Here is a 144,179-nt window from a genome sequence, read left to right on the forward strand (position 1 = left end):
ACCTGCAACTCATGGGTGTGAATAAATTATGTGCCGATTGTATGTCTAATCCGAACTCTCTAGCTCTTTTAGTTACCGAGATTTTAGCATTTTTGGTTTTTCGTATTTTATGGACGTAAGAGTGAAAGTGTCCATTAGAAGGGCCTGTGCCCTAGATCTCAGCGTTTCTACAAAAAGCGAAAACCTTTTTCGAGATTTGTAGGCGTATTAGTGGGCGTGGCAGGATGCTGTAAAAACTAAACTAGCGCTTCGTAACAATCTCAAGAATCTACCGGCTTAATCTCAACTCTTTATCTCTTATAGTTTCGGAGATCTTAGCTTTCATACGGACAGACGGACGTGACATAATCGATTTCGCTATTGATACTGATCAAGAATATACATATACTTCATAGGGTTGGAAACGTTTCCTTCTACCTGTTACATAATTTTCAACGAATATAGTATACCCTTATACTCTACGATTAACGGGTATAACAAGATGAAACTAATATCCAATTTTAAAGTAATCATTTCGCTAGCAGAAATAGAAGCAGCGTCTTGATAGCGCCCTATAGTTGCAAAATAAGATGAATAATAGATGTCGATGCGCTGCGTAGGGTTACTTTACAAGTAAAACTCAGTTTTTACTATTCAGAAAAACGCCTCTAGCACTCCCAAGAATATATATCATCCTATTCCATATGCACAAATCTATATTAAAAATATAATAATGTTACTCCCACCTAAGCTTTATATATTGTTTTTATAGAGTAGAAGGTGACAGAAGCCAGTGCTCTGTAATCAACTATTAGGTTTAACATTGTATGCTAATCTTTATTTGTTAAATAAATACTTTTTAAAGCAAATAAATAAAAATCGACCCCGAATCATTACCATTGTTATAAAAATGAATAACTTGTTAGTTCCATAATTAAAACACTTTTTTAGTGTTGACTCATTTATTAAAGGTAATAAGTTTTTATAATATTTAATGGCTTTCTTGTGTCATAGGGTCTGTTTTTAACATTTTAGTTAATAATAGGAAAAACTGTACGATGTTGTATAATATTAATGTTTAATTGAAGTACCCTTTATTTCGCAATAACACACATATTAACAGAAATATTTACCTGGACTGCAATTTGCTTTTTTTAATGTCAATAAGTTTTTTCGGATTTTTCATATAGATAGAGTTTGGATTGATTGTTATATTTAACAAATTACTATTGCAATCAAAGCATTTACAATTCTTTACTGTTTTCTGCACTTAAATTGTGGATGTACTTCATTTTTTCTAAATTTTTTTTTTCAATAATGAGTGTTTGTACGTTTATATGGATATGGATACTAATAAAATTCAAACTGCGGTTTCAGTGTGACTGTGGGATGATAAACGTTCGACATCTATTTCGGGTATGGTCAGCTCATCAGGTATATTGTCGGCGTACTCAATTGAAGATGTTTCCGAAAGGCGTTTGCTCAACGAAGTCTGCTTACGCAGTACCTCTGCCAGGGACGTATTGGTGTGATCACCATATCGAGCGTCGAGACCTTGCCGGAAAGCGTTCACCACACGAATCTTAGCGCACATAGGAAAAAAAGAAAAGAACAACACCAAGAACAGTGACAAAAGAGTCAGAAACAACAGTATAACAATTTTCTATATCAGCCAGTTAGGTACACACATATTAAATAACATTCTTATTTTGTACATGTAAACCAAATAAAATACAAAATAAGAGAAAAAATTTATATTTTACTACGAGCAATTAATAATAAAGCTGATCTTAAGCGAATAGTAAATAAGTCAAATACCACTGAAATCGGATGAACAAACAAAAAGCAATAGCATTTCTTACAACCCTTGTGAGCTGCTTAATCTTTTTAGAGTGTGAATTATTTATCAATCTGACGACAAAAGCTCATTCATTGAACAATTGACCCACAAACTAAAAATGTTAAGTTTTTTCATGCTTAACACGCCAAGCAAATTTGTAAATATTCTTAATAGCTACGATAATGCTATAATCGTGTTCTGAAGGAAAGCAGTTTAAAAAACAAACATTTGTGCCAAAGAAACATAAAGAAATATAATTAAGCAAGAAGCTAAATATAATTTTAGATCTAATTGAGCTTCGGGGTTCCGAGCTGAATATTTTATATTTGCTATGGTAAAACGGAGTATGATTCTTTAAGTAAATTAAAGCCACAGAGTTTATGACACTGCCTATCACGTCGGTATGTATTTAGTACTCATCATCTGCAGACAAACAGCCGTTTAATCAAGTAAAATTACTTTTTACGTATTCAAATGCAATTACGTTATACCATTTAAGCCATTTTTTTGTTGTTATATTTTGGCCAAGATAAAACTTAGTATTTAAATTAAAACTTTTTTTTTGTGTTTTTTAAACATTAAATAGAATACAATTGTGAAGGCTTACAGCTTGATCAGTGTTGCTCTTGCTATATGGGACCGGAATCAAGCGTTCTTGCAATTCGCCGCCTATTACCTTTAAGATTGAAGAGAAAGAGAGGAAGAGAGATAGAAGGTAAAATGGAAAAAAAATAATTGGGAAAGAGAAAAATAGATATAAGAACGCTGAAATTTAGATTAATCTTGCTGCTATATAAATAGTTCACTACCTACATTTAAACGTTTCATTTAATATACATGTATAATGTTAAATTTTAAAAGCAAATAAATTTAATTTAAAATTATTAGAAAAGTACTTAGGTGGGTTTAAAAATATACCAAAATATGTATGCATATAAGTATCGAACAAAAGTATACGAATACATACATATGTCTGCATATTTAAGTGAAAGGAGAAGGAAGCTTATGGTAATCATCTCATATTTATTATAATTCTGGAAAGGACACAATGATTTTTTTTAAATGTGAGCCGTAATTTCTTTATTTAACATAAATGATGACCAGGTAAAATACTTTTTCAACTGCGTTACATACAAAATCGACAGCCCATCTTTGATGTATATATAATTATCAGTTGAACTACCTAGTTTGATCTTTTATATGTAACGAATAGACAATTATGCTTTTACTGTCTGATTAATATCAACATATTTGGTACAATAAATCCTACATTTGCACTATATTTGCCGTTTCAAAGTGTGCTAAGTGTTGATAATAATTTGGTATAGTATAACGGGTATTAAAGGCCATGGGAAAATACTGGAATACAAAATAAAGGTATTGATAAAGCACTTGAAATTTCAGAAATTTACGTTATCATTAACATACCACACTGATTAAATATATAATGGATTCCATCATTTGTTAGTAATACAGATATAAATTTTTATCACTAATACGAAATTAATTTTTTAAAAACGCATGCTTACATATTCTAATTTTATAAGTAGATTTTATAAATACAAAACATACTTTTCAAACATTTTTGGATAGTGATTGAGAGTAAATGTTAAATAGCTAACAAAACATTTACATGCATTTATGAATATTTATGTTTGGTAAATTCACTTTTGTATGATTTCGGTCTCTTTTAAAGTTTACGGCTTAATTGGAAATTTATCGAGGCATCATTGCTTTATTACAAAAATCTTATTGGGTAAGGGCTCAAATTTGTGCTTATTATTAAAAATAATCATCATGATTTGATTTGCATGACCATTATTTTCTGTTTTAAACTTCAAAATAAAATTGGGTCTCTTAATGTGTTAAAATACAACAACTGAAACAATTTAAATTCGAGTCTCATTCTGTCCATTGGAATGTTTACTTTCAATGTTATTATACCGAATTTGTTGAGGCAGGGAATGCGCAATTTCTGAAAAGCGTTGACTTAAGGCAGGGGCAGATATGTTTGTGGATATAGATGGGTTAGGTTGGGTTAGTCCGTTGTTCAAACTGCGCTGATGCTGTAGCGGGTCTTCGTCAATGTAAGATATGTCCGGCGGAAGCATGGCGGGTGATACATTCTGCTGAGCTGGCAGTGACGGCTTTGGTTGCTGTTGTTGTTGGTGCTTGCTCAGCAGATTAAAATTGTATAACGGGTATCCACCGCCCACTGGAATTTGCATAGCCGTCCGAGGACTGCGTAAGCTATGTAAGCTGTGCATCGATCGGCGTTCATTTAGGTCTTCCAATGTCGAGCGGAAAGCACGAATCACACGCAACTGAAACAAACAAAATTAGACAAAAAACGAACAGAAACAGAAACGTAAAGATAAAGAAACAACAAAACAAAATAGCATTTCCGTTAAAACATACATGTGTATACACGAATATAAATATACTTTTTTTTATATATTTTTATAAGTAGTCAAATATTAATACGAAAGTTGCGCACAAATAGATTTTATTGATGGCACTAAAGCGCTTTCAAGTCTTGATCATCATGCGTGCAGACTATTTTATATTTACTAATCGGACTCGGGTTAAGAAAGTGACACTACAATACGGACGAACAAGGCTTTAAAATTCTAGCGACTGATACATTTATATATATATTTATATATATATATATATGCACCAATAATTTAATCAAAAATTAAATAAATCCTAAATAAAAAAAATTTTTAAATATATACATTAGCAATATACTGTTGTAATTGTAATAACTAAATAAGTTTAATTATTTTTTAATAATAATTAATTATTTACATTATTATTATTACAGATGAGTTAAATTATTGTTCAGTGGTAAGGTACAAAATAATTTTTTCCTGTGGAAAGGACCATCAACAGTTTAGTCGATCAAGCTCATGTGTCTTCTACAAAGGCTACACTCTTAGTCAATAGCTATCCAGAAGTCAAAGTAGGTGCAAGCTATCTTCTTTGATTAATGATATATTGTAGGTATCTTTTATAGGTATTGAAAGCCGAAGTACTCTTTCATTTCTTTTAATGTATCTAAACCAAAAATGATGTACGATTGGTTGGTTTGGGATGTAAATAATTAACTCTAATGGTAATAATTAGCTCATAACAATTTTATAATTTGATCCATATTTATTCATTTTCTAATACCGGGCGAAACGTGTTTACCTTCAACATTGTCTTGTATTTAAGTGTATTTCATCGGGAGGGGATAAACAGGATAAACTTGATTTAGAATTCTTAATTTTATAAACCTTTTCCTTACTTTTTGCTTACTGTAGTATGTAATAGCATCTGTTTTGATTAAAGTTGCACTAGTCTTTTCCAAAATTTAACAAAAATTAAAAGGAAGTGCAAGGCTAAGTAAAAAAAATAATTTTAGTATGCGTATACAATAAATGATCAAAAAATAATTTTAAAACTGATTTAGCATACGCATATAAAACGCACTCGGTTAACATCTTGCGGATTAAGCTTCCTTTTTCTTGAAAATTAAGGCAATCACTATATTATCTTAAAAAAATTAATAACATAATATATAATAGTCATCATCATCATATTCATAACTATATGATATTTAATTTAATATGATATTTAATATAAAAATATTAAAAATAATTAAAACGTTTTAAAAATTTCGGTAAGTCCTCATTTTTATTACCGTTAACTGGAATATTTTTATGTTAAGGGTTATTTGTTTTTTTTATAATATTCCCCTTTCTTATGACGGTTACACATTAATAATATATTAATACTAACAACTTTTTCTCATAACGGATTTAAGAAAAATGTCGTGTGTGATTGTATTGTAAAAAATATATTTAAAATAGTTAACATCTTTAAAACACACCAATATTTCGAGGGTTTAACTTCATTAAACTTAATTCTATTACAAAAGTGTTGTTTTAATTTTCTACAATAATTTACGTCTTAATAATTTCAAAAACAGAATAAAGTGCAAAATGTAAACTAAGTCTTCGAAATCACTATGCGAATTAAAAAACTATCGACGAGTGTAACCAGCAAATTGTTCTCCTTTTTGTGGAGTACTCATTAAACTTAGTCCAAAAAATAAATTAAAATATAGTACACATAGTACCAAAAAACTATCCTTAAAGAAGAGTTTAAAAATATTTGTTAAGCTATTTAGCTAATTATAAATTATAAAAAAAGTAGATAAATATTTTTCCAATTGGCCAAAGACAACCACATTAATATATTACATAAAATAACAAAATTAAGCACAGGCACTCAAAACTATGAATAGCTGTTAATTGCGAAACGTAACTGCCAAGTTTCTAAGGGTACTATAATCAGACAAAATGACTTTGGGGTAAAAATACCTTCAAAATTGAAGGAAAGTGCCGCAGAAAGAAAATGAAAATGCAGGATTATGCTGGAAAGATTTACTTATATTACTTGACTTGAACGTCAATTTTTTTAATCGACGTGCATGATGCTTCGTTAATACTTTAAAATGTAAAAATATTTTATTTACGTACGTTTAAATGCCCTTTAGAAGTATTGAGTTGGATTAGCGTTTGTATTGAAGATGTTTGTAGAAGATAATTCAGTTGATATAAGAGAAAAAGTACAAAGCGTTCAAAATTTGAAGCGAAGCAGAAGACACTAATGATGACGTTGTTGTTGTACATTGTAGTTTAAAGAAGTAATCGTAGCAAATCTTAATAGTGAACTATTTCGGTTGTTGTTTTTGTCGTATTATTTTTTTTAACTAACAGTACTAGCTGAAATCCGATGTATTCGTTTTCGCAGTAGTAGCATGGACTATTTTTTACGTTAACCTTCTTATTTTTTTGTATTCAATGAAAAAACTTTGTTACAACCAGAGAGACCTATTTAGTTATACTTACTCACGTCTCACGACCCATATTTAAAGACAGTAACTCTATATAGAAGTTTATATGCATGTATGCGACTCCATTTAATCAGTTTACGTTGAGTTCGATCCTACACAAGTCTTACAGTGTCTTTTCCCTTTACATCATCTTATTTGTGTTGCTATATTTAATTTTCAATGTACATCTAAAAAGTTTGATCATTATACACTATAAAATGTAATGATGCAAACATTATATCAATTACTTTAGTTTTCGAATTTGCGAGGACAACTGCAGATTAGTTTCAAAATTCATACATATATGTTGAACTTGGTGATCATTTTATTGAAATTGTCAATTACACCTCAGTCTCTCGTATTGGTTCCGCCGGCTTTAAAATTTTAAAAATTAATAACAAATATCTCATAATTACTTTGGAAACAAATAATAAAAATTAAAAGCGGATCAATAAATTATTCTAATATGTTTACCAAAAGGAAAACAAAATAATAATGTAATAATTTGTATTATAAATTAATTTATGTTTATAAATGTATAATAAAAAAAAATATTTAATGAATGTTTTCATGACTTCACTACTGTAAAACAAAAAGTTAAACGTCCTACTGGTTGATAACAGCTAACGGCCTTATTTATTACTATGGTTATTATTAAAAATTTATTATTATTATTAATATTATTAATATTATTATTATTTATACTATTATTATTTTTATTATTATTATTTATATTATTATTATTTATATTATTATTAGTTATATTATTATTATTTATATTATTATTATCAAAAGCAATAGTAATAATATTTTCCCATCTCAAAGTATTCCTCTCCCTTTCTGCGTTTGTGTTACGACTTTTATCTTGTTTTTTTTAAGTTACTTAATTCATTAATTTTTTATTAATAAATAATCGTTTACGTTGTCATAGACATAGAGTCTATATCAAAAACTACACAGTTCATTATTTTTTAAATCTATTTTCCGATCATTTCCATGGCAGCTATATAGCAATTAAGATATAACTCTATCTGATATACCCTCAAAAAAACTTGTGTCAGATTGCTTTGAAACTAACTAGTTTGCAAGGACTTGTATAAGCAAATGCGCGGTATAAATAAATATATTTCGGTAAATATATATATTTCAGGGTCAAGATGTCTTCTTTATCGCGCAGCGAACTTTTGACAAAAATTATTGTACTCTCGCTGTGCAAGCAAATTGGCTTGGGCCAATACTCTTGAACAATAGTCAGTAATCAATCAATTAGTTATTGAAAATATTTTTTGCCCAGAAAAGTATACTTAAAATCTGTGAATGAGAAGTAATTATTTTATGAAATAAAATGATTTTAAACTTTGAATAACTAAATATTGAGCTTAAAACATCCGCTACACACATTTTAGGTAAAATTGTGATTAAACAATATATAAATAAAGTAACGTTTAATATTATTTGCTTCTGTAAAAACATATTAAAGTTTTTAGATTTTTTAACACCTATATTTCGGTTTTAATTTTATTTTTTGTCAAAGTGGTTTTAAATATATATATAAATTAAATTATATTCGACATATAGTACAAATTTGTAGCCTAAATCTTATAAAACCCGTCGAGGTTCAACTATGGGGTAAGTATAAACATGCGTTTTGCAACTTATACTATTTAAACATACATACACATTTCAAAATCTTTAAATGAATAATTAAGTAAAAGTGATTTATAAACAAACTGTTTAGATTTAACAAATGTTATTTTCAGTAAAACATATTTCTAATACATTTTTTTATCCACCATTTAAGAGGTTTCTCAATCTCTATCTATCTAAGTAGTTTTTTAATGAAGATTGAAGCTTTCTGCAAGCTAATTGCTTCTCTTAAACTAACGATCAACGATTAAATTTTCAATTACCTATTATAAATCTAAATTGCCAATTTTTAATAGTCAAAAATGTTAAACTGAAAATGAAACTAGTTTCTGTGTGTTGATGTATATGCTTAAATATATTTTATATTATATAGCATGCCGTAGTTTTTTTATCCATGCTGTATAACCAAAGAATTAAAAAAAATCAACTAATAGAATTAATATTTAATTACTAAAAATGATTTAAAAAAAAAAGTGAAAATAAGAAATTAGAAATATTCCGCCTTAATAAAAGGAACATCTTTCATTTCCGTGGTGATGTGGAAAAGCTTCCTTAAGTCTCATTATAATTTGGGCGTATGTGCTAATTATATGCAGCATCTTCTTGGCAATTACCTAATTTCTTTTTTAATTCTTTGGTTTGCTTCTTGTTGAAGTTTTTTAAATCGAAAATCTTACAATCAGTTTTTAGATGATAGATTTCTCAAGCATTGTAGTGGCTTTTAATATGTAATCTAATCCCCTTTATGATAGGAAAGTTGTCAACATAACAATGTGAATTTCTTTTTATTTTTGGTGGTGGCGAGTAAATATTGATTATATTTTATCCTATCTCTAATATATTCTAGTAAAATCTAATGTTACTATCTGTTTTATTGATAACCAAAACGAAATGACCCACATAAGCTGTTCCTGAATACTTTATATATTAACATCAGAAATCGACTTGTCCTGATAATGCACAATCGGTACACAATTGATTTTATTATGTTTTTCCTTTTTTTTTTAATTAACAAGTTGAAGATAAATATATTTCAGTTCACATACTCACCAAAATTTGTGACGGCTCAAAATTAGATTGCTCTTAAGTTATTAATATATGTGCTATATGTGATCATTTTTGTTGTAGGTTTACAAACTACAAAATCTTCATGCTTTAAACTAGCCTTCTAGCTCAAGGCAGGAGGACATTGATAAAACGACATATAATATTAATCCTGATTAATACATAGTAAATTCGCACGAAAACTCTTTATCAAGTTCGAAAATTATTATATTTTATTATTTTTCCAATGTAGTCTTTTTGGGCTTACATAAGTTTATAAGCTATTCTCTTTATATTAGGACCATTTGATTGTATCTGGACCCAAGTCTTTAATTCCATAGTTAAAAAGGATATAAGTCTTCTAAGCATCATTAACCGTTAGTCAACAGAGTTAGACAAAAAAAAAATCGCAAAATATTTGCTATATACGTTCGTATCGTATTAAGTCTGTAATCTGTTTGTCTTAAAATGTTTGAACAGGTATCTAATATACCTAATAATAATAATATACCTTAATAAACTTATATTGCACAATTCAACTTCCCTTGTATATTATTAATATTTTAAAATCTGTAGATTTTTTACCCACTGGCCTGAATGTACACCAAATATTTGCTGCATGAGCCCTTGTCATATTCTTTGAAATTTAACATAACCTGATTTCTCTCTATCTTATTACCGAAATCTGACTATCTGTGATCGATTTAGCATATTCACATAGTGCTCGAGATAAGTGATGAATATGAATGACAAGAAAATTGGCATTTAATCTATAAAATGTTGCATAACTTGCCCGAAAAATTGTTTTTTAAATGACAAAACTAACATTTTAGGTCTGTTGTTTTCTTTAAAAATTAGCTAGAAGTTTTTTTATTAATATATATATAGTCTTCATTATAATTATTAGTCGAATCCATCTGGTCATTTCTACCTTTTCTTATAAAAATCATATTGATGGAAATTGATTAATGCAATTGATTACATATTGTTTAAAATGTATATTTAGATTAATTAAGCAAAAATCATTTTAGATTCAATCTATATACTTTAATCTGAGCACCAATTTCTAAATCGACTTTAAAAAAAAATAGTTTTCTTTTGTGAGTGCTTTACTATTTATACATAACCCAAACACATTTTTTGTGCACTTTTAAATTTATATAATTTTTTCTCAAAATATGTCTATAAAACTGTGCCTTTTCAGAATTATAATGCTGGTGAATATCCGATCATAAGCGTCTTTCACTAATTTTGCTAGGTTAAGCAAAAATTGTAGAAAACAACATTTTAAATGTACTTGTTATAAAACTTTTTATTTACAGTATACAAAAATGCGACTTAAAAAAATTAAAAATGTAACTTTTTCCTCATATTTACTTTACGAAACAGCACATTTTTCAGGATACTACTCCTATAATGGGATAGATCATAAAGTAAGGTTTTGTCTTAATGTCAAAATGCAAGTGTAATGAAAAAATTAAAATAAACTATAAATAGAATAAAAGCTGTTTAAATTTTTTTTTACTAGCTGCCAATACATAAAATCATATACAATTCTTACCGGTACAGAAATCTGGTCGTAAGTTGAATTTGCGCGTGAGTTTTCAATTGCAATTAATGATGTTAATGACACAAGTCATACATACGTACAAATTATTGTTTAATTTGTATAGTTTTATTGATATATTTTATTAAATAAGTGATAAGTTATAAAATTTTGTTATAATCATTTATGTTATTCAATCAGGTATGAATTAGAAATTAGTGTATCAAGAGGACGAAAAATATAAAATTCACATTAGAAATTTATTGCATAATGTTTACATTAATGGTTCGTGGATCTAGTACTGCAGATATGTTTGGTACTCATTAAAAAAAGGTTAACAAAAATTAATCTATTAAAAGTCCTTTAAAATTCAAAAATTGAGTATTAATATTCAATACATTGCCAGAATAGGTTAAAAAAAATTAAAAGAAAGTAAAAAACCAAACCAAGAAAAATGTTGGTAACTAGGTACTTAGGACAGATATTTTTATAAACTTGTATACTAACGTCTTTTTTCTCTTTATGTTTAGGAAAAGGGGGGTAAACTATTTTGTAATGTAGTTTTATTCGAAAAAAAACGAGAAATTTAACCAAGAGTTAATATCCTTCAAGATTTATGAGAACAGCGATTTAAAGACGATAAACAAAATCCAAAAGTTATATTATTTTAATGATGTTATGTAAATCAATGTAAAAAAATTGTTAGAAGACTTACTAAACAAGCTGCATATGTTACTAACATAAAAAAAAACAAAAGGAAACGCTTTAGTCGAGTGCCGCGACTATCAGATACCTTTTACAGTACTAATCAATTTCGCATGCTTAATCCGAAGTTTCCAACTCTTTTAGTTTTCGTGATCTTGGTGTTCACATGGGCAGACGGACATAGTAGATAGGAACGTTTTATTACGAATTTATTTATTCAGCATAAATGTGATAACAAGTTAATATTAACCAGTATATGAATAATTTTAACATTGTGCTGAGCAACAAAATCAATTATTTATTTAACTTAGGTAAACAAACTTCAAACTTCTCTAGCATAACACTAGAACGATTTATTAGAATGTTTGACTAATTATTAAAAAAAATACTATTGTATTGCTAAGTAATCATTTAGAATAGAAGTTGGACTCAATTTCAAAACGAAATATTTCCAATATTATATATATATATATATATATATATATATATATTATATATGTATATAATATATAAGAGATACGATGTGTTCGTTGAAAATTATGTAACAGGTAGAAGAAAGCATTTCCGACCCTATAAAGTATATACGAAGGCGTATATATATTGCGTTCAGGTCGGAAGTTTTTCAGACCATCCTCGTATATAATTGATTAGGATTAATACCCGAGGCGATTAATCCATGTCCGTCTATTCGTATAAACGCTGAGATCTCAGAAACTATTTTTTTTGGTATAACAAATAAATACATTTATTAAACGCCAATCAACCAACTCAATGGCTATTATAATATGTTGAGTATAATATTGAACAAATAACATAAATACATATCAGGAAGGAAATTAACAAATATTTATAAGTATATAACTAGAGATCAATACTACTAAATCTGAATTACTGTTGTAGGACTCGAGAAACTTGGCGTCCTCTTGTCCAGAGATCGGCAGGATGTCTTCGCATTCTTGTGTTAGCAATGGAAGAAGCGAGATGGCGAGTTGGGAAAAAATAATACGCATTGGGTGGCATCATGCTAGACATGCCTTATCGCAACTTTTTATCTTTTATGGTTACCGAGATATAAGCCTTTTTACAAATAGCGAAAACCGTCCTTAAGATGCGCTGATATCTCAGGATTATAACTTTATCCTAACTTTCTAGCTCTAATAATTCCTGAGATTTCATCGATTTTAGTTTGTCGTGATTTGCGGGCGCTAGAGTGGGCGTAGCAAGATGAAATAAACTTGCGCTACGTAGGGAACTCAAGAATCTTTATGCTTAATCTCTTATAGTTCATGAGATCTCAGCGTTCATACGGACAGACGGACATGGCTCAATCGACTTCGCTATTGATCCTGATCAAGGATATATATATACCAGAGAACGGCAAGGATACACCCAAACTATAAGTGCACTCGAATCATTTGTGCGTTTACGGCACTTAGAGTCTGATCGGCACCCTAAAATAAGGGGTTGTACTGGTAATTTCGAATGTGCCTGTGTTTGTGCGTATGAACAAACTATTCTGTTGCACCAGACACCCTAAACACTTAAAGTAAAAAGGGAGTGTTCGAAGCACTCATCTTTCAGGGTCTTCAACTGTTTTGCATGAGCAGGTCATTGAGGATTGACCGAATAATTTTACTTGAAAGGAAGGAAGGAAGTCCCAATAACGCTTTCATCTCCCCTTCACATACTTTTTAACGAATACCATATACCCTACGTGTAATGGGTAATATATTATTCCAATAAGGGTGTTTGGGAAACCTATTCTAATAAGGTATATAAATCAACAGAGTTGGGGGTAATTCTTGACACCCAGGCGCAATTATGCACTTGCTCCTTATGCGAAATTACCAAAGAACGTTTGTAGAAATATTAAGCCTTTTGAAATTATTTTTGCTGGCATACACTTTTATAAGTGACCACGGTTCATGTTCTACCAGAACTTACCAAACGCAGACTATCGCAGTGCAATCATCAAGATTATTGCGTATTCATAGAATCACGGGAAATTAATGACATAAATAAAAGTAATAGTATACAAACATTAAGATATAGTGAATTAATAATTATGATTTTTTGCGCACTGCTACCGCTGATAATAACATTTGGACATAAGCATGAGAATAAGATTAAATAAGAATAAATTTTTAAAATAAATATTGTTATCACGGGTTTTATGTCAGGGTGTTGTGCGTAAAATAATTTACTTATCGGGATTTTTAGTGAGTCGAAAATTGCTTATATAATATAACGTTACTCGCAGAACTATAAGAGCTAGAAAGTTAGGAGCAAACATGCATTTTCTTGAGATGCCACTGCAGCTCCAGTTTTCATTTGAATCCGCCGACGCCAAATATAACGCCCACAAAAGACGAAAACCTAAAATCGTTAGAATCTCAGGAACTATAAGAGTTTGAAAGTTGATATTAGGCATGTATAATCTTGATATGCCAGCGTACCAAGGTTGTACCGGTATCTGATCGCGGAAAACCAAAAACGCTAACATCTCGGGAACTAAGAACTAAATGTTAGGTATTCTAGGAATGCCACTGAAGCTGGAGTTGAAGTAGGCCATCCACAGGCGAGCATCTTGGCAAGCATGCTCGCGAACTTGAATTTCATTTGCCACCAACTAGTGCCAGCATGGTCGCGAACATCATTTGTCGGAAAATTTTCAAGCAGTCAACATGTCAACGGACGACGACAGCGGCACTGTAATTGCACTGACGGCAATGAATATTTGCTTAAAAAAAGGGGAAGCGCAAAAGAGAAAGCACAGTATTTGGATAAAAGAATGGTACGCTAAGCGCAAAAAATTCACGCATACGAAGCTTTTAATGGCACTTCCCACGCTTTATTGTAAAAATTTTTATTTTTATACGCCTCACATTTCGCATTCCACATAGCAGGCTCATTTTGCAGACAAAAAATAAATTCTTGCAGAAATTTTTGGCTCAGTTTGCGCTGTGCACAAATGATGTTCGTGCCAACGTTTCCATCCATTGGCGAGCATGTTGTTGCGAACATGGACAAAATAGAATGATTTCAATTTCATGCGACCATGTTCGCAAACACGAAATTTGACGACGAACACAACCATCAACGAGAAAAATTTCGGCGAGCACAACATGCTCGCGAACAAAACATTATTTCACAATTTATTTAGAAGTTTAGGTTATAAGTCATCATTTATTAGACGTGTTTTTTTCTGAGAAAAGGTAAGCTGGAAAAATTATTCGCTGCCTCAATTTCTCGTAGAAAAATGATTATTTTAAAATTTAATAAGACAGTAAACGGTTTCTTATAGTTATTAAAAAAGGTTACTCTACAAAAATCATAAAATTTATTTTATTTATATTTAATACCGTAGGTATGGTAAATGTCAATATTATTATTATTATTATTATATTAAAAATGTATCGTTTAGCGATAAGCTTTTTTAATTTTAATATTTCCCCCTCACTCTGTCGAAGCTCCAAGTTGCTCGAACTAACTTTCACATAACTTTTGTATAAATATAATATGTGCACGTTTTCTTGTATTTGTGTTATTAATGGTCCGCCGTAAATGGAATTTTAACCCCTGACTTAGAAGAACGTTACTCCCGGAAGCTATAATGGACGCTCCAGTCAGTTTGAGCTCTTATAATAAACGAATAAATACAAGTCGGAAAACATATTTTTAATATAATGTTAAAATCTATTTTAGCTCATTTTGTTATTATATAATATTTTATTATAGCATATTATATTATTATATCATATTATTATTCTTTACTAATTTTTTATGAAAATTTTTGAAAGAATACCATTGGGGCATTTAGTTGTATGAAAAAAATATCCCGCAGTATTACGAATACGGATAACCAAAATAAAATAGCGTTTTGAACTAAGAAGTTATATTTCCCATTTAAAAATATCATGCATCTTGTAACAAAAGGTTATTTATTTAGATTTAGTAAAGTTTTAAAAGTAAAGTTTTGTTTTCGTTGGAGGAGCTTAAATATTTTTAGAGAAATACCAAAAGGGTAATTTAATAGATAAGAAATATATGCATATTTTGTTGAGACGTTATGGTGTGGAAAATTTATTGAAAATAAAGGAATGTAATTAATGTAATCAGGAGCAGGTATCGACGCACTTATCTGACGCACGACGCACATCATTTTAATTAGGGATAATCTATACAAACTAAAATTAATTAATTAGATACTATCGCGTTAAATAACTGATGGTAATAAAATTTCTAATTATTAGATTGCTGTTTTTATATGTGAATCGTAACACAAAGTTAAGACTATTGAATCTTGAAATATAAGTTTTTAATTTAATTTTTTTGTATACTTTTACTTTGGATAAAAATTTACATAACATTCAATTTGTGTAAAATAGTTTAATTTTTACGCCATTACCCATTAACTACGATATAGTCGAGTGCGCAAAAGTACATTTCGTTTTGATATACCAATTCTGTTATGTACCAGGAATGTTATAAATAAGCCTTGGTTTTACAAACAGAAACGAGCATCAGGACTCTTGACAAAAGCGTTCCTTCTTTTATTTTAAGTGGGAATAAGAAATGTGAAGCGACCCATTTTAAAATCATACTTAACACCAAAATTACAGAAAAGTGCTTACTTAAAAATTGTAAATATAGTTAGTCAAAAGAGACAGGAAGACAGATCGAAAAAAGTTGTAAGATTAAAGAGACAGAGCTATAAAAAAGCTTTATGTTCACTCCTAAATTGTCTAATTTTTCTTAAAAACAGACAATCTACAAAATGTTTAGAAAACTAACAGTAGGCGAACAACATAATATTTAAATCTGACCATTTCACTTGCAGCATATTTACATACATTTTTTAAACAGTATATTCGTTAAATTACTTTGTTTAAAAAATTGGCGCTCTATATATTAGTACTTTAACGCGACTACTTTACGAGAAGCTACAGTGTCAATCTGAAAATAAACGTACTGTCAAAGAACACAAACCATTTCAAAACAGTAAGAACAAATAAATTTAATAGTAAAAATAAAAACAAAATTCATATAATTAAATGTATGACCCCCAAAAGGACTTTACTTATTTCCTTTATTCTAATAGTTGGAATGTCCTTATATATAAAGTTTTTCATCCCACATTTATTTTATGTCAGATTAACGTTTTCGTATTACATTTTTCGTGCCACCATGGAATGTTTCGGAAAAAATCGTTACAGATAAAACAATTACAATTTTACGAACTTTCTTGACAGCGTCTAAAAAAATAAATTTAAGTAGTCCAGAGAATCGTGTAGAATATGACCCAGCTAGCTTTTAATATTACCCTGTTTTTTTATTTATGTGATTAAAGTATAGAAATAAAACTCAAGTAGAAATCATAATAAAATAAAATTTTTAAATCTCGAACTGATATGATAACATAATTTTGATCCTTTTTTTGAAACCAAGTGGTTGCGCTTTACTATTTAATTAAATGTTTATGTTTAGAGTTTGGGCATGACACTTACTTGAGTTTGCAAGCGAGTTAGTCCACGAATCCAGAGAATTTGTCCAGCTCTTGGTTTTTTATCAGAATCAATTGAATCAAAACGTTCTTCTCCCAAATGCATGGCATCTGTGTATTCCTCTGGATGTCCGCGACCCCACCTAGAATGTTATGTTTCTTAAATGTCATCCTTTAATTAAAAAACTTTGGTCCTTATCACATGTCTATGAAATATGACACCTAACCTTTGAAAATTTATATTTTCTTTATGTTTTATTATTAATAATTTATATATCTTCCCAGTTGATTATCACAAAGAAGCCATCCCTAAAAAAATTGTTTAACGTCAATAACCCAACCTAATTCATTTAATCTTTTTAGAGTTATAACAGCTTGCCTTGAGGTGTAAAAGATATCTGAGTTAACTAACTTAAAAGCAATTTACGTTTAAAAATGAAAAAAACATTGATGTTTATCTAATAATAACGTTAGCGTAAAATAAATTACCTAAGAAAAATGTTGTTCTCTGTAAAACATTTATAATGTCCAATAATCTAACTTATAATGCAAACTTAAAAAAATGACTCGTCAGGACGGGAAAAACACTGCACATCCCAAAATTCCAAAAAAAATCGAATACAAAGTTCAACTATAGGGCAGATACTCTTTTTGATACAAATCGGAACTTACGTAGATGATTGTGCCTAACATTTATTCCATATTGTGTTTCTATAGAACCCAAAGAACCAGGAAAAAGGTCTTACATCTACTTCTCAGATCTGGAGGTGAACTATCAAAAGCTAAGATTTTATCCAAATGGAAAAGCAGCAACTGTGATATTGCCAAATGCCAGGACAGGTCTCTCGACAAGAATCCTAACAAAGATGAGCGGGTGCAGAGGCAGCAAGCACCATTTAATCTGTCGGAAAGCAACCGAACTTCGCTCGGCCATCTTCACAGCCAGTTTGATGGCTCTTCATCGACAGCGACCAATCTTCTGTGGGAACTTGATCTGTTTACCCGTTGTACCATAAAAGAATTACATAAGCTATTTAGAGAGTTAATAGCTGGAGTTTAACGTATGATCGAAATTTATCTATATGACAAAAACCCCAAACATGAACTTTGCAAAAGTCTAAGCATTCTTCTGCACACATTATGTGGTGGTTTATTGCGACTCCCTACTGAAATCCTGTGGATCACCTTAGAACCATTTTGTGAAATGGAATATGGGGACTATCCGTAACTACACACAACTACACAGACGACGATGTGGAAAAAGGTATTTACTCTGAACACTTCGGTCTGAAAATATCTTCTAGACCTATGTACATGCCTTTGAGTGTTTCTGTAGATGAAGCGTCAAAAAAAAGTACTATCAGTATCTGTGCGAAGTGAAATCCTAAAAAATATATAATCCTTTTACCTCCCGCCCGTTGGTCATCAAAAAAAGCCTTCAAAAGGCTATGCTAAATCTTTTTTGCTACCATTACTTTGCCTTAAATATACAAAGATGTAAGTATTTATAAAACATGTACACGCCTAGAATAAACTTAACGATAGCGTAAAAAATAACATAAACTTTTAACAATTTAAAATAATTTCTTAAATAATAATTAGCATAATTGAAAACAAAAGTTTCTAGGCCTGTATATTTATTTTAACTAAAAACATATTTATAAAATTATAGTTAAAATACTGAACTATAATACATGCACACATTCATAATCATTAAAAAGTAATAACGTAATTGTAAAAATACAATGGCTATACATATAGATGTTTTACTTAACAATAGCATGGAATGCAAATAATAACGAGCTCTGAGCTAATAAACGGAATACAACCTTTAGTTCTTAATTTTTATGTGACTTAAATTATGCAACCATATAAGTCATCATTAATTCCATTTATAAGTGGGTATTTATAAGCGTAATAACGTTAAACATTTACTCACGATAATATCTTAGGTAATTTTCTTGTAGGCACTGAGGTTATCAGTTGACCCCAAACAAGCGTACCAACTCCAAAAAATATACACCAGAGCCATTGGTCTAGTGACAAAGCCTTGGTCGAAAAAGCCATTTTTCCATATTGAATGATTAACACCTGAAATTAGGTATAGCATAAGCATTTGGCTAAATTACCAATTCTTAGAATATGAAAAACTTACCTGTGATATCATTGTGAATATCCATATGGTATAAAATATAGGATTTGTCAGAAGACCTTCAATAACGTTGCGCTGACCGTGGATTTTTCGAGCATTAATTTCATTGAATAAAGTCATCATGACAAATGTATTAAAGATAATAGTAAAATGCTGTGTCGGGCCCGCATTAAGTTCTTGTCCGCGACCAGATTCAATATCAAGTATTAAATCTCCTACAAAATTTAAATATTACAAAAAAGTAAAAACAAATTTAAATAAAACTTACCGACAAAAAGCAGTCCAAATATTATTACCAATTGATAAAGCGCCTGCCCTAATATGTTCTTCATCATTGTGCGCGAAATTAGAGGTTTTGTGCGGCCATAAGGTTTACGGAGCAATAAATCTGGTGTCGGAAACTCGGTTGCTAATGCAAGTGATGCCAATGTATCCATTATGAGATTTACCCACAACATCTGCACTGCCTGATAAAAGTTTTTATTAAAATTATGTCTAATACTGTCTCTTAATACTTACTTTAAGTGGAGAATCTTGGACAGCACACGCACCAATAAATGCAACAATTACGGCGACTACATTGACTGTCAACTGAAACTGCAAAAACTTGGCTATGGAGTCATACACGTTTCGGCCCCACATTACAGCTTTAACAATGCTGCTAAAATTATCGTCAGTTAATATAATATCAGAAGCTTCTTTAGCAACGTCTGTTCCTGCTATGCCCATAGCAAAGCCCACATCGGCTTTTTTAAGAGCTGGGCCATCATTTGTTCCGTCTCCAGTTACAGCAACTACTTCTCGATTTTCACTAACTGTGCTGTCAATAATACCTTTAAATATATTTAAATTAAAGTTTAATTGCAGTGTTTGAATATTTTGAGCTTAAGAAGTTGATCTTATTGTTTTTCCTGCCACTTAAAGCGGAGTCTGGTAGCAAAAGTAAACTATGGAATTACGTAATAAAAGGAGCGAAGCAAAGGGATAAGAGAATTCAACTTGCAGGTTAAAAGTCTCCTAACTGTGGAAGGTCCCCAGGATCTGTGGAAGGAGGGCAACATGTGCTGTGGCCTCATCAGCAGTCAGAACACCTGACGCGACCACCACCCCCCAAAAAACACACACATTGGCATTAAGTGTGTATGTAGGGGGGGTGAAAGGGATTTGCCTTTGGTTTTTCGAGGCGAATCCTGGCTCCTTGGGCAATCAAGAATTCAGGTCATGTGCATGTGAACTCAATTAAGCAGCACAAAGCGATTTCGATGCTAAAATAAACTTGTGCTGTGTAGGGACCTCATTATCTACATACTTAGTCTCAAATTTGTATCTCCTATAGTATCTCCTAAGATCGCAGCGTTCACACGGACAGCCGGACATAGCTTAATCTACATGGCTATTGATACACAACGCTTCCTTTTACCCTTTCCATATTTTCAATACTTTCCATACTTTCCATATAAATATTCTAACTTAGAAAAATCTTTTAACATTAAAAAACTTGCGTCGCGCACTTATTAATTCAAACTTCTTGGTCTTTATAGTCGAGAACCACAAGCATGGATATATCAGATTGTCTAGTAATCTTTAAAAGGTCGGAAACTATACAATGAACCGTTTTGTGTTGGGCATCAACTTTAAACTGAGTACGGTTTTAAGGAATTGAAACACAACGAACCTTTAACTAAAGTATACTTGTCAGTTGGGGACGATCGTGCTAGAACCCGCAGTTTTGGCCATACTTTATCAATAAGATGTTGTTGAATCTGTTGATAATAATAACAAAAAAAGAATAAATTTAAAACCTGTGCCAAAAATAATGGTAATATAACATACATCTCCATTGCTATCCCTAATGCGCCTATTAAACTCTTTGCCTTCTAAAATAAGAAAGTCATCATTAGGTCGCAAAATACCACATTTGCTGGCAATTGAGCGTGCTGTATTAATGTTGTCCCCAGTGACCATCCGAACGGTTATACCAGCACGTTGGCATTTTCGAATGGCGTCTGGCACTTCTGGGCGAACTGGATCTTCTATACCAACTACACAGAGGCATGTAAGATTTGTCATAATGTTTTCCTCGTCATCCCAATTTGGTTCGCAATCAATATGTACTTCATTAATGGCTGCTTTCCCAGGCACAAAATCGCGATATGCCACAGATATGGTGCGCAAACCATCACATGCCATTGGTTCAATAACTTCACGTATCAGACGTTCCTGCATATCTCTTGTAAACTTCTCCAAGGTTCCCTCATGGCCATAGATAAAGGCACATCTAAAATAATTATACCAATTATAAGAAATTTTTGTTTTAATAAATATACCAACTTTTTCATGATGATTTCAGAAGCTCCTTTGGTATACAAACGATACCCTCCATTAGGACGGGGTATCACAGTCCCCATACTCTTACGAACTGAATTAAAAGTATACACGCGCGTAAATTTATCCTCCGTAATTTCCTCTCGAATAGATTGATACTTCACACCTAGCCCTTGCACAAATCCCAAAAGAGCACACTCTGTTTTGTTGCCAACTTGTATTGGTAAATCTCCAGGGTTCTGCCCAGCCTTTTATGCCAAAAGAAAGAAACAAATTCATATTTACCGGGTTATACAGCAAAAATAAATTTAATTTAATTACCATAATATTTGAAGTATAAGCCGAGTTAACAGATATTCCCATTGTGATCAAATTGCCAACATGTTGTGGTATATCGCTAAGTGTTGGCAAAACTTTGCACAATTTTTCACAAATATAGGATTGAACAACCGTCATACGGTTGGTCGTAAGGGTTCCGGTCTTGTCTGAGCAAATCGCAGTGGCATTACCCATTGTTTCACACGCATCCAAATGTCGAACCAAATTATTGTCTTTCATCATTTTCTATAAAATAATTATTCATTAAATTAAGATTTTATCTATTTAAGCCCAACTAACCTTGACCGAGTATGCCAGGGATAAAGTTACGGCCAGAGGAAGTCCCTCTGGAACAGCAACTACTAATACTGTAACGCCAATTATCAAATGCTTTACTAAGTTATTGGCATAAGTGTTTTTCCAAGGCTTTTCATCAATAACAAAAGTCTTAATACAAAACTGAATAATCAGAATTATAACTGTGAGTACGGCGATGGTCGACCCAGCATATCCAATCTGTATAGCTAATTTTGTCAACTTAGCTTGGAGCACCGATTTTTCTTTTTTGTGTCCGGTTTCAGCAGCAGCAGATGTAGATGATGACTGCGGCACATGATTTCCTTCTGATTCCGATTTAGTTCCCTCACTTGCGACTGTTTGTCGTTGAGTTGGAGTTTGAGACCCTTTTATTTGCGGTCGTACGTCGCTTTCACCTGTATCAAATGACATGAAATATTTAAATTATATATAAATATTAAAGGAAACTAACATTGACTTGTTAAATTATGCACGAAAAAATTTACTTGATCAGGTCTTATGAAAGGTATAAAGAAAGAGAGTATCTTTCGCATTAATATGTTTTTGAAAACTATATTGAAAACATTAAGAGTTACATAAGCTCATATTGCCAAATTATTGATGTAAATATTTATTTACTAGCATCTTAAGATTATTCACACTGAATCTCAACTTTCTAGCTCTAATATTTTCTTAGATTTCAGAGATTTTAGTTTTCCGTGATTTGTGGCCGTGGCAGGATGCTGAAATAAACTGGAGCTGCGTAGGGACCCCAAGAATCTTCATGCTTAATCTCAACTTTTTATCTCTTATAGTTCAGATCTCAGCGTTCATACGAACGGACGGACAGACGGACATGGCTACTGGTCAAGAATATATACACTTTATAGGGTCGGAAACGCTTCCTTCTACCTGTTACATACTTTTCAACGAATCTAGTATACCCTTTTACTGTATATACCCTTTTACCCGAGTAACGGGTATTCAAATTAAGTAGACACAAGAAATATATATTTACAAAAATAACGATATCCTCTAGACCTAATGCAATTTATAAGAAACATTTGGTTATATATCGTACGCTGTAATTAAAGATTTATTTTAAATAAAACTTATAAAAAAAACGTTTATTACGAAACAAATAACTATAAATATTTCTCAAGAATTCACCTGTCAGACTCTTTTGCTTGTTGGCTCTTTTAGCTTCTGAATATTAAATCATTTTAATATTTTCGATTCAATTTTTTGTAGATATTTGTTGATTGTTTTGTGGTTGGTGTTGGTCGCAGGTTATTTTTGGTAGGTTGGTTGACAGATTGGGTAGATGAAGGATGATGGGTCAATCAATTCACGTCATGCAATTCATATATGGCAATTTGAATATGAAAAAAAAACAACAAAATAGAAAATAAATAAATAAAAATATATATCATCTTACAACAATTGAGATGTATTGGACTGACTAAGATTGGGTCTAAATTAAATATATGTTTTAGAATCTATGTTTGAAATCAGCCAAAAACTATTATGCATTGTTTTAATTTTACTTACCCTTTTTCATCTTTTTAATTTCCGCCTCTTGCTCATCCACTGCCGCCCCAAGAAGTGTAAAAATTATGCCTGCTTGAGAATTAACCCCTACCGCAGTAACGACCATTTTTCCGCTTCCTTCCATGACGTGCGTACCTGATAGAACCATGGGATCAATGTCTGATCCTTTCTTGACATGATCAGATTCTCCGGTTAACGAAGATTCGTCCACCTGTGAAACAAACGATAAGCTTATAGAACAACTATAGAAATGGCCAATTTAACATCAGATTAGAGTAAGGTTCTAGCAAAAAAGGTTCCTAAAATATGCACAAGAAGTTAATTTGCGTTCGTAAAATAGTTTTGAAATTTGTTAACAGAGTAACGGATGTGTTTTTGTTTTATTGTTTCCGATCCTATAGATTATTTTTCGGAAAAGACTTCATATGATATTGTATGATATTTAACGATTTTAAATGAATAACGTTTAAGATGTCAACTTTTTGCATTGGCAAATCTGATTAGGGCTACTAACTGTTCTAACTTACCTTCAAATCGTTACTTTGAATAAGACATCCATCTGCCGGTAATAAGTCACCATATTTCACCTGGGCAATGTCACCAACAAGAATATCTCCAACTGAAATTTGGCACACCTCCCCTCCACGTATTACTGAAAACTTGTGCTCGCCCTCAATACGATTCTGTAAACCTCGGAATTGCCTCTCCTTTGAGTAATCATTAAAAGCAGTAACAATAACTACAACAATAACAGAAATAAGAATGGCCAATCCTTCAATCCACCCATGATGTTCCTCCTCCTCCTGTAGCACAGCTGTAAAAAAAAAATGAAATGAATTACAATTCAACAATCTATAACACGGACAACGAAATAAGATCTTTTTTTGCATTTTAAACATTTTGTCCAGTATAATTAATAATAAATACTTACGTGCATCCTCGTCGGCTGGTTTATAAAATGATAACCCAAGCGATACTAATGCAGCTACCTCTAAAATAATAAGTGTTACATCTTGAAGAGCCTCCCAGACTAATGTCAAAAAGGTTTTTGGTGGTTTCGGTGGAATTACATTTGAACCAAATGTTTCTCGCCTGTGCTCCTCATCAGCTTTCGAGCCACTTAAACCTTAAGTTACACCATATATTTTATAAAAATAAATATATATAGTAGGTAGAAAAACTTGCCTTCATTGGGAGATGTGTATAACTTTTTACATAATTCATGAATACCACCAAATTCCGAAATCTTCATAACACCTTCACGACCACGATGCTCCATGAGCTCTCGTAGTTGTTTAAGTGAAATACCATATTGCGCCGGTCTCCCATCTATAGTAGCCATTTGTTTTGGTCTAATCTGTGGGCAAAATAGATTTAATTTATTTACAACGTCTGAAAAGTATATAAAAATTGACTATTTCTTATACTTTCTTGTTCTTGTTAATTATTTTTATTCTTATTAACTTTCAGTCTATTTATATAAATAAATATATATTTATATATAACTTACTTGTTTTAAGCTTACTTACTTACTTATGAGTAACAACAAAAAATTATTACACTGAGACATTTAAAGTTAATTGCCACCAACACATTCTTTAAAAGTTCTATTTGAACTCCTGATCCATCTCCGTTCATCTGGCTGTCGACAATAATATTCTCTATATAGAATTTGAAATTTGGGATAAAGAATACATATTCTTGAGATGACAACTGGTGAAAACTGTTGTGTCCATTATACAAAAATTAAGGTTTTGGTTTCACATTTTTGCCTTTCCATTTACCAAAAAAGTCTTGGAATCTGAATTTTATTTCAACAAAATAAAAGTAGGTTAGAAGGTCTTACTAGAGGCGTACCATTAGTTAATAAAAATACTTATTATGGTTCGGACATATGTCGCTAAGTCGATTAAGTCATGTCAGTCTGTCCGTAGAAACGCTAAGGTCTCAGATTAAGTAAACAGATTCTTGCAAGTATATTTAAGCACCCTGCCACAGCCACTCTAACGCCCACTAATCACGAAAAATTAAATTACTGAATTATCTGGAACCATTAGAGCTGGAAAGTTGGGATTAAGAATGAATAATCTTAAGATGACAACGCAAGCTCAAAATAAGGTTTTTGCTTTTTGTAGAAAGTCTGATATCTCGGCAACTACATATAGTGATAAAAAGTTGGAATTAAGCATGTATTTTATGTATTTAATGATGCCCCAAATGCGTATTATTTTTTTCCAACCAGCCACACACACTCTCTAAGGCCCACAAAATATGGTAACCCAAAACGCTAAGATTTGGGTAACTATAAGAGTTAGAAACTCAGAATCAAGAATACATATTTTTTATGTACCACTGCAGCTTAAAGTGGTATATTTATTCCCCCACGCCCACTCTAACGCCCACAAACAGCGAAAAACTGTGGCGTCCAAAAAATTAAAATGTATGCTTGACCTTGTAAAACATTTAAACATTTATTTATTATAATTCTCACTTCTTATGAACAATGACGTCTCCATTAGCTTTTCAAAGGTGGTGTTTTGTCATTTCTAGCAAAATTAATATTTTAAAATAGTGTAATACAGTAACGGGTATCTTAAAGTCGCGGCACTCGATTATAGCGTTTCTTCTTATTTTTTCATTTTTAAATTTTTAAACACAGTAACGGGTATTTCTTAGTCGCGGCTCTTGTGGGGAAGCTACATTTATGAGGCGATAAAATATATCAATTCTACGGAGTTGCTAGACATTCAATTAATTTAATAATTAATGTATAGACTTTCAGATATATAAGTGGAATCCCCAAAGTCACGTCACAGTTACTCGGCGTCAATTTCTGTTAGTTATTTTAATACTTCCGTTAACAAAGTATTTGAGCAATAATATTTCTAATACAACTATAAATTTTTAGATACTTTGCAAAATATTTAAACTTTAATATAACGAATTGTAATTATAAAAATTTCCATTAGGTTTATAGTTAATAAAAATATACAAGTTAATTAGCTGAAGATATGTTCTTATCCTTGAAAGGATTTAAACTTCAAATAGTTTAATAATATATGTAATTCATTTTGCTACAAGCACCAATTCTTTAATGCCGAAATATGAAGTGTACGAAGCTTTGTCGTCTAGATGAAAGTAGATTGAATTTAGTGTTAAGTGGCTACTCCAGAGAAACCTTTCAAAGTACTATGAAACACATTTTACTTGACACGATGATAAGCTTTCAACCTGATAAAACTCAATGACGTCAAAAGTATACCAGTAAAAACCAATTGAGACCATTTTTTATTTTTGATGAATATCGAACCACGTAATAAATTTACTCAGCTCATGCCTAATTTAAACTTTAAAGCTTTACAAATTCCCAGAATTCCGCCGTTCATACAGACAAAATGAATAATATTAATACATTATATATTGTCAATTAGGACCACGACTTTAAAGTCAAACTAACGTGGCTTTCATAAAATATATTGAAGAACTATAAAACAAGAAGAAACGCTATAGTCGAATGCTGCGACTATAAGTTACTGTTACTGTATTATGCAATTTTAAAATATTCATTTTGCTAGTGGAAATTCCCAAAGCGCCACCTATTGTCAAAGATAGCATGTTGAGTAACTGAAAGTGACGTCACTGCCCATGTGCGGCCTTATAACCAGATTATAACCTTATAATCGTCTTCGCTATTAATACTGATCAAGAATATATATACTTTATAGGGTCGGAAACGCTTCCTTCTACATGTTACATACTTTTTAACGAATCCAATATATATAAAAGTGCGGAAACTAAGAGCGCGTGCATGAAATTTGTGCAGAAATAAACCATTTGAAAAAGGCAAACTAGATGAGAAGCTGTTTCACAGCGACCAGAAATCTAGATTATCAATTTTCGATTGCTTTTTATATCGTTTTTGTTACTTCATATTTTGAAAACATTTACTAGCGATTTTTAATCTAGATACGACTGCTTTTTGAGTCACCCATTAAATTATTTCATTAATATTTTAGTTATTTTAACAGTAAAATGGTCGTTAAAACCAGACATTTAGAAACTAACTTCAAACTGCTCGCTGGGTAGACATCTTTATCAACATAAATTAATTGCATATGCTCTAGACGACATAGGAAAAAGTGTTGTATTTAAAACAAAAGAGGAAAATTACATAGTATAATTTAATTTTTTAGAATTTTTTTTTTTACTATATATGCATATTTGATATAGCCGCAATAAAATTAGACTTCTTCTAGATCTACTGTTTGAATAAACACACCTGTAAGAAACGCCAACTTTTATCTAAGGGATTATTTAAAAAGTTTTCCATAAATAGATACTTTTGTTGATATATGTATGTATCTAGTCAGATTTATATATTTGTAAGAACGCCCACAGCTACACAATTTTGAGTGCATTAAAATGTAATACGAATATAGCGGATATCATATATAATAGATATAAGTGGTACATCTAAATAGGTGTAACGAGGCAGGTCGTTCTTTATATGTACATACCATTCGTTTTTTCTCTTCGTTTCATTAAAATTCGAATAATATCAATAGTTATAAAAAAATACATAAAAGTCTTTAGTATCATGTCATTGACACTCAGCAATCAGGAATCTTACGTCATTCGCCACAACATGAGCTACATACTTATGTACATATTTGCACTTGGATAAGCCACATTGGCATTGGAATAAGACTTATATTCAAATGAATGTAAATACGTATGTATAAGAAGCTTAAAGCAGAAGTAAATTATATGTTTCAATACACACTAATATTGCTTCTGTTCTACCTACGTTCACATTAATCAATTTTATGCTTTCCAAACGGACAAGTCGAGGTCTATACATACATACATGCATTCATACACACACAGTAGCACGTCACAACAGTTTCATGTCAGAATATCAGAATTCCTTCGCATGTAATTTAACTTATATCTCTTTTGTTGACATACATACACAATTAGCAGTGGATTGTACAGGACTCAAGTAAAAATGACTCGATATATATCTAAATATCTTATCTAAATTTATGACACTGCACTCGGACGCCTTTTTTATATTAATATTCGGCAGAAGGAAATATCGATATATCGAAAACGTTCACTATCGAAATGATCTTTTAACTTAGTAATCGATTATTGGTATTTAATATTCTTCATTTTGTCTATGTGAAATGTATGAATTGGTCCGACATTCATTTATGCTTCACCTTTCTTTTTCGTATAACTGACTGAGAAACGACATATGAATAAGAATACAATAGACTGCGGCAACAACTGCACTACGATGGTATTTGTAGAAAAAATCTGACAGTAGCGCAGCTGTTTATCTTGATTAACGCAGTTATCAGGTTATCATTTGTTTGACTGTATTACGTTAGTACTGCGGCGTCCATTTACCTGAGTGATAAGTAGCATAAACATTTCTATGTACTCAAAGAAAATATTTATACCAACAGCTTATTATAAAATATTAAATTTGTTTAATCTAAATCGATTCTTTGGGTTAAATTGTTATTATGAGATAAATGAGAATATAATATCTTTAGGATTTTTTTGGGCAACCTTTAAATACCATTACATTTTTATTGCTTGCCAAAATGTATGTCGAAAAAGTTTTTAAAAGTTCACAGTTGTTCTTGCAAAATAATAAGTTTTAATATTAAAAGTTAAATTTTATGGTCTACTGGTATAGTGCCATGACCAATATGTCTTTTGTAGATAGCACAATTTTAGGCACAATAAACAATTCGTAATACGCTTATAAAATCAAACCTGCGACTGGCTAGAATCTGTTGATATTGTTTTTATTTTTTGTAAGAATATGCTTGATATTTATCAGTCTTGAATGCCTTTGTCATTTTCCTTTAAATATACTTAAAAACTTATGCATCGTTTAATAATCAAAACAAAAATATTTTGTTAACTTTTAAATTACTTATAAAAAGGTTTCTGCACATAGAGTTAGTCAAAATCCAGATATCCAAAAATCAAAAGCGGATAACTGTTAGCATGCAGAACATAGAAACACAAAGAAACGGCGATAATTGCGACGGAAAATGAGCAAAATATCTTGATTGATTAAGAGTGATTTTAATGATGAAACTTAACAAAATTTATACGTTTAGAACATCTAGCAAAAGTAGTTTTAAAATAAATTTGGTAGGCGGTATAACTGTTCACTGTAAAAGCTGACATAATAAATTACCCTATATAATAATATAATTATATATATATATATTATATATTATTATATATTATAGATAATTTCGGTGCATCTGCAGTCTGCTGACCCTCAAGCTGGCTGCTTCGGCAAGTTAATGATTTGGACCGGGATGGACTTCGAACTGGATGGAATTCACATCTGCATTGTATGATGTCTAATGATTGAAGCGTCATTCTATGGTGTCTTGATACCTACATTTTGTTTTTATTTTATTAAGGGGATGTGTTGCTTCAAAAAACGAGTATCTGCGGTTGAGTTACTATTTCTAAGTATATTGATGGTCGAGTCAATATTGATATTTAACTTTTAATCAAAAAAACTTTGTTTGTCTTAGTTGTACCAATTGCTACAGCCACTTCCTCAACGTAATTCTAGCCGAGTTCTAAATGCGCAGGGAAGAGCTGAATTTTTTAACTGTTCTCTGACTTTATTTATTTTATCTTTGCCCAGCAAGGGACAAGTAATACGATTCAGCTTCCGTGTGCCTGCCTAGCGTCGATGTCTGCGGATTATTCGTGCTGTAGCAGAAACGAACGTGTATGTACGTGGCCTGTTCCGTTCTTGAAGTAAAAAGTTGCTATTCAGTATTTGTAAGTATATAAATATTTTCGAGATCATAAGCTCTAGTGCGAATGGTACTTTACTGTAACAAATGAGTGCCTTAATTAATATTCTGAACCAATAGGTAAAACCAAATTCTAGTATATTTTGTTGAAACATTATATCGATAGTCTTTATTTTCATTTTTCATCTCTAAGTACGTGCATGCGTGTTGTGTTCCGTTCGGCTTTTAATTTTATAAATTTCTAAATCAGTTAAATGTGGTTTGAGACTTAATAATACATATTTGGTAGAGCATTAAATTATGTATTTCATATTGAAGACCGAGTGCATAAAACATATATTATCTATAAAATAGATAAAAGATAGTTCTTAAATAAGATTTAATAACTAGTGAAGCGTCCATATCCAGCATTGCCAGATTAAAGTAAATTTTGGAGCTTATAGAGTATTTCAAATATTTAGTATTTTGCATAATGAGTAAAACGCACAAATATTTGGTATTTTTGAACCCTTTTAGATAGGTAAATTAATTTTGTACGTTCGATCCTACAAATAGTAAATTTAATAATTATTAATAAGATTTTTATTACCCATTAAGGCAGATTTTTAAAATTTTAATGATTGTTATTATTTTTTAATTTAAATGAACTTTTCAATCAAATTTTTGCAGCCTAAACCGTCATTTTGGAAATAATGCATCTTTAGCTCATTGCTATTGTATATTGTGTATTTATTGTCGATACTATTTCCCTTTTGTCCATAATATGGAATGTTCAGGACTCGGGGGCACTTCGATTTCTTCGGGAGGACGATTATCTGCATCTGATGATCTAAATATAAATCGTATTCATCAAACCGGAGATCACTCCTGTGATAATCAAATTTCTATGGATGTAGAGGAGAATATTGAATGTCCCGTGACCAATAACTTGTCCGGGTTTCGTTGGAAGCGGGTACTTAACCCCACAGGACCGCAGCCGCGTCCTAGGCATGGACACCGTGCGATAAACATTAAAGAGCTAATGGTCGTCTTCGGCGGTGGAAACGAAGGAATTGTGGACGAGTTGCACGTTTATAATACTGGTAAATTATTAATTGTGACATAATTAATTTATTAAATTTATTTTATACCTCCAATTTAAAACAACAAAATCAACATTAAAGATAACAGTGTAAAGAATGAGCACTTAAAAAGTCTTTAACATTTTGGTTTGATTTAGTATATTCTTTGTAAATACGTACGTATCGATCTTTCTACAAAGTTTAAACCAGACCGTTACTTTATAAGTTAACACGGCTATACACCCATGAGTTGCAAGTTTATTCCTTAATAAGTCGAGAAATACGTAACGGAAATTGAAATGTAATGTCTCAAATGAAAGATATACATTTCGAGCATATATTTTAAACATAAAATTACCAAGTTTTAACTTAAATACTAGATAATTTGCGTTCTAACACAAAAAAGTCATCTTTTTACGCACAAAAATTATTCGTACACTTCATAAAATGTTAAAAAAAAGCACACTTCCAAAAATTTTATAATCTTTAGTGGATGTTTCGTTCACCTTAATGAATGCTTAAAGTAAGCTTAGTAAGAGGTTCATTTAAGTTTTTGTTTTGAATTAAACACTATTTTACACTAACTTTTAAAGTATAAAAAAATTCAAAAAACATGGTTCAATGCAGCGTTTTTCATAGGAAAACAGGAAAACTAAGAAATCTTACATCAAAAAAGTATTCAATTTTTATTTTGGCACTAATTATTAGGGGTTCTTTTTGGTTTTAGTATTTTGTGCGCAAGCCGTTGTATTCCTTATAGCTCCCCAGCCTTTCTGCATCAATTCCACTTCATTTCGGTAGTTTTCTTCAGAATTATTCGAACATTACTCAGGTAATACCTTTTTGAGATCGTTTTTCCGAGGTGGACCCCTGTATTTTTATAAAAACATACTAAACTACATATCTTGAAAGAACTCAGTAAAAACCCAGAAGACATACTTTGGTTAGATCCAAAGTTTGTGCTTTCTGGGCGTTTTAAATTCTATTTTTTTGGGCAATACTTATCGACGTAAATTTTAAAATTAGTGTAATTTTATCTTAATATTTTTTTGAGCTTTTTTAGCTTATATGCATACATTTTTTTAAAGTTGTTTTTTATTAGTTGTTGGCGGTGGCGTCCTTTGTTTTATTTCATTGTAGTAACAAATCAGTGGTACGTGCCAGTGCTAAAAGGAGATGTTCCAAATGGATGCGCAGCCTATGGATTTGTTGTAGAAGGAACTCGAATGTTCGTCTTCGGAGGAATGATCGAGTATGGAAAATATTCAAACGAGCTTTATGAGCTACAGGCCACCAAATGGGAGTGGAGGAAAATGTATCCTGAGTCACCGGACAGTGGGTCGTCACCGTGCCCTCGTTTAGGACATAGTTTTACAATGGTTGGTGAAAAAATATTTCTGTTTGGCGGACTAGCAAATGAATCGGACGACCCAAAAAATAATATTCCAAAGTAATGTGTATCATCTGAGTGCAATAACGCAAGATACTGTCATGACTACAATATTATATTCTAGATATCTAAACGACTTGTACATACTGGATACTCGAGGAGTTCACAGTCATAACGGAAAGTGGATAGTACCTAAAACATATGGGGAAAGTCCTCCACCACGGGAGTCTCACACAGGCATTTCATTTGCCAGTACAAAATCTGGAAATTTAAATCTTTTGATTTATGGAGGAATGAGTGGGTGCCGCTTGGGAGATTTGTGGCTGTTAGATACAGGTAACTTTAGCAGACCCATTTTAATTTATATATAAAAATATGTCCACTTAATTGTAAGACTCAATGACGTGGTCGAAGCCAAGAATGTTAGGGGAGGCGCCGTTACCACGCTCATTACACAGTTCGACAATGATTGCGAACAAAATGTATGTGTTTGGAGGCTGGGTTCCCTTAGTGATTAATGATTCCAAATCGACAACAGAACGGGAATGGAAATGTACAAATACTCTTGCAGTTCTGGATTTAGGTAAGTCAATTTATAAAATAGTATATATATAATATCTGTTTACGAAATGTTTTAATGAACATATCGGCAATTAAAGCGTAATATTTATAAATCAAAAAGCCTTCAAAACAAAAAAATAATCCTTTTGTTAATAACATTGTTATAGCCGTTATTCGTAGATTAAATGGGTATATTGATTTGTTTAAAAGTATGTAAGAACGATGCGTTTCCGACCCTATAAAGTGTATATATTCTTGATCAGTATCAATAGCCAAGTCGATTGTGCCATGTCTGTCTGTCCGTATGAATGCTGAGATGTCAGAAACTATTAGAGATACACAGTTGCAGATTCTTGAGGTTCTTCTCCCTACGCAAATGAAGTTTATTTCAGCTTTCTGCCACGACGAATCTAACGCTCACAAATCACGAACTAAAATCATCAACTATATTCTAGTTATGATTATTATTTCATCCGGTCATGCTCAAAAACTATAAGTGAGATTCCACTGCAGCTCGATGTCGCATTTTCATTCTGTCACGGCAAATCTAACGTTCATAAATCACGAAAAACAAAAATTGCTGAGATCTCAGGAACTTATGTTGTATATAATTTTTTGTCAATCGGAATAATAATTCTCGATTTATTAAGAAGTATAAGCTATAAGTTGTCACATGGGGAGTGACGTTACATTCTTATAGTTGTGGCACCCGATGTATGTGACATATTTTTGGAACAACAAACAACATACCATTTATGATCAGATTAAGATAAGTTCTGGTGATAACAGCACCTTGAGCTGCGGTAGCATCTCATGAATATGTTTGCTTAATCTCATCTTTTATGTTCTTTTTCTAAGATCTCTGCTATTTTGTTTTTCGCCTTAGAGTCGGCTTCGGCGGCTGCTGAACAACTGTTTTTCCTCTAATAAATCTCAAAATCTCATCGTTTAGAAGGGCAAACGGACATGGAAAAATTGATTCGGCAACACGATCGGAAAAAGTTTCCTTTTATCCCTTTACTCTATGCGTAGGTGCAATAAATACAGTAATTTTAGAAATTTATTTTACTAAAATTATTGAGCAAACCATTTCGGAAATTAGAACAGGAACGACGCGATTATTTCGCAATATTGTTGGCAAACAGAGCCCGTAGAGAAAACACATTTTTTTCTATTAAGTGAATACATATATTTTTTTTCCAGAAACAATGTCTTGGAACAATGTTACATTGGACACTGTAGAGGAAAATGTACCTCGGGCTCGTGCTGGCCACTGCGCAGTTGGTATTCAAAGTCGTCTTTACGTGTGGTCAGGTCGGGACGGTTACCGGAAAGCATGGAACAACCAGGTTAGGGTGAGACTTTCCAATTGATTTTCGTTTGAATAGTCAAATTATTTTAAGAGAGTTCAGGTGTAGAAATTCCGATGTTCAAGAAATCTAAATCCTTATTTTGTTTTTATATATCATAAAAATATATTTTATCTTTTAATAAATAATATTTATGTATGTATACATTATAAATATTTTTTAAATTAAAAACTTTTGCACATAGTATAAGCTATAAATCCTTACAGGTTTGCTGCAAGGACCTATGGTATTTAGAAGTCTCTAAACCGCTATATGCAGTCAAAGTTGCGCTCGTTCGCGCTTCTACGCATGCCCTGGAGCTTTCATGGTCTGCGACCACTTTTGCAGCAGCCTATGTTTTACAAATCCAAAAAATCGAGCAGCCACCAAACACGATCTCAAAACCCGTGAGTCAGAACATTGTTCAGCAAGGAACAACAACACCAGCTGAATCTTCTGGAACAAACGTTGCAGAAAATTGTTCTGAAAGCGCCTTGACTCCGGGAATCGTAGCAACGTCAGCAGTTCTGAATTTAGAAAAAAATGCAATCCAAACGGATGGATCTGGAAATGTCTTGTTGCAAACCTTTTCGCCTCCTTCATCGCCTACAACACGCGTTAAAAAAAAATTTATTTCATCGATCGGAACTAACTTTACCACTTCTGCCGCTTCTGCTCAACCTCAAATATCTGTAATCAGTAGTACTGCGAAAGTTGCCAGTACCACCGCGTCCAGTAGTAGCACCGTTAGTAGCTTATTGCAAAAGTTTCGACCAACTGTTACTGCAGTAAGATCACCTACTACTAACACCGTAACTGGTGTTACTAGTGTAGCTGACCCTCTAGCTTTACGAGTACCAACTGCGATGGCTACAAACGTCGTTCTCAATTCTGCAGCCTCAAGTACGGGGTTGCGTATTGTACCTAGCGTAACTGCTTCTCAAACATTACGCCTCGCTCCCGCTCAACCGGGTGTAATCAGCAGCGGAAGTAGTGCAGCAGTCAATATATTAAAAGCGGCCCCATCAACTGCTGTTTTGCAATCGCAGACTTCGGCATCTGGAACCAAGTCCATTGGTGGAAAACAGTACTTTATTCAAAAGCCTCTTACACTCGCTCCTAATGTTCAGCTACAATTTGTTAAAACCAGCAGTGGGGGGATGACCGTTCAAACACTGCCCAAAGTTAACTTAAATGTACCCAAAGGAAGTTCCCCTCACGGTATTCCAATCGCAAGTCAACAGTTGGTGTCTGGAAGTAATCAAAATCAAGTAAGCTATTAAGTTATAGTAATCTAGCTAACTTTATAAATATAAAAAAAAGTATATAATATAATTAATTTAATATATATATATAAATGCCGTCAAAAACGACTGTATTAAAATTACAGATGCCTTTTCTTCTGGTAATTTATACGTTGTAAAATTAGTGAAGCTATAAGTATCTTAAACTCGTGACCCAATACTAGAGCAAAAGAGTATATTGTATTCGTTGAAAAATATGTAACAGCTAAAAGGAAGTATTATCGACCCTATAAAGTATATATTCTTGGTCTGGATCAATAGCCAATAGCCGATTAAGCCATGACAGTCTGTCCGGAACTTAAGAGATAGAAAGTTGGGATTAAGCATGCTATTTGTAGAAACCCTGATATCTCGGTAGCTATATGTACGGGAAAGTTGGGATTAAGCATAATAATAAACCGTATTTTACACTCGCGGCACTCGACTTTAGTGTTTATTCTTGTTTTAATTTGAATTATTGAACATATTTTTTTATTTTACAGGGATCGGTAATACCAGGAAATCAACTTCAGAAACCCATTGTTTCTGGCAACGTTCTGAAACTGGTATCGCCCCATACGGTGGCAAGCGGTAAATTGATTATGAAGAATTCAAACATTTTACAAATGGGCAAGGTAACGCCGAACGTAATTGGAGGAAAGCCAGCATTTGTCATTACAAATAAACAGGGAGCGCAATTGGGAAATCAGCAAATCATTATTGTAACTACTGGTAGTGGTGTCAGAACAGTTCCATCTACAACGGTTATGACTAGTGCTGGTGGCACTACATCAGGCACAAATATTGTAAGTATTGTTAGCTCAACTTCAACAACGTCTAGTCCGCTTCAGACTATAAGTGGGCAAAGAACTTTAATATCCAACCAAAGTGGAGTAAAGATGCTGCGAAATACGTCATCGGTACAAACATCGACTCCAGTTGCTATTGGACAGAAACCAAGCGGCACTCACATCCATCAAAAAACGGCTTTGTATATTGGAGGGAAAGCCGTTACTGTTATGAGCGCCAATACAAGTATGCCTACTTCTGGAAACATTTCAAATAAAGTAATGTTGCTACCAGGAGCAAGCTCTACGAATTCTGTAGTTTCTACTACAAATCTAAATGCAAGAAAAAGTTTTGTTTTTAATACCGGAGGAAGTCCACGTGCCGTCACACTAGCAACTAAAAGCGTGAGCGCAAAAATAATATCACCAACGCAATCAATGAAGGAAACCATGCCAGAATCAATTATTCCTGTCGTTTCTATGAAGGATACTGAATCAATAGATGATATTATTGAGCAGTTGGATGGAGCCGGAGATCTTTTAAAACTTGCCACAAGTGCAGTTCAACACCGGGATGAGGAAGAAATTAATGATGACAATGCTACGTCATCATCATTGCCACCGCCAATATTGACTGGATTAGACATAACAGCACCATCGCGAGCGCTTAATGCCATAGTTGAGGGACATCATGTTGATATTCTTGAAGATGTTTCCGGGGTCAGCAGCACAACTGGCGCTAGGGAAACGATAATGGAAAGAGTTGAAAATGATAATATGGAATCCATGGTAAGCCTATAAGTGTTTTTACGTAGGAGAAACGAGAATAAACCGATTTGACTATAATGGTTTCAATTGAATTTTTCAATTTTATAACTTACATAAAAAATTAAAGAAAAAAAGTAAAATTTTTTTTCGTTTTATGTTTCTTGAAAATACTGTATTTAGATAATTATCAGCTATAATCCAAATTATCGCTGTTTTGTATGTTTTTATTTTACTATTTTGGTAATGATTAATGGCTAAATTTGTACCAAATTTAAGTTTTTACTTATTCTATTAATAGTATATAATTAGAAAAATTAAATCTTCATAGGTTAAGTCGAAACCTGCTTCCGATAATTGCCAACAGCCGACAACTTTGGAAACTGAAGCTGCTGCCATACTGACCACAATAAAGTCGGCTGAAGTTTTAGTGTTGGGAAGTACGGAACTAAGCAAGGATCCTGGCGTCTTTAGTGTAGAAAGTTCAGATGATCAAAATGAGGATCCAAAAATTAAACAAGGACATGAAACCCCACTGTTCACAACTTCCCAGAATCCACAACAATATCAAAATGGTATGAATTAATGTGAATCTTTTTATTTATAGAAATTCATATCATATATTTACCTAGTCGATGGATCGCACTTAGACGCTCTGGCCTCAGCTGCAGTTCTGCAAGCTGCGACGGCAGACGCTACACCGTTGGCAACTGCTGGTTTAGCAATGAAAGAGTTAATAGAAAGACCGGAAAGTGAGATTCAGATCAGGAGTAACAATGTTGGTGATAATCAACAAACCAATGTATGTCCCATTTTTAAGTATTTACAAACCTAGTTGTTATGTATTTTAAAATTGTAATTTATATTTAAAATTAGTTTATTAAAGTTTTTATTTATGTTTTCTAAATTACTATATTAGGCATAAAAACTATAAGTATTTTTTTATATACAGCCTAAGACATGCATGTATTGGTTATTTAGTTAGTTATTTTATAGAATTTGTTTGTCAGAACTGTGTACGATATAATTAAAAAAAAAAATGAAATACATTTTTAATTTAATTTTAAAACTTTCCCCATAGATTCAATCCACCTCAGCTTCTGTTGTTTTCCCGAACAAGTCGCAAGTCGAAAACCAAAAATGGCATACAGTAGGCGTATTTAAGGATCTCTCGCATACTGTCACAACCTATATTGATTCAAATTTCATAAGTGACGCCTTACTTAATAATATTGACGTGGATAATCTTCCAGATTTAAGCAAATTTCCGCGCACCAATTTGGACCCTGGAACGGCTTATCGTTTTCGTCTAAGTGCTATCAACACTTGTGGCCGAGGAGAGTGGGGAGAGGTTTGTAAATTACACAATTTTTTGCTGATTTTTCGATTTAATAATTTTAAAAAACAACTTTTCTAAGTTGTATTTATATAAAAATATATGTTTATTTAATGCCAGCAAATTAAATTAAACAAACAAGAATCGCTGTAGACTAATACCGCGATTATAATATACCCGTTACGGTCTTATCCAATTCTGAAACCTTTAGATGCGCTGCAATTTCAAGATTATACATTCTTACTCCTAACTCCCTATCTCTAATAGTTCCTTAGATCTCTCAAAAATCTGCATGCTTAATCCCTACTTTGTAGTTGTTCCACGAATACAATATAGCCTTTTACTCTACGAGTAACCAATATAATTATGTTATTAGAATACATAAAAATAAATAGAAGGATAATTATTAATCTTAGTGGCGATCCATATGAGGTCATCTTCTAGCTCCTTACCTGGTTTCCAATAAACTTAGTTGTGTCTGTGTAAAGTGCTTTAAATTTTTTAAGGTTCTGTAATTAGATCGTTATTTGGTTATCGTTAATGTGTAATATCTCGGTGATATGTTTTGTTATAGTTTCAAGATCTTTGCATTGGCTGTAGTAATTGAAAAAAATGAAATATTCGTTAAAAGGCGTTTTTGGAGCTGTACAATCTACATTAATATATGGACGCCGAAATATAGTAATAGTAAAAGGTATACGTTTTTAAAATTCACTTTTTTTTTAGTTTCTTCCTGAAGTAATTATGAAAAAAATAAGAAATAAATGAAAAGGAATTCGTGTTTTAAAGTTCAAATAATTATTATAATCCAAGCTCATCACTAGAAATATTTATAATGCGTTTTTTTTTATTTTTCAGATTTCAAGCTTCAAAACATGTTTACCGGGCTTTCCGGGCGCCCCCTCGGCTATTAAGATTTCAAAGGATGTCAAGGAGGGCGCTCACTTAACATGGGAACCACCTCCGGCTCAAAAAACTAAGGAGATAATTGAATATTCTGTATACCTTGCGGTCAAACCAGCTGCAAAGGATAGGGCTTTGGCCACACCTCAGTTGGCTTTTGTGCGCGTATATGTTGGTTCTGCAAATCAATGCACAGTGCCAAACGCTTCACTATCCAATGCACACGTTGATTGCTCAAATAAACCAGCAATTATATTTCGGATTGCTGCTCGAAATCAAAAAGGTTATGGTCCAGCTACACAAGTTAGATGGCTTCAAGGTATGCCTTTGATTATTTTTATACTAGTTACTCGAAGGGTCCACCAGGTGGTAAGAAGTAGCGGAAAAGATATAGAAGAATAATGATTAAAAAAAATACAAGATAAATATCCGAAACGATTTTGCCACATCTGTCCGTTAAGATTCTTAAGATGCCTCTTTAGCACAAGTTTTATAACAATGCTGTCACCTTCGTTGTGTCGTTTATAATATTAAGAAGAAACTCTATAGTCGAGTGCCGCGACTATAAGATACCCTTTACTGTTTTACACAATTTTAATTTGCTAGTGGAAATTCTCAATTTAATACGAACTTTCTATCACTTAAGCTTTTCTACAAAATGCGAAAACTGTCTCTTGAGCTTGGTGGGCGTAAGAGTAGGTGTGGCCGGATAGCGGTGTCACCATAAGAGGCGCTGTCATCTCAAGATTATACATACATACTGAATTTCGTTACGAGTAAAGGGTATAGAAATCAAGGATTATCCTAAATTATAATAAACATAATTTTGGTTTAAGGCCTCACATGGGCGGCGACTTCACCGTCACTTTATAAATAATTTATCATAATTATACTTAAAGTGGGTAATGGGTATATAATAGCTTTTCGTTTTATTTAGTAATTAATTTGTACATTTTTCAAAAATATATTTGCAGATCCCTCATCTACAAAACTACAAATGCCGTCTAGTTCGACAAATTTAAAACGTATACAGGAAAGATCAACTATTGGAACAAACAGTGTTTCGAATTCATTTTGTTCGCCTCACAAACGTGGACGCAACGGATTGCATGAATAACCACCCAATTAAGTAGTATCTTTCTCATACATAGGTAAAGAGATAACGCTATAAATGTAAAGTCTAGCATAAAAAAATGTATTCCACTTAATGCAGCTGCCTAAAAATTATTGCATGTATACAAGGGTGCTTGGGTTTTCGTTTCTTAAAACAAATGTTTTAAAATTTGTCAGAAACATTTTCTTATTGGCAATTTTTAATTAGGAACCCGAAAATGACTTGGACTTTATTGGATTTTTAGGTAGAATGGCTGTATATATTCTTTAATAGTTATTTCATAAATTGATCTTCTTTAAATACTTTAATGATATTATAAGATCTTAACCCTTCCTGGTTCGTGACAATGGGTTTGCATTTCAGATCGGTGCGAACGGTATTCGTTCATGGATGTAACTGTGAAAACCGCGTTTGGGCATTATTTTTACAAGAAAATACCCTGATGATGCAAATTAGTATTGCTTATCGCAGAAACAATATTAATTTAAATCACAATTGAATGCTTAAATTGAAAGTACTTAAGCAATTTAAGCTTGACAAAAAGTAAGATTACGCCATTTATAAAATACGGCTAACGCAAAATCATATTATTCAGAACTTCTTTAAGTACAGATTGTATGTATGTAACGTTTTTTGGATTTTTAATTTTATTAAATTAACTCGTATTGGACAATAAATTATTCATTCTATTAAAAAATTGTGTTTTAATATAGAAAAAAATCTAAATTATTATTATCTCACTATATGAGGGAGTATATCCTCAATAAAACTGGACGGTCTTGCTTAAAAAGAGCTGTTGAATGACGTCAGAACAGACGTTTATTAAAAAAATGTAGTCGTCCGACCGAAAAAAAAAAACAAAATCGCCGATCACCGAGTACAGTCAAACAGAAAATGCTATAAACTTGGAACTTGGTACAGGTATTTAAAAAAGTGTACAAAAAAATAAAACAAAAGATCGAAAATACGTTGCCCGCAAAAATGAGTATCTCAATTTTTGAACACACCTAGTAAACTCAAAGTTTCAGTAAATCGAAAGTATGACAATGGTTTCAATTTAAGAAGTTTGACTATTAGCATATTAGGTAATTATTAAGATGGTTTATTTGTTGGTTCTAGGTATCGTAATCTGCTAAATGAAAACCGCGATGTTTTTAGTTAAATTTAATTTAAAAACTAACCTAACACTAACACTTCCTTTTGCCTGTTACATTCTTTTCAACGAGAACAATATACTCTTTTATTCTACGAGTAACAGGTATAAAGACATTTGAATAATATAAATAATTATACTTCCAAGCAGATGTATTTTTGTATTAATAAGAGTTTGTAATAGGTAGATGGGAATAAGGGTCGAAGAGGCATCTTACACTCCTTTCACATAATATAGAATACATTTTTACTCTCCGACTATTGGTTATAAAGATAAAATAAAAGTTCAATAAAAATGTTAATCTAATTATCAACAGCAATTATCTTATCTTTATAAAAACAAGGAACACGTTACTGTTATAACCAATTTTAAAATAGTCATTTTGCTAGCAGAAATTGACGCCGTGTAGAATATTCACTTAGCTCTACTCTTTTCCAGGACCATAAAAAGCATATTTATAAGTTAACTGCGACGTGACTGTCATAAACTTTAATATTATGGATGCCACAAATTTTCGCAGCAAGTGGGCGTGTCCTGCTAATAAAATCACATTGCGCTTCGTTGGTGCTATATTGTGCTTGCTTAAAAGAGTTGAAAAGACAAGACAACAAATGGTAACGCTTAGAACAATCTAAACTGGTTCCAGTAGATTATCAGAAACTATCAAGAAATCAAAAGCCGCGGATTAAAAATAAAATAATAGGAACTTAAGCCACCTAAACCACTTTATTTACCACTAATAGACCAAAAATTCTATTTATACCGGCTGGGTGTTGTCTTAACATAAACCATAAAATTTACACATGGTTAAAATGCAGATTGTAAATATTAAAATACTTAAAAAACACTTTAATGATTTCGTTGTTACACCTGAATTATTACCTTTAAATTTTTATAGACCAATAAAATTCTGGTTAAATTTTAGGGCATTTATCTTTACTCTTATAATAAACGTAAACATAACACAAAAGTTTTTACATATATTTATCTGCACACATTGACATTTGGTTATACTATTGCACAATGAATGGGGTCGCTTTATTGCTTAGGCCTATGTTGCCTGCTTAAACATACATACAAACATAAAATAATTTGCATCAATATCTCGTCCAGAAATTAAATTAGTAATACATGCTTACGCATTCAAATGTCTTAAATCCTATTGTTTCAAACGCAATCGAAGCAATAAGAAATCGTTGTACTCAATTCTGTGTTTATCCTCAATCCACATCTGTCCCAGAGGACTCAATCGCCGAACTTCATGAGTTGGATGGCATTTGATGTTCCTGTTGATGCGACTGCGAATGAAATCTATGTTGATGGTCGTTGTTGCTAGGCATTACACTAGCATTGTTGTTGTCGCTTTTTACTCCAGGACCAGGACCACTGGCAGTTGCTAGTCGAAACGCAGCTTCGGAATGCGACCGCAAAATCACTTCAGCCTGGTGCATACGGAGCGCTGTATCCGAATCCGAATGGTGGTGGGAAGTGTGATGCGCCTGGGGGTGTGATGGGGTTTGTAGATTTGTAGGAGCAGCGGCGTGCTGCGAAAAGTTGGACGTCTGGTGGTGCTGCTGCTGTTGGTGAAGAACGTCTATATCATGAATTCCTCCTTGGTTTTGATCAGGGTCGAGGCCACCGCGCATCATATGCACATTTATGTTCATTGCAGATGATTCGTTCTGCAAATTTGGCACATTTAAGTTTGGAGACCGCTGTGAGCGCGAGTTGCTGTTGCTGGGGTGAGTGTGTACCAGCAAATGGGGCAACTGTTGCTGTTGGTTTTGTTGATGATGATGAGGATGAGAATGGTGTGAATGAGTGTGATCACCGTGCTGTAAAGTTAAATACAAAATCGAAATAATTAATTGATTGAGAATGTATATGGAGTAGAAAATATCCAAAATTTAAAAATCAAAAGCCTATGCAAAATTAACGTAATAAATTAATTCAAATCTGGTCAAAGCGTCTAAACGATTTTTTCTTCATTTGATAAAAATGCGATCGCAATATTGTTTTTAAAAGTTTCAGATTTTTTAAATTATTAGTATTTAAAATTTATAAGCCCCGTATATTTAACTTACATTTAAAGGTTTATTTTGTTTTAAAAAAATAATCTAAATTTTTAATTTATTGTTGATATGATAGTTCCATATATACATATTCTAATTTATGCCCCTGGTTAGGAATCAACACCGCACCATAGTGTCCCTCAGTGCGAACCGCACTACAGATTGTAATGATTTTCAATATTTTAGATCAATCAATCAATTAAAAAACGAATTGTAAATAATTCAAAACCATTTAAATTTACAATCCTTCTAATTGAAAATTTCTTAATATGGGATACTTACATGCTGTTGGTAAGGGCTAGGGCCATTGCTAGTAGGATTGTTCATTCGCATGGCAGCGGCCAAATTAACCACAGCTGCTTGCACCGCCGCGCTGGGTACTGCTGAGGCTTCGACTCCGTCCTGTGGCCGCGAAGCAGCAACGGCTGCGGCAGCTGCGGCCATCAGAGACATTCGGTTAGCAACGTGCAAATCTGCATCTATGGGATATTGGCCTGATCCCGGAAGTCGAAGCTCAGCTATCTTATTTGAGCTGGAGTTGTTGGATGTGCAATTGTTGTTATTCAGGCTGGTTACGTTGTTCTGGTTGCTACTCTCATTCTCACTCAATCCATGTTCGACGTCTTGATCTTGATCAGACGTTGTTGACGACGTTAAACGACCGTTCGAAGAGCATTCGGAGTTTGCGGAAGGTGAAGGACACTTTGAGATTGATCCCTCCGAATTGTGGGCACCCATTGGCAAAACGTTTCCGGCATCTACAATTCCAATTCTGTTACCGGTGGCACTGCTGGCAGCCAAGGTTACAGCTAGGAGGGATTCCCGTTCCCGTTGTTCCGCAGCTGCTCGAGACTGATCATAAAATTTTATAAAACGAAATTATTTATTTCTTCTATTTATTCTTATTATGATATGAGTTAAAAACAGCTTAAAACATACCAAAACGTACTGAGCCGCAAATTGATGTTTCGGATCCATGCGCATCGATTCCATGTGTGTTAGAAGGCCTGTAAAAAGAAAAGGATTATTTCGATTTCACTTTTGTATAGATGACTTAGTGTAGCACCATTTTCATGAGTAAAGACTGCCTGGCAAACGCTACACGGCCACATTCTCAGGCTGTTTGTAAGTTGAGAGTTCTCGGCGTGGCATGCTAGATGTTTTCTTAGGGATCCCTCGTTGACGTAATGTTTGCCACATACTGGACAGGGATGGTTCGCTGTCCTTCTTTTGCCTAGATAACTGTCGATAAAATTGGAGCAACCAGCTGTAGTCAGTTGAGAGCTCTGAGCGCAGTTAGATTCAGAAGTGCATTGCGCGGAAATCTGTTCGTTGGTAGTTCCAGTTCCATTTCCGCTCTCACTGCCTGTAGCGTCCTGATTCAGATCGTTGAAATGAGATAAGGCTGACCAGAAAAATACAAAATTAACATTGTCGTAAAAATCCACCTATTGTTAATAATAATAATAAGTTCCATATATTTATACCCGTTACTCGTAGAGTAAAAGGGTATACTAGATTCGTTGAAAAGTATGTAACAGATAGAAGGAAGCGTTTGCGACCCTATAAAGTTTATATATTCTTGATCAGGATCAATAGCGAAGTCGATTGAGCCATGTCCGTCTGTCCGTCCGTCCGTCCGTATAAACGCTGAGATCTCAGGAACTACAACAGATACAAAGTTGAGATTAACCATAAAGATTCTTGAGGTCCCGGGACAGCGCAAGTTTATTTCCGCATCCTGCCACGCCCACTCTAACCCACAAATCGCAAAAAACTAAAATTGCTAAAATCTCAGGAACTATTGGAGCTAGAAAGTTGAAATTCAGAAAGTATAATCTTTAGATGCTAGCGCATCTTATTGTGGTTCTACTATCCGGCCACACCTACCCATACGCCCACAAGGCTCAAAAGACCGTTTTCGGATTTTCTAGAAAAGTTGATATCTCGGTAACTGTAAGAGATAGAAAGTTCGGATCAAGCATGTAAGTTTTTATAATGCTCCCAATGCGAATTGGTTTTTTCCGATCAAGCCACGCCCACTCTAACGCCCACAAACCGCGGAAAACTGTGGCGTCTATAATATTACTATGAATGCCTTCGTTTGACCTTGAACGAGTATACCTTATTTCTGGTAATATCTATCGATTTACCAAAGAACATTATTTTGCTATTTATAAAGAAATTAAAGTTATAAGGCCTCACATGGGCAGTGACGTCACTATAAGCATACTCAACATACTTCCTCTGACAATAGGTGGCGCCTTGTGAATTTCCACTAGCAAAATTAATATTTTAAAATTGTGTAAAACAGTAACGGGTATCTTATAGTCGCGGCGCTCGACTATAGCGTTTCCTCTTGTTTTTTATTGGATTTTGTATTGTTTTGACGATTAAATAAAATAGTTGAAATTTTACTTGTAAGTAACAATGAAAGTTGATATTAACTTTAGGCTTCAGGTCAAATATGTCTATAAAATATTATATAAGATTCAGAAAATCCTTAAGAGACGACTACATACTACAAGAAATTGAAATTTAAATTAAAATTTTAAAGCCTAATTGTCTTGACTTTGAAAAACACCTAAAGTAATTGCTCGATTAAAAAATGTATTTCTGTTTATAGATATACGAGTAGACCGAATAAATATAAATTATTCTATTCCGTGCATATTTAAAAAAAAAACGTAAAACGTGACCTTTTGGGTTTCTTTCTCTTACATTACCGAAGCCGAGATGTTTATAGGGACAGTTTAGACAGGTTAAGACAGTTCAAGATGAAAAATGTATTTGAAAATTTTTGGTAAATCAACAGATATTTACGAAAAAAGTTATACAAGCCATAAGGAATACATACAATTTAATACTATGGACGCTATAGCCATAAATTGAACATTAAACAAATAAGTGATGGACACTTATAGTTACCGATATTTCACTGTTTTAAGAAAAAGCGTCTACCGTGGCCGGACTTTTGTACCACCGTGAGATGCGCTGGCACTCGACTCGACCATAATGAAATGCGATGGCATCTCAAGATTATACATACCAGCTTTCTAATTTGTACTCTAAGTAACGAGTAGAAAAATTAATTTTTTTACATCGAATAAATCCATTACCTCATATATTATAAGAAAAAGATCACGAAATATTCAGATGTCTTACCTAAATATTTCACTCGATTGTAAATATTTGACTTTGTATGAAAATCTTCTTAAATTAAGAAATATATTTGATCTTATGCCTTTGAAATTTATTAAATTAAATTATTTAAAATCTGGTCTTTACCTGATCCACCAGGGGCAGTATTTTTTTCTTTATGGACGTGTTTCATATGATCCACAAGAGCTTCGGTACCAAGGAACAGTTTATGGCACACAGGGCAGGACGTGGCGTTAGGACCACCTATTAGGGCGGCATGCTGTTGCAGGACACCTAGGTGCAGCTGCAGCTCCTGTTTGTAAGTCGTAGTGAATTAAGTTACGAAAGGATCGAAAGAGCAAATGAGGGAGTTTTAATGATAAATCGTACTTACCTTAGATGTGTGTGTTCGCAGGCTAGATTCTGTGGCAAAACCTTTTCCACAAATGTTGCAGTGGAATGGACGGTTTTTTGCACGTTCTACCTGAGCGTCATGGTTACGTAAATGTTGCTGAAGATTCGAAAGTTGTATGAAAGCTCGACCGCAATCTGGCAGGTGACATTTATAGGGTCGTTCTCCTAAAAATTAAAAATGAATAAATCGGTTTAATATTATATTTTTTTAAACGATTAAATTCTAGTGCGTGCGATTCCCTGTCGGTGTGAGCATCACGTTCTTTTTTTGGAACCGGTGACGCCCACAAGCCCCAACAAAAAACAGTCGTCTATTATATTAACGTTAAAGGTTTGGTTTAACTGTAAATACTTTTTTATTTGTGAATACCTATTAATCTGTAAAAAATTTGTAAATTATTTGTCAAATTTTAAAATATATATATTCTTGATCAGGATCAATAGCTGAGATTTTAGGGACAATAAGAGATAAAAAGGTGATGTAAAGCATGTCGATTCTAGAGATGCCTAGTTAGCTCAACTGTGGTCTTTTTGTATATGAACGCTGAGTTATTTGGAATTAAAAGTGCTAGAAAGTTAGGCTTGAGCATGCATAAATTAATTTTTTTAATTTTTCCTGAATATTATCTTAAAATCGTGCAATTAAATATAAAGTTGAAGGTCAGTGACAGCTAAAGAGTCAGAGAGATACTAAAAAGTTTAAGCTACATGGTGTCATTTTGCTTTCGACAAAATTAATTGCCAAAATTGAAAGAAGCCAGACCACGAACAAATCTCAAGTACATCTTGTTGCCCAGCAGTCAACTTAGAAACTCCAAGTAACTGGATGTTCACTTATCGCTGACACGTAATGACTACCTTAACACCACGTTATTTTACGGATCACTTTAAGCGCTTTAAAGAGTGCACTGACTGGTGTGCAGCTTGACTTGGCGGCCCTTCTTCGCTTAATGGGCTGTGCTATCCATTATCCATTCCGCAAGTTTTGTCCCGCGCCGTCAGCGTTTAAGGAACCGGCCGGGCTGGGACCTTGTATGGTATAATTACCCAATCCTACTTCGCGGCGATGGGAAACCCCGTCCTTTAAAAGGAAGAATTCAATTTCTGCCTAAGCTACTCCTATTACTGGGGTTAGGTCGAAACTGGTTTTCAATTAAAGGCAACAAAAAAATTAAAAGCTAAAAAATACAAATAGGCTTTGTAAAGTTGCAATCAGGTGTGTATATTATTTAATGACAAAGTGGTGGATACGGATTGGGACCACACGAACAGGAAAGGAAAATGACATTGAATGCAGCTAATGACGTTGAATATTTGTGTATTTTCAAGACCGTACATATACACATCCCTTACAGCTGTCATTTCAAGCATAATTTCGAAGGTGGGAGGGGACTGGCTACTGACTTAAAAGCTCTTCCAGTTTATTTAATTATCTTTGCCATTGCCATTTGAAATTCCGCCCGCTGCTTTGTAGCTACAATCATGTAACTTATTATACGGACGCAAAAAGATTTTTAGGAAAAAGACGAAAAGCAAGGCGAGATGAGATCAGTTTAAAGAAGAAACCCTAAAGAAACCCTGTGCAATCTTTATTACCTTTGTAATTACAATTATAATAATAATAAATAAATTCTAAGTGTCAAATCATCAGAATAATAAAAGCAGTTTTTCGTCTCGTAAAATAAAAATATAAAATGAACAAGGCAAATTCATATTAGATGTTCTTACAAATACATTTGTTACATTTGTTATTGTGTCATTAAAGTACTATTTCAACTGTAATGGTATAAAAACACAGATAGCCAAAACTAGTTTTCTTTGTTGCTATAAAATTACCAAAAAGTTGTAAATAATCAGAAAAAACATATTAAATAACTGTCCGATGTTAAAAAATGTTATACAAAATCTAATCAAACCCTAAATTATGTAAAGTATGTAACAGGTAGGATAAAGCGTTTTTGACCCTATAAAGTATATATATTCTTGATCAGGGTCTGTATGAATGCTGAGATCTCAGGAACTATAAGAGCTATAAAGAGATTAAGCTGTAGACTCTTAAGACCTACTCAGCATCCTGCAACGCCCACTTTAACACCCACAAATCACAAAAACTAAAATCGCTGAGTTCTCAAGAACTACAAAGAGCTACAAAGGTGAGATAATCTTGAAATGGCAGCGCATCTTAAGGTTTGCGCTTTTTGTAAAAACTGGGAGATGTCGATTACTATAAGTGCTAACATTTGAGATTAAGCGTGCAGTTTCTAATGATGCCCCCCCTGGCCTCGTCCACTCTAAAACCAAAACGCGCAAAGCAAAAACGCTAAGATCTCGGGAAAGTATTCTAGAGATGCCACCGCAGGTCCAGGTGATTTTTTATCCGGCCGTGGCGGTTACATTACCAAAATTTACGTTTTAGTTTGACCGAGTATAAGCGTTTATCGAATTACCAAAATGTTTTGAAAGAGTAGGCTATAAGACCTCACATGGGAAGTGATTTTACTATCAGTTATTCAACATATTTCTTCTGAGAACAGGTGTTGGCTTCGTAAATTTCCGATAGAAAAATGAATATTTGAAAACTGGATAAAACCGTTACTGTTTTTTTTTATATTCGCGGAACACGACTTTAGAGTTTCTTCTTGTCTTGTTGACTACAGGTTATCGTTTCAAAAATCATTTCGTCAAAAGCTTTAAAAACTTTAATACGTCTATATAAAATAAAGCTAGCAAGTGTTTTGTTGTAACAGATGTTTTGGAATATGAATCAATCCTTCTACATATGTATAAAATTGAAAGTTGAAAATACTATGTTCCGAATATGCTGATCTGGTGTACCATGTGCATGGGCCAAGAACTCACCTGTGTGCAGCCGAGTATGCTGCTGGACATGCGATAGCTGCTTAAATCTACGATCACAGTAGGAGCACTTGTACGGCTTCTCTCCAGTGTGCACTCGGATGTGTTGCACGAGCTGGTGGTTACTGGAAAAACTTTTCATGCATTGTTGGCACTGGTGCGGCTTAGTATCCGAGCCGGGCGTGATGTTGCCTACCAAATTAGTCGTACCGGTCACGCCGTGGGTTCCTAGACCGACGCGTGGAATCTGCTGCTGAATTTGCTGCATCGCGCTTTTGTGCATGAAAAGCTGTAAGTCAAAGAGGTGTCGGTTAGTTAAGCAAACAGATATGCAATAAAGTCTTGGCGTAGGCAGTGTACACCTCAACCGAAAAACCCCACTAATTCTTTAAGTTGGTCATTCTGTCGCTGCGTCTGTAATACTAGTTATATTTAAATATTTATTTTTCCCCGTTTTGCAATAATTGCCAGTTTTGTATGATATTTTTTATAAACTTTTTAATATAAATGTGTACCGTTGCATGTCGTACAAGTTAAAAATATGTCAGCAAAATAAGAACTTTTTGTGAACATTAAAAAAAAATATAAATAAACATGTACATTAGTGGTAAAGGTGACGTTTTTAGGTGCTGCTTAATTGTTTACTCATATTGTGAGGTCATATTTCGTTGTGTTTTTGTATAATTTATTATTAAGGCCAATACCAAGCTATTAAGCAAATTTTAACGATCGAAATTGTACATTAACAATTTATTTTTCTTTCTTAAAATATTGAACAGCATTTTACTCACACATAAAACCACTTTATAAATATAAAAAAGCAAAAGGAATTTAAGAAAATTTTTTACACACATGATGCAATCTACAAAGTTATAAGTTTGAAAGCATCAAGTTTAAACTTGCACATCATGTTTTTTGATATAAATACTAAGTTTTTATATATTATTTGAAAGTATACTGTGATGGTTGTACAAATTCTCGACGATCGAGCGAAATCGAATTTTAAATTGTAAAAAACCAGCTAATAATAAAGCAAATATTAAAAGCTCACATAGTTCATTTCAACATTTACTATTTTAATAAGATACAAAAAATTTGCAAAAAAATTAAATAAAAGAGCTTTAGAATAAATTAATATTGGTGAAGATTTTCCCTGTAACATCCGAAATAGAATTATAAAGCTGTGGTTTATTAAGAGACAAACATTAAAAATTGTGGAGTACTATACGAGTATATGAAGATTAAGACGAAGACTATTTATGCTTAGTTACTGTGATTGTTGTTGTCAGCAGGATTGGATTTTTATACATGTATTACATAAAATATATATTTATTAAATTGGCAATGGAGGGATTAAATTAAAAGTAAAGGCGAACGTATAAATGTATATACCAAAAAAATGCATTGAAGAAAGCATAAAATGTTTGATATTTAATCTGATACTCTTCATATCCGAAATATATGACCCGTAAATTTAGAGTAAAACTTTTAATATATTCGTTAAAGCATGGTATGGTGTATCATTTCCCTCTCAATAACTTATATACATATAGATGAAATGTTAAAGTTTTGGATTGTATTTAAATATTCTTTTTTATTAATACATGTGCATGTTCCAAAAGCTTTTTAATATCGGAATTGATAAACACTTTAAAAAACGGACACATAGAGAGTGAGGTCGCTTTTCATTTGAATAATTTTGACATAGACATTCATTTAACAATCAAATCCCAATGGTAGGATGCTTCCGTGTGCCTGGCTTTTCAAAGAATGCAATTATATTTCCCTGTCATACATTTCTTTTTGTTAAAATATGCACTTCTAATCAGTTTTGATTCCAATTTCTTATTTTACGAAGATAATATACCTTAATTTCTCTAATCATACATTTATCAATTTTTTCCTTTTCAAAAGAAGTAGGTAGGGATCTATATAAATATTCGGAAAAAGGATAGAACTAGGTGCAGCATGAAAGCGAAGGGGAATGGCCACGCTGAATTCGTGTAGCTCTCTGGTTGGTTGGCAGGCGAGCAATGGCTTGCTTCCACTGGTAGCGGCTTTTGTATCCTTCTATCGTATAGCCACGGCCACTCGGTTTTGCCTGAGACAGAATGCAGCTTTTATTCACTTGGTTTTAGTTGGTATGTGGATAGTAGCGACAGGGTACTTGTAAGTGTTTACCATTAGTCTTGAAAACGCGTAAATACAGAGGCAAATGGGATGCCGATAAAATAAGAGAATTTGTTCAGCCGAGTAATTAAAGGAGCCTCTAAGAGCGATATTTGTATGTTTTGACTTGTAATCTAATAAAATCTAGCTCAATATTATAGATAAGTTATAATATTTTGTAGGTATTCCTTATATACTAACACCAAAACAAAAATTGTCCCCATAAACAATTCAACAAAAAACTATTAATTTTTTTTATATACTGCATAAGTTTTTTATCTGAGCTATTATAATAACCATTGTCAAATTAAGGTAAAAAAGATGCAATAAGAGCGCGCCTGAAAGTTTTCTTCTACTGTGTACATGCTTTTTCACTACTTCGTTCTCCTCCCTTATTCGTTTTAGTTTTTTTTCGTATCATCACCCCGCACCGTCCCTCTTGAGTCAAGTTCTTGCCAACCTTCAGACACTGGACCCCTAGTGCCACGGACGCAAACTCGAAGAGGGATGGACTTAGGTCCGCCGACCACTTCAACCTTGTCTTAGGGGTAGCAGGAGGCGGCAACCATTGCTTCTTTTCGTTCTGCGAGTCGTTGAGGTGAGTGAAATAAAAATGGTTGAAAAAACGTGAGGGGTGGACAATGAGCTCGTACGGCTGGGTGCGAGTTCGTTTGTTTGTGTGCAAGCGAAGCACACACATATGTAAAATATATGTTCAAAAACACATAAACAAAATTTACGAATGTGTTAGTCATAGAAGACAAAACATTTTAGGGAAGGTCAAATGTTCGGGACGCTGGTTCTTTAAATATACGTATAATTCGAAGTTACTTTGCTGCTTTCTGTACACTTCTTCAAATTGTTGAGAACAAAATAAGAAAATATTTGATAAAGATAGGAACGGATCAATTAGTTAAAATAATTATATGTCTTAAAACAGTTTTATTGTATAGAAAATTTCTAATTTCTTTATAAATTAAAAACATAGTACTTTAAATTTGATTAAAGTCAATATTTTTGACTACGCAGTTCGTCAAAAAAAGACAATTGGTGATTAATAATATATATATGTACATATGTTGGAAATATATATAATAATTGAATTGGTTATATGTATACATATATATTACGATGTAATAAATAAATTAAAATATATATAGAATTTTAAACAACGGTTAAAAACGGCAATCAACTTGTAATACACTTGCGAATTTGGAGATTTCATTACAATAAATAGTATAAACACAAGTATTATGTATGAAACACCGAAAAGTCGCCCGATCGGTAAAACCTTTTTCAGGGTATATGTATGTACAAAACAATATGAATTGTGGTTGGAACTACCCATAACTTTAAAAATTGGCGTTAATTTGCCAAAAATTTCCCAAAACCGATATATAAAAAAAGAAAAATAAAAGAAAATTGTATACAATTTACTGATCAATATATTTAATTAGGTTAATCTTTAGTAAGACCTATACACTTTTTTAAATTATAAACTTAAAAATTCCATTATTTGAACATAAATCAGTTTTTAGTGGTTAAACTAATATAAAAATGAGCAATAGGTTTTCATTATTTTAATATATTATAGGTCGATATATTTAAATTTGTTTGTAAAATTTAAGTAAAATCATATTAATGAAATAAAAATAATTTCGCTTAAAAGCCTTCGAACTTTAAGGGTCAGATTTCTTTTGAACGAATTCGGACAAATAAGTAATTTATCTATTTATGAGACTCGTGGAAGCTCATACACATTGATTGTAATAAGTGTGCGGAAGTGTTTGGTGATGTTCTGTACTGCAGCTGTGTACTTGTACAGTGTCTTTGACGAGGAAGAGTACTATACACAACGGAACAGATGCCAACTCACTCGTTGTAGGGTTGACCAACATTCTTCAAGGGTGCGTTCACTGATCGCGGCGGCGCTGCTCGACCGGGAAAGCTGAAGCTGAAATACAATCAAAAATAAATATTGTTATTAAAAATACGTCTGACGGACAACTGCATTTCCTATTAAGAATATATACGTGTAAAACCTTTTCTTAAACTTAATATATATATATTGCAAAATTATGTTAAGTCACTTTAACGTGGCAAATTTGTAGATGTAGAAATAGTTTTTAAATATGATATATGTTTTATACTTATGTTTTCTATCTCGCAAAACTATATTCACATATATTTTTTAAATTGTTTGTTTGAAAATTATGTGTAAAATAAACATGTTTATATAAGCAGTGTGTTATTCAAATAAATAATTTAATATGAACATGATTTATTGTAAAGCTTTTTGCCTATTTTACAAAGGTCCACTGTTATATTCTTTATAATTCGAAAAGCTCTTAAATTATTAAATTTAAATATTAAATTTAAATTTTGATTAATGATAAAATAAAAATTACATCGTGCTCCTGTTCACAGTCAAGTGTCATTGTATACGTATAGACCTAGACAGGCGATCGTAAAACGAAATAAAATTGAACGAATACAACACAGTTCTCTTGCCGCGTAAATATTTAAAATTTGGTTCGACGATTTGTAATACAAATTTTTTTGATTTTTTTGGTGGTATTAAGGTTTTTTGTTCGTTCCCGAGTTAAAGATTTGCGAACTTTACAGCACTTGTGTGTCATGTTAGGCACAATCTGTTAAACTACTTTAACACCGAAAATCGCCTTTTAATCTTGAAAAACTTGAAAAACTTTAGTGATCCAAATGCGATTGCTATCCTTAGATACAGTTTTGGCGGTCGGTGCATAAAAATTTGTATCACGATTACGAAAATAGTTAGCGCACGAACGAACTAAATTAAGTTAAGCAATCATATTAAGCTACGCGAAGCGGACCGAGGCACACAACCTTACGGTCTGAGGTCCTTTGAACTTCTGCCGGCTCGGCGAATTATCATCAACAAACGGGACACTATGTGATTGCTAGGGGGTTCTTCTTGAACTATCCTGTTGTTGCGACGACGTCGTTTCTGCCGCTGCCACAATCGAGCTTCTAATTCGGCATCTCTTTCTCTATGCCTTATTATTGTTATCTTGAAGAAATAAAAAAAAATACAGAAAGAAAAAGCTCCCGAAAGAACGGCATCTTGCGCTCTCTTTTCTCTTTTCCTAGTGCGCGAAGGGAAGTCAAGTCCAGGGGAAAGAAAATTATGGCAGCGGCAGAGTTTACTTCTGGACTAGGAACGGTAAACTTACTTATATAAAATATGTATATATGGTGTGTGTGTATTATTAAACAGAACCTGAACTTGCATCCCCATTTCGGTCCCCGTAACTTATTGTATAAGTGAGCTGAGGTAAAGATTCCCCACACACTATACATAGGAGATACATTAGGAAAGGCAGAACTCGGCAATGCGGGTTACTTCAATACTTTAAGAATAGCTAAAAACTAAGCGAGGATAAGACTACTCTTTGTTCTTCCTTCTCTATTTCTCTTACCATTTCTCTCGGGTCATAGCTATTTCTCTCTCCCACTCCCTAACTATGTGTAACTTAACATAACCACCCACCCATTTTTCTTTACCCCTCATTAATTTCCAAACCGTCATCCCAAAACAAATCGTGATCTGGCGAAATACAGAGATATTTTGATGGGACAAGGAAAAGGAAAAAATTAAAACAAAGGAGAAGCGCCGCTACAGCTCCTTAAACGACAAGAAAGCTAGCACCATAAAGGACGTTCCCAAGGCGACCAAGAGTGCAGCATAGTCTTGAGACTCACCGAGCCTGTGGACGGAATTTACACCTTTTGAGCTGGAACGAAAGTGAGCTTTTCAAATTTCCCTCGTGTAAAAGGGGTTGCTAAAGGGATGTTTTGAATGCTCTTAAATGGGTGCAATTAAGAGACATGGAAAAGAGAAATTTTGAAAAAGAGACTACTTTTGAAAAGACACAAAACGAGCTAACACATTTTACGAAAGACGTTGAAGGAACAAGCCAAACAAATAAAAAAAGACGTGCACTCTATTTAAAAAATTCGTAGTCAAAACAAGTTGAATTGAAAGTTCTCGTTTGAGGTTACTTATAATACACTTAAGGCACCAATTAACTTAAATATTTGATAAGAATTTATTTATTAAACATCTAAGCGTTCACGTTTATTTATTTTAGTATTTAATACGTGAGTTATTACTAAAGGGCTAAGATCATATGATTTGAAATTGTGTTCCTTTGGAAAAACATCCTTCTCCTTTTTTCGAATACGAAAACTTAAATTTTGTTAAAATTTTAAGCGCGGGAAATATTTTTTAACAAAGGCAAGCAATTGTAAGTGCTTTTAACAAATTGAACAATTTTGTAACAAACAATATTTAATACATATTTATCACACCGAAATCTTATATAGAACACAATTTAATCTAATCTATCCGTATACATATGTGCATACAAATATACTCATTTTTAAACGCAAAAAATAGATAGTACCTGAATTTCACTTGTCATTTTGTCGTTGTTGTATTTGATGTCGGGCGTCGTGCTACCAGCGGATGGCGTTGTGCAGTTCTGCGGAGACTGCTGACCTTGCGACAAGGTCTTGTTGATCATTGTTGCCCCTGGTCTGGGTCCTGTTAGTGCCCCTGAATTAGAGCTGCCTCCTGTCCCGGGTGACATTGACTTATATTGAGGCGCTTGCGAGGCTTGGCCTGCTGTCTGCTGCTGGTGAGTCTGTAAGTTGGATTTTAATTCATCGGACTCCGTATTACATTCGCGAATTTCAATGGTCATCGCTCGTCCCTCTGCTTCGGAAGCTTCTCTTGCCTGTGCCTCCCCTACATCGTAGAAATCTCCGCCGTATAAAGGCTGGGCCTGCGGATGAGCCAGCGGCTGGCGGCACTCGTCGATCGACTGGGGGGTTGCCCTAGCATCCATCTCCTGTTTGGGCTTGATCCCACATAAGGCATTCAAGGAGCTATGGCCATAGTTGCGCAAGGAATTCGGCGTCTGGTCCGCTATTGGTGAAAGGTTGTTTTGCATGGCTGTAGATTTAAGGTGTGCCGCCGCAGCCGCTGCCGCAGCCGCATTAAACAACAGGTGGTGGCTGCTTAGCTGGGGCGACTGCGAACCACGAAAGGAGTCTCCCACGTATGACTGTTGCTCCGGGTGCTGTTGCAGTATGTGGCTGGACTCAACTTTGCCCAGATGAGGATGAGGGCTGGATAAGACAATTGAGCTACTGCTGTTCACTGGACCCGAGCCCATAATGGGGACACCTGAGTGGACTTCGGCCAACAGCTCGTGCTCCTGTGAAATGGAGTGGTGCACTGTGGGATGGTGTTGTGGCTGTTGATTCGGTGGCGAATTGTACTGATGAAGCGCCGTTTGCAAGCCAAATGGGGCCCGTGCCTGCTGCCAGAAGTCTGCGCCGTCCATTTTAAACATTCGGAACAATTTTTTTACGAGTATGCCAATGTTGTTTTCCCTGCTCACAGGTCTTGACTGATCTAGTAGACCAACAGGACGATTGCTTCTGACCCTGAACTTAACTCTCGGCTGGCAACTTCTAGTGGTTTGGACCTGGCCAAAACATCGTAATTTCATATCATGTCTCCTGTAACATAAAAATATTCGATCAAAAAAATGTGAGCATCGTGCCTTAGTTAAGATAACAAAGATATATATGCCTGTTACTCGTAGAGTAAGTAGAATATGTAATAGGAGCTTTTACGACCCTATAGCTCATGTTTAGACATATGTTTTTTATCACAATAAGTAGACGTTGAAATTAGCTAATGAAGAAATATGATATTGGCCGCTTTCGAATATAGTGTATGGAGAGTATTACATTGTGTCACGATAAAAAATATTTGGAAAATTGGTAAAACACTTTGGTCAAGTGCCCCAACTATCAGATATCTGTACCGAGGTAATAAAACATTTCCGACTGAAAAGTAGTCGACTTAACCATTTCGGTCCATATTAAAGACATAGATTGTTAAGTTAACGGATGCAGATTACATTGATTTACCATGCCCTTAATGTTTTCATTTGATTAATTTTTAGAAACTTTTTACCTGGTCGACTTAACCATTTCGGTCCATGTTAAAGACATAGATTGTTAAGTTAACGGATGCAGATTTCATTGATTTACCAACATTTTTATAAAATTGGAACACAATTCACAATTAATTTTCTTAATTCTGCTTTAGTGGCCAGTGACCTAACCACCACTAAATTAACATTATTTATTCAGTTCTAAGAGCAGATGACTCTGGTAATATTGTACACAGCATTAGTTTTTGATAGTGCCTTTTTTGAAATTGGATAACAAAATAATTATAGTGCAAGGCTTTCGACCATTGCGTTAATTTTACTTTTTGCAATGAAAATTGGTTCTCACGATAATATTAAATAGTTTAAATAATTTATTTTTAAAATTTTAAGATTGCCGCACCAACTTTTCCACCTATTTAAGTTGAACAACAGTATCGGTTCCCGAGAATTTATTTTTGTGGAAGACTACACCATATTTACAACCCGAAGTGATTAAAAATATTTTATTTCCTAATCTCTATTATTTTAAAATGAAATGAATACTAAATTAATAAAAATTTTTTAAGGTTTGACCATATTCCTTTTTCTCCAATGAGTTTTTTTAAAAGGAAAAAATAACACAATATTTTATCCATTAAACACTAAACAATATAATAAATATTTTGAAACAAATATTTGCACGGAAAATATAAAAATAAAAAAAGTCTTGATTTAAAGATAAAAAACTTTTTGATATCAAACTTTTGGGAGATTTTTGCTCTTTTCGACCGCTTTACCTCTTTACGAGGTTATTTTGGTATATAAAATATAAAACATTTCTATGCACGGCCTCAGATACGGCTACGGTTACAGCTGAGATTTCGAATCTGCTTTCAGTAAACAGTAATGATAACCTGGCGGCACGCGAGTCATAGAAAAACTAATTTGGCCGCCGCCTTGGCCAAGTATAAATATGACTGTTGCTGGGGGTTCAGACACGTCTCGCTTAGAAATAGAACTTGTACACAAAAGTGGAGTCGGCTTGAAGTCGAGTCAATGCCGCTGCCATCGTCATCGTCCTCGCAAAGTAAGCCAAACGTCTTCGTTTCTGGACTCAGCGCTGAAATCTTCGGAAAAACATCTTCGTCTCGTCTTCGTGGCCACCAACACCAGCATCTTCGCTCAATAGCACCAATTGTCATAGATAAATGTATAAACGCTCTCTTTTAACTTTCTCTTAGTTGACGTATCGGACAACATCGGTATATAATATATTAATTTATCAGATCAAAATTGTATTAAAAGCGCAAGTACGATCCTTAATTTGCATCTTATATATATATTTTTTTTTTAATTGCATAGCGATGCTCAATACTTACCGTGAAAGTATACGTTGATCATGATTACAATATGATGACGGTTGCAGCGCTGGTAATATTATATGAAATTACATTCGTTGAAATTCTAGTGGGCGTTTACATTCGACGATTATATAATAATAAGGTTATAATTCTGATTTAACTTATTTTTCATGTGTTACTGAATATCATTTAAACTTAAGGCCGGAATAAGGCACACGTTACGGTTTCGCGATATATTGGTAATGGAAATTCATTATTCGCATATTTGTGGTGTCACTCTCTCCAAATAGTAATGGAGACATACTGATTTAGATATATTTCGATTTTCATTTACTTAGTTGCTTTACTTTTTGTTAATTTTACATCACAATTTGTTACCCGATACCATTACCTATTTTGTGCCAAAAAGTATCACTTAACTATCGGACTTGTATTCACAAATACATATGTATTTAAGGTATATAAAAATATAACTTAATTCGATTAAATTTTAAAGTATTTTGAAGATACCCATAAATTGGCAATAAATGTACATATATACGTTTCAATCGAGATTATCTAATATAAAAATACCATATATATTTAAATTTAAGTAAATATTGTAGTGAATTACTAAGTAGCGTTATACAAATACTTTTTGTGTTATTTTCGGGGTATTGTTGTCTATATTAATTTTATCATCTTCTTGTTTTTTCAAAGTACTATTTTATTTGAATTCCTCTTATTATTAAAAACTATGAAGCCATTTCCCCTGTCGAAATATCTTAATTATGCCAGGGCGTAAGCCAGTTTTTTTGTGAAATGCTAACTGTATGGTATATGGTATTCCAAACTGTCTGTTCCGGTGTCAGTGTGTCTTGAGTAAGTCTTCAGAAAATGTATTTTGAAGTTGTCGGAATATATGGCCGTAAGACCTTTGGTAATATCAGTGCAGACCTAAAACTTAGTTTATTTCCCCTAAGTTGGTCAATTTAAGTACAGAGTTTTTATATACACAAATAAGTTATTTATTTTTTGATTCGTAGCCATGGTCGGATATATTTAAGCCTATGAATAAGAAGTTTATTAGACATAAAATGGTTTATGTTAGATTTCTTTTTGTAATAAATTTATCTCATTTTGTACTTTTGATTTCAAGTTTTCTTGACTTTTCTTTTAAAAATTATTTTTCGAACATACAAATTTTCAATCTAGTTAAGCGGTTTTTTTTCGTTGGTCGGTTTTTATTTTGGGACTTTTTTATATATTTAGGTAGTTTTATTTTCTTGGATTTGCGATGAAGTTTAAGTTAATGTTTCCATTTTTTTTATATGTGTAAGAAATCAGAGAATGAATTGTTCTGTTCTATTGACTTAAAAACTGAAGGATGGTTTAGTTAAATTGTACGATTTTATTGCTTGATAGTTTTTATTTTATGTTAAAAACTTTTCTGGTCTATTGTTTTTAGTAAAATTATGATGATCTGAAATTAAAGTAAAAGAAAAAGATATTTGTCAGATCTTCAGTCTGATTGCAGTGAAGCACAAATGCAATTGCCCAAGATTAAAAAAATCCTTGAAAACAATTGCTACGGAATTTTTTGTGCTTTTGTCTGTTATCATCCATTTTTATCTTTAATATAGTTAGTTTTTTATGCACAGTCCACAATTATTGTATATCTTATTTAATCACATTTTATAAAATAAAAATGCTCCGCGAGGTCAGGACGATCCGCAGTCGGTTGTTCTACTCCATGGAATATTGCGTTTGTGAATGCCACATCCAAAATAATTGAGAATAAAAATCATCGCTTCAGCAATACGCTGTTTGGTAACTGGAAAAGGGCACCGGAAGGGGGGAATGCCTGGGGTTCAGCGGCGTACTTATTATAAGATAAAAATTGTGTGTGTTAAACAAAAAGTGACAGCGTCGGTAGCAGCAACGAAAGCGGCGGATGTAGATTCAGGTCCTTGCACTCGGATAGGAACCAGCGCCGGCGCTCTTGGCGAATGCAATTGCAGTGTAGCTGTTTTTGCCTTTTGCAGTTTCACACTAAAAAAATTTACTTTCTTATCATTGAATTTTTAAGTTATGTGGCAAGATTTGAAAATCAAGTAGGCCCAATAAGAGAATAAGATAGCCGATTATTTAATTAAAAAGATGTTAGAATGATCAAAATTTAAATTGCCATGGACTACTTGAACACCATGTTTATTTTTAATATCAAACGCACCCTAGAAATCTTTTACTTAACATAACGGCATACTTAACTTAGCAAGGAAACTTTTATACTCCATTCTTACCTTTTATTATACAGTTTGAAATTTGTTATACTTGTAACCAATTTATTGCTCTATTTTCAATTCATCATGGTTTTATTCCGTTCCCCTAAGCAAAATGTGCAGAACTTTATATTATTTATCTTGATTGCTGCTTGATTGAGTTTTTCCAAGTGCACGAAACTGCATGCTGTCGATGCCCATAAACCATTCGGTCCCCGTGAGTGTGTGTGTGTGAACAACGTCTGGCCCATACCGCGTTTCAGATGCGTTTTCGTTGCATCATCCCTTACGCCAACTGATTATTCTCACATAGACAGGCAAAGGGGCAGAAAGTTTGTTTTGGTTGCACTCGGCGTTGGTCGTCGGGTCCGGCTAGTGTTGCACTTTCCGCAGTAACATCCCTTATATGGCAGCGATGCAGCCGTGATGACCACTGCAACCACCCAGCGAACCACCCTCCTCGCTGCTGTCTTCCTGCAACCACAGCAGAGCCGGGTTCTGGTCGGTGATATGCAAATTTGTGTATGATTTAATGTCTACTTCAAGGCCTCTCTGGCACCTTTTGTCCTGCACCACCTCCTGCTCGTCCTTCTGCTCCTGTCCATGTCTTCTATCTCCCTTACTCCTTATAATTGCCAACTGTTTCTGTCTAGCTTGTGTTGTGCAATCTGGATGCATTTCTGCTCTTCGTCACGGTGCAGAAGTATGCATTTTAATGTTTATGTGAAATCCTTATGTACAACACCAACATGTCGGCAGCTCTCCACCACTATAAAACCCTTAATGATTTAAGTTTATTTATGTAAGTGCGTATATATGTATATTTGGAAACATGTAATAGTATGCTGCTAAATTTACATCTTTAGTTAAAATTAATTGCGCCATTTCTGCTCAATTTATTTTTTCTATCCTCCTTCCGAAGCATATCGATCCTCATCGGTTTTCTATAACATTATATATGTATAGTCAAAGAAGTTTAATTATAAATTATTAATTATTATTAAAAAAAAGCCCGCAGCTTTATTTAATCCTAAATAATAAAAACTACACTAAATATAAATACTAAAATTTAAAAAACAAGGCAGAACAGAAGTATGTTTTCGTAGCATACATATTTTTCAAAATATTTTTTTGCTCATACTGGTTGTACAAACAAACATATTATGTCTTTTAACTGAAATTTCTTAAATTACATTGAATAAATGTTAGTCTGCCTTAAATATATGCCAATAAAGTTTTGCGGTTGTTCCCAATTATACATATATAATAAATTGTCTATATATATGGAAGCTCTAAAAATATATATTGTGCTTCGCAGGCATATGTGGATTCTGCAAACTTAATTTTTTAATTGCAAAATAAATAAAAATTAATTCAAATACATTTTTTTAAGTAAGTTAGTATTACCTATAAATCGTAAGATAGAAACTTAAAGATATTACAAAAACTAAATTCATAAAGGAACTATATTCAACTACTTGTTTCATCTATACCTATTCAGTCTGAAATTTGTCGTAAGCTAAATCGACTCCTGATCAAGAAGTATATAGTCGTATACCCTTATACTCAACTCGGGACGGATGTAATGGTATGTATTATATTTCTTTTTATGAACAATTAAATGAATGTTAATAGCGGTATTGAAAATTATTTCCTCCCTAAGGTATATAGTAAAAAATTATATATTTATCTATAAATATATACTAGCCAAACATATTTATATTGCAACCACTAATTGTATACAAAAAGACAAACGTCACAATGGTCACAGTCTCCTTCATGAGCTCATGTGCATGTGTCTACATAGATGTATCTGTAAATGCATACGTATGAATAAACTTATAATTGGTATATATGGTTTGTGTGTTTAGAAACGGTCATAATGGTGAATTTCCACTCTGTGGAGAGCCTGTATGAATTAAGACTTATAAATTAATAACCACATTGCGCGCATCGTTCTCTGTCTCGCTCTTTCTATTTCTATATTTCATATTATGTATTATCTATGTATGTATATATGTAAATAAATTGGTTCATTTAATGGAGGTAATTATACACCCTACTTAATGAAACATTTTAAACAAGCCTTATATATTATTAAAAATGGGTATTGTAAAAAAAATTAAGGTAATATGTGCACTCGATCTAGCCAATTCCACCTGCCCGTCTGATCAACATCAGACATTTGATATTATCGCAAATATGTACATAACACTGCAGAAAGCAACCATAAAATTAATGTTTAATTTCGATTTGTTTTGCATAAATATTTGCAAAATGCAATGAATGTAGCTCCATTTATGCATTAATATGCATATTTTAAATATAAGAATACATTTAAAGAGATTTTTGTATAAGTAGGGTGGTTATATTTTAACGCATATATGTATATGTACATACATATACATCTAAACTGAAAGCGCTTTCTTGCTTTGTAAAAATTGCAGCTGTATTTATTTATGAATTTGTTTTATATTTATAAAGATGTGTCCTTTTAATGTAGACATATTAGACATTAGACATGTATTCTATAAATAAATTTCAAACATTGCGTTTTATTTAATTGGCTTTAAACTATTTGAAACACGATTTCAGCAGCACATAAGAAAACAATTTTTACAAATTAAACTTCATTTCAACTTTATTGTCATATTCTAGACGGTGGCTAAATATATTTAAAGTGATTTCGATGAATTCAAGTGTATTCTTTTGATGCACAATTTCTACATTTTTATGAAGGCAAAATTTACATTTTAACATATGTATAGTATCTGGTTTATCCGAACGGAATTATTTTACCTCCTCTACGTCCCATACACATGAAAATGCTTTTTACATCAATTTATAACTAAAAATAACCTAAACGGCGGTATCAAATAGCGATCACGATTTGCGGTCAGAAGCAGATGGTGGAATACTAACCCACCTAAAGGTACAAAGAAAGGAGTAAACACATAAATTTAACAAGGCACATGTGTTCGTACGCCTGCAATTGCACATCTGTTTCCGCGACTCAATTCTGCAAAAAAGAAGAAAGAGAAAGGGGTAAGAGAAAATGTGGTCAGAAGTTCAGAATCAATAGAGACAAAGCCAAACCAAACTGCGGTTTATTATCATTCAAATACTGGATTAAGCGTGATCATGCTTTATTTATTTGTATTCTTTAAAAACCTATCAATTGCAGCATATTGGAATATATTACCCTGCAACTACCGCAGATAATAGCATATAGTACGTTTGCTGAGACTAAAATGTAGTTATTTGTATCACTGACAGAAGAAACAGGTGACTCATATTTAAAGTAGTAAGCATTGAACTGCAACTTTATCATATATAACAAGAACTTACCGATCGTATGGGTATGGCTATCGACCCTGCTGTTCATCTTGTTCATGAATTGAGTCCTTTACAGGGTCCGAAACGTTTTTTACCAGTTAAATACTTTTTAAGAAACACAAAGATATATCTTTATTGTATAAATGTTTCGGGTATAAACGTCACGGAGCTATTACTTAAACACTTCTTTCAGTATTAGCAATCTAAATGAACATGAAATGGGCAATCATAAAATAATGTTTTGGTTAGTCTTGATTTTTTGATATTATATAAAGTTAAGATTTATTTTCTCTAGTGTACGAACGGACAGATACAAATATATGTAGTGTTACGCAGGCGCAAGCGCAAGCAATTGGCAGCGGCAGCAACCCCGAAGAGGTTAGGTCACCAAGCCCCAATACGTCCAAGTCCCCTACAACCTATTACTGCGCAACGCAAATTCGTCGAACAGTGCGTTTTAATTTCAAAGGGACCAAGAACCAGATGGCAACGACGGTGTGGCTCCAGTGCGTAACGGTACCGCCAGCGGTATTGGGTACCGGCATCAACGATCAGTGTCAGTATTTTGCTCCTAGGGTAGCTGCTACTTACTAATTTATGCAAAAAGCGGACAGCTAGCTGCAAAAGGGTCAGGGAGAGTCGCTGAGGACAAAGGAAAAGTAATCATTCTGACAGATATATGTAGGTAGATCGGTCAGGCAAACCGATGTCCTCAAAGTGTTAAAGGGTGGATGTTTGGACACTGATTCGCCCATCGGCTTGCATCCCTTGTATTTAGATCATTTACATATTCTATATTCAAATATATTCCAAATTTCAAACCTTTTATCAGAGCTCCCGGCTGTACTTCTTATAAAAATAACCGCTAAAATTATTAATACATTTTCCAGCAAAGGAAGTGCCTATTGTTGTATGTAAAACAAAAAAAAATGCAAAGAATATTTTTCTTTCTTTGAATATCAGTTTGATCTATCTTCAAAAGTAGTTATCCTTAAACTTTTAAACAAATCATGTAGATACTTTTTATAATAACATTTTTAGGATAAAATGTATGCTTAATAAATTTTTGCATAGAATAAATAAATCCTATCATAATCAGCTATATCTTACAAAATAAAAAACAGAAAGAATTGGAAATTGTAAAAATAACAGAAATAAATATATATATGGACTCAGTGCCATTTTGTTTAAATTGTGTGCTTCCGGACCTCCCACCCATCAACCAAAAAAAAAACATTTAAAATCTCCACGTAACTACCCACCCCCCAGGAAGCCGTCCGTCGTCCAGCCGACTGCCCTTCTTCCACCGAGAGATCCAGGTCCTCGTTAGTTGTTGTTGCCTTTTTTGCTTTTATATATGTATTTTTTATATTTTCTGTTTTGAATAAATGTTGGCAAGGCTTGCTTCCTTCAGTAGAGTCAAGAAAGGCAAGCGAACCAAGCCGCCTTGATGGATGATGATGGCAGAGCCATGGCAATGGTATACCCGTGCTCCAAGTTGAGTTGAGTTGAGCAGAATGGATTAGGAATGAGAAAAAGGAGAAAACTTCGCGCAAATAAAAAGTAATTGAGGGGAGAATCAAAACGAAGCTGGCGCTGACAATCCTTGGGATGGTTGCCGGTTTTCTGGGGAAGGGTTTACTTGGGCTGCCGTTTTTAGTGAGTACTTAGGAGAGGGGGTTGGTGGCACTTCGATAACATTAAACCGGACGCGGCCCAGTTTTTGGCCTGTTGAAAATTTTAAATTTAATTTCAACGAAGAGCAGAAAAATCAACAGAAAAATGGGAAAAATGTATGCTTCCGAGCAGTAAGAATATTACAAACTCGTTATACTTCCATTGTTATTGCCTTGAGACCACCCATTACGTTTAGGAGACAAGCATTCACAATCGAAATACGAGTAGACGAGTACGCCGACATGAGATACGCATTATTGCGATCCAATTTTAAAATCTTAATTTTGCTATCAGTGAACAAATTTTCTATCGCCAATTTTTGTAAGAAAAAATTTTAGTTATGATGAGTTGAATGTGTTGCCGACACATTGTAGCTAGAAAACTACCCAAGCCCTCTCTATTAAATTTAAATGTGTGGTTAGACTTATAATTATTTATTTTCTTTATAGAATCTATAAAATATGATTCAAATAGAAACATTAAGTAATTATATACTAAACATTTGAGATTATGTATGGCTTATACATGGGCTGTGACGTCACCGCCAGTTTTTATTTTCATGTTTAGTTAGTTTTAGTGTACTAGTTTTAATATAAATATTACGTATATCGGAGGCCTAAATACAAAAAATCAATATGAAATAAGGTTTTTAATAAAACTTTTTAAGTCCTAACAGATTGATTTCAGCAAACAAAATATGTTTTAAATATTAAGAAATTATGTAAGTTAAAATCGTTAGAACATGAAATCTGGTTTAATAAATAAAAAAGCTTGATAGGGAAGTAGCAAGAGCGCTAACCCTTCAAAGAGAACACAGAGTCCTAAATTACTTCACGGATTTAAACGAGAGACACCTAGCGGTTGGAAGCTACTAACAATTCGCCTCTTAAGCATTTAAAGATATTGTGCACGAAAATGTAAACTTAAATATAAATAGATTTCTTATTTCGTTTTAAAACATTTATGGTTTTTTTAATATGTTTACATTTTTGATTTAAGAACAGTGCGATAGAAACCAAAAACTGACTGATCAATTGCTTGCTTACATTGTTATTAAATTTATTTTAATTAACTATTTTCGAACAGTATTTATTTTGTATACCATATAATCGAAGAATATCTTTAACTTCGTCTGGAACTAATTAGGTGATAACTTAAAACATTTCAGGATATTTTTTCAGTATATTAATATTGTTATATAACATTTTCTTGTAAACTATAAAAAAAATATACAACTGAGTAAGTTAAAGTGAATATGGGGAGTAACCCCCGCAGAAGGTAGAACAAGTTAACTTAGAGAGAAAACTATATCTGTACATTTTTATAAAGCCACCTATTGGTAGAACCTCGGCACATATCAAATGACGCCAACATAACTGCCCATATATATATATTTATACCCGTTACTCGTAGAGTAAAAGGGTATACTAGATTCGTTGAAAAGTATGTAACAGATAGAAGGAAGCTTTTGCGACCCTATAAAGTATATATATTCTTGATCAGGATCAATAGCGAAGTCGATTGAGCCATGTCCGTCTGTCCGTCCGTATGAACGCTGAGATCTCAGGAACTATAGCAGATACAAAGCTGAGATTAAACATGAAGATTCTTGAGGTCCCGGGACAGCGCAAGTTTATTACAGCATCCCGCCACGCCCACTCTAACGCCCACAAATCGCAAAAAAGTAAAATTGCTGAAATCTCAGGAACTATTGCAGATAGAAAGTTGAAATTCAGAAAGTATAATCTTTAGATGACAGCGAATCTTATAGTTCTACTACTATCCGGCCACACCCATCCATACGCCCACAAGGCTCAAAAGACGGTTTTCGGATTTTCTAGAAAAGCTGATATCTCGGTAACTATAAGAGATAGAAAGTTCGGATCAAGCATGTATCTTTCTATGATGCTCCCAATGCGAATTGTTTTTTTCCGATCACGCCACGCCTACTCTAACGCCCACAAAACCCGAAAAACCAAAAAGGCAAAAATCTCGAAAACTATAAAAGCTACACAATTTTGCTTAGGAACACGTATTTAAGATATGCCTCTGCAACTTGCCACGAAGTTGCATCCGGCCACGCCCACTCTAACGCCCACGAACCGCGGAAAACTGTGGAGTCTATAATATTATTATGAATGCCTTTGTTTGACCTTGTATAACTTATTTTTGTTAATATCTATCGATTTACAAAAGATTTTTCAAATCAGAACAGTATTTCGCTATTTATGAAGAAATTAAGGTTATAAGGCTCTACATGGGCAGTGACGTCACTATAAGCATACTCAACATACTTCCTCTGACAATAGGTGGCGCCTTGTGAATTTCCACTAGCAAAATTAATATTTTAAAATTGTGTAAAACAGTAACGGGTATCTTATAGTCGCGGCACTCGACTATAGCGTTTCCTCTTGTTTTTTATTATACCCGTTACTCGTAGAGTAAAAGGGTATACTAGATTCGTTGAAAAGTATGTAACAGATAAAAGGAAGCTTTTGCGACCCTATAAAGTATATATATTCTTGATCAGGATCAATAGCGAAGTCGATTGAGCCATGTCCGTCTGTCCGTCCGTCCGTCCGTCCGTCCGTCCGTCCGTCCGTCCGTATGAACGCTGAGATCTCAGGAACTATAGCAGATACAAAGCTGAGATTAAGCATGAAGATTCTTGAGGTCCCGGGACAGCGCAAGTTTATTACAGCATCCTGCCACGCCCACTCTAACGCCCACAAATCGCAAAAAACTAAAATTGCTGAAATCTCAGGAACTATTGTAGATAGAAAGATGAAATTCAGAAAGTATAATCTTTAGATGACAGCGCATTTTATAGTGCTACTACTGTCCGGCCACACCCACCCATACGCCCACAAGGCTCAAAAGACGGTTTTCGGATTTTCTAGAAAAGCTGATATCTCGGTAACTATAAGAGATAGAAAGTTCGGATCAAGCATGTATGTTTCTATGATGCTCCCAATGCGAATTGTTTTTTTCCGATCACGCCACGCCCACTCTAACGCCCACAAAACCCGAAAAACCAAAAATGCAAAACTCTCGAAAACTATAAAAGCTACACAATTTTGCTTAGGAAAACGTATTTAGGAGATGCCTCTGCAACTTGCCACGAAGTTGCATCCGGCCACGCCTACTGTAACGCCCACAAACCGCGGAAAACTGTGGAGTCTATAATATTATTATGAATGCCTTCGTTTGACCTTGTGTAACTTATTTCTGTTAATATCTATCGATTTACAAAAGATTTTTCAAATCGGAACATTATTTCGCTATTTATGAAGAAATTAAGGTTATAAGGCTCCACATGGGCAGTGACGTCACTATAAGCATACTCAACATACTTCCTCTGACAATAGGTGGCGCCTTGTGAATTTCCACTAGCAAAATTAATATTTTAAAATTGTGTAAAACAGTAACGGGTATCTTATAGTCGCGGCACTTGACTATAGCGTTTCCTCTTGTTTTTTACTGAACTGCAATTTGGGATCTTAAACGTAACCTTCAGAGAAGGTTTGTATTTATGATCAAAATGTTTGATATAGCAGAAGTCAAAATCCTTAAACCTATATTAATCACATAAATCAACACAATCTGGCATAATCAAGTTGTTACGATCGGACCCTCAATAACACCTGGTTGAAATTTGTTTAGCTTTAGTCGTGTGGATGTTTTTTAAATATATATATGTTATATATGGCTTGCTAAGCCATTATAACCTTCAACGTTAGTTGATTAACAAATTACTTAAAATCCCGCAGTAAGTAATTTAATTCAAAATATATATATCACATTCGTTCTCCTTCTCCATTTGCCTTTTTTAATGTCTTTTCTCGATTTTTTTAAACTGAGATATTGGTTTAAGTTAGTTAACTAGTTAAGTAAAATTGGGTCAAGGGATAAAAATTACTGTGTTCTTTTTTATGTTCAGAGGAGGATGAATCAACAGGCAGTTAGCCAATAAAGGCCCCCAGTAAAAGGAGACAGTGCTGGCGAACACACTTTTTTTCATGGCTGTTTTTTTACTTTCGTTTTTTTGGCGTTCTCAGGGCTTTGGTAAACATTTTTCTCCCTTTTCCCATTTTTTTTGAACGAGGGTTTCTGACACCAAGCAATGCAGCTAAATCTGTACAAATCTGACCCACAATTATCATCTAATAAACATGCCACGAGTGAATAAGCTTAAGCTCACCGTAATGAAACAAATAATAAGTGCTCATTTTTGAATAAAGCTACCATAGTATTTTCTTAATCAATATTAAAATTTTTTCAGATTTTTTGGCGTTAGAGTGAAAGTGGCCATATGAAAACCCACTTTAGCTGCGGTGGAATCTCTAGAATACATATGATCAATCCTAATTTTCTAGGTCTTTTTATAGTTTCCGACATTAGAGTTTAGTTTTCCGCTTTCCGAATGGACAAATATGTCAAGAGATAGATCACCTCAAACATACATAAAAACTGCAACTATATGTATATGTATTCCGTGAAAATCTCTTATTAGAAATACATTGGGTCAGCTTTAATCGAACGATAACACTACATGTTTTTTTTTGGATAAAAGTATTGCTAATTGGTTAGGGTAGCACGAGCCCTGTAGGAATACTCCCTTGCTGAAATGTGAAAAAAAAACCTAAAATTTTTAAACGGTAAAAAAATAAACGGCTTCGTGCAAATGTGAAAAAACGCTCAATTATTCGGCACGGTGGGGAAACTCTTAACAAGACTTAATCGCCAATTCGGTTTTGGGAAAGAGGTGCGTTACTCGTTTGACAGAAAAAATGGAAGCGACAGTAAAACGCGCTCAATGACATGCATACGGGGTCCTGCGAGGAGTTTTTATGCGCAAACGTTTTCGCACTTGCAAATTTGAATGGCAGCTAAAGCAACAGGAGACTTCATATATACATCGGATTTTTTTTTGTTGTTCTCTTCTCTGTTCTGCTTGGTTTGGTCTTACCGTCTGACCTGACACCTTACCTCATCGCCAATTGCCGCATTAAATGTTGACCGCATGTTAATTAACATGAGGTGTGGTCCTTCTGAGCCATTGGACAGACCTGTGGTCGCAGTATTTGTTTAACATAATGTGCTTGTTTAAGTGGCACGCGAATGGTTAACTCGTCCAGCCCCAGGTTAGAGACCATTTTAAAAATACCACTCTTTCGAATTTCGTTCGGAAACACAAGATTTTTTTTCTTTTCCTAAATTTTGTCCCAATAGTGCCCTATTTTAAAATAATAAGAATTAAATCACACATTCATAGCGATAAAACGTAAATAATTGATCACCGTAATCGCTGAAAAGTAAATTACAGAATAGTCTCCGATCATATAAAGTATATATGTATATATTGTTGATCATGATTTTCTATTACTATTTCCATACAAATTTTAAAATCGAAACATTGTTTGAGAATATTTTAAACGGTAAGGCTATGAGGCTTTGCAACAAACATTATATACTTTTTTACTTTTGATAGGCGACAGATGGACTTTAAAAAAAAATTTATTAAATTAAAGTACAATAAGTCACGCTGATTGCAGAAAAAGAAAAATATGATACCGCAGTATGCAGGTACAATGCCTATTTTGTGTTATGCCTACAGCATAGCATTCTTTTAGGCTGCGTATCATATATTAGAACATCGTTTCACTATACCGAAAAGTATCTTAAGCTTTTAATTCCATATAAAACAAAAACAGCCGAGTACCGCTATGTTAGATACCCGTTACTGGATTAAAACAATTTGAAATAATAATATTGCTAGCAGAAATGGACGCCGTCTACGGTTTTACTTGGGCTACTTATTGCGAGGGCATGTTTAAGCTTGTTTAATAACTGACACTGCCATCACTCCCGCATATAATCTTAATTTGTAAATAAAATAAGAAATATTGTTTCGATTCAAAAAATCAAAAAATATAAAATAAAAGAATTTTATGGTCGAAACAAAAAATGTACTCTTATCGTTATAGAATTCCCAGAATTTTTAAGCTTAGTCCCAACCATTTATCTCCCAGATATGATTATGGAGTCTTTTCACCTGTTACTTAAATAGACTTACTATAAGAGTACGAGAAACTATATATATCCGATAGTTCCCGTAAATAGTAGGTTTGTTTGGTACCCGTTACTCATAGACAAGCAGCGAAAAACGGTATCCTCTTTCTGTAGAAGATTCCTGAAACCATAAAACATTCATGTTTTGGATATGTTTGTTTTTTTATCATCCGGCCTCGCCGAATCTAACTTTTACATTACTTAATAATAATTAAGATTTGTGTTTTCGTTTAACCTTGTATAACATTTTATTTGTTATTTGTTTATCGATTCGCCAAACATCTTTCAAATCGTAACATTAGTTCACAATATATTAAAAATGGCGCTAGTAAAATTATTTCTGCTAGCAAAATTATTCTTTTCAAATTCGTTAGCTCAGTAACTGGAGATTTCCTCGACACTCGAATCTTCTTTTCTTTTACTCTTTTTTAATAAAATCGTTTTATTAAAAGATGCTATTACCCTTTGTATAGAAATTATAATTCTTGTCAATAAACTGAAAAAAAGTCGTATTTGGCCACTAAAATGGGTAAGAAAATCGAATAGGTACAAGATAACTCCGTGAGAAAAGTTAGATATATAAGTTAAAAGAGGCATCTGTTTTTTTTTTACTGGGAAAGCAAACCAGTTTCTGGACATTGCCAGCTGGACTTTCCAGTGTTGCATCCCAAATCTGGCGTAACAGAATTTATTTTGCAGCCGGCTCTGTAAGGCCGCACATATTTCCCAAAGCCCCTTTTTCTGTATTTTTCAACCCTTTCTTTTATATTTAAAGCATGAATTTTATAGATTTTATGAAAACATTTGGAAAACATTCAACTTATTAGCATATTTTTTTACGTAACGAAACTGGACACTGGCTTGACCCGTTCTTGTTTTTAACCCACATCTGCCAATACCGCTACCAAACTTATTGTATTTAAACAGGTCCGTAATTCGAAATGTTCTTTTTAGCGCTTGGAATAAATTGTTTTATATCAAATACAAAAATACGAGTACGATACGATACACAACTAGATTATATTAAACAGCCTTAATAAAATTTTTAATATTTAGAACTTATTTTTTAATATACCTATTACTCGTACATAGTAAAGGGGTATATTGTATTCGTTAAACAGAATGAAACAGGTGAAGGAAGCGTTTCCGACCCTACAAAGTAAATGTATTCTTGATCTGTATCAATAGCGAATTCGATTAAGCCATGTCCGTCCGTCCGTCCGTCCGTCCGTCCGTCTGTCCGACTGTCCGTATGAACGATGAGATTTCAGTAACCATAAGAGATTTAAAGCATTTAAGCATGAGACTATGCAGATTCTTGGGGTTCCTACGCAGCGCACGTTTATTCAAGCATCCATCACAAAAAATTATAAACGCTGCGATCTCAGAAACTTTTAGAGCTAAAAAGTTGGGAATGTATAACCTTGAGGTTCCAGCGCACAGTACCATTTTGTCCCGCCACGCCCATTCTTACGCCCAACTAGCTCGAGAGATGGTATTCAACTTTTATAGAAACTTTGATATCTCGGTTACTATAAGTGATATAGTAATTTATGGGATTAAAAATTGAGTTTTTAATAATGACCCCAATGCGGAAGCGTTTCCGACCTAATAAAGTATATATATTCTTGATCAAGATCAATAGCCGAGTCGATGAAGCCATGTTCGTCTGTCCTTATGAACGAAATCTGAGATCTATACATGAACTATGATCTATAAGAGATACAAAATTGATATTGAGCAAGAATATTCTTGAGGTCCTTACGCAGCGTATAATATATTTTAGCACCTGGCATGCCTACTTTAACGACCACAAATCACGAAAAACTGAAATCGCTGAAATCTTTGGAACAATTAGAGTTAGAAAATTAAAATTATGCATGCATAATCTCGAGATGCCAGCGCATCTTATGGTGGTACCATTATCTGGGCGCGCTTACTCTTCCGTCCTCCAAGCTCGAAAAACAGTTCCCGCTTTTTGTAGAAAGGGTGATATATCAGTAACTATAAGTGATAAAAAGTTGGGATTAAGCAAGCACGCTTACTCTAACCCCTTACAAAGCACGGATAACTAAAAACGCTAAGGTGGTAACTATAACAGCTAGAATATTAGCATCAAGTATACATATTCTTGAGGAGCCACCGCAGCTCGAATTGGTATTATCATCCGGCCACGCCAATATAACGCCCAGAAAATACGAAAAACTAAAATCGTGGAGATTCCAGGAGTTCTATCAGAAAAAGTATTATTTTGAAACGGGTATTTCTTAATCGCGGCACTCACACAGAGAATAGCGTTTCTTCTTGTGTAACTATATCCTGGTCATTTTTCTAGCTGATTTCGCCATTTATGGGGACAGACGGACGAAGAGGAGGAAATTACTAGGTTGACTTACATAGTTTGCAATCCTGAACATATACTTTACACTACTTACATAATTACACGCGACTTTTAGAAATAAATTAAGATGTGGTTCCAATAGATATTCCAATTACAAATTCGTCCAATATTTATAAAACTAAGCCTGTCAGTATTCTGATTTCAACCAAATTTAATAAATGAATATAAGGGGTTGGCTGCTTAAAAATCCTTTCTCTTCTGTGTTCTTCATTTTCTCCATGGTTCTTTAATAATCCACCCTGCCTTCTTTCCCTCTTCCAGCGATGGTCGCCATTTTTATTATTTTAGGCAATACAGCAGCCAACCAAACACAATCACCACCATCCTGTGATTATAAAACACTTGGCCGGTGAAAATTAGTCTTTAAAAACATTCAAACTGTTTTTTTCTAAAAGGTTTTTTACGAATGTAATGCCTTCTAAAATGTCGAAATAGAATTCCGATACTTTGTTGTTTAGACGGCTGTATTAAATGTATTGATAGTGCTTAATATCAGCTGTATTTACATAGGTCTTCCACGGTCTTCGTCTCAACTCCCAATTCACCGCTCCGGAATTTTTATACCCGTTACTCGTAGAGTAAAAGGGTATACTAGATTCGTTGAAAAGTATGTAACAGATAGAAGGAAGCTTTTGCGACCCTATAAAGTATATATATTCTTGATCAGGATCAATAGCGAAGTCGATTGAGCCATATCCGTCTGTCCGTCCGTCCGTCCGTCCGTCCGTCCGTATGAACGCTGAGATCTCAGGAACTATAGCAGATACAAAGCTGAGATTAAGCATGAAGATTCTTGAGGTCCCGGGACAGCGCAAGTTTATTACAGCATCCTGCCACGCCCACTCTAACGCCCACAAATCGCAAAAAACTAAAATTGCTGAAATCTCAGGAACTATTGCAGATAGAAAGTTGAAATTCAGAAAGTATAATCTTTAGATGACAGCGCATCTTATAGTGGTACTACTATCCGGCCACACCCACCCATACGCCCACAAGGCTCAAAAGACGGTTTTCGGATTTTCTAGAAAAGCTGATATCTCGGTAACTATAAGAGATAGAAAGTTCGGATCAAGCATGTATGTTTCTATGATCACGCCACGGCCACTCTAACGCCCACAAAACCCGAAAAACCAAAAATGCAAAAATCTCAAAAACTATAAAAGCTACACAATTTTGCTTAGGAACACGTATTTAGGAGATGCCTCTGCAACTTGCCACGAAGTTGCATCCGGCCACACCCACTCTAACGCCCACAAACCGCGGAAAACTGTGGAGTCTATAATATTATTATGAATGCCTTCGTTTGACCTTGTGTAACTTATTTCTGTTAATATCTATCGATTTACAAAAGATTTTTCAAATCGGAACATTATTTCGCTATTTATGAAGAAATTAAGGTTATAAGGCTCCACATGGGCAGTGACGTCTATAATATAAGAATACTCAACATACTTCCTCTGACAATAGGTGGCGCCTTGTGAATTTCCACTAGCAAAATTAATATTTTAAAATTGTGTAAAACAGTAACGGGTATCTTATAGTCGCAGCACTCGACTATAGCGTTTCCTCTTGTTTAAGATAGGCTTGGCAGCTTCTAATGCTTAGGGCATGCACACCGTAAGCTTCCACGAGCATTTTTTGGTCTTCCACACCAGTTTTCTTTAAAAGAAAGCAGAAAAGCAACGAAGTCCGCAAATCGTGGTTTTGTGGACATAAAACTCGACATTTTCAATATTGGAAAAAATTGTTATTGGAAAAAAAACTCGCAAATTACGTTTGAGCAGTGTTGCCAGATGTCAAAAGGCGTTAAAAAAATGTACCAAAAATTTATCGATCACTATTGTTACCGATAATTAACAATGAAGTAAAACGCATATTCATATGCATAGACCTGGTAAAATATCTATAGTTTATACATTTTTTTTCCCTCAATACACCGTTTTTGTAAAAATAATTTACAGCGGGACGCTGTTAGGGGTATTTGGAGTAGGAACAAAGCAGCAGAGTATAAATACACTTCTTTTTATGTTAAAACCCCCTTTATCCGTACCCTGGAATTCCACCCCCTTATTAAAAGAAATAAGAAGCTAGAAGGCAACTCCCTGTATTCTTATGTATAAGCGGTATAGCTTCCCTTCTGCCCTTGGATGAATTCAAAAGGAGCACATGGCTACAGACACACTTAGAGACGCGACGTTGCATGATACTTATTACCGGATAGAAAATTTGCTTACAAGGGAAAAACTGGGTGTAAACATTTAAATAATAGGCAGTATAACCTGCAGGAGTTTTCATAAATAATCGATAATACTAGAGAAGTCGAGGTGCACCCTAAAATAACTATAATTAACCTTCACAGAAGGTATAAATAGGCAAGAAGGACGATATGTAGATAGCCGCTTATATTAGCCATGTCCGTCCATCAATCAGCATGTTTGATCTGCGCATCATTCTTCATCCTTCTTGATCACTTCTTGAATAATTTTCTAATTTAAGTATTAAATAAATAGGTTTTAATTTTAGAAATCGCCAACAACCCAAACCGGTTTTATACAACATTTCCTACTGGGACACCATATACATCCACACAGCAACCACATTTTCGCGAAAGGAACGAGGTGTATAAGATAATGGTTGATGCTTTAGACACAAGCAACTGGCATATATATATACCATGCACACACATAAGCTGCCTCCATTTTTCTTACCGCCAAATGCCACAGCTAAAATTTTTGTTAAATATTTTCGAGCAACTTTCTTCAATTCCTCCACCAGCGAAGGATTTTTTCGTCAGTTCATTTGTTTTCTCTTTTTCTCTATTCCCCTTACGTATATGGAGTCTTATGCAGTAGAGACTGGTTGAGTATACTTGCTGATGATGTTTTTTAATAAAACACAACCCACTCACTAGTGGCGGCTTAGGTTTCAAAATGCCAAAAGGAAGACGGTCGATACAACTATGCTGCGGATGGGTTGGAAATGTTGAAGATAGCGAAAGGATTTTTATCTGAAGATTGGGAAATGCGCATTTGAGAAGACGTTTGGGTTTAAAGATGCTTAGTATCCGTTAAGGAGCCATTCTTATACCGTTTTCCGTCGTCTAATTTTAAAATGAATGCAACAACAAGAAGAAACTATATAGTCGAGTGCCGCAACTATAAAATACCTGTTACTGTTTTATAAAATTTTAAAATATTAATTTAGCTAGTGGAAACTCACAAAGCGCTACCTTTTGTCAGAAAAAGCATGTTTACTAACTGATTGTGACGTCACTGTATCTCTCACTTGTGTCTCTTATACTTCCTAAGATACCCGTTACTCTAGATTAAAAGGGTATAATGCGTTGCAAAGTACAATAATATGAAGCTGAGAGATGCTGAGATCTTAGGAAATATTAGTTATTGAAGCCGATTAAAAATGTGTGTTTTGGAGGTCCTTTAGAGAACCTTTAACAAAAAACAAGAGGAAAGAGGAACAAGATACATGTTACTGTATTACACAATTTTAAAATATTCATTTTGCTAGTGGAAATTCCCAAACCGCCACGTATTGTCAGAGATATTGTCTCCATCTGAGACATTAAAACCTAAATTTGCGCTGGCACCTCAAGATTATACATAGTGAATTTCCACATTCTTGCTCTAATAGTTCCTGAAATTTCAGCGATTTTAGTTTTCCGTGATTTCCGTGAATCTTCATGCTTAATCTCAACTTTCGAACTGTTATATTTCCTGAAATCTCATCGTTCATACGTACAGACGGACGGACAGACAGACGGACATGCTGAATCGACTTACTGCCTTTTCCAGTTTCAAAATATTAATTTCAATAGCCTAAATTGTCAGAAAACGAATGTTTAATAACTGTGAGGCACCTACATTTATTAATAAATAGCTAATTCAATGTTAAAAATTTTTCGTATATCGATAGATATTGACAAACAAATCTTATAACGATCAAACAAAAACATACATATTAACACTATAGAGGCGCCAGTTTTCCATGGTGTGTAAGCGTTAACGTGGTCGTGGCCGTGTAAAAAATTACATCGATCTGCGGTGGCATCTCTAGAATACGTATTTCTAGTTATTTCTAGCTCTTATAGTTCCCGAGATCTTAGCGTTTTTGGTTGTCAAGTAAGACAAGTAAGTGGGGAAGTAAGAGCGAGCGTGGCTAGATAATGGTACATTGGGATGCGCTGGCATCTCAAGATTATACGTGCTTAATCCGAACTTTCTAACAATTATAGTTCCTGAGATCTCAAATATTTTATTTTTCGTGTCTTGTGGGCGTTATAGTGACCGTGGGCGGATGAAAATAACACTTCGAGCGGTCGTATCTGAAAAATATGAATGCTTGATCTTAACTATTAGCTCTTATAACTACCGAGGTTTAAGCTTTATGGTTTTCCGCGTTATAAAGGCTTGACAAGATGCGGAAAAAATACTGTGTTGTGGTTTCATTGAAATCTGTATGCTTAATCCCTACTTTATATCTCGTATAGTTACCTAGATCTCAGCGTTTATACGAAAAGTGGGCGTAAGAGTGGGCGTTGCCAAATAAGGATACCACCTTAAGATGCGCAGCTATTTAAGGATTAGGCATGCTTAATCCCAACTTTATAACCGCGACTAAAGTTTTTCATGATTTGTGGGCGATAAAGTGGGCGTGGCAGGATGATGACATAAGCTTGCGCTGCGTTGGCATGTCTAGAAATAAGCATTCTTAATTCCGGACAGAGGGACATGACCTAATCGACTTCCTTATAGACCCTGATCAGTAATTTATGTACTTTATAGGGCCTAAACAGCTTTCTTCTTCCTGTTACATACTTTTCAAATAATACAATATACTCTTTTACTCCACTAGTAACGGGTATTATAACTTAAAAGGAAAATGGACCGCAATTGAGATGTGGTGGAGGAAACGAAAGTGAAAAAACGTGTGCCATAAGGAAATCGCACGAGAACAAACACTAGGAATAGTGGCTGGGCGGAGCTACGTTTCTGATACCAGGCCAATCCCCGGACTGAGAGCTGGAGTCGTTTTGACTTTGCTATCCGCCTCTGCGCGAGTTTTAATTTTGCTGAGCTAAAGTTACAATTTATTTTTATTTTGAAAGTTTCTTTTCTGCCCCCACCTGCTTTTCCATTTATTTTCTCTAAAACAACGAAAAAACAGTAGAGCTCCATCAATCTTGACAGTCTTCGAAACTAACAGGAAAATGTAAATTAGTATTTCTTAAGAACATTTATTTTTTTTTTTTGGTGAATTTATAATTCGAAATTCATATTATATTTTATAAGTAATAGCAATATTTCACTTTTATCCAGATAGACCGAAAAAGGAAGTCCTTTATAATTGTTAAAGACAGACATAAGCTAATTGCCTTAACAGCAAGACCTTTTAATAAAAGCTTTATTTTTATAAAGCTTTTTAGCTCATACTGTTTAAAGCTTCTTGGAAATGTACAGCTTACATTTTTGGCGACCTTTATTTTTATATAAGGAGCTAGTTGTGGAAACCAGCGTCTCTTCATTTTTAGTTTTTAACTAAAACTTTTAAAATTTTCAAAGTACAATTTTAATTTAAATAAAAAAATGAATAATCTCAACCAGTTATGGCACATGTAAACATATTATGGGAGCTTTTATTTGAAATTCGTGAAAATTATTTTACACAATATGCGTAATACAAGAAGGTATTATTTTGCAACTGACATATACGATCAAAGAAAAGAAGAAACACTATAGGCAAGTCAAGGCCCACGACTTCAATAATCCCGTTACTGTGTTAACCAATTTAAAAATAATTATTTGATAGCATATCGAGTTTCCTTGTACCATTTAAATAGCGCCACCTTTTACCAGAGCAGTATAATCATTAACAACTGATGGTGACGTCATAACCTATGTGAAGCCTTATAACCTACATTTGTTAATAAATGACAACATTTTTCGGTTAATCAATAAGTGTTAAAAGGATAAATATAAACCTTAATTTTTTGGACGCCGTAGTTCTTCACAGTTTATGGCGTAAGAGTTGAGCTGCGAAGAGTTACCGAAATAAGAATATATATACTTTTTATAGACTTTTCAACGAATATATTTTATCCAGTAACTATTTAACCCGTTTCAAAATAATTATTCTAGCTGAACTGCTGGCCGCGACTAGCGCCATCTTTTGTTACAGCCATTTAAGGAATATAGACTTTTAGCTACTGAATCAACCTTGAACTGCGTTAACATTTCTAGAATAAGCATGCTTAATGCTAGCGTTTTTCCCACATCGACTCGGCTATTGATGAAACCTAATGGCACCACCGTTCTTCGCGGTTTATGGGCGAAAGAGTAAAAATTTGTATATATCGAGCTATAGAGCAAAATTTATTCGTTGCAGAGAATGTAATAGGTACAATTAAACGTTTCTGACTGTACAAATAATACATATTTTTGACCAGGGACAATAAACAAGTAAATTGGTAGGTCTGTCTGTCCTTCTGTTGTTGTTGTTTCAGCTTCCGGTTACGCATCCTTCTCTTACTCCTTCTTACGCCTAAACCATGAAATTTTTCATGCAGATTTTACTCCCAGCTAAAAGTTATTTCAGCAGCCGGTCACGCCCGAAAAACCGTAAGTAATGACTCAAATATTCTCTTTCTGTTAATATCTATCGATTTTTTTAAATTTAAGAATTCGAAAAATTATTTTCTAGTTTATAAAAAACTAAGCTTGAGGTTTAACGTCATCATCAGTTTATAAAAACGACTTATACGACAGATGGCGCTAGTGCCAGGTGACACTCGACTTTCTAAACATATTTTTTAGTTTTTATAACCGTGACTCGTAGAGTAAAATAGTAAAATGCATTAGAAGAAAGCATTTCCGAAAGAACTATTTAAGATAATACTTTTATACTTCTACATGCCTTATTTTAATTTTTACTGTACAATTAATCGGTAAGGAAATTTAAATTAAAGTGCGTTGGGTTCCAAGTGAAAGCTGCACCCGGAAATGTTGCGGTATCTAAGAAATCACTTTATGTCAAAAAGTATGCAATGATAATTTGCAAGAAAGTATGTTTGAATTTTTTCATAACACACTTTTAGGTAAGTTTGGAATTTTTTTATTTGATTATAACTAATGATATTCTTAAGTCGCCTTAAGCCAATATACTAACAAGAACCCTGTGGAGCAAGCAATTAAGATTATAAGTCAGTATGTTTGACCTTAAGCAATATTTTTTATCAATACCTATCGATTACTTAAAATTTTTCAAGAACAAACATTTTTATTGAAAGAGAAAATTATTGAAAAAAGTAGGTTTCAAGGTCTCACATGGGCAGTGACGTGACCGTCACTAGTTTTAGAAGGCGTTCCGTAAGGAGCCGCAGTTGCAAATAATTTAATCGTTGCAGCACTGATATCACAAGAAATTTAGCATTCAGCCCATCTAGCAAGAACGTTTTTTAACTTTCCCGACCTTATTTAATCATGGTTCCCTAGTGTCATCTTATTATTCTCCATAAGGCCAGGTAGCTCACAATGAAACAAAACAAAAAAAAACAACTCAATACATAAGATAAAAAAGGCAAAACGAATTTTTAAAACTCTAACAAATAGTTAGTTTAGGGTAGTTGACAAAATATACCACTAACGGCTTGGACGAGGTTTTCCTGTAAACTTGCCTTTTCGGGGTATATGTACTACCGTAATTAAAAACGTTTAAGTAATAAAATAAATATAACACTTCTAAATTTTACCTATTATATCTAACTAACTACTCCGCCTTAATATATGTATACAAGAGCGGGACACAGAAATTTCCGCCCTTTGTTTTTCCGCGAGAATTAAAGATTGGAAAACCTTCACCAATACCAAAACCGGTGGTTGGATTTCAGCCTATTTCCCATAAGTGTTGTCGCCTGCTCCATTCTGCCTCCATTCAAAGACATTTCTCCTTCTTTGTCTTCTTTTTCTTCTAAGCAAGAATTGCCGCAAGCTGCGTACTACGCTGCTTAACATAATGAGGGTGTTTTTGTATATATATATATATATAAATAGGTACTGGTACATACTCAGAATTTTATGTGGAGACTTTATGTACATGGATATGGAATGAGGGCCCTTGCAAGTACATGCTCGGGACTAGTATACAGTTTACTCATTTGTATAATGTGCGCACATGTGCATATACACATTTGCGTCAGAAGCTCCAAAAGACTTCCCAACATTTCTTCGACCCTTAGTTTAGACGCTAAATAACGTCGACAACTGGATGGATATTCAGCACTGCGAAATCAATTGATTGTGTGTGCTTTACAATTCTTTAAATCCTCCGCCATTACATTTTAAATTTTAGATTTTTGGGGTAACGCTTGAAAGGAAAACTCACCCCTGTCCTTAAAACCCACCACACCCAACCATGTTGTTACTTCCTTAAACAATGTGCGCGTGAGACCACGCCCCTTTAACAGCCAGCGAGAATTCTCGTTGGCGTTGAGAAAAATATCCCGACCTAAGCTGTACATAGTGTGGGAACGCCTTTTCTTAGAGACAAAAAGGGAAGAAATATAATTTTAGATAGTTTTTTAAGTTTGTGAGTCTTTTCTGTATTATTCGTTTTCAAAGATATGAATTTAATTTATGAACGACTTAAAAATTGTATTTGTTATTTGAACTATATTTTATTTTTATAATTATAATTGACAATTTAATTATAATTATAAAAATAGATAATCTTTATAAGAAGACTTTGAAACTGATAAAATTTTTAAAGCCCTATAAAAAGTAAATCTTTATGTATAACATAAAAAACACATTAAAAAAAGCTATTACATTCAGTAATATCGTTTAAAAAAACAAGAATAAACGATTTATGGAATATCTGTAACTGTGCAATTTTAACTTTAAATAAAAATGTTGCTAGCAGAATCAATATGTATTGACAAAAAAATATTCAAGGTCCGGATGCTAAAATCATTATGAGCTACGCCAGCATCCTAGGCATAGTAACAATAATCCCAACAGTTTAAATCTTTTGATACCCAAGCGTTTTAAGGAAAAAACATACGCTGCGGTAACATATCTGGAGATCTCAGAATTCATACACAAAGAGGCCACAGTTTATCGCTATTGGTGGACGTTATAGTGGCCATTTAGTTAGTTAGAGTGTCAAAGTTCCTGAACTCTCAGGGTTCTTTCGTTTTTCACGGATGTGAAATAATTTTTCGCCGGGTGAGCATCTCAAGAATATAAAAATATATATAATAATAAGAATATATTCTAGAACCCTGCATACAAAACAGGCATTTATCTGTTAGATGATAATCAGATTTGAAACATTTTCTGCAAATTGGTAAAAATAAAAAAAATCTAACATTACATAAAAAGCTTTCGTGGCTAATGGAGGCGAAACCTACTTAAGCAATAAACATGAGTGGCAAACGGATTCGTCTAGAGTCTTCTAGTTCTTATAATTTCTTTAAAAATACAGACAGCAAATAATTAATGTAAAAGAAAAAATGTGTTTCTGATCTTATAAGGACTATCCAAATATGTTTTAAATATATATAAGCCTTTTTTAACTAATTAAAAACAATTTTAAGGATCGATAGGAAATCTTAGCTAATCGCAATAGTGCGACCTTTATTTAATTTTGTCATTTTTCGGTGGCTGAGCTTCTTCATCTTGAAACAATACAATACAACAAAACAATAGCATAATATTTTTAAACTATTATTTATTATTATTACTATTTCGATGAGAAAGACTGCCGTCGCGATGCGAGCTCCGCTTCTCAAGCGTCACATAGTCTTCTAAGGACTATGCACCATGCGAGGGCAAAATAAAATAAATAATTAATTTTCGTTTAGGTTTTTATTCAACATTTATTGAAGTGCTTTGGGATATACAACGTTTCTTGTTAAATATAATACCGAAAAAACGCAAAAGCCAAATGAAGTCCATCGGAGATATGTTTTTTAATGATATGTATAATCATAAAAATATTCCTTTTTAGATACTGTAAGACACCAAATAAATTCGGCAGCATAAAAAAACTAAAAAGACATTAACTAAAATGGTATCACAGGTACTAATAAAAGAACAACACAGATCAAATTCAATCTGTAACTTCAACTGGTACCTACATGAATATAGCCCCTTAAGAAAGTCCCAATAAGATTAAGATTTTCCGTGTCGTCATCAAGCCTGCAACTCGCAGTGCGATTGAATTATGATCTGTATTCCTTTACGCATCTGCAATAACCGGTAAACGGTTTGCCAGTCTTATTGTAAGTGTATTCAAATTAAACTTCTTTTGCGGTGTCCACTTGCGGAATCTATATATATAAAAATGACATAAATTTTACAATTTACATAAATTCTTACGTAAATCACATAAAAAACCTTCAAAAAAAATAAATTAAATTACAATTTTATGTTTAAAAAAGGGCTGCCAGCTTAATTTCTAGAGAGTTGCCACTCCATCAACTGTTAAGATATACAGCTGCCAACAAATGCCTACAAATGATCAGAGCTGCCAGCTTTACGCAATTTTCCTAATTTTCAATATTGACGATTTTTGCTCGTTGATGATTCTAAACACGCCCGGAGTCTCCTTGAAGATGTACAACAAATTTCATAAAAATCGGTCCAGTCGTTTACGATTCTATAGCGGTCATACATGGTTACATCCTCTCATATATATAGATTTTAACTATTAACCTAAAGCTTAATGTTCAAAAATAAAAGTCTTTAATATTATTAAAAACGTGGGTTTTTTGGGAGATATTGACTAGTACTGAACCATAATAAAGTAGCCTGTTTTTTGTTTTTTTTTTAAAAAGGTAGTGGACTCTATTTAAAAGGCTCTCATACTAAAAGCATTTATCTAAAACTGCAGCCGTGACTCTTCGAATGCAATAAGAGATATAATGTACTCTTTGGCACTGACCACTGACCAAACACGTTCGGCCGTCATGCGCATGCTTCGACAAACAGAGTTAAACAAAGTTTGGGTGCTTCAACCGGGTCCGTCGTCTATATGCACTTTTAAGGAACAACACCTGACTCGTCTGAAGGCGATGGATTCTTATGCGATTGGATTAACCTTGCCCTTGAACCTTACAATATAAATGCTTGTATTGTTACAGATATTCTTAGGACCGACGAGTGTTTACTGCATGTCCTCGCCTCAAAATGCATGCTTAGCAATCATTAAAAAAACCCCAACCATAGTAAATATTATATTCCTTCTTGTTATACCCGTCGTAGAGTGAAAGGGTTAAATGCACTCCTTAAAAATTATTCAACTAGTAGTCGATTTAACGACATCGGTCTCTACTACTGTAAAATAATAAGATTTCGAGAATTGGGACTAAAAATGCAGATTCTAGAAATGAACTAGGCGCTGATAAAATTATACACATTGTTTCTGCTTGCATAATTTTTTTAATTATAATTCAATAGCGAAGTCTATTGAGCCATGTCCGTCTGCCCGTCCGTCCATATGAACGCTGAGATCTCAGGAACTATAAGAGATACAATGTTGAGATTAAACATGAAGATTCTTGAGGTCCCTGGACAGCGCAAGTTTATTTCAGCATCCTGCCACACCCACTCTAACGCCTACCAATCCCGAAAATCTAAAATCGCTTAAATCTCGGATACTATTAGAGCTAGAAAGTTGAAATTCAGTATGTCAAATCTTTTGACGCCAGCGCCCACCCATCCGCCCACCAAGCTCAAAAGACCGTTTTCGGATTAAGCATGTAGGTTTTTATGATGCTCCCAATGCAAATTGTTTTTTTCCGATCAAGCCACGTCCACTCTAACGCCCACAAAACCCGAAATACCAAAAACGCAAAAATCTCAGAAACTATAAGAGCTAGAAAGTTGTGCTTAAAAAAAAGTATTTAACTTGCCTCTAGTTTTCATCCGATCACGCTCACTCTAACGCCCACAAACCGCCGAAAACTGTGGCGTCCATAATATTATAGTGGATATTTTCGTTTGACCTTGTATAACATATTTTTGTCAATATCTATCGATATACTAAAGATTTTTCAATTTGTAACAATATTTCGCTATTTGTTTAGAAATTTAGGTTATAAAGCCTCTTATGGGCAGTGACGTCACTATCAGTTACTTAACATGCTTTCTCCGACAATAGGTGACGCTTGGGGAATTTCAACTAGCAAAATGAATATTTTAAAATTGTGTAAAACAGTAACGGGTATCTTATAGTCGCGCCAATCGGCTATAGCGTTTCCTCTTGTTATATATTAATTTAGGTTTATATTATATATATATATATATCTGCATTAGAAACTAAATAATTTATCGTTTCTTACTGCCTTTTAATTATTAAAAAAATAGAAAACGATACTGTCAAATGCCGCGATTATCAGATACTCATTACTTTGTTGACCACTTATTATCAAAACCACATGGCCTTATGCTGCAATGTCATCTCTAGAATCCAAACAATAGCATTTTTTTACATTTCTATTTCCCGAGAAATCAGTATTTTTAAGTTATTTGCTTTTGTGGGCGTTAGAGTGGGCTTGGTTGGATGCTGAAAGGCATCCACTCCAATCCAAACTTTCTGTTTCGTAGTTTTTGAGATTAGCAACCATACATACAGGCGTCAATCGAACAGACAGGCACTTCTGAATTTGCTCTGCTGTTAATATGATCATGAAATTATGTGCTACCCTTATAGTTTTTTCTACTTGTTGCCTACTTTTTAACTCTAAGCATAACGAGTAAAAATATCTCTATCTAATATGCACCTTCAACATCAATGTTTTATTACATTTATATTTATGTGGAAAGGTTGACATGATTCCTAGAACTCACAGTCTATATAACTAATTAGTAATTATTAATAACATAGTTAATTTGTTAGCATATGAGTATATAATATAACGCCAAAGCAAGTTTTATATTATTATTTACTTCATATCGCAAAGCGCTTTAATTTAATTCACTAAAATATTCATATTTGCAGTGTTGTCCCATAAAATTCTGTGAGAACTTAAGTTGATTTAGGAAGGGTGGAACTGGTCAGTCGTCTTGACTGCGGACAGCGGTTACTATTTTTAAAGAATAATTGTCTTTTTGCACCCAAGAAAAGGATTTAATACCATGAGAACATTTTCTGGACTAACTGGTTTGAGCTAAACATTTCTTCCGAAATGGAAATTTTGCCCCGAATGAAATGAAACTGGCTTAATTTTCCTATTCCTTACGAATGCGCATTATTCAATTATTTACCTAAAATCAAGAATAACAGAAGGATATATCTTCGGGAATAAAGAGGGCTGATACACCAATGTATTAGAAAATCACCCTTAAAAGTAGCAGTACGAAAATAACAATTGATGGTAAATCGCGAAATTTTTGCTTTAGCTAAAAAAAATGTCATGGGTGGGCAAGGGAAATGTTTCCCATCGTCAGTCTGTCCAGAATACATATAGAAAACATTCAAGCCAATAGGAACGTAGCGTAGTGCTGCACATCTTCTTAACGTTTGCTTGCCATTGGTGAACACTGTTTTCGCGTCATTCTTAGCGCATCTTCTTCTTTGAAGAAAGCTAATACACCATCTTACTTTCACTTCTATGTATTGGGCGTTAGGAAATTCAGTACCACATCTTACTAACCAATTTTAAGAAAAATATGCTACCAGAAGAAAACGTTACGGTGATGCCACACATGTAATGACTAACGTAAATATTTTATTAAAGCCTTAAATAGTGGTTCGATTAATAAAACAAGAGGAAACGCTATAGTCGAGTGCCGCGACTTTAAGATACCCGTTACCGTTTTACAAAATTTTAAAATATTATTTTCCTAGTGCAAATTCACGAGGCGCCACCTATTGTCAGAGGAAGTATGTTGAGTACGCTTATAGTGACGTCACTGCCCATGTGAGGCCTTATAACCTTACGAAGGCATTCATAATAATATTATAGACGCCACAGTTTTCCGCGGTTTGTGGGCGTTAGAGTGGGCGTGGCCAGATGCAACTTCGTGGAAAGTTTCAGAAGCATCTCTTAAATACGTGTTCCTAATCAAAGTTTTGTAGGTTTTATAGTTTTTGAGGTTTTTGCATTTTTGGTTTTTCGGGTTTTGTGGGCGTTAGAGTGGGCCTTGCTTGATCGGAAAAAAACAATTCGCATTGGGAGCACCATAGAAACCTACATGCTTAATTTTATCTCTTATAGTTACCGAGATATCAGCTTTTCTAGAAAATCCGAAAACCGTCTTTTGAGCCTTGTGGGCGTATACGTGGGTGTGGCCGGATAGTGTTACCACTATAAGATGCGCTGCCATCTAAAGATTATACTTTTTGAATTTCAACTTTCTAACTGCAATAGTTCCTGAGATTTCAGCAATTTTAGCTTAAAGCGATTTGTGGGCGTTAGAGTGGGCGTGGCAGGATGCTGTAATAAACTTGCGCTGTCCCGGGACCTCAAGAATCTTCATGCTTAATCTCAACTTTGTATCTGCTATAGTTCCTGAGATCTCAGCGTTCATACGGACGGACGGACGGACGGACGGACGGACGGACGGACGGACGGACAGACGGACATGGCTCAATCGACTTCGCTATTGATCCTGATCAAGAATATATATACTTTATAGGGTCGCAAACGCTTCCTTCTATCTGTTACATACTTTTCAACGAATCTAGTATACCCTTTTACTCTACGAGTAACGGGCATAAATATATATATACACAGGGTCAAAAATAATACGGGCATACAGACTATTTAAACAAATTAAACAAAACGTAGTGATTAACATTAATCTTGAAACAATAAAGTACAACAAAAACCAGAGCATAATAATATTAAATTATTATTTAATATTATTATTTAATTTATTAATGTGATTAATATGTTAGAACACGTTTTCAGCATCCTTCCACGCCCATTCTAACGCCCACAAATCACGAAAAACTAAAATCGCTGAAATCTTAGTAACTATAAAAGGTAGAGAGTTGAAATTTAGCATGTATAATATTTAGATGCCAGCGCATCTTATAGTGGTACCATTATCCACACCCACTCTTACGCCCACCAAGCTGAAAAGATCGTTTTCGCATTTTGTAGAAAAGCTGATAAAAGTTCGGATTAAGCATGTAGCCCACAAAACAATAAAAACAAAAAATGCGAAAATGTCGGGAACTATTAAAGCTAGAATGTTGTGCTTAAGAATATGTATTTAAGAAATGTTACTGCAACTTGCCCCTAGTTTTCATCTGGTCACGCCCACTCTAACGCCCACAAACCGCCGAAAACTGTGGCGTTCTTAATATTATAGTGGATATTTTTGTTTGACCTTATATAACATATTTTTGTCAATATCTATCGGTATTTCAATTTGGAACAATATTTCACTATTTGTGAAAAAATTTAGGTTATAAGGCCTCTTATGGGCAGTGACGTCAATATCAGTTACTCAACATGTTTTCTCCGACAATAGGTGGCTTTGGGAATTTCCACTAGCAAAATGAAAATTTTAAAACTGTGTGGAACAGTAAGGGGTATCTTATAGTCGCGGCACTCGACTATATCGTTCCTTCTTGTTTTTAATTAACGTCTATATTCTCAAGCCAACAAAAAGAACTCCAAAAATGTTTCAGCTTAGAAGCAAATGGATCCAAATTGAGATATGCTGGGACATTCAAGCCTTTTAAACAATTCAACACCACATAATTTATTTTATCTTAAACAATAACTTTTGATTGGTATTCGGATTGGACCGTCATAGATTTGTTTTGTATAATAACTCTGTTAAAATACAAACTAATAATTAAACAAAAAATACTTACATTTAATCTGATTTTACCACATTTAAAAGTACAGTAGAGTTGAGAAATTTTTGGACACACTCTTCGCCCGCTTTTTACTTCCTCGTAAAAACACATACATATATTTATGTGTATGTCTAATATGTACATACATAACCACAAGTCGCGAGGTTTTCCTAATTATTGTGGCCTAGTACATATTTAATTGGGCGCATACATACGAGTATATGTTATGTTATTTCACCCCTATGTATACACTCACGTATAAGCGAAACTACACCTAACTCAAAGGAAAATCATTAGACTTTCTCAGCGACGTAGGCGGCAGCGCTATTTGATTGGTCGTTGGAGTTCGCGCTACCTTCATACTTGAGTAAAGTCATGCCGCTTAGTCTTCCAGAGGAGTCCGTAACGAGAGAAAAAATATAACTTTGGACAGCGACTAAAGAGGTGGATCAACTTAAGATGTTTTAGCGGATTCTATTCATACATACTGGTATACATATGCATATGTATGTATGCTCACTCTTGAAGGGTTCTGTGGGAATAAAATACATCTTGTTCGCTTCACCAAAAGGCTGATACAAAAAAATAAATAATATAGAACATAAGAATAGAGCAAGGAATTTTAGTTAAGATTAATTCGCGTCTTCAGTATATATTGCCATTTTTAAAAAAAGATAATTTTTCGATATAATTTATATAATTTTTAATTCAATTTTAAAAAAAGTAATTTTTTTATTTTATTTATAGCTTGATTTATAGTGCATATATCTTTGCGAAATACAACAATGTCATTTATCATTTCGAAACTTTTTATTATATATGGAATTACAAAAATTAAAGCTTTGTAAGCTACGTTTTCAGTTTTCTCAATGATTAACACCACATAAAACAATGTGAACCAATAGAAAATTCACTTCAATGGTGTTCATACCCGTTACTCGCATAGAAAATGGGTATATTGTATCCGTTTCGACCCTATAAAGTTTTTTTAGCATAATCATTTATTAAGTCAAGAATCAGTACAACTACATGGAAAAATAAACCAAACCTAAATTACATAAAAGGATGTTCATATGTGGAAATTGGAGCCTCATTGACTCCTAATTGTTTTGGCAAATACTTGCCGTTTAACTGGAAGTAGATTTTTAGCAAGTAAGCTGCGACGTTTTTTCAGTCTGTCAATGTATCTGGTTGAGTGTCTTCCAACACGCTCTTCCACAGCGAACAACTTCAAATTTGTATGAAAAGTGAAGCCTCGCACATACCAGGGACAGTCTGTTATGCTTCTTAGGACTCGATTTTGCAACACTGAATCCTTTTTAAATGGATTTGCGGGATCCTTAGATTACATTCATTCTCTCTCATTTAAAAAGGTATTCGATAATATATCTCTAACTTTGAACTTAAACTTTCGATCTTAAAAATAAGATCTTAGAAGTCCATAGTAGGCAGAAGGTAGGAGACTTTTAATCTCGTGCAATAGGCCATCATGCCACATCTTATCGAAGGCTTGCAGCGGCCCTATAAAGTATATACTCGTATAGTATATCTTGTTCCTCTGTACGTCTGTACGTCCATCCGTCTGTCCGTATTACCGCTGAGATCTCAGGGCCTATGTAGGATCAGCATCCTGCCATGCCAACTCCAACTCCAACGCTCACAAACGAAAATTTATGTTCTCTTTTTCGCTTTAAATTATATCTGGTATACTTCATTTAGATGTGCATTTTGTTGTTGCCAAATATTAACCCACCTTTCTTCATGAATTTTGTGATATTACGCCCACAAAACGCGAAAAACTAAAGATCGCAAAGATCTCGGGTATTAAAAGACTCGTCACTCTTTTATGGCGTATCCTCTTGTTTAAAACTAATAAGCGGCAATGTATATTCATTTTCGAGCGAAAACCTTTTTAATATTCATTATTTATTTTATTTCTTCAACATAATATGTAAATATTAGTTATTTTACAATTAAGATATAAATAATTATTGTTTATTTATTTATTTTATTTCTTCAACATAATATGTAAATATTAGTTATTTTACAATTAAGATATAAATAATTATTGTTTCCAATAAAAAACAAGAAGAAATGCTACTGTTACTGCTTTACACAATTTCCAAATATTAATTTTGCTAGTGGAAAATCCTAAAGCGCCAGCTATTGTCGGAGAAAGCATGTTGAGTACCTGATATTGACGTCACAGTCCCTTCTTACAAAATAGCGAAATTTTGTTCCGATTTTAAAAACCCTTGGTGCAAGGTCAAACGAAGGCATTCATAATAATATTATGTTTAAACGAATCTAGTATACCCTTTTACTCTATAATAATCTTTTTATTTTATTTTTGTCAATATTTTAAAGTAATAAAGGTAAAAGTAACAAGGTGATAGCTTCAAACCAACGAAGACAATCTTATATAAATCCACAGAATTAAAGGAATCAAGAGGTTCCTAATCTATGCAACTTTTACTTACTGACCACGCTACCAGTATCAATATGTTTATGTATGTATATATATGTTATATAAGTATAACAAAACACCCTTTAACTGTTATTTAAATTAACAATAGGTGGCTCTGATGTGTGTTTATTCGGAGTTACGGAAAAAATCACACACCACCTATTGGTAGTATTCAATGAAAACTGTTTCGTTTACTAGACGCTATGTGGCGCCTTTTGACGATAGTACTATAAGTCTATTACGATTTCTATTAGTCTTTTCTCTCTTGACATTATAATTTTCTCTTAAATTTTATTTCGTATTTTTATCGCACTAACTCATTCTCTTAATCACTTTCCCCTCATACATTCGCCTTTTCTTCAATTTATTTACTCAATGTTATTTGAATGTCCACCTAACAACGCGACTCTGATAACTTTATATTTTGTCTTCAAATTTTGTTTAAAAAAATGAAGCCTTAATATGCAGTGACGTTACCGCCAAACAATAAAGTTGATAGTCGTATTAAAATTAATTTGGATAATTTTTTGAGTTCAGTTTTCCGTAATTAGAATTTTTGTCTGGAAATATAAAAAAAGTGAAAGTAAATTAATGAGTTATCGAAAATTAGAAATGTATTTAAGATTTTTGTAGTACTAAAAATATTAATTGCAAAATTTGATATTGTATCTTTGTTTCTTATTCAAAACTTCTTCTTAAACATCGGTTTTTTTCATTTTTGGCCCTAGAAATATAGATTGCTATGTTTCAAAAATCCTTTTATTCCCACCTACCCAAGAACATTCACATATGAACCACAATTGAGCAGCCAAACCCAATAAAAACCAAATAAAAAATGAAATCAATAGAAAAACGTATCCTAAATTTAAAAACCAAACAAATTTTTTTAGGAGTATACCAGATTTATTTCATTATTATACTGAATAATAATAGAGTATTAAATCTACTATGATAAATAGCTATTATTTTAATTGCTTGGAAATATTTCTATACTCTAACTCAGTTCCTCTTCTCGTTATTGATATTACATTTATTCTACCAAAATATTATTGTTTTTAACCCAGCGAATATAAGATGTAAATTAATTTCGTTCTTCTAGATTTCTGTAAATTCTTCGAAGTATAAGGTTCGTAGGTTCTCTTATTATTTTTTGGTATTTCCAGACAAATATTTTGAACGTTTACATTCCAAAATTGGAAATGATGAAAAACAGATAAATCAGCCACAACAATAATTTGTAATTAGAAAATTAGAAAGGCCCCCTCTCTGTCCCGTAAGCTAACAAAATAAATAAATAAATCATTCTGATCTATTAAGGAACACATAAACTTTTTAGCTAAGGAACTTCTAGTTTCTACCAACATTTTCCCACATTTTTGGAAAATTTTATTAAGCAAAGGCTAATAATAGATTAAATCAATATAGAATGGTTGCAACTAAAATTATTGGCTTGTAATCGGCCTTAATAAAACTTGTTAGTAAGATCAATTTTTTTTGTTCATGTCAAGAAGGACAAGTTTAAAATGAATAACTAACTAACTTAAATTTCCAAAATTGGCTTGCACCAATTCAACGTAATAAGAAAAGGTATTATGACGAACAGCAATCACAATTTAAAGTTTTTATTTCTTAAAGCATTCTTCATCATCAGTTAGAATCCTGTGTAACAAAAACGCCTATCCAGGCAAGAACTTTTTTTCCAAGGAAATCGGTTTCCATAGCATACATCCTTGCGACAGCTTTGTGCTTCTACGCCGTCATCATCAATATTTGAATTTAAAATTTCTTATTTTGCACAACACGCGCCATATTTATTTCTTTTCTTTTGATTTTTCTCGCCTCCGCTACAGAGCACTTTTTTGCGTCCCATTTTATATCGGTCCAGTTAGGCATCCACACAGTTTCACCCACCACCAGAAGGTCCATTTCCACCCCTACACCACATTGGCCCACAATTCCTTTTTGTTTTATTACGCGAGCATTTTCTTTCATTAATAGCCGCGAGGCATTAAATTTTTAAATCATCAGCTTGCGCAAGGGATAGCGTGAATGGAAAGCGTGGCAAAGAAAGAAGGACGAAATGGGGGTCGGAATGAGAAGAAGAATACCAATGGAATAGCGATTCGATGTTAAGAAAGAGCAGGATGGAGCAAGGACCGACAGAAGTATTCACTAATGATGTCTTGGGTACAGTCGCGCATTATTTTGTACAGTGGGCCCTGGGCAAGCATTTCTCCTTTTCCTCTCGCCAAAAATAAGTTTCTTACCTACAAGTGATTCTAAGTCACTCAACTAATCACCTTGAGGTAAGCGAACATATGAAATATAACGTTCTGGAATTTTTGGTGCTTGAGTGCGCTTTAGTCGGGTTTGATACAATCATATGCAAATTAGCAGATCTTAAACTAAAAATCAACAACCCCTCAGATTCCTGTATGCGAGTCACTCGCGAGGAACACGACTTTGCAGCTGTGCCCTGGTGTCCTCGGCCTGGTCCTCTGCTTGGACGGGACGTTACCGGACACTTGATCGTCTGACCAGGGGGACTGAACACATCGCGAAAACTGGTTTTCTCACGGTAAACCAAATCAATCCGGTACAAGAGGGTTGAGTTAGTCGGGTTGGGAAAAGCCGAGCCAGATGGCCATGCGAGTTGCGTTGGGGTTGGCGTTAGGTCAGTTGGTTAAAATTTGCATAAACATCATACCTTCGACAATTAAAATCAGTACCGCTATAAACTGGTCAGACTGGTTCTGTATCTTATAACCAGAATATGCAGAAATTCGAGCCCTTTTTAAATGTCCGATGTTACTCTTCTTCTTAGCTCTAAGCCTTATTTTCCGTAGCGCAACTCACCACACGTCCTCTCTCACATGTGAATATATAATGTATGAGCTCTGCACGTCCGCGTGACTTTGTCAAACAATTTTTCATTTTCTCATTTCAAGTTTTACTACGAACCGCCGCAGTTGAATTTAAAGAAAGTTAGCGCACACACGTATATAGGCGAACCTCTTATGTTTATTGACTAAAATTAACGCAGGGGCAAAGTAAAAGTAAAAAGATAGTAATTAGAAAATACAATGCACTGTTCAAGGTATAAATACCTGTAACCCAAAGCATTGTATTTAAATGAAAATGCCTAAAATAAAGAAACTGTCATACTCGTATAATATCTCTAAATCCATATACTATACGGCAGCTAAAATTTTTGCTGAGTTAATTTATTCTTCTGAAAACAATTTTGCTGATTTCAGTTTAATAAAACTAAAACGCTACACCGTAAAAATGAAAAAAAAAACAAGATGAAACGTTATATTCGAGTACCGCGACTATAAGATACCCGTTACTGTTTTACACAATATTAAAATATTCATTTTGCTAGTAGAAATGGACAAAGCGCCAACTTTTGTGAAAAAAGCATGTTTACTAACTGATGGTGACGTCACTGTCCATGTGAGGTCTTATAACCTGAATTTTTTCATAAGTAGCGAAATATTATTCCGCTTTGAAAAATCTTTGGTAAATCGATAGATATTGACAAAAAAAATGATATACAAGACCAAACGAAGATATACTTATTATAATACATGGGCTTCACAGATTTCCGCAGTTTCCTTAGTCCTCAGTATTCCTTAGTCTAACTGTGTAGCTCTTATAGTTCGTGAGATTTTATTTTTTTTTTTGGTTTTCCGGGTTTTATTGGTTTTAGAGTGAAAAACCATCTTTGAGGTTGGTGGGCGTAAGGGTGGATTTGGCCGGATAATGATACCAATGCGAAGGCATCTCAAGATCTTACATATGTTATCTCAACTTTCTACATTTAATAGTTCCTGAGATTTCAGTTTTTCGTGATTTGTTGGCGTTAGAGTGAACGTGGCAGGATGCTAGATAAGCTTGCGCTGCGTAGGCACCTTAAAAATTTTCATGCTTAATCTCAACTTTGTATTCGTTCCGGCGATCTTAGCGTTCATACGGACAGACGGACGGACGGACATGGCTTAATCGACTTCGCTATCGATACTGATCAAGAATATTTATAGTTTATAGGGTCGAAAACGCTTCCTCCTACTGTTACTTACTTTTCAACGAATCTAGTATACCATTTTACTCTACGAGTAACGGGTATAACAAGTAAACTAATGGTTATTTGGAAAACGAGTTTTACTTATATAGGCATTATACATATATGAAAGTTCAAATTCTGTAAATTACCTAACTCAGGTTATATAAATAAAATTTAGTAATTAATATGCCGATGTCAAAAGCTACTTATATCAATATCAAAATAATAAATTAGTATACTCATTAATAGAACTGGCATGTGCAAGCAAACAATTTGTGTATTTATTTATTCTCTACACCATTTTGTTTAGTTCGCAGAAATAGGAGTGTCCCATTTCTCGTCTTTTGTGTTTTTTTTTTTTTGTAATTGCAAAACTGTTCCGCAAAATGAGGGTGGATTTGTATTTGTGGATGATTTGGCCAACCATTTTGTTTTCATTAATATTAACAGCACTCACCCTCGACAGAAACAACATAATTATTACGACAACTTAAAAGCGTTGCAAGAATATTTCCTTATTTCGTTAATTTCATATAAATTTATAGATATATATTTTAAATAAACTTTTATAGTAAAATATTATAATTCTTGTTGTTTTTACAAACATACATTTATACATATTAGTCGAGGAGTTTAAGTACATTAAATTGAAACTATTCTCAGAAAATATTATTTAACTAATTTCAAAAGGCGTTCGCATATAACCAAAATAATCTATTTCTGTTGTTCCTATGAAGTTTGTGAGCTCGTACTTAAAATTATCTGACAATTGTCCAGTCCCAATAAAATATGTCCACGCAGGTTAAGTATGGAAACAGTGAAAACTGCCATAAAAAAACGTCAGGTAAAGATTGATGAAATACAATTTAATGAAATTAAGGGAACTGTAAATGCTAAATAATTATTTGTGTGCTTAAATTTTCAATTGCCTTCTGAAATGCAACTTTTAAAAATTCTTTCTTTCTTGTCTTTATGCAAATCCGTCCGTCCGTCCGCATTAACGCTAAGATCTCAGGAACTATAAGAGATACAAAGTGAGATTAAGCAGGCTGATTCTTGAGATCCCAACGCGGCACAAATTTATTTCAGCATCCTGCCACGCCCACTCAAACGCCCATAAATCACGAAAAACTGAAACCTTTGAAATCTCAGGAACTATTAGATGTAGAAAGTTGGGACTAGGTATCTTGAGAAGCCAGCGCATTTTAGGGCGGTACCGTTATCCGACCACTCGATTTTCGCTTTTTGTAAAATGGCTGATATCTCTGATATTATTACACCATTTGACCACGCCCACTCTAACGCCCAAAAAACGCGGAAAACCAAATATGAGAAAATCTTGGGAGCTGTAAGAGTTGAAAGTTAGGCTTAGGAATACTTATTTTTGAGATGCCACTGCAGCTGGGCGTGAGTTTTCATCTGGCCACGCCCACTTTAACGCCCACAAACCGCGAAAAACGGTGGCATGCATAATATTATAGTTAATGTCTTCGTTAAACCTTGTTTAACATATTTTTGTCAATATCTATTGATTTGCCAAAGATTTTTAAAATTGGAACAATATTTTGATATATATGAAGAAATTTATGTTACAAGGCCTCACATGGTCAGTGTCGTCTATTTACTTGAAGTCATATAGTAATCATACTTTTTTGAAACAAGATGGCGCTTTGTCCATTTCAACTAGCAAAATGATTATTTTAAAATTCTGTAAAACAGTAACGAGTATACTATAGTCGCGTCACTTAACTGTAGCGTTTTTTCTTGTAATATATTATATTAAATATTTTTTAGCTCGGTATTTTAATAAGTTCGGCTAGCGTGGGTATTAAATTTATGTTTTGATTCCAACGGGATTTTATTAAAATATGTATGTTTAGCACCCCGGATATGTATTTTTAATTGAACAGCTCTTGAACTAACTAATTTTAAATTATTTTTGCTTTTTCAGATACAAAAAGACGTCTATGCCAACCACTGGGAAATGAACAAAATGGAAACAGCCTCACCTACAGTCTTTCCCTACCCAATTTGACATAAAATAAAATCTTATCGAGAGGTCGAATAAATAGAAGAAGAAATATATTTCAATACTTTTGGAAATATTTATTTATTATACCCGTTACTCGTAGAGTAAAAGGGTATACTAGATTCGTTGAAAAGTATGTAACAGATAGAAGGAAGCGTTTCCGACCCTATAATGTATATATATTCTTGATCAGGATCAAGAGCGAAGTCGAGTGAGCCATGTCCGTCTGTCCGTCCGTCCGTATGAACGCTGAGATCTCAGGAACTATAGCAGATACAAAGTTGAGATTAAGCATTATTACAGCATGCTGCCACGCCCACTCTAACGCCCACAAATCGCAAAAACTTAAAATTGCTGAAATCAGGAACTATTGCAGTTAGAAAGTTGATATTCAGAAAGTATAATCTTTAGATGGCAGCGCATCTTATAGTGGTACTACTATCCGGCCACACTCACCCATACGCCCACAAGGCTCAAAAGACGGTTTTCGGATTTTCTAGAAAAGCTGATATCTCGGTAATTATAAGAGATAGAAAGTTGGGATTAGGCGTGTAGGTTTTTATGATGCTCCCAATGCGAATTGTTTTTTTCCGATCAAGCCACGCCCATTCTAACGCCTACAAAATCCAAAACCAAAAATGCAAAAATCTCGAAAACTTTAAGAGCTACATAATTTTGCTTAGAAACACGTATTTAAGAGATGCCTCTGCAACTTGCCACGAAGTTGCATCCGGCCACGCCCACTCTAACGCCCACAAACCGCGGAAAACTGTGGCGTCTATAATATTATTATGAATGCCTTCGTAAGGTTATAAGGCCTCACATGGGCAGTGACGTCACTATAAGCATACTCAACATACTTCCTCTGACAATAGGTGGCGCATTATGAATTTCCACTAGCAAAATAATATTTAAAAATTTTGTAAAACAGAAACGGGTATCTTATAGTCGCGGCACTCGACTATAGCGTTTCCTCTTGTTTACAGAGTGAATATTAAACTAAAAATTTAAGCTTTTATCAATGCGTGCAGAACTAAGTATAAATGAAGAGATTATAATATAAACAAGAGGAAACGCTATAGTCGCATTTTTTCATTTTTAGTTTTTCGGGTTTTGTGAGCGTTAGGGTGGGCGTGGCTAGATGGAAAAAAACAATTAGAGCATCATAAAAACCTACATGTTTAATGCGAACTTTCTATCTCTTATAGTTACCGAGATATCAGGTTTTCTTGAAAATGCGAAAACCGTCTTATGAGCTTGGTGGGCGTATGGGTGGGTGTGGCCAGATAATAGTACCACTAAAAGCTGCACTGGCATCCAAAGTTTATACATACTGAATTTCAGCTCTTTCTAGCTTTAATAGTTCCCGAGATTTAAGCGATTTTAGTTTTTCGTTATTTGTGGGCGTGGCAGGATGCGGAAATAAACTTGCGCTGTCCCGGGACCTCAAGAATCTTTATGCTTAATCTCAACTTTGTATCTGCTATAGTTCCTGAGATCTCAGTGTTAATACGGACGGACACCTTCGCTATTGATCCTGACCAAGAATATATATACATTATAGGGTCGGAAACGCTTCCTTCTATCTGTTACATACTTTTCAACGAATCTAGTATACCCTTTTACTCTACGGGTAACGGGTATAAATAGTATTTGATTAAAAGGTAAACATTAAAAATGGAGCAGCGATTGCTATTGACCATAAATGCCAAAATGTTCAAATGATATTTATTAGGGTCCGATGTTCCATTTAATAATAATTAAAACCTCTTTGTGATTCAGTCAGTCTATTGTAATTCAGGTCATTATTCTAATACTCGATATAAATGAAATTTGTAAATAAATAGCTACGTCTTGGTAAAACTTTACCACCACAATCTTTGCCACTTGACGATTTTAAAAAGAAGTAGCATGTATTCTTTGTATTGTCGAAAACGATTCATTATACTCGTTTCGTACTTTTCAACGAATATCATCAAAACTATATCTTCTCCTTTGGAGACTAACAATAGGTTATAAAATCTTAAGTCTATAGACTAACAATAGGTTATAAAGTCTAAGTCTAAGTTTTAAGTCTATAACCTAAATATCTAATTGACCGCTTTTATCTTATCCCTCAAATATAATCAGTACAGGTCGCTGCGTCGTAGTCGAGTTCTGTCTGAGACCATGGTTTGGATCGGAGCGAGATTGTTTGGATGTTCGTTTAGTTTACTTCGGTAGGTTGCTTTAAGCCTTGATATCTCTTAAAGAGCTTTGGGAGTCATGAAAACACACTTTTTGGTCTATGCGATGATGGATTCGTTTCCTGCGGTATTTCTAATTGGGGACTTAGATTGGAGTGGACTAAACACAGAGAAAATCTGGAGCTATCCAGTTATAGCTTTTATACTGTGCTTTCTCAGTATCTCGTTCTAGCACCTTGGAAATCTTGCGTAAGGCTCCGATGCTTGGTAGCTTCTTCGATGCTGGCGATCTGCTGGTTTGCTGTTCTATCTCTTTTGTGTGGAAATTTTTGCTGCAGCGACAAAAACTGTATCCAGAGGGATGGTAGTGCTCTTTATATCTTCCTCGAAGTTAAGCTGTGGGTCTAAGTGATCGTGTGTACTCACATATTTCTTGTATTTTAGCCAATACGTTGTATTCGACCTCAGTCTATAGGGGCGGTTCATGATTTCTGGGCTATGAAGAAGCGCTAATAGTACAGGAGATTGGTCAGATGAGAGGTCCGGGAGCGATCTGGTCTGGCGATTGGTCAGATTGGCATTCTTAAGGCATTCTACATTGTTTTGAGGATAGCATCTATATTTGAATGGACTGATTTTGCACTATGGTTTATATAAACTAAACTAAATTATTTACAGTATTACCATATTATAAGTCAGTGATTAACGAATTCGGTATCAGTTTACTCTACAAATATCTGACCAAACAACCAACTTAACGACAAATACGAGCTTTATCGGATTGAACTCCGTACTTACATATGTATATGCTCAGTAATTTGGTATGCCAAACGCTTAACAACACTAGCGCCAAACATTTATAATGATTATATTCCTCTAAGTTTTTAAAGCTGGTTAATACCCAGTTACCTTAATATCTGACACGTATCAACACTTATTACTCTATGAAAATATTTAAATCCGTTACTCGAAGAGTACAATAAAAAAGTAGTATAACAGTTAAAAGGAATCATATATATAATGTATAAATATCTCAGATCAGATTTAGATCTTGGCCTTCTGTAAATTCCACCCCTCCCCCTTTCACTTTTTTAATCAGAATATATTTATATTGTACATTTCTATCGTCTTATTTATCAAAGTATTTTTTAATTCACTCGAGTGCCGCATTTGTCAAATACCCGTTGCAATGCCAACCAATTTCAAAATAATTATGCCAACAAAAATTGACATCTGCTTCTAGAGAACTATTAAATGAAAATATATTTCTTAATTGAGTGGGACATCTGTTCTTTAACAATACGTTTACCACTAAACATTTTTGTAGGTCGATAAGTATGGATAAAAAGGAATATTTAAAGTCATAAAAATACTTTAACCTTTATTTTAAAAAAGTTCAAGCCCTTATAGTTTCCAGGATCTCTGCGTCCGTACGGCAATTAAATCAACTGTTATTGATTCTTACAAGATACAGAATAGCCTCTATATGTAATGATTATAATTTATATCTTTATTATAAAGTTACATCTCCTATTAGCATAATTATGTTGAAATTAAAGAAGGATAAAGTTCTAAAAATAAAAAAAAAACAATATCAGACATGTTTGGTGTTTTCTTTATAATTTTAATGGAAGAATTTACAGTTTTTAAATATCAATTACAATAAATGAGAAAAATATTTTATCTGCGGTTTACATATGTATTTTTAAATTATATTTAATACAAAGAGCAGCATAAGTTTTAATTAACAACAGAAAAAAGCTGCAACTAAAGGTTCGATGTTTTATTATTTGTACATATTCGCAATGCGACTATCTATAGTATTTAAATAACTGTCCAAATATTTTTATACGAATGGGATGATAGATTTTAAATGGATATGACTCGTCCTAATGTTACAAATTAAATTTTTTTTTTGCATTTACAAATGTTTATTTTCTCCTTAGCAAAAACTTTTACCTTAACAAAAGTAAACATCTTAATTGGAGAATGATGTCTTATCCTGGATTCTATTAATCAAACATGGCGGCACCAAGTTTATTGTTTATTTGTTTACAAAAAACGCTGGATTTGGTGATAGGTTGGGCGGCATCGTTATCATGTTGCCTTGGTGCTGCTGGTGCATCTGTTGTTGTTGCTGACTTCTAGTGTTAGTTGCGTACAATTGCTGCTGAAAACTGTGATATTGCTGTGCATACTTCAGATCGTTAGACGAGGGACCCACAAAGTTGATGGCAGAGACACCGTTGCTATGACCAACATTTCCGGCAGCTGAAACTAAACTATTGTTGCTGGGTCCAATTAAGGGCTGACTCTGACTTTGTCCTTGTCCTTGACTCTGCAGATGTAAGTGTCCTTGCGCCACTGCAGGGATAACTCCCAGAACAGTTTGGCTTTGACACATTCCGCTAGGCATGTTCTTCAGCTGTTGAGGCTTGGCCTGATTGGACTGTTGTGATGATACAAACATGGGTGGTGCTCCACTATTGCAATTAGCGTTGTTAAAAAATGCTGTGGGATCACCAACGCAGTCCAGGCCATCCGACGCATGTGCAAACTGAATCTGCCTATTGGTCGAAGCTTGCATTCGTGGACCCATTGCATGCGGTCGCATGGCATGAGGACGCATGCCCCGTATCAATGACGGTTGACCAATATTTATTGGGACATCGTGGGATAATCCTCCCTCTTCGTCCATAATTGCTATTTGATTGCAGTTCTGAAAAAAGTTTATGCCATTGCCTGTGACAGGGTTATTTGATATCTTGTTCTGGTGCTGCTCGCCGGGAGAGTTAATTAATATGGCTCCTGATCCAGACCCTACCATCATTCCCTGCCCACCTTCCCCAACAGTTGGTGCACAGATCGAAGAACCATTGCCTACAGGAGCCATTTGTGGATTAGCATACCTCTGTAAAAACTCGAGACTAGGTGGCATTCGCACGTTGCCACCTCCATTATTATTGTTGTTGTTGGCGTTTTGCGGCCTCACAGGCATGTATTGTATGGTGTTCGGAGTACTCGCCTTAACTTGAATATTCGGATTGAAATTCGAACCAAAATTGACGGGCATTCGACTCATCATTCTAGGACCAGGTTGCACAATGCCTTGAAAGTTGGAAGCGTTTGCCGATCCGGGACCAGAAACTGGACCCGACCCAAGAGGAGTCTCTCTTAACACATTGGGCGAATTAGAGTTAAAGCCTGGTGGTCCATTTAAACTTCCAGGAGCGCACATTTTTGAGTTAATTATTTTCTGACCCATTGAATTCATCACGACATTCATTGGGTGGCAGTTATTTTGATTTATAGCATCCATTCCGTGTCCTTCTAATCCCGAAATCATTCCATGGTCAATATTAATGTCTGCCGATCCTGGACCCCCCATCATAGTCATTCCACCAGTACCGGCTGGACTGCCCAAACTAGACACACAGCTTGTTAATTGTTGTGACATTTGCGCCAAAGAAGAGATTGGATCAAAATTCTGAGTCATCTTGTTTGGTGGCGGGCGATTGCCACTGTTGGGATTCAAAGGAATATTATCACACCGTCTATTGAATTGTACGGATCCTCCTTGGGTTGGGACTTGACGCTGAAAACAAAAAATGTATAAATTCAGTTTTATTAAATCTAGGTAATTTATTACCTCCATTTGTATATTAGAAGTGCCTACTTTATAGGAACTTAATCCTGAATTCGTATTACTTTGCATATGCTGGTGTGCATTAAATATAACACCAGGACTGGATGCCGAAAATCTTGCTTCGACATTTGCTTCTAAAAAACCGCTTCCTGGCGACTGTTGACCCTGTGGACTTGGTCGTCTACTTTTTATGTTATCCCCTGTAATTAATTGTAGTCATTTTAATAACATTAATTAAATGCACTAAATGCACAACATCCATTATATACATTGCTATTCTGTTTTGTAGATCCGTTTTTATGTATTTTTAGTACAAAGAATTATTTTCTTTAATGGGTAAATATGTATATTACATAAAAATTCGATTTTTGAATACATGTTGTGCTATATTATTTAATTCTTTTCTCGATTGTATATATAAACAATAATATATATAATACAATGTATTCGTAGTTATAGTAGAGTTTACGTTTAGTAATACAAAATCGGCAACCCATAAAAAAAAACAAGAAGAAACGATATAGTCGAGTGCCGCTTACTATAAGATACCTATTACTTTTTATACAATTTTAAAATATTCATTTTGCTGTGGAAATGGACAAAGCGCCACCTTTTGTCAAAAAAGCATGTTGAGTAACTAATGGTGACGTCACCGTCCATGTGAGGCCTTATAACCTACATTTCTTCATAAATATCGAAATAATGTTTGGTAAATCTAAATAAATATACAAGGGCAAACGAAGATATCCACTATAATATTATGGACGCCACAGTTTTCCGCGGTTTGTGGGCGGTATAGAAAGCGTGGCCGGATAAAATCTTGAGTCGAGCTGCAGTGGCTTCCTAAAATACCTATTCCTAAGCCTTACTTTCTAGCTCTTATAGTTCCCGAGATTTTCTCATATTTGGGTTTCCGGGTTTTGTGGGCGTTAGTCTGGGCAAAGCTAGAAAGGAAAAAGTATTCGCATTTCTATCACTTATAGTTATTGATATATCAACTGTTCTATAAAAAGCGAAAACTGTCATTTGAGCTTAGTGGGCGAAAGAGTGGGTATGGCGTGATAATGGTACAACCATAAGATGCGATGGCATCTCAAGATTATAGATTTCTAGCTCTAATAGTTCGTGAGATTTCAGCGATTTTAGTTTTTCGTGATTTGCGGACGTTCGAGTGAGCGTGGCAGGATGCTGAGATAAACTTGCGCTGCGTAGGGACCTCAAGACTCTTAATGCTTAATCTCTATTTTGCAGTTCTTATAGTTCCTGAAATCTCAACGTTCATACAGACAGAAAGACTGACGAACGGGCGAACAGACGGACATGGCTTAATCGACTTCGCTATGGATACTACTCAAGAATATATACTTTATAGGGTCGGAAACTCTTCTTCTACCTGTTACATACTTTTCAAAGAATCTAATATACCCTCTTACTTTACGAGTAACGGGTATAAATATAGTTTTGAATTACCAGCAGAGGACTGAACAAACGGCTCCAAATCCTTTGGGGAGAGGTGGGACAGCGGAGTGCTCGGATTACTGTTTAAGTTATGAGTGAGTACGCCTGATGATCCGCTATTGCGATTCCGATTTTGATTTGACGGTGATGGGGTTTCACTCTGAAAACAATTTTTGTTTGCTGAGAGAACTCCTGTTGTGCCTGATAGGGATGCCGTGGTAATGGCCGGAGGAGCAGATCCAGACAATGACGTAGTGCTATCCATGCTGGGTGAGTGGGTTGGCAAACCCAAGGATGCACCAGTTGTGCGCGGTGAGGGAAGTGACAGATTGTTAGGACTCGATGGATTGGGCGACTGAGTGGCTATGGGCACTGAGGCAGATCGTTGGGTGGAATGGTATGGAGGTGGCGGTCCCTGCAGAGAACGCACTTGACTACTTGCCGAAACACCGCCATTTCCAGAAGACGTCTGCTGTAGCGGTACGACAGAACCGACCGATTGTCTGGTTTTCCCTGCCTTTAGGCGCTCTTCAAAGAATTGCTGTTGAATCTTTGACCACTCCATTTGAGCCACTCCCCCTTGGTGTGAATGGGATAGGGTATCTTGATTCGAAAGCTCTTTTGACATATCTGGTACCGAGCCGATGACATTTATATTGCAACTGGTAGTGCCAAACGAAGACAGAATATCTGTTGAGCTTCCCATCATACTGCCGTTTGGAGGGCCAGAGCTTGAGCAATGCATATTGGCATTTATTGACCCTGCATTAGTTCCAGGTACAGGCCCAGCTCCTACTCCAGATCCGCATTGAAGGTTGCCTTTCTGGCTATTGCATGCCATTACAGCACCCATATCTGATATAACATCACCAGGCAAAACACCCTCCTCCGCAAGCCCTGAAGTTGTTGCAGCCAAGAGCTCTGATTTTCCACTTCCTGGCAAATGCATTTGTAGCATTTGAGAGTTTACTACAGTTCCTCCGCCACTCTGTGTTCCCATCATCAGTTCGCCTGGTATCTTTGACAACTGTGAGCTCACACTGGGTCCGACAGAACTTTCATTTTCTGGAAAAAGAAATTGATTCATTTTCTTTATTTTTGCTAGCTGCTCTTCCCGATGTTGACGTTGTTGTGGTGTAAGATTTTCGTCTGGAACCTTAACTCCTTGCAGCGAAACAATATTGTTCTCGTGGACCAGTCCTGAGTCGCTTTCTTTTGTGACCTGTCCCAAGTCAACACCAGCTGCTTCAAGTATTTTTATAGCTTGCGATTCATTGGAAGAACTAATACCGTCTATACTTTGAGAGCTTTGGGCAGTGACACTAGCACCGCTGCTTCCGGGTCCGCTCTCCCAGCACATCAATTCATTCTCATTGACCAAGGGATCTGACTGGTCGATGAAGCTCGATGAATTCACAGTACTCCGTTTACTGTTTTCATTTTGACTAAATTGATTTTTCAAAAGACCTATGGGCTTTGAATGTGTCTGCTGATGTGTAATCTTTGATAAAGGACTAGAAACATTTGATCCTCCCGGTCCGGTACCTAGCCAAGGCATTCCCAAAGCATTGTGTCGCTGCAATTTATTCATTTTTAGGGGATTCTTCATAAAGAAGTCTTCGAGAAAGTTTTTTGTTGCTGGCTGTGTGCAGTGATATGCAATTATAGTTTGGAATTGGCCGCTTAAAACTGATTCGGCTCCCTTGTTAGCCAGTTGAGTTGAAAACACGAATATGTGATTTTGTTGTTGCATGTAATCCAAACAATTACTGGCACCCGAAGAGGTGCCATTGCCATTACCGGTTAAAAGGTTACCCACCCCAGCTCCAACTCCTGGTCCTGGTCCAACTCCACTAACGTGCGTAGCATTCAAGCCAATAGCCAATATGCTTGAGATAGGGGGATCATTCAAAGATTCACTGATAATATCCGGGTTTAACAGATTGCAACTAACGCCTTCCATGCCCATTTCGTCATTATTTAATACCAATGCAGGTTTTTTTTCCGTTATACTATCGGTTGTATTTCTTTCTATTTTTACTAAATAAAGAAAAATGTTTATTAAAATATATATACGCTGAATATATCGGAATTTTTTTTATAAATTAGAGGATACCCTTATTAAGAAGGCTATTAACTCGAATCTATACATCCTATATTACCAACAGTAAAATACTCACATTAATCTAAAATATAATTGTGTATTTTTAATATGAACACTGTTGATGGGTTTCGAAAATTATTGTTTAAACTTTTTTAAGCATGTAAAACTGAAAAATGTTCCATTTAGATAATTATATTATTATGAGAAAACTATTAAAACAAAAATTGTGGGATACATTATAATTATAAAGAAATAAAGTAAAAGAAACTGAAATCACAGCTTAAATAAGTTTTTAAATAAATTACGGTACAAGTTTGATTTTAAAATTTAGCGAGTAGATTTATTACTTTTATTTTGTAGTTTTGTTTGTTACAGCCTTTAAGTCATTTTTTCTTGGTGCCGAAATTTTAAAACAAGTTTAAACAAAAATTTATTACCGACGATAAATTCAAAATGTTTTTTTTTTTGCAAATAAAATGCCTGTTTTCTTTAATTCGGATCGTTAATAAAATACATTTTATTTCTTTTAATTTTAATTAAAATTTCGTAAAAATTAAAATAAGAACTATAAAAATGGAGACCATAAATATAGAAAAAATATATTTGACTATAGGATAACTTGAATTTGGTGTTAACTTGTTTTACAGATAGTTGAATAATGATTAATTTATTTGACTTACCTGGCGTAGCGGAGCTGTCTTGTGCATTACCAATAGATCCGAACCCAACAGGAGACATATTTGGAGAGTGAATTTCACTTTCTTCTTTTTTTATATTCGCTAAGCTGGTCAAAACGTCAGCAGGTTCTTCCTTGATAGCAATGCTAAGTGGTAAACCAGATGTGGGCCCTGTTCCAGACCCGGTACCAGTAGTTAAGCCTTTTGACTTACTAGAACTTTTTCCTGTTGAGACTTAGAAAAATATATATACACCTATGTAATCAGACAAGCTACAGTGCACTTTAGTTTTAAGTATATCATGGAAAATAACAAATTTCTGTACGTACGTTGCAGAAAAAGAGTTCTGCTTATATCGAGTTAATTTAGGAAAATAAGAAGATAGTTGCCATAAATAGTTTCCTATTCGAGGAACATTTGTTATATCATTTAGAAATTTGAAAAAATAATAATAAAAAAAAATTGTAATAAAGAAAATTGGAAAACTCTTGGAGGTAAAGCCATTCTGTATAAATTAAAGTTAAATTACAAGGCAGCCTTACCGACATCATCGTCCTTCACATTGGACTTCTTCTTTTTCGCATGATCGTCGCAATCGATCACTTGACCACTGCTGCTATTTGAGTGTTCGCTGGTGTTGTTTGGAGAGGGGACCAGACACGAGTTAATGCTGCTCGAGGAATTCTGCCTTAGCATCGGAGTACCAACAATAGTGCCTAAGGACGACTGCGATGCTTGTGCATCTGCCATAATATTTCCACCACCTCCGTTACCACTAGTTGGAGTGCCAACAGCTTTGTCACTATGGGAAAGGACTTTTTGATCTGCACCTTCTTCTGGCATTGCTTTCATTTGATCTGGAAACACTTCAAATGATAGGAAATTTATAAAGGACAAACAAGGAACAGGACTTACCCGGCGAAAGAGAAGGGAAGGCTTCGCTTTTGAGGGTCTTCGGAGAGTTCCTGCTGGTGCCGACGACCCCATTCCCGATTCCCTTTCCGGAATTTGTTTCAGATGCACTTGTTGGGGCATCGGCGTTCGGTCGTGATTGTGCCTGGGCTGGACTGCGGGACGTTGTTGTCGAGAGCATTGTAGTTTGGCATTCATGTGTACATCAAAAATAACATACACGTACACTGTCGTACACTAGCCAAATATCTTTGAAGCGATCATAATGAACGCCAAAAGTGACTTTATTCTTCCGGATTATTTCAAATTTTCTTTCGATTAACTTGCGCTGTTTCACAATTTTATGTATACATAAGTACATATGTATTATTATCATAACATGAGTATCATCAACTTATGTTTAAAGATATATGTATTTTGACTACGATTTTTAATTTGCACTGTTAAAAGTTGCCACGAACTTCTGGAAAAAAAATAATGCGCATAACTAACAAAATATCATAATATAAATATATAAATTTGCTGACTTTTGGAGTGACCGGCCACCACAATCTGTATAAGCTAGACTTCGCACATCCTGTTTGGATAATTAAATACTGAATCTGGTAGATTTAAAGAACATTAATGTAGGGTTGTTGATAATATATCAAAATATCAATATATCGATATTTTTTTCCAAAAATGATATATTTATATCGTGATATTTTTTTTGGCCAAATATCGAAATCATGATATTTTTTTTTGATATTTTTTCCTTTTCCTTTCCATTTTAAAGCGTTGATTACTTTATTAGATAGAAAGATAACGGAAAAATGAATGTTAAATCAAATTACACAAATATAATAGGCGGCACCGCCAAGTGCATTCATTGTACTAAAACAATAAAGACCAGCGGAAACACATCGAATCTGTCGTCGCACTTGCGCAATAAGCATAGCGAAGTTTTTGCAAAATGCGCGCAAAAGAAGGTATGTATGTATGTAAGGCATGTGTGTGTATGAGTATGTGCGTGTATGGGTTCCAATGAAATTCCAATTCCAATGAAATATATGTACAAGAAATACAATATATACAATATATTCATTTGTTTTAATTTTTAGCGACGCTAGAAGCAGAATGACCGACATACACATCAAACAAAGAGTATTTTTAAAATCTTTAAATTCCGCAAATTGGGCTTAGTGTTAAATTTGCTTTAGTTAAAATAATAATTAAAAAATTTATAAATTTATAAAACTTGTTTATTTTGTATTATGCAAAAAAAAATTTTTCATTAGAAAATATCAAAAATATCAAATATATCGATATTTTTCGGCGATTTTTAAAAATATTATCATCATATTTTTTGATAAAAAAAAATATCATCGATACGATATTTTAAAAATATTCGACAACCCTACATTAATGTCTGTTTATGCCGTGTTCTTTATATTGAAAATTTAACAAAATAATCTGGTAAAAAATGTTAAATGTAAAAATAATTAATATGCATATGTCCTAAGGATGGCGACGGTAACTTTATGGTTGTCTTGCTTTTTACTTCTTTTAATTATTTTATATGAAGATTTATTATGGTTGTCTAGCTTTTTACTTCTTTTAATTATTTTATATGAAGATTTATTATGAAAAAAAAACTTACAATACACATGTGTATGTACAAACATATGTAAATTATTTATTTCAGATTATATTTATCTGTTTTTAGGCATCAGCATCATTTTAAAGACACTCCCGACACACCATAACCAAATTATAAATAGCTATTTTTATTACATTTTATTGGATTATTAGCATTCCACCGTTCCATAACTGTTGGAACATGTAGAAACAGTAACAGTTACTTACTGTAACAAATGCACAGAATATTATTATACATTTGGTTGTAAAAATTTTTCGCAATAATGAAGTCTTTTTAAGCCCGATTCCCTAGTGGACGTCAAAATCATGAAACTACCTTGTATCAATCGATTCAAATATTCCATATTCAGTTTTTTGTTTCAAAGTATTTGTTTAGATTCTGTAAGTTTTGTGATGTGAAGATATTTTTTCCAAGCGTACAAAAATTTAAGGTTAAAATATTTTTCAAATCGAATTTTTGATTCATAATATAATAAAAAATTTCGATTATAACCGCCAGATGGCGATAGAAAATGGTACATGGTTATTTTTCTAGCTAGCATAATAAAATCCGATTAACAGGGTAACGGTTATCTTATAGTCGCGACTCGCGACGTCTTTATTATTATTGTTGATATTCGACTAAAAAGAATTGTCTATAAAAGTATATAACTTTTTGTATAAGTTTTTCACATTACTGTCATTTAACAGAGAAAATGAAAATAAGAATAGGAATATGTGTATGTGCGTATCATATGAAGGTTTATCATTTTATGTTACTAATTGCATTCTGTTATGTTAACATGACACATACAAAAGTTTGATTTTTATAGTTTACAACGCGGTGTTGTAAAGTGTTGCCAACTTGTGAAGAATAAATTTATGTAGATGTTTTTAGCGGAAGAGGAATAATTCCGTATTTGTACATATCTATATATGTACAGGGACTTTTAGGTAAAATCAAAAATTATTTGCGAACCAAAAAAAAAATTTTAAACAACAAATTGTGCACAACTGCTGAGAATAAAAGAGGTAAATGAAACAAGCTGATTGGGCTGCACTGCTGGAATGGTTGCGCCAGCGCCTGAATAAAATCAATAAATCAATACTAAAAGCAATTGTAATTTCTAACTTTGAGGCTCTTAAAAATAATCAGCATTACTATACATCGCTCAAATATATGCACGGAATAAGTAAACCTAAAAATTAACTTCGGAATTTCATCGTATATGTGAATATTTGTGTAGGTGATATTAAACTCAAACATTCGTATGTATATACATATGTACATGCGTATGTAATAAAGTAAAAGAAAATAAGGTGTTCAACCATACAAGTGTAAACATAAACTAGACGAATACGTTAATAACGTATTTTTTATTTTAAATAAAAAATTTTTTGAAACAATATGCAGTTTAACACTAAATGCATTTACTTAAAATAATCGTTGTCTTTTCAATGTTTTCTTTTATTATAAATGTGCATTATTGTAAAGTAGTTACATATCCTCGATTTTTTTGTAGGGTAATAGTGACCTTTAACATCAGATCTCATTAGTTGAATTAAATCTAAGCAAAAACAACCTTAATGTTTAGTGTCCAGCTACATATATATGTATATGTGTGGCTTTGTTGATAAGAGTTGTTATTAAAATATTTTTTTAGAAATTTGTGAGAAGTCTGGCTAGAACTGAACCAACAATAATAACTATGCGCAATATTTGCGTATTTTGACGCTTTCCGAAATAAAAAAAAAAACACAAATACTAGCTTCGCTGAAAATGCCGTTATTTGGTAAGAAGGATTCCGGCAAAAAAGCCAAAGGAAAGGACATAAAGGATCTTAATAAACAAGTGTCGATCGAAGAGAAATACAATCTACACGGACTTCTGGGGACGTACGTAGTAAATAAATACACCTCAAAAAGCATATGATTAACCTCTTCCGATTGCATAAAAAGTGGAGCTTTTTCAGAAGTACGCCTAGCTGAAAGCAAAGATTCTCCTGGAGATCACTTTGCTGTGAAAATTATCGACAAGAAAGCTCTCAAAGGCAAAGAAGAATCTCTAGAGAATGAAATACGTGTTTTGAGAAGGTAAGTCCAACAAAAATTTTAGTTTAAATTTACTACTCATAAATTAAGTTATAAACAAGAAGAAACACTATAGTCGAGTGCCACGATTTCCGTTACTGTTATATCAAATTTTTAAATATTCATTTTGCCATCGGAAATTGACGAAGCGGAATTGACCTTTTATCAGAAAAAGAATGTTAAATAAATTAAGGCGATGTTAGTGTCCTTGTGAGACCCATTTGAAAATGATTTGGTTAATCGATAGATATTAACTAAAAATGTAATGACAAACGAAGACGTAAATTTTAATATTATGGACGACACAATTTTCCGCGGCTTGTGGACATTAAGTGGGCGTGACCGCAAGAAAAATTACCTCGAACTAAGGTCGATTATCTATAATACGTATATCTTTCCTAACTTCGTGCTTCGTCCCTACCTGCTATCACGTATAGTTACCGATATCTCAGCATTCGTCAAGAATGCTGCTATCATATTTCGCTGTTAGGGGGCGTAATAGTGGGCGTGGGCGTATGAAAATGTTACGGCGAACTGTGGTGGCACCATCTTAACTCTAACTTTCTAACTCTTACAGTGAGATCTTAGCGTTTTTGGTTTTCTGCGTTTTTTGGGCGTGTCCAGAAAGAGAAAAAATAATACCCATTGGGTGCATCATTAGAAACTGCATGCTTAATGGCAGCATGCTGAGATAAACTTGCGCTGCGTACGGACCATTGTTTCTCTAATAGTTTTCGAGATCTTAGCGTTCGTACGGTAGTCGTAGAGTAAAAGGGTATATGTAGCAACATTATTATTTTAAAATTGGTTAACTAAGTAACGGGTATCTGATAATCCCGCCACTCGACTATAGTGTTTTTTTCCTGTTTATAAGACTAATATGCAGTATTTTATTTAGAATATGAATCATAGCTAATATCTTACTAGTGTAAGATAAATATTTTGACAAAATTCAAATCTTGCTTCTGGTGAATTATTTTTAAATGACTTTGTGTAGAAATATATTATATTAGAGATATATCTTACATAACAAAAGGCAAGGAATAGAATAAGAATTTAGTAAAATATGTCAACTCCTTTGGTTTCGAAAACTTTATGAACTCAATTTGGTACTGAATTCATAAAATTCAGCGCGCGTCATAAACGGTCTCCAAAAATTTAACAATTTTTATGAGATGTTTAATTTTACCTTTCTTTTGATATTCTATTATACTTAGAATTTACTAGATTTGTATAATAAATTCCGCGTCATAATTATTAAAATGGTGTCACATAAATTACAAATTTATTTTTATAACCTGTTTAATTTCTTCCATTTTTACGATATTCATTATATTTTAAAAAAAAATTTAATTTGTTAATTTTATAGCGTTATTGTTCATATAAGATATTTTAACTGTATTATCTGTCAATTTTTTTTGTTTGGAAATTTAACATAATATTGTTTGATTAATAATTTGGTTAATAATTAAATTTTGGGAATCTATGATTTCTTATTAAAAACACAACTTCTTTAAAGTCAAATATAAGATGAAATCTTTCGTTGCTCCAAGCTACTTTTGTATAGTTCCGAGAAATCGCAGCTCCTAGACATTTCAATAGGAAGCATTGAAGTTTTTCCCTTCATTGCAATAATAAAATGAATTTACGGATTACTTTTGTATGCATTTTTTTCTGATCTGAGCGCGTATTAAAAAGTCTGTGTTTTCTTCATTTGTAAGTAGTCTGTCCGCTGTTAAGGGTTATAGTGATTGCTGCGCATTTATAGCAAAAAAAAAAATAGTTTTTTCTTCTAATTTTTTTTTTTAACAATTTAACATAAGTTAAGTAATTAAAAAAAAAAAATTTTAAAGTTATTATCAAAAATAAAGGATTTTTTAAAACCAAAATTAACAATACTAGAGAAAGCAAAAGTGGGGTTACTGTTTAAATCATGCATGAAAACATTTTTTTTTATGTTACCAATTTTAATTATATGCATTTTTTACAAACTTTTTATTGTTGTTTTTTTAATTTACTTTCTTTTCATGTTCAGGTTCAGTGCAAATCATTACGATGGCAAATGTCCGAAAGGAACGCGGTGAGTTCATATCCTGATCCCATTTTGAACTAAATATGCACGCGCATATATGTATAAATTAGTTACAGAACAGTAATTATTTAGGCTACATTCACATACATTTTTTAAAAAAGGAGTAAATCTGCATTTACTTTATTTGTTTATTTACTCAAAGGTTTGCTGAAATAATTTGGGAAATATCTCAATAGGGATGAACCAAATATATAATTTCTTTTATTTATTATAAACCGTGATATGAAGTTTTTATAACTTTACTTTCAGGTTAACTCATCCAAATATAGTGCAACTCTTGGAAACGTATGAGGATAAGTCGAAGGTGTACCTTGTTATGGAGTTGTATGTCAATCTAATTTACAAATCTTTTTATGGTACATTAAGGTTGAATGTTGACTTTTTTTAATCAACAGGGTTACTGGTGGTGAACTCTTTGATCGTATAGTGGAAAAAGGATCTTACACTGAAAAAGATGCTTCTCATCTCATAAGGCAGATTCTAGAAGCGGTTGATTATATGCATGAGCAAGGTGTTGTTCATCGCGATCTTAAGGTAAAGCCACCAATCAATTTATAACCGTCAATGTTATAAATCCTTAAAGTGTCCCATTCGCTACGGTGAACTTGGACACGAGAGTGTAGAGCATGGGTGCTCAACGCCTATGGTCATTTGTTTTTGTAAATGCTCGGAGCATATGGGCTTGCTAGCCCATAAGCTTTGAGCGCTCGCGTCGATATTAAACAAACTGTTTTTAATTTTCCCCTTTCCGCTTCATTCCGTTGCCAACTGTGCCAACTGCAACTCGTAGAGTAAAAGGGTATACTAGATTCGTTGAAAAATAAGTAATTGGTAGAAGGATGCGTTTCCGACCCTATAAGGTATATATATCCTTGATTAGGATCAATAACCGACTCGATGAAGCCATATCTGTCTGTCCATATGAACGCTGAGATCTCTCCCACAAATTGCAAAAAACTAAAATCCCATCTTATGGTTATACCATTATAACGCCACACCCAAGGTCATATCCGGCCATGCACTAGAGTGTAAACAACAGTAAAGAAGAGTAAACAATTCGACTTTTAAATCGATTTAATCGATCTTTTTGGTAAGCGAAAAAATCGATTTTTTAGGGAATCGATGCATTGACAAATTTGCTCACCTAAAAAAAAATTAAGTAAGCGAAGAAATTATTTTAAAGTAATATAACTCAAGAAAACTAATAAATATTACCCACTTCCAGAATAAGTGTGTGTTGGTGTTGAGGAATAAAGAGAGATTGATAACTATGTTCGTTTTTCAAATAAATAATGTAGATTTTTGTCCGCGCTGGATGCATAGTCTCCAACCACAAAGCGTCCTTGAAAACCAAAAACGTAGACAAGCTTATATCACAAATAAAAATCCATGGGTTTTAAATAAATAACCAGAAACATTGATCTCAAACAATTTTTTTTAACGAATTTTACTTTTGCTGCAACTGTAAAATCGGTGTTTTCTTTACCATTTTTAAGCAAAAAGTGCCTTTTTCATTAAAAAAAATTTATTTTTCGATTTTAAATCGATTTAATCGATCTTTTCAAGAATTGAATCGAAAAGAATCTATTCTCAAAAGGTAGAATTGTTTACAGCTCTACCGTGGCGTCCAAAATATTATAATGAATGTCTTCGTTCGACCTTGTATAACATTTTTTCAATGTCAATGTCAATATCTATCGATTTACCAAAGATTATTCAAATCAGAACAATATTTCGATATTTTTAAAGAAATTTAGGTTATAAGGCCTCACAGTGACGTCACAATCATTTAGTGAACATCCTTTTTTGACAAAAGGTGGCGCTTTGTCCATTTCAACTAGCAATATAAATATTTTACAATTGTGTAAAACATTAACGGGTATCTTATAGTCGCGGCACTCGACTAAAGCGTTTTTGTATATTTATTAATTTTGCTAGAACTGAAGTGCGGAACGCTACGAGCCATTCTTGACAAAATTTGAGCCATTCTATCAACAAAACTTATTTTTGCGCTTTGTGCATTTTGTTTCAGTGCAAAACTAACCACTCATAAATTTTTTGGCGCCAGAATACTCTATTTTATTACATAGTCAAACAAAAAAAATTCAAAGAAGTGAACAGAGCTGTTTTTAACTTGCCAATTATTTGTATTTGTTTCAACTGATCATGTAAGCGTAATAATTTTGTATTGCGTTAATTTTAACAAAAAAAACTTTTTTAATAGAATTTTTTTATCACGATTAAAAAAAAATTATGTAAATTTTGTTTCTAGCAGTAAGTTAATATTGTTCTAGTACAAACTTAGAAATTATATTTGTACTTGACTTGGACTTGACTACAGCATATCTCTCCTTTTAAATAAAATTTTAAATATTTATTAGTTAAACAGTAAATTTGTTAAATATTTGATTTTCTAACGGTGCTAACTTACAACTTTTATCACTAAATACTTCGCCCAAATGATAAGTGACAATGATGTAGACCAAATAATAAAACCCAATATTTACAGCCGGAAAACTTACTGTACTACAGTCCTGACGATGATAGCAAAATAATGATTAGCGATTTTGGCTTATCTAAAATGGAGGATTCTGGAATTATGGCAACAGCATGTGGAACTCCGGGATATGTTGCTCCTGAGGTCCTCGCACAAAAACCATATGGAAAAGCCGTAGATGTGTGGAGTATTGGAGTAATATCATACATTCTTTTATGTGGCTATCCTCCGTTTTATGATGAAAATGATGCAAATCTTTTCGCTCAGATTTTAAAAGGTGCCAAAGAAATAAAGCGAGTTAACTTCGGTAAACCGATGCTCATACATTTAACCCCTGCAGCGATTAACAATGTTCAAAAGATTTACGCTATGCTTTGAATTTATTTAAAAAGAGCGGCTGTCACCTTTGAGCTGAAGGCTGAGGCTAGTAGTAAAAAAGAAACTCGAGTGTTTTTTTTTAATAATAATAAAAAAAAATACATATATATTTGTTGACTGTTTAAGTATCGCTCACGGCAAAACATACATTTAATCATTATTCAGCTATGAAAATTGAGATTAAATAATTATTTGTCGTGATTGACAAACAGCTCATCTTAGGTGCGGCCCTAATTGAATATATATAATCATATTCATAGTTTTGAAAAACAAAAACTGTTTTATTCCCATTAAAAAGAAATTACATGTCGATTGCCTTTGTATTCTTTTATTACTTCCATTTCCATTTTAAAATTTATTACAATATAATACAATACCTTTTTCTAATCATAGGAGAATTTGAGTTCGATTCACCCTATTGGGACGAAATAAGCGAGTCGGCCAAGCACTTTATTAAAAACTTAATGTGTGTAGCAGTAGAGAACCGATATACATGCAAGCAAGCTCTGGCCCATGCTTGGTAAGTTCTTAGTTCTTAGACATTTTTAATATAAGATAGTACAAGAGAATAGCAATATTCAAGAGACGCGACCAAAGTAATTTTAAAGTAAATTCCGACTACCATCAAAGCAATATATAATAAATAACGCCATCTGTTGAGTAAACCATATATACATCTTGAAAATTTTTTGAAAAATTGGTCAGGTTTTTTCTCTTTGTGTAACGGGTATACAAATATGTTGAAACCTTTATGCCCTCTCAAACTAGGATTTCAGGAAATGAGGCCAGCAACAAAAACATTCATGGGACCGTGTCAGAGCAATTGAAGAAAAATTTCGCAAAATCCCGTTGGAAGGTACTTTGTTGAACTTATTATATATTAAAATCACTAACAAAATTGTATTTTTTTAGCAAGCCTACTACGCGGCTACAGTGATTCGACAGATGCAGCGAATGGCACTGAACAGCAATAGCAGTGCAAATAGTGATTCAACTAGCAATAGCAGTAACCAAAAAGACTCTACAGCTTCAGCAGAAGTGTCAGAAGCATCCAATCCAAATGTTGTATCAGCGCAGTCATATACACAAAGTCGTGTCCAAGAAGTCAATATGCCGGTAGGCAATACCAATGGAGCTTCACAGTAGCAAAGTTGAATATAAAAAATATGTTACGTATATGCCACTTTGGCTTAAATGACTTTAAAAATTTGTTTAATGTAATTAATAATTTTTTAATCGAAAATACCAAACAAATAATAACTTTAAAATGTGCCACCACCAGCGCAATCTCTGTATAATATTCAAGGGATGAGGTTTAATAATACTATAAAAATGAAATAGGTGGTTATACATTTTGGAATAATTATAAGAGCACGCTTCTCTCAGAAAAAAATGTGCAGTCATATTGAAAATTTCGTTTTATAGTTTCTTTTTAATTTTTGTTTATTGAATAATAGATGCCACAAAACACGAAAAACTACAATCGCTGAGATCTCAGGAACTATAAGAGATAGAAAGTTAAGAATGTATATTCTTGAGATGTACATCTTAAGGTGGTGACACTTTCCGGCCACGCCCATTGTTGCTCCCACCAAGTGAGAAAAACCGTTGGGGCTTTTTGTAGGAATGGCATAAAGCATTAAGCATGCAACATCTTAAGATCAGCGCAGCAGTGGTTTTATCAGTCGGCCAAGCCCATAAACCGCGGAAAACTTTGGTTACTCTAACTGTCTTGGTTTCACTGCATCTTTTTTGTCAATACCTATCGATTTCCTCGAAAATTTTAAAATCAGAACAATTTTTCACAATTTATTGTGGAATATGGGTTATATTAAACATCATTCTTTTCTGACTAATTTTTCCTGAATTATTCCGGGGATCAATTTTTGCTTTTATAATTATTATTTAAAAATCTTATCTTATAGCGCGATAACAGTGTTAATTTTTGTTTTTTATGGTAGCTGCACTGACTTGTTATCTTTTATTTATAAATAAAATTAAATAAAATATAAAATTTAACAATAACCTAAATAGCAATATAAGCAGAGAAATTTTGTATAATGGAAGCTTTATAATGCTTTCGCGAAACTTTGAGATAGATGGGCAACCTAGTATTAAAAATGGGACTGAGGCGCTTCAACGTTTTATAAGTGCAGTGCAATTTATTAAAAACTGTTGCCACGCCAACACTTTACAGGACTGTGAGTAGCTCAAAAATAGCTTGGATCGATTGCGTATGCCTTTTTATTAAGAATGGAGTTGTTAAAAATTCGAAGTTTTGAGCTATAAGGCTAACGTTATGGACAGTGACGTCACCGACAGTTAAGAAACGTTGCGTCTTGCTTTTTTAAGTAAGTATATGGAAATCAATTTTATTAAGGCAATAACTTGTTATATAAAACCAAGACACCCTTTATGGTCAGCCTTGGTGATATATAAAAAAACACAATAATGCTGAGTTTATATGTTTTAAATAAAGCTATTTCCTGTAATTATAAGTCACTTTTTTTTGTTTCGTCTCTTTTTCTTTTCAGGTTCATGGACTCCTTTTTTTGTGACACAAACGCGACAAAACCAGTCGTCATTGTCCTTAGGAGCAAAAGTAATGCCTACACAAATCCTAAAATAAAATTATATTGAAAGTAAATTTATTGAAGGTAAGTTTGGCTGCTATTTACCAATGGTACCAAGCATCACAGCCATCACATCCAATCATTGCAGAGCCATCGTCTACCTTCCCGCAAGCAGGGCAAATCCATATACGGTTACCATCGGCGTCAACATAAGATGATGGACGACTTTTTTCAGCAACGTAGGAATTTTCAGCTGAGATACATATGGGTGAATTTAATGAGTCACTTATTGTTGCAGTCCCTGCACTCTCAGCAATTACAGATGGAAAGCTAGCCATAACCGTATTAGGTATTAACCTTAATTGCTGTGGTAACAAAACAGAACTGGCTGAAAGAGTGGATGAAGCAGCGGTACTGTTATTAGTGCTGTGCTGCCAACCTACTGAATTTAATGAGGATTGACTTATAGGTATCTGCATTGTCCGCGCAGATATTTGGGAAGTCACTGGTATAAATGGTGCTGAATTATCATAATTGTTGAGTAGAATCGACCCTGTACTTGGTATACCTAATAAATGTGTTTCAGCTAGAATAGATATAGTTATTTAATAAAGTATCTGTAATAATCGAATAAGTACCTTACGTACATTGTTTTGTCTTTGGGGGCCCGGTGACCAATGGAGAAAAGCGTGCTAGTTCCGGAGAATTATTCCGCTGGCGGTCTTTGATTTCTGCAGGAAGTATATTTTGCTGATTTGCTTTTCCGGCATCCGGCGCTTCTTTTTCATCTTCAGAAGTCGGATACGTAGATTTGCCACTAAGTTTTAGTGTTATTTTTGGTATTTGACTTGGAGAGTGTTGTACCTTTGGAGATATTGGAAAAGTGGCAATTAGCGGTTGTCTCTTTGGCATTGGACTTGAACTCTGTACAGTTGTACCCACGAATTCATTTTGAGTAGAGTCAACTTCAAGGCTATCAATCAAAGGCTCAACGGAAAATTCGTCTGATTCATCTGGTACATGGATTAATATCTAAAAAGATAATTAAAAAAATTGACAACAAAACTAGAATGTGATTTAACTTTTACAGCGCTTTCACAGCGACTCAATTTTATTTCTTAGCTCATGTAAAAAGGTAAACCTTTGAAAATAATTTTAACATTGTAATGATGTCAAAACCATTCCATGTACATATCGACATTTATTGTGAGTTACTAAAGGTTTGTATTTACTTAGAAGTCATTAAAGCAATTTGACCATGTAGCAATAAGTAAATATTTTGTGTCTAACTTCAAAGAAAAATAATCTCTTATTTCCAAATTTTGTTAAAAAAACTCATCTAAAACCACATTATTTTAAAGTAATGAAAATATGACTAACCTGTTTATCCTTATCCTTTTTCCTCTCCTTTTTTTGTCTTTTATCGAGGCCTCTTATTTTCTTGTCGGTCGTACAAGACGTTACTCCCATGCGATCTTTTCTCTTTGACTTATCTTTCTTGTTTTTTTTTTTTTTAACTTTTCCTTCTTTTAGCTTCTTAAGCTTTTTATGATGTTTTCGCGCTTTGAGATCTAATGACAATGTATCAGTTGGTGTAATAGTAATGTCTTCATAATTCGAATAGGGCGGTAAAAATTGTTGTTCTTCTGAAATAGTTATATGATTTGGTAAAATGGAGTTTAAACCTGATGTCGCACCACCTGCCAAGCTACTAGATGGCACTTTGTGGGATGAATATGCCGAGCCACAATCTATTCTAGACAAAGGGATAAGATCTGCCCCTCCGGCTAAACTAAACTTATCACCTCCTGTAAAATTTGGCAAGTTGAATTGCGGAAATGTAGAAGGTGTAGAAGCTGTGTTGATTATGGTCTTCACATCAGGAATGCTTAGTTTAACCGACTTCTTAAATTTTTCATTCGATTCGTTAGAGGTTACCGTCAAAATATTTCTTAAATCCACAACAGTCTTGTCTTCACACTTAGATATTGAATGCCCAAACGACGAGGAATGTGAATGTATCGACTTCGATGCAATGCGGTTTGGAGATGGAAATGGCGATTTTTTTTTAACCGACTTTTTATTTTGTATTGACTCGTCTGAATCATCTGAGACCTCAATTGGATCACCGAAATTTCCAGAAGCCTGTGCTAATGCACGTTTAGCCTTAAATTTAGGAGAAGCCTTCGCAAAAGCATTTCCCAATTCGGTATTGCCAGAAGTTTGTGGTTTACCTAAATTTTAAAGAAGTTAATAATCAGATTTTATAGTTTTATCTTGAAACTTACAGTCATCCAATTTCATTGAGTCGGGTACTAATGGAGCAACGTTGCAATAGTTTCGATCTGTCGAAGGGCCCCTTTGCATTTGATCAGTAGCAATATCTTGAAAAAAATATAATTAAAATAGAGGTTTAAAATTTACCTTAACAACTTTAAACAGCCAATTAATAATCTATTTAGTTTACAGTGTTTCGGTTTCCTTTAACAAAAAAATGTTAAAAATAAACGTTATAAGATGCCCGTTCTGAAATTCACAAAGCGCCACCATTTGTCAGAAAAATCATCTTGACTAAATGAGGATAACGTCACTACCCATGTGAGGCCTTATATTCTACATTTCTTCATAAATGGCTAAATAATATTCCGATTTAAAAAATCTTTTGTAAATCGATAGATATTGACAAATATATATACAAGGTCCCGCAGTTTGTGGGCGTTAAAGTGGGCGTGGCAGGATGAAAACTAGGGGCAAGTTGAAATGGCATCTCTTAAATACGTTTTCTTAAGCACAACTTTCTAGCTCTTATAGTTTCCGAGATTTTAGAAAATACGAAAACCGTCTATTGAGCTTGGTGGGTGTGGCCGGATAATGGTACCAGCATAAGATGAGCTGGCATCTAAGGATTATACATACTTAATTTCAACTTTCTAGCTCTAATAATTCCTGAGATTTCAGAGATTTTAGTTTTTCGCGATTTGTGGGCGTTAGAGTGTGCGTTGCAGGATGCTGAAATAAGCTTGGGTTGCGTATGGACCTCAAAAATCTTCATGCTTAATCTCTTTGTATCTCTTGTAGTTCGTAAAGAACGTTAATAGTTTTCCTCGGTCTGCAGGCGCTACAACAGGCTTGGCTGGATATCTAAAAAACATAAATTTTACAAACATCTCTTCTATTCTCCTATACCTCCCGTTTTAAAGCTTAATTTAATTTATTATACCCTGGCTATATCTTGTCATTACTGTATTAAAGTCGATGCGGATTATTGTTGTTGTTACTTTTACACGCGTTGCATGTAGAGTAGAAGGGTATTCGTTGCAAAGAGTATAGTAGAAGTGTATTCGTTGCAAAGTATGTAAAAGGTAGAAGGAAACATTTCCGAGGCTCCTACCCATCGCACGTTTATCTCAGCATAATGGGCGTCCTATAGACGCGGCACTCGACTAGAGAGTTCCTTCTTGTATCTGAATAAATTATCGATCATTTTATATTTCGTAAGAAAAATGATGCCTATTTGGTGTGCCTTATAACAACTAGTCTCAGCACAAAGATTTAAATATTTTTGACATCGACTATATTCAAACTAAGAAATCATGAATCTTCCATAAAATAAACCGTTTAGCAAAATATTTCAATAGATATAATACAGAACGTTTTTGAAGATATGCATTTTTCAACCCCTTAAGCATTTTTGCACGGATTATTTTAAATATTTTTTTTAAATTTCTCTAATATTTTACATCTATAAACTCAAAATCAACTAAATTAAATCATTTGGGTAATCTACTTTTTTTGTCTATTGATAAGAGCACTCATTTTGAAAAAAATAATGTTCCAATATACCAATACCAATAACAATATCAATATATATATATAAAATACACCCTTTTTGAAGTTAACTAATAAACAAGAATTATTTAACTTTAAATAAAAAAAAAACATTTGTTACTTCGGATCGTAGTTCATAATTTATGTTAAATACTTTCCATTGCCAGATAAGTAATGCTAATATGAGTTCAGTGAGAGCTAAATGTATAAAATCCTCACCTTGCTTTCTAGTATAAGCATTTTCATCCCATTTTATAAATTTATTAAGATGATATCAAATTTGTTGATCTTTGCTCAATATTCGAAAATTAATAATGAGGTTTACATTCTTGTTGTTATTAATAAAAACAATAATTACAATAAAATGGTATTAATTTGACGTACCAGTGGAATTTGCAATTTGTTGGCATCTAACAATGTCAGTAACAGATCCATCTGAGCCCGAAAACGCTATGAACGGTGGTATGCCGACTCTGTTATTATTATTTCCAAAGCCTACCAGACCGGATACTGGAGGGAAAAGACCTGGCCCTGAAGGAATTAGGCCTGGCCGTGGCGGAAAGTGCAACAATGGAAGCAAAGGAACCATTCCAGTTTGATTGCCAGGATACAATGCGGTATTTGGTATAGCGCTAGATATTGCCATAAATGAGTCTGGTAAATCTTTCTTTTGTTTTGGAGCATTTAAAGTAGTTAGTGTGGATGATGTTCTTTCAGGAGAATTCACCTTGGTGCTGCATATATTTATATTTTCTGTTAAGATGGTATCATATTTTGATTTGCACTTTTTTCTCTCCCTTTTATACTTTGCGTCAGAACTGGGAAATGATTCGTTTGAGGCAAGTTCTGTGTTGCACAGGTTAAGAGGCTCTGTTGGTATAGGGGCGGCTAAGAAATGTTGGGATTTTTGCAGCGAACTGGAAGCTAGAGGGAGTGGGATTACATTAGTTGACTTTTCATTTTTACTCGATTCAATTGAAGAATGCGATGTACAGTTTACATTTTTCACAAGATTTTTACCACCAGGTTTGCGACCTCGCTTCTTTGGCTTTACTGAATCAATTATTTGCTTTTTAACGCCGACTTCAGGTGAAAGTTGATTGTAATCCAGCGTACCAAAAAGGTTCATTTTCATATTAGAAATGCTTTTGTTCTCTACATTCAACCCTAGTGAAGGTGCAGGTGTTATAGTGGTCCCAGATGGAAGACTAATTAATGGTGTAGTATTGCTTCCAAATACACGTACATCTATTCCAGGAGGTACAGAAATTAATCCATCATCTTGACGGTGGCTACGTGGTTTAGAAATTTTCTTAAAGATGTCCAACTTACTTCTTTCTGGCAATGGGACTTGTGATTGATCCATTGTCTGTACTGGAAAAATTGAACTTTGGGAATTACTTTCAATTTCCCTTATAACTAAGGGCGCCTCTGTGTGGATATCAGCAGGATTTAAATCTTCTGTATTTATGTTTTCTTCAAAATTAAAGCCTATCGTACTTTGATGACTAGAGTAATTTTTATCGACAAGTTCCAACTGCAGACTTTTCTGTTTGTATTTGACTTGCTTCTTTAGCATCTTTTCTGAATGTATTTTATTTGCTTCGGATGAGCTGTATACCCGATTGACTCGTTTTTTAGATTTTTTCAGTTGCAGCATTTCACTACTTAAAAGGTCATTTTGGTTCCTTGCAAGTTTATGATACATTTTTAAAGCTCTTCGCTGAGACTTTTCATGAGATTTAGCTATATTATTGAATTTACCTTTTTGACCGGGCTCACGTAAAACATCTTCTTTGTGTTTTTTAATTTTTTTTGATATTGTAGTTGTCGGATTTTTATCATTAGCATTATCATTTGACAATAATCCAACATTTTGGTTAAATTTGTTGGCTTCTAAAAATTGAGGGGGCTTCGGTATTATTTTTCGTGAAATTATTTCTGTTTTTTTTTCATTTGCTTCAAATTTTTTAGAATTTTCTAACGGCATGACAACAATTGACGAAGGAGGTGGTGCATTTAGACCTCTATATTTTTCTAAAAATACGGAATAAATGAAAATCTTTTAGAAAGTCATAAGGCTATGTCGTACCAATTATATCCGGTATAAAAGCTTCTGGAAGTTTTCCTTCAATAGCTGGACTTATAAAACCGCCTGTTGTCATTACCACGCTGCTCATTTCGCGGACTGATCGACCAATATCCAAGTCAGGGGAATTCGAAGGAAAACTAACCAAAGCGATTGAAGAAATAGAATCGACGTGATTGGAGGGCAGTTTGCCCCCACAACTTGTGGCATCAACGTCAGGCTTTGACACAAATTCTCGTTTTTGTGTAAATTCTTTTTGAGTATCGGTTTGAATTTCCAGAGGCTCAGGGTCCTGCATAGGTGGCAAATACTCAAATATGTACACCGGTCGAGTAAGGGTTTCGGCGCTTCCAGGTTTGAGGAAGTTCATATTTACGGCTTTTTTGATAGGAAACTGGGCTACATCTCTGGCAAATCCTACTGGCTCGACATTCCCAATGTAATCCAAAAGCTCTTGAATATTTATGTTAAGATTTTTTATACTGAGCCGTGCATCCTTAAGATTCGGCTGGGTCCGATTTGCTAAAATAAATATTCAATATATATTATTTATATAAAATGGCCATCCGCTTAATATAATTTGACAGATTCCTCTTCGTGAAGATTTTATTCACTTTATGTTTTAGTAAATGGACTTATTAATTAAATTTTAAATAATTTTATTTTTAAATATTTTGACTTTCGTAAATAGAAACAGAAATCTACGATTCTGACAAGAAGATTCACCTACCGTGCTCCATATGGCCATGGAGGTCACGGGAAAACTCCTGCGTGAACTTATGCATTATATCTTGCAGTAGCTCTAAGGGTGCACTCAGTGTGCTGCTGTAACCAATGGTTTGAGCTATTTGAGCAATAATAACAAGAGCCAAATCTGAAGCGAAATGATCTGCCATTGTATTAATACACTCTAATAGTAAGTTAATCCAACAAATGCCAATATATATTTGGGCAGCCTCAAGTACTTGGGATCAGATAGTCTTTTTGAAAGGAGTTAACACGTTGTTATCTGAATATTCGTTCTGATTATAAACGAGGTATCTAAATAACAAGTTCCTTTTTGTGTGCGATAGAATGATTAAACTAAAGTGATGCTATATTTCTAAAAACCCTACATATGTACATCAAATTATAATTAGTTATTTAATGTCGATTCGGAAACGGTTGAAATGGAACTGTGACGAATTTTTTCCCCATTGGTTTTAGATACGTTGAAAAGAAAACGAGCTTGATATATTAATGTTTTCTTATTACACATATGTAAGTCTCCCAATGTATTAAAAATAAATTTAAGAAATCGGCGGCTTACTCTTTGGAATATACTATCAAGCAATTAAGCCTTAATTTAATTTGTAAACTAAAAATTTTGACTTACGGTGGGGGTGTTAAAAGAAACAATATTAAATGCAAAACCATGATACTACCAAGCAATTGGAAAAGCTCTATCCATTTTAAAGATATTTCAATAGAACTCAAATAAATTTAAAATAGGGATATTAAAATTTCAGTCTTTTTTACCGGTCTATTTATGTGCATAATAAAAAAACCCTTTCCAGATACAAAGAAATTTAGCAAAATTGAGTGTGAAGTCGGTTAAAGCAAAAATTTTAAACTCGCCGGCAAATGTGTTAATAATTTATATTTTTATACACGTAATTCGTATAAGCCTATATATGTACATATGTAAATATGTAGGTAAATGTTCTAGGAAATTATGTAACTAGTAAAATGAAGTACTTGTATAATATTTATATAATATATATATTATTTATTTGTTTCTTTATAAATTATTAAAAATGCATATTATACATGACATGTGTGTGAACGGCGAGGAGTAGTTCGTGTAATACATACATTTGTATTGGGAAAAGTCCGCGAATCAGTCACTGCTGCAACATATGTATGTACATACATACATATATATATATGAATATAAATTTGTAATTTTTTTAAATTTAATCAAATTTGGCAAAGAAATAGGATTCGCATAATTGAACATACTTACATACATATGTATGTACATATGTATGGATTATTCAAATATTATTATAGATTAAACTTTAGGCCATTCCGGAATATTTATAGTTGATATGACTTAATAAGAAAATGGTATAATAATATGATCTTATTAAAATATTACCTTCGGAAATACATACATATGTATGTACTTATTTGCATATATATGATGTATGTGTGTACATTCATATGATTGTATTTATGGAAGTATGTCTAAAATTTACATTCCATTAATGGAAACAAATCGTATTTATAAAGGTATCGTTCTGTGCATTTTTTGGTGTTCAGAGTCTCAAATTCACAGTAGACACCAATACTCGGAATAGTCTTGAAAAATAATCTCGTCGTTTAGATTGACGATTTAAGAGATTCCTAGGTGGCGCAAGATTTTTTCGGCATCCCGCACCATTCTATCTACATATGTATGTATGTACATACATACAAAAGGCCCATGGAACACTACAAAATGTGAAAAATGAACACTACAAAATGTGATCTTATTCTTATAAACTCTTTGTTTATGAAAACTACAAAAGCTAGAAAGTTGGGACTTAGCATTCCTATGCGAAGATCTCGGTAACTATATACAGTGGATCGCACATTATTTCGTGCTGCTACCAAAAAAAGTATGAGTTGTTATTCCTGCTAAACCAAAAAGATATTAAAAAAATGTAAACTCAGTTTTTTAATAGGGAATTTTAACATGCTTATTAAACTTAAACGATTTTCAAAATAATAAAAACAAAAAACTTTTGTAATAAAAACAAAATATTTAGAAATTTTTTATGCCGCATCTTATTTTGTGCAGAAGATTCTACTTAACTTATTTATTTGTAATTTAACAGATATTTTGTATGTCATATTTTCTGGTTCAGGACAGCTTTGAGATGATTTCTCATGAAAGAAACGAACTTTTTTGTGGATTCCACTGGGATTTTTCCCATTTTGCCATTCTTCCATAGGAACAGTATTCCGATCGTTTTTGACAGAAATCTTCCTCTTCCTTACAGAGATGTCCAATATTTCCCATAAATTTTCAATCACTATCAAATCTACATACTGTACTGGCGTTATATCGACATGAGGGCAGGTCCTGATGTGCCAGGACTTCACTTTTCCTGCTCAATGCTGCGGATCATTGACCTGGAAAAATCGTTTATTTACAAAAATTTTTTGTTTTTGTGATTTTTAAAATCGTTTAAGTTTAATAAGCATGTTAAAATTCCCAGTTAAAAAAAACTGCGTATATATTTTTTTAATATCTTTTTTGGTTTAGCAGGAATAACGACTCAAACTTTTTTTTGGTAGCTGCAGGAAATAAGCTGCGATCCACTGTATGTACATACATATGTATATGCACACATAGCACGTATAATTAAAATGTTAAATCTTTGGAATTGTTGTTTTTTCAACATTTTATGAAGTGTACGAATAATTTTTGTGCGTAAAAAATTACTTTTGTGTTATTAAGGAAGTTATTTAGTATTTAAGTTAAAACTTGTTAATTTAATGTTTTAAATATATAGATAAGAGATATATGTAGATATTATATTTTAATTTCCTTTACATATTTTCAAGATATTAAGGAATAAACTTGCAACTCATGGGTGTACGAATAAATTATGTGCCGACTGTACACACATACGTACATATGTATGTATGCACATATTTTAAAGATACCAGCGCAGCTGAAGGTGGTTTCATCATCTGGCTTCGCTCACTCTCATAGGCACGAACTGACAAAAATAGTGCCGCTGTTGATTTTCAGGCTTATATTTTGGATTGACCTTTACATGTACATTTGTCAATACTTAACAATAATTTTCAAATCAACATATTTTTAGTAAATTATTTAAAAATATACATATTTATGTACACATGTAGGTTATATGGCCCCAAATTAGCAGTTACCTAACACTTTCCTATTCTTGTTTTATGTACATATGTACATATAATTACATTTATAATTTATCCAAAAAAAACTAGGGCTAAGAAAATGAATTCGAGTATTGATAAAGCAAAACACTTTTTCGTGGAAAGCGGGATCTTAGGGCCCACCAATTTTAGAGACTCACACGACTTGTTTCGGAAAACTTCTACTATTCACATTGATACAGACTTAAAGAATCAGGTAAGAAACATTATAATTTATATCAACATATATGCATGTAAGTCTCTCAACATTTTTAAAACAGATAAGGAAAACATCCATGTGCTTGCGGTCGAAGGTATTTATTGATAAGACTACCATCAACAGAGCAGACGATTCCCTTATTAATCTTCAAAGCGAAATCTCTAATATAAGAGATACATTAATCAATGGAGAGACTAAAATTATAATTCTCCGTACTGAAATTGGCAAACTAAAGGTAACAATATAAAATTTTTTTTTTTTTCGTTTAAATATATGGTACTGTTAGTAAAGAAATAAAATCTTGAAAGTTGCCATCTTAGCAGACAAAACGAAATCATTTCGAATTTTATAACTGATAATTTTGTTTTAACAATTATAAATATATACAATTTTGTAATCGGAAAAATACTTAAATCTCCAACAAAATACAGTTAGATTTTGTTGTTTAACACTGGAAGACGGTTGTGTTCAACCACATATTGGAATTAATTAAAAAACATTCCAAATTTTTTTTATTTGTCAGGATACTAGAATGGTTTATGCAGCTTTGCATATATATTTTACCCTAGAGGTTTTTAAAATCACAATCTTAAATGTTATTTAAATTAAATAGTAAGGATAAACATTTTAGTAATTTAACTTTAATCATTCTTTATTGTTTTTCATAGTTTTAAGTAGACTTTTTTGAATTAGAAATTATAAATTTTTACCATTATTACAGCAAACACTTCAAGCTATAATGCATGCTCAGATGGAAGCTCGAAAGTATCTTGATGAGATAAGCATAAAAATTAATAATCCAAACACGAGACTCTGTTTATTTTGCCGACCTAATAATAATTCCGTGAAAGAATCGCCGAGCTCTATCTATAGACACAAAATAAATAATCTGAACCACAATGTTTTAGTTGAAAAAAATTAATCACATTGTGTGTTTCGATGGAAAATAAAAGTATTGTACAAACTTGTATTATATCTGAGGGTTTTTAATTAAAAAAATATATTGCTTTTTTAAGAGTTTTAGTTTGGTGAGTCCTGTTTTGCTAGAGTACAAAATTATTCGAATTAATTGTACTTTTTATTGATGTTAAATTATTCTATTACAATTGCATAATAGCGTAATATTTACAATAAAATAATCACGTTATATAACATATTTATTTTACTAAAAAGTTTAAAAACTTAGTTCCATAGAAAGCACTTTGTATGGTTAAGAACAACCAAGAAATGCATTAATCCATGAAATTAAAAATACAATCGGAACCTTTTACATTTATGTAAAACTAATTAACAAAATACAAATTAAAAATGTTGAAGAATTCCTTAAAAGTATTTGTTATTAATAATAACTGAATATAGGTTATTACTAGATTATTCGAACTCGGTTACAAAAATATCCATGATTTATAAATTATAGTAGAGAAAACGTTCGGTATCTGATTTTTGTGTTAAAATAAAAATTCCATTGTAAATTTAGTGTTTTAGTGTTTTTATTCAATGATCCTGTAACGGAATCATGAATAAATCCGAAGTTTAATGAATGTGTATTAATCTATTAAAATTATGTAAGTTAATGGCACCAGCTTGAATTGATTTCGAAACGTCTGCTTAAGCCTATGCCGATTTCTTATAAAAAAAAAATATAAATCCATTATTGGGATATACAGCCATATGACAAACAACATGGTTTTTTAATCAACTTTATTAAATTATTTTAACTTTATGTCTTAACTTGGTAATCGTGCCCTTATGATTGTTAATACGTATTTTTGGCAGAAATGACAATATATTGAAATATCTAGATTTCTAGAGCAGTTATTAACTTTCAAAAAAGATATATATATATATATATAATACAAAGCTAGCAAAGATTAATAGTAGAGTCGTATTATAGAAATCCATCACACATCCAGCATAAGTATGCTATTTTGATTTTTAGCGGGAAAAAATAAATTTAATTTTATTTAATACTAGCGCGCCCGCCTTTCAATGAGAGGGACGGCCGTGCCATTAAATAAAACGTTTTCTTTTCACTTTTAGGAAATCCCCCATTCTGGATCCTTCAAAAAAAATAAACAAAATTACAAAGACTTAAATGAATAAAGTTATCAATCAAGTCGATTAACCACGTCGGGATTAAAAAAACAATTTTTTGTGTGAATGGTGATTCGATAAATAAGAATATTTCGATAAAAGTCATATAATAATTGTCTCTTATCTACTTAAAACGCTCTTTATAGTTACTCATATCTCAGCGTTAAATGGGATAAACAGACAGACAGACGAACATGGCTATAAGGAAGATCGACCTCATCATCAATCTAAGGTATACCATATATTTATAATTCATGGCTTTTTACTCCCGATAACGTATTTGTTATTGAAAACTAAGAATCTTTGGAAGATCATTACTAAGAAAGAATTTTGCCAAAAAGGTTTAAGTAAGATCTTTTAAATGAATAGTATCTATTTTTAATAACCAAAATAGAATTCCAAATTAAAATATTCCTCGCTTAGCTAAGATAAACACAATATATAAGTGTTCTATTTATAATTTTTGGATACGTATATGTTGGTTATCAATAAAGAATTGTTTATGCATTTGTTTGTCAAACAGCTGTATATAAAATAGTATTACACTTTTTAGTTTTTAGTCTAAAGACATCATTATTGACTGGATAATTATGACTGCAGCGCAAAATTAAACCTGTAAGCTTGAAGTTTTTTAATTATTCTTAATTATGTCTATAACGACGCAGTCGCGCGCTATTTTCAATTTTAGGATCCCCCGGTGGTGGAGAAATGTTGCATTGAGGTTGTAGCTCAGTGAAATATTCGTTCATGGGTGCTTTCTTTGATTCTTCGTTTTGAAAAACGTGGGCCCTATTATATTTAGTTTTTTCCGCGCTCATAATCTCGCTGTCATCAAAACTTCCTAAAATTGAATTGGGAATGCCACGGGTCCTTTAATGTTAATTTAACATAATTAGTATTTGTTGTATGATTTAAATTAAAGGTATACCTGCTAGATGTTCGTGATCGGGGCCTTTGAAATTTTAACTGTGATTGCCCAGGGTCTGTGACATATTTTCCTTCGGTTGATTCTCTCCGACGACGTAAGCCTGAATAATGAATAAAATCGTATAGTAAAAGGTATGCGTTAAAAAATAAGTAAGAGGTTGAATGAAGCGTTTCCCCTCTTAATCCAGGTTTACAGCCGAGTCGATTAAGCAATATCTGTTCGTATGCATGTGTATTCTAGAAGTGCCATCAAGGAAACTATAAAACTATATTTTGGTTGACCTCTTATACAATTTTTTGTCAAAACCTATTTGTAACTATTAAAAACCTAATCAGAAAATGTTTTAGCAGCAATTATGCTGCAAGGTCTCACATGGGCCACTTTTAAACAGCGCTTTATATGGATTTGGTAATAACGCTGTAAAGCCGTTTTAGCTTGCATATAGTACATCAACGTTTAGCAATAAAAAAAACTATATCAAAGACTATAACCGAGGGACGTGACTATCAATCACACATATACCGATTTATACAGGCACGCGGAAATGACTAAAACGAATCTGCTTTTGATTCTGATAATATACTTCATATCAACCTTATATGTGGTACATACTTTTCAATTAATACATCAATGAATAATATTTTAATTACAAGTAACTTAAATTATCATACCTAAAGATATACATTTTGATAGGCAAGTAAATTATATTATCATCATTGACGCTTAAAAAGTAGACTAAAAATTTAAATTTGAGACAAACCTGGCGTAAGATCCGTGATATTAGGAGAATAATCTAAAGCAACGGAGTATGTGTTTTTGTTATCAGATATAAAATCCGTTGTGGAATTTTGTGGATTGTTAGGGATTTCCGATTGGGATTCTAAAAAATCATTTGTCTTAGATGCGATTACAAAATCAGCACCCGCCCATGATGCACATTTTGATTGGCGAACTGGTATTTTGCTAGGATTCAATAGTGGATGTTCACATTCTGGATGTCTGTTACCATCAGAGCAACTTTTTTTTAATGAAGTTTTAGAATCACCTTCATTGTTTTTGGTTTCATCAATAATTGCATTGCCTATTTCACTACTTCCATTCAAGTCTATTTTATTGACGCGACTAATATTTAAGCTACAACACTTAGCTTTAATGCGCTCTTCGGTTGTGTGTTTTTGAATGGAAGTCGTTAAATTATTTATTGTGTTTGTGGGAGAGGCTATCTGTCCAGCTTTGGCTTCTATTTCATCGCAGTAAATAAGGGCTTTATCAGGGAGGTCATGGGATTTAACAGCAGTTGGAGTATTTTTAACAGCTGCCAATGCATCATAGTAAACAGAATCATCCAAATGAGAAGTTTCTATAAAAAAGAATACAAAAATAGTTGACTCCTTACTTAAATGTATGGTGAAATGGTATGTAAAATGTATATGTTATTTACTGTTTAATAATCACCATTTGGAATAACACGAATTTCTAATCGTCCACTAACACAACCGCTGTTCTCTGGGATCGCCGAGCTCAAAGCCAAATTACTGTTTTGGCAACCCGCTGTCTGTAGTCTCCATGGTTTATCGCCGTCTTCTATTAACTCAACGTCAGAATGTAACATGACCGGTTGGTCGTCAAAAATATCGGTCAATGAAACATTAGGAAGGCTGTTTCGATGTTTTGATCTGTCTTGATTATCATTTGAATTATTCAAAACAAAAACTTTGCCATCTTTAAGGGAATAAGGTAGGACACTCCTTGAAACCGAGGAAGTGGTAGGCTTAGCTTTGGCCAAAGAAGTAGTTTCCGAATATGTTTCTCGCACACAAACATTTCTTGCTATATCCATTCGATACACCTAAAATTTAAACAAATTATTATAATTATTATATTATTTTTTTTATACAATTTTCTGATTTTTGCAAACTACTTAAAATGTCTTCCCTTATGTTTTCATTCAAATGATAGCATACGAGTTTTTATATTATAGCTGAAATCTATTAAATAATCGAGTTTACTTACTGTGTTATCAAATGCAGCTTGCTGCACAGCCGGGGGTTCCAAGTCTTTTCGTAATACATTACCCATTGCAGGTTCTGACCAGCAGTGCGGTATGGAGATTCTTAAGGCTTCATAGTGTTCGATTCCAGTTATGTTCAGTGTGTATCTATAAAAATCGAAATGTTACACACCAATATACTTTTGTTGTAAAAATGTTATAATTAGGATAGTGGTAATGGTTTAGGTTAATCTAAATTAATTTGGTTAAAGAAGGTTACTACAATAACATTTAAAATTACCATTTAATTACCAATTTAAAAATATATTTGATTTTGTTTAATGTAATCTAATGTATTTTTAAGATGTCAAACTTTATTAACGACATTTATTTCTTACACATTATGTTAATAAAGAATATTTTGCAATTTGTGGCGATCTTGATTTGAATTTAGGTACTGGCAATATATGGGCGTTGAACTGGGCAAAACTAATTATACCCGTTACTCGTAGAGTAAAAGGGTATACTAGATTCGTTGAAAAGTATGTAACAGATAGAAGGAAGCGTTTGCGACCCTATAAAGTATATATATTCTTGATCAGGATTAATAGCGAAGTCGATTGAGCCATGTCCGTATGTCCGTCCGTCCGTATGAACGCTGAGATCTCAGGAACTATAACAGATACAAAGTAGAGAAGATGAAGATTCTTGAGGTCCCGGGACAGCGCAAGTTTATTACAGCATCCTGCCACGCCCACTATAGAAAGTTGAAATTCAGAAAGTATAATCTTTAGATGCCAGCCCATCTTAAAGTGGTACTACTATCCGGCCACACCCACCTATGCGCCCGCAAGGCTCAAAAGACGGTTTTCGGATTTTCTAGAAAAGCTGATATCTCGGTAAATGTAAGAGATAGAAAGTTAGGATTAAGCATGTAGGTTTTAATGATACTCCCACTCTACTCCCACGCCCACTCTAACGCCCACAAAATCCGAAAAACCGAAAATGCAAAAATCTCGAAAACTATAAGAGCTACAATATACAAAAACGCCCACAAAGCGCGGAAAACTGTGGCGTCTATAATATTATTATGAATGCCTTCGTTTGACCTTGTATTACTTATTTCTGTTAATATCTATCGATTTACCAAAGATTTTTCAAATTGGAACATTATTTCGCTATTTATAAAGAAAATAAGGTTATAAGGCCTCACATGGGCAGTGACGTCACTATAAGCATACTCAACATACTTCCTCTGACAATAGGTGGCGCCTTGTGAATTTCCACTAGCAAAATAATATTTTAAAATTTTGTAAAACAGTAATGGGTATCTTATAGTCGCGGCATTCGACTATATCGTTTCCTTTTGTTTTTCAATGCTTATGGGAATTTTGTATTCCTTGAAAAGTAAGTAATAAGTATAAAGAAGCGTTTCCGGCCCTAAAAATAATATACATATATTCTTTATCAGTAAGTTAATAAAGAATATTTTGCAATTCGTGGCGATCTTGATTTGAATCTAGGGACTGACAATATATGCCCGTTTAACTTGGCATAACTAATTATACCCGTTATTACATTCGATAAAAAGTATGTAACAGGTACAAAGTATATATATTCTTGATCAGGTTCAATAGCGAAGTCGATTGAGCCATGTCCGCCTGTCCGTATGAACGCTGAGATCTCAGGAATTATAAGAGGTATAAAGTTGAGATTAAGCATGAAGATTCTTGAGGTCCATAATCAGCGCAAGTTTTCAGCATCCAGCCACGCCCACTCTAACACCACAAAACACAAATAACACAAATAACGAAAAACTAAAATCGCTGAAATCTCAGGAACTTTTAGAGCTGGAAAGTTGAAACTTAGTATGTACAATCTTGAGATGCCAGCGCATCTTATGGTGGTACAATTATCCATTACCCACTCTAAACCCACTAAGCTCAAAAGACGCTCTATAACTATAAGTGATAGAAAGTTCGGATTAAGCATGTAGGTTTTTATGATGCTCACAATGCGAATTGTTTTTTCCCGATCACGGATTGTTTTTTTCACGCATGCAAAAATCTTGCGAACTATAAGAGTTAGAAAGTTGTGCTTAAGAATACGTATTTAAGAGGTGCCACTGCAACTTGTCCCTAGTTTTAATTTGGCCACGCCCACTCTAACGACCATAAACCGCGAAAAACTGTGGCGTCCACAATATTATAATGAATGTCTTCGTTTTACCTTGTACAATATATTTTTGTCTATATCTATCGATTTACCAAAGATTTTTTAACTCGGAACATCGGAAAAAATGTAGGCTAAAAGGCCTCACATAGGCAGTGACGTCACTATCAGTTACTCAACGTGGGAATAGCAAAATGAAGAATGATCTTCTATAAATTTTTTTTTTAAACCTATTGATTTACAAAAAACTGTTCATATCAGGATATTTTTCACAATATTTGTAGGTTATAGGGCCTCATATGCTCAGAGACGGCAGTTAATAAATATACTCGGCTCTGACAATAGAGGACTTCGTAAAATTGAACACGGCGTTAATTACTGCTAGCAGAATTATTATTTTAAATTCAGTTAACACAGTAACTGGCACCTACATAGTCAATATACTGTTCTTCTTATCTTTTTATACGAGTACATTTAGTTTTATTTCTACAAATTCGTGACTTACCTTTTCGGTCTGTTCTTTCTCTCGATTAATGTATTAACTGATTTGCCTGTATCAGCAACGAATTTCTTGGAAAATGGTTTGGCTTCAGTTAAGGGTAATGAAATATCCAGTTTAATCAATTGCTCCAAATTGGGTTGCGACTGCGAGGCGAAATGTACGTAGCATTTTTATAATCGGATTATATATTTACGTAAATACATTTTGGAAATGTATGGCATTTTCAATTGTAAACCAGTATTGCAACTAATATTAAACATATTATATGTTGATTCATATTTATAAAAATTGTCGAAAATGTTTATCATGACTACAGGAAGACATTTTAAGCGTTATAAATAGTAGGGATTTTAATTTACCTGTGGCTCTCTGTTCCATTCATTATCGGTAGTGTCCTCAGAGTCATCAAACTGACTTTTCCATTGGGATGCCAGGGTTAGAGCTCCGCCTTTAGTTACCTGTTGTAATGCTGAGACGTTGTCGTCGTCTATTAAAGCAAATTGAGTGACTGAATGATCCCCCGCAACGCTGCTTCTAGCAGTGTTGTTTCCAGTGCCAGTGCCTGTTGACCCCGTAGTGATCTTTTGGGTTGAATTGGCATTTGTTACCGATGAAGATGGTCGTAAATTAGTTGATGTAGCCGAACGTCGGTTGACTGTCGGCATTACAGACATTCCGAAAATTTGACCATGCTGGTTAATAGTAAATTTTGCGGCCGAGCCGTTTTCCGCGGCGATACCAGCATTAGTGTTGGTAGTATATCGATCTGGTTTCTCTGATAAATCCGACCCTTGTTGACCATGGCCTCCAGTCGCTGTTAAATCATGGACACTCGTAGGAGGTGCTGTAAGCACACGAATACGTCCAAAAGTTGATTTTTGATCTTCCGATGACCATCTGACTTCCGGGCTCTTTTCTTTTGTAACTGGCTCACGTTTTTGGATTTCCTTATTGGCAGACTCTTGAGAATTTAGTATTTTCATTTGGAACCTTTGTTGCTGTTCGACAACACACACGGGCGATTTACTACCAATACCAGCAGCATGTGTGTCCACATTATTCTGATCAAATGTATTCTTAACATCATTATCTACTATACTTTCAAAATCTGGGTTAGGTTTTGTTGTAAACAACATTGTTGGTGTTTTATCTTGCACTAGTTGATACTGTACAACAATTATTACTCAAATTATTATTATTCACTCAAAATATTGATGTTTTTATACTTACAGTGTTTCCGTACACCGGTGCAGAATTGTTTTGATTTGTTGTGGGAAACCCAGTACCGCTTTTGGGTTGGGAGTTTTTTGTATGAATTTCTGATTGGGGTACCATTAGCTGTACTTCATTATTTCCTATACTTGCCAAGGGTGATTTGTTTGGTGAACTCTCTATGTTTGCTATTGCCATTTGGGAGTTTGTGGCAAACGCAGCCTGCTGCTGGAGCAACCCCTTTGGTGATATATTTTGATTGCATCTCGTATTGCAATGTTGAACATTGGCTTCGCCAGATCCTTTCTGTTGAGGTGCTAGTGACGTTGCATTGCAGTTTCTATCGACCTTTAATAAGACATTACATTTATTTCACATAACGATTCGAATATACAACAAATTACATTTGAGGCACGTACTTTTTCCTTTATATGTAAGGGCTCAGTCGCTGTAATATGAGCGGTTTCGATATCAACACGCTTTCGCACCTAGTTAAGATATTAAATTTTTTGGTTGATTTTTGTTAGATAATTCAAATAATAAAAATGTTCTTTTCTGCGAAATAACTCGAATAACTTTATACTTTAAACATTTACAAAATAGACTGCATTACTTATAAACGTTAAGCTCAACGTTTTCATCGCTTTTTATTTCTGTGGTAATACATTTTAATATTTAAAAAATAAAAAATTAACCAATGAAAAAAGTTTGGTAGATCGATGGGTATTGACGAAAAATTGTTGTACAAGGTCAAATCAAATTAAAACCCTAATATATTGGGTCGAATGATAAAACCACCAGCTATGCTGCAGATTGAAGAGCACGTGTGCCTAATTCTAATTTACTAGCTCTTCCCGAGGTCTTATCGTCTTTAGTTTTTGGGTTCGTTTCATGTGCGTTAGAGTGGGCACGCTCGGATGCTGCAAAAAACATCTGTTGTGAGGATCTTAGATTCTGCATCCCTCATTGTTCCTAAGGATTTAGCGTTTATACAAACAGACAGACAGAAAACTTTAAAAACACTCGAAGTTCGGGGACACTGAATAATCATGGTTGTGAAGTCTTCTTTAAACTGTACGAATACAGGGTATTAAAATACAAGTTTACGGGAAAGAACTTACGTAATCAGTGCCGCTTGCGTTAGACGCTGCTACAGTCATTTGTGTTGTATTCCCGTGCATGTACTCGTTTTTAACAGGCATTAATGGGTTGCCGGTTGTTGTACTTATATTGCCAATAGCTGTAGAATCAGCTTTTTCCCAGTCGTATGGATCAGACTCTTTGACGCCACGCCTTTTCATACATCTTTCAAATAAACCGATAAGCATCTATAAAAAAAATATTTTTTTTTTACATATTTCATTGATTTGGATCATCATTAACTTACAGCATAGTCCGGTCGGTCTGCATAGGTAAGGGATTGAATGTGCTCCAAAAATTGTTTTAGATCTGACGGCAAATGCTTTAACAGTATCCTGTGATCGTACTTTTCCTTAGTTAAACCTACTTGTTCTTTGTCTTTTATTTTACGCCATGGGAGTTGGCCATTTACGAATTCGACGAGCATATAGAACAGAGACCACAGATCATCATGACGCCCCATTTCCCTATTGCGATGTGCATTTATAGATGCATAGCGAACAGTGCCTCGAAACCCAGCTGCTGCTCTTGGACACCGGACTTCACCAGTACCAGTGGTATACTGACGCGCCAATCCGAAGTCTAGCATATAGACGCGTCGACAATTATAAGGTAAGCGACCCACGGAAAAGTTACTCTAAAATACAGAAGAAAATTAATTTGTATCATTCTATACTATGTATTGAAAAACATAAGTATTAAAACCCCTAGTGGTTTTTAATATCAAAAAATTAATTTATAATATTAGGGTAACCAGAATCATACTAAAATTACTATTACCGGTTTTATATCACGATGAAGAAATCCCACAGAATGTATAGATTCGATGGCTTTTAGAATTTGTAACCCTAACCTAAGTGTTGTGCTAAGCGAAAAGGCCCCACGCGGTTGAGCGCGTCGGAGCTCAGCTAAATTCTTTCCTTGAAGCTGCATCACCACATAGTTAAATCGGTCATTTCGTCCGCATCCTATGAATCGACATACGTGCTCCTTCCCCTGTAGTTTTTTAAGAACAGCGACTTCCATTTTAAGCACTTGCTTCGGCTGGCGGGCGGATTCTACTTTAAGTGCGACCTGTTCACGTGTTATTAGGTCTTGTCCCTCATAAATTTCTCCAAAACCGCCTCCACCGATTTTTCGCACCACCTGCACGGAATAAATTAATAAAAATGAAATAAATGCGGTTGGTATTAAAGCGTTTTTTCATATAATGTACATATGTATATAATCTTAACCAGAAATCTTATGTTAGTCGATGTCGTCTATATGTCCATATCATACGAATTAAAATACCTACATATATTTGCTTATTTTTTAATCGGAAAATATCTATTTTGTTAATAACATGATTGAATTGACATATAAAAAATGCTTTAAAAAAATTGTATACCTGTTACTC

General features: G+C 33.8%; 8 protein-coding genes and 2 long non-coding RNA genes across 43 annotated transcripts in view; 5 read left to right on the forward strand and 5 right to left on the reverse strand.

Moving 5' to 3' along the window:
* Positions 1 to 922: 922 nt before the first annotated feature.
* On the reverse strand, positions 923 to 29,103 carry LOC108102321 (plasma membrane calcium-transporting ATPase 3). Of its 11 annotated transcripts, XM_017207100.2 has the most exons (18): positions 24,978 to 25,149; positions 24,724 to 24,918; positions 24,320 to 24,606; positions 23,793 to 24,003; positions 23,412 to 23,447; positions 22,245 to 22,657; positions 21,948 to 22,190; positions 21,633 to 21,874; positions 21,135 to 21,579; positions 20,977 to 21,064; positions 19,821 to 20,134; positions 19,570 to 19,768; positions 19,305 to 19,516; positions 19,089 to 19,240; positions 17,154 to 17,292; positions 10,957 to 10,968; positions 2,427 to 2,495; positions 923 to 1,561 (listed from the first exon to the last, which is right to left on the reverse strand). In XM_017207100.2, the coding sequence occupies exons 1-18, from the start codon at positions 25,132 to 25,134 to the stop codon at positions 1,340 to 1,342; spliced, it is 3,636 nt and encodes a 1,211-aa protein (XP_017062589.1). In that variant the 5' UTR covers positions 25,135 to 25,149; the 3' UTR covers positions 923 to 1,339. The 11 variants fall into 11 exon arrangements, with proteins under 11 accessions (XP_017062589.1, XP_017062590.1, XP_017062591.1 ...); XM_017207101.2 differs by lacking the exon at positions 10,957 to 10,968; XM_017207099.1 differs by lacking the exons at positions 923 to 1,561; positions 2,427 to 2,495; positions 10,957 to 10,968 and adding exons at positions 2,630 to 4,143; positions 29,018 to 29,103.
* A 1,682-nt stretch (positions 29,104 to 30,785) lies between these two features.
* Positions 30,786 to 41,242, forward strand: LOC108102325 (host cell factor). 4 transcript variants are annotated; one of them, XM_017207114.1, is made up of 13 exons: positions 30,786 to 31,118; positions 31,268 to 31,680; positions 32,800 to 33,109; positions 33,174 to 33,385; positions 33,444 to 33,632; positions 34,814 to 34,965; positions 35,187 to 36,230; positions 36,746 to 37,819; positions 38,127 to 38,370; positions 38,428 to 38,597; positions 38,877 to 39,146; positions 39,990 to 40,353; positions 41,009 to 41,242. In XM_017207114.1, the coding sequence occupies exons 2-13, from the start codon at positions 31,362 to 31,364 to the stop codon at positions 41,149 to 41,151; spliced, it is 4,491 nt and encodes a 1,496-aa protein (XP_017062603.1). In that variant the 5' UTR covers positions 30,786 to 31,118; positions 31,268 to 31,361; the 3' UTR covers positions 41,152 to 41,242. The 4 variants fall into 4 exon arrangements, with proteins under 4 accessions (XP_017062603.1, XP_017062606.1, XP_017062604.1 ...); XM_017207117.1 differs by having other exon boundaries at positions 34,814 to 34,959; XM_017207115.1 differs by having other exon boundaries at positions 30,786 to 31,021.
* A 1,983-nt stretch (positions 41,243 to 43,225) lies between these two features.
* LOC108102327 (zinc finger protein GLI2) lies at positions 43,226 to 60,889 on the reverse strand. Of its 2 annotated transcripts, XM_017207118.2 has the most exons (10): positions 60,323 to 60,889; positions 57,399 to 58,521; positions 54,830 to 54,907; positions 50,788 to 51,073; positions 47,909 to 48,093; positions 47,662 to 47,827; positions 45,440 to 45,778; positions 45,313 to 45,380; positions 44,656 to 45,225; positions 43,226 to 44,136 (listed from the first exon to the last, which is right to left on the reverse strand). In XM_017207118.2, exons 2-10 carry the CDS (start codon positions 58,509 to 58,511, stop codon positions 43,561 to 43,563), a joined length of 3,381 nt encoding a protein of 1,126 aa, XP_017062607.1. In that variant the 5' UTR covers positions 58,512 to 58,521; positions 60,323 to 60,889; the 3' UTR covers positions 43,226 to 43,560. The 2 variants fall into 2 exon arrangements, with proteins under 2 accessions (XP_017062607.1, XP_017062608.1); XM_017207119.2 differs by lacking the exons at positions 57,399 to 58,521; positions 60,323 to 60,889 and adding an exon at positions 55,362 to 55,938.
* Positions 50,981 to 54,515, forward strand: LOC121530148. The gene is made up of 3 exons (XR_005993822.1): positions 50,981 to 51,075; positions 53,359 to 53,551; positions 53,728 to 54,515. It is a non-coding gene; the product is annotated as an uncharacterized LOC121530148 (long non-coding RNA).
* A 35,506-nt stretch (positions 60,890 to 96,395) lies between the features above and the next one.
* Positions 96,396 to 100,500, forward strand: LOC108118551. The gene is made up of 2 exons (XR_005993821.1): positions 96,396 to 97,446; positions 100,367 to 100,500. It is a non-coding gene; the product is annotated as an uncharacterized LOC108118551 (long non-coding RNA).
* A 3,800-nt stretch (positions 100,501 to 104,300) lies between these two features.
* Positions 104,301 to 112,012, reverse strand: LOC108102324 (protein BCL9 homolog). The gene is made up of 7 exons (XM_017207112.2): positions 111,955 to 112,012; positions 111,431 to 111,890; positions 111,058 to 111,372; positions 110,519 to 110,749; positions 107,747 to 109,774; positions 106,280 to 106,476; positions 104,301 to 106,225 (listed from the first exon to the last, which is right to left on the reverse strand). Exons 2-7 carry the CDS (start codon positions 111,606 to 111,608, stop codon positions 104,675 to 104,677), a joined length of 4,500 nt encoding a protein of 1,499 aa, XP_017062601.1. The 5' UTR covers positions 111,609 to 111,890; positions 111,955 to 112,012; the 3' UTR covers positions 104,301 to 104,674.
* A 1,880-nt stretch (positions 112,013 to 113,892) lies between these two features.
* LOC108102368 (calcium/calmodulin-dependent protein kinase type 1) lies at positions 113,893 to 121,383 on the forward strand. 4 transcript variants are annotated; one of them, XM_017207284.2, is made up of 10 exons: positions 113,893 to 114,076; positions 114,709 to 114,940; positions 115,004 to 115,138; positions 117,171 to 117,215; positions 117,477 to 117,551; positions 117,623 to 117,761; positions 119,737 to 120,001; positions 120,496 to 120,622; positions 120,871 to 120,958; positions 121,015 to 121,383. In XM_017207284.2, the coding sequence occupies exons 2-10, from the start codon at positions 114,825 to 114,827 to the stop codon at positions 121,246 to 121,248; spliced, it is 1,224 nt and encodes a 407-aa protein (XP_017062773.1). In that variant the 5' UTR covers positions 113,893 to 114,076; positions 114,709 to 114,824; the 3' UTR covers positions 121,249 to 121,383. The 4 variants fall into 4 exon arrangements, 3 of the variants coding, with proteins under 3 accessions (XP_017062773.1, XP_017062772.1, XP_017062775.1); XM_017207283.2 differs by lacking the exon at positions 113,893 to 114,076 and adding an exon at positions 114,102 to 114,287; XM_017207286.2 differs by lacking the exons at positions 113,893 to 114,076; positions 117,171 to 117,215 and adding an exon at positions 114,102 to 114,287.
* Positions 121,384 to 122,441: 1,058 nt separating this feature from the next.
* On the reverse strand, positions 122,442 to 129,718 carry LOC108102367 (transcription initiation factor TFIID subunit 3). 4 transcript variants are annotated; one of them, XM_041818512.1, is made up of 9 exons: positions 129,323 to 129,718; positions 128,596 to 129,114; positions 127,836 to 128,540; positions 126,888 to 127,751; positions 124,964 to 125,059; positions 124,056 to 124,909; positions 123,323 to 123,707; positions 122,781 to 123,261; positions 122,442 to 122,722 (listed from the first exon to the last, which is right to left on the reverse strand). In XM_041818512.1, the coding sequence occupies exons 1-9, from the start codon at positions 129,486 to 129,488 to the stop codon at positions 122,602 to 122,604; spliced, it is 4,191 nt and encodes a 1,396-aa protein (XP_041674446.1). In that variant the 5' UTR covers positions 129,489 to 129,718; the 3' UTR covers positions 122,442 to 122,601. The 4 variants fall into 4 exon arrangements, with proteins under 4 accessions (XP_041674446.1, XP_017062771.2, XP_041674445.1 ...); XM_017207282.2 differs by having other exon boundaries at positions 123,323 to 123,539; positions 123,618 to 123,707; positions 126,888 to 128,540; XM_041818511.1 differs by having other exon boundaries at positions 123,323 to 123,539; positions 123,606 to 123,707; positions 126,888 to 128,540.
* Positions 129,719 to 130,806: 1,088 nt separating this feature from the next.
* On the forward strand, positions 130,807 to 135,062 carry LOC108102356. 7 transcript variants are annotated; one of them, XM_041818588.1, is made up of 4 exons: positions 130,807 to 130,815; positions 132,595 to 132,739; positions 132,804 to 132,977; positions 133,464 to 133,757. In XM_041818588.1, the coding sequence occupies exons 2-4, from the start codon at positions 132,605 to 132,607 to the stop codon at positions 133,662 to 133,664; spliced, it is 510 nt and encodes a 169-aa protein (XP_041674522.1). In that variant the 5' UTR covers positions 130,807 to 130,815; positions 132,595 to 132,604; the 3' UTR covers positions 133,665 to 133,757. The 7 variants fall into 7 exon arrangements, with proteins under 7 accessions (XP_041674522.1, XP_041674521.1, XP_017062741.1 ...); XM_041818587.1 differs by having other exon boundaries at positions 130,811 to 130,866; XM_017207252.2 differs by lacking the exon at positions 130,807 to 130,815 and adding an exon at positions 131,059 to 131,184.
* A 216-nt stretch (positions 135,063 to 135,278) lies between these two features.
* The window catches only part of LOC108102355 (tau-tubulin kinase homolog Asator), a 12,531-nt gene continuing 3,630 nt past the window's right edge, over positions 135,279 to 144,179 (reverse strand). For 3 of the 8 annotated variants that reach the window (XM_017207247.2, XM_017207245.2, XM_017207244.2), the window contains exons 3-14: positions 143,561 to 143,926; positions 143,028 to 143,417; positions 142,762 to 142,968; positions 142,045 to 142,128; positions 141,659 to 141,988; positions 140,788 to 141,594; positions 140,432 to 140,571; positions 137,778 to 137,922; positions 137,220 to 137,613; positions 136,525 to 137,124; positions 135,765 to 135,864; positions 135,279 to 135,706 (exon numbers count right to left, since the gene is read on the reverse strand). In XM_017207247.2, coding sequence (XP_017062736.1) covers positions 135,478 to 135,706; positions 135,765 to 135,864; positions 136,525 to 137,124; positions 137,220 to 137,613; positions 137,778 to 137,922; positions 140,432 to 140,571; positions 140,788 to 141,594; positions 141,659 to 141,988; positions 142,045 to 142,128; positions 142,762 to 142,968; positions 143,028 to 143,417; positions 143,561 to 143,926 — 3,792 coding nt within the window. In that variant the 3' untranslated portion in view covers positions 135,279 to 135,477. The remainder of the gene's footprint in view (positions 135,707 to 135,764; positions 135,865 to 136,524; positions 137,125 to 137,219; positions 137,614 to 137,777; positions 137,923 to 140,431; positions 140,572 to 140,787; positions 141,595 to 141,658; positions 141,989 to 142,044; positions 142,129 to 142,761; positions 142,969 to 143,027; positions 143,418 to 143,560; positions 143,927 to 144,179) is intronic. The other 5 variants (XM_017207248.2, XM_017207246.2, XM_017207249.2 and 2 more) reach the window with 4 other exon arrangements.

The sequence above is a fragment of the Drosophila eugracilis genome, unplaced genomic scaffold (assembly GCF_018153835.1).
Source record: "Drosophila eugracilis isolate 14026-0451.02 unplaced genomic scaffold, ASM1815383v1 contig_340, whole genome shotgun sequence".
NCBI classification, from domain to species: domain Eukaryota; kingdom Metazoa; phylum Arthropoda; class Insecta; order Diptera; family Drosophilidae; genus Drosophila; species Drosophila eugracilis.

Coding starts and splice junctions, on each gene's coding strand:
- LOC108102321 (XM_017207099.1), bottom strand. CDS start 25,134: ATGGCTACTATAGATGGGAGACCGGCGCAATATGGTATTTCACTTAAA. Junction 23,448..23,792: donor AATTAAAAAGATGAAAAAGG/GTAAGTAAAATT, acceptor TTTAATATTCAG/AAGCTAAAAGAGCCAACAAG. Junction 22,191..22,244: donor CCCTGGCATACTCGGTCAAG/GTTAGTTGGGCT, acceptor ATTATTTTATAG/AAAATGATGAAAGACAATAA.
- LOC108102324 (XM_017207112.2), bottom strand. CDS start 111,608: ATGCTCTCGACAACAACGTCCCGCAGTCCAGCCCAGGCACAATCACGA. Junction 106,477..107,746: donor GTTTGTTCAGTCCTCTGCTG/GTAATTCAAAAC, acceptor AATTAATTACAG/GGGATAACATAAAAAGTAGA. Junction 106,226..106,279: donor CTTCTAATATACAAATGGAG/GTAATAAATTAC, acceptor TTTTGTTTTCAG/CGTCAAGTCCCAACCCAAGG.
- LOC108102327 (XM_017207118.2), bottom strand. CDS start 58,511: ATGAAATTACGATGTTTTGGCCAGGTCCAAACCACTAGAAGTTGCCAG. Junction 54,908..57,398: donor AAATGACAAGTGAAATTCAG/GTACTATCTATT, acceptor ATTGTATTTCAG/CTTCAGCTTTCCCGGTCGAG. Junction 47,828..47,908: donor TGCGAACACACACATCTAAG/GTAAGTACGATT, acceptor ACTTACAAACAG/GAGCTGCAGCTGCACCTAGG.
- LOC108102356 (XM_041818584.1), top strand. CDS start 132,231: ATGTGCCGACTGTACACACATACGTACATATGTATGTATGCACATATT. Junction 132,404..132,594: donor TTTTGGATTGACCTTTACAT/GTACATTTGTCA, acceptor AAAAAAAACTAG/GGCTAAGAAAATGAATTCGA. Junction 132,740..132,803: donor ATACAGACTTAAAGAATCAG/GTAAGAAACATT, acceptor TTTTTAAAACAG/ATAAGGAAAACATCCATGTG.
- LOC108102368 (XM_017207284.2), top strand. CDS start 114,825: ATGCCGTTATTTGGTAAGAAGGATTCCGGCAAAAAAGCCAAAGGAAAG. Junction 117,552..117,622: donor GTGTACCTTGTTATGGAGTT/GTATGTCAATCT, acceptor TTTAATCAACAG/GGTTACTGGTGGTGAACTCT. Junction 120,623..120,870: donor CAAGCTCTGGCCCATGCTTG/GTAAGTTCTTAG, acceptor CTCTCAAACTAG/GATTTCAGGAAATGAGGCCA.
- LOC108102367 (XM_041818510.1), bottom strand. CDS start 129,488: ATGGCAGATCATTTCGCTTCAGATTTGGCTCTTGTTATTATTGCTCAA. Junction 129,115..129,322: donor CCATGGCCATATGGAGCACG/GTAGGTGAATCT, acceptor TATTTATTTTAG/CAAATCGGACCCAGCCGAAT. Junction 128,541..128,595: donor TTTTATACCGGATATAATTG/GTACGACATAGC, acceptor CCGTATTTTTAG/AAAAATATAGAGGTCTAAAT.
- LOC108102325 (XM_017207114.1), top strand. CDS start 31,362: ATGGAATGTTCAGGACTCGGGGGCACTTCGATTTCTTCGGGAGGACGA. Junction 31,681..32,799: donor GTTGCACGTTTATAATACTG/GTAAATTATTAA, acceptor ATTTCATTGTAG/TAACAAATCAGTGGTACGTG. Junction 33,633..34,813: donor TCTTGCAGTTCTGGATTTAG/GTAAGTCAATTT, acceptor TTTTTTTTCCAG/AAACAATGTCTTGGAACAAT.